This window comes from Pan troglodytes, chromosome 19, assembly GCF_028858775.2.
Source record: "Pan troglodytes isolate AG18354 chromosome 19, NHGRI_mPanTro3-v2.0_pri, whole genome shotgun sequence".
NCBI lineage: Eukaryota > Metazoa > Chordata > Mammalia > Primates > Hominidae > Pan > Pan troglodytes.
In genome coordinates this window covers 14,780,423-14,924,601 of record NC_072417.2, presented here as the reverse complement: position 1 = coordinate 14,924,601, position 144,179 = coordinate 14,780,423, and the positions used below count along the sequence as shown (strand labels likewise).

At 44.0% G+C, this 144,179-nt stretch overlaps 1 protein-coding gene and 2 pseudogenes across 5 annotated transcripts; 2 read left to right on the top strand and 1 right to left on the bottom strand.

The window, feature by feature from the left end:
• The first annotated feature begins 42,398 nt into the window (after window positions 1-42,398).
• Window positions 42,399-137,409, top strand: UBE2G1 (ubiquitin conjugating enzyme E2 G1). 5 transcript variants are annotated; one of them, XM_054671069.2, is made up of 7 exons: window positions 42,445-42,849; window positions 77,087-77,201; window positions 101,712-101,814; window positions 112,064-112,156; window positions 119,453-119,631; window positions 125,939-126,062; window positions 136,324-137,409. In XM_054671069.2, exons 3-6 carry the CDS (start codon window positions 101,757-101,759, stop codon window positions 126,023-126,025), a joined length of 417 nt encoding a protein of 138 aa, XP_054527044.1. In that variant the 5' UTR covers window positions 42,445-42,849; window positions 77,087-77,201; window positions 101,712-101,756; the 3' UTR covers window positions 126,026-126,062; window positions 136,324-137,409. The 5 variants fall into 5 exon arrangements, with proteins under 5 accessions (XP_016786741.1, XP_063654270.1, XP_054527044.1 ...); XM_009431600.5 differs by lacking the exons at window positions 42,445-42,849; window positions 77,087-77,201 and adding exons at window positions 43,150-43,320; window positions 49,015-49,066 and having other exon boundaries at window positions 112,059-112,156; XM_016931252.3 differs by lacking the exon at window positions 77,087-77,201 and having other exon boundaries at window positions 42,399-42,849; window positions 112,059-112,156.
• Window positions 106,183-107,492, bottom strand: LOC104002757 (major facilitator superfamily domain-containing protein 1-like; annotated as a pseudogene).
• LOC112206214 (small nucleolar RNA U3) lies at window positions 127,015-127,189 on the top strand (annotated as a pseudogene).
• Window positions 137,410-144,179: the final 6,770 nt, after the last annotated feature.

The window sequence follows — 144,179 nt, the reverse complement described above, 5'->3', positions numbered from 1 at the left end:
CACTACCAGTGCTGCAGGGACTTGGGCCTCTGGGCACTAAGCCCATGCTAATGAGCTGGTTCTTTTTTTTTTTCTAATGGCACGATCTCAGCTCACTGCAACCTCCACCTCCCAGTTTCAAGTGATTCTCCTGCCTCAGCCTCCTGAGAAGCTGTGATTACAGGCGCCGACCACCATGCCCAGCTAATTTTTGTATTTTTAGTAGAGACGAAGTTTCACCATGTTGGTTAGGCTGGTCTCGAGCTCCTGACCTCAGGTGATCCACCCACCTCAGCCTCCCAAAGTGCTGGGATTCCAGGTGCGAGCCACCACGCCCAGCTCAATGAATTTTTCTGTATATATACGCACCTGTGTGTACTAGTTTCCTGCGGTTGATATAACAAACTATCCCAAACTTGGTGTCTTAAAACAACATATACGTGGCCGGGCACGGTGGCTCACGCCTTTCATGCCAGCACTTTGGGAGGCCGAGGCAGGCGGATCACCTGAGGATGGGCATTCGAAATCAGCCTAACCAACATGGAGAAACCCCGTCTCTACTAAAAATACAAAATTAGCCGGGCGTGGTAGCTACGGAGGCTGAGGCAGGAGAATCGCTTGGTGAGCTGAGATCGTGCCATTGCACTCCAGCCTGGGCAACAAGAGTGAAACTTGGTCTCAAAAAAAGAAAAAAACAACCAAAACCATAAACGTATTCTCTCAAATGTTTTCTCTCCTGGGGGGCAGAAGTCTGAAGTTGGTATCGCAGGACTGAAATGAAGGTGTCAGCAGGGTCATGCTGTCTTCAAGGCTCTGGGAGAGTCCCTTCCTTGCCTCTTCCAGCTGCTGGCTGCTGGCAGTGCTTGGCTTGTGTCTGCTTCGCTCCAATCTCTCTCCATCTTCACATTACCTTCTCTCCTTCTGTCTTCTCAAATCTCCCTCTGCCTCTCTCTTATGGGACACCTGTGATTGCATTTAGATTCATCCGGGTCATCCAGGATAAGCTCTCCATCTCAAGATCCTTAGCTATCACATCTGCAAAGACCCTTTTCCCAGATAGGGTAACATTGACAGACTCTAGAGCAGTACTCCCCAAGCTTTGTGGCACCAGTTCCTGTTTTGTGGAAGACATATTTTTCCATGGATGGGTGACGGGTGATGTGGGGGATGGTTTCAGGAAGATTAAAGCACATTACATTGATTGTGTACTTTAATTGTATTATTATGACATTGTAATATATAATGAAATCATTATACTTCACCATAATGTAGAATCAGTGGGAGCCCTAAGCTTGTTTTCCTGCATCTAGATGGTCCCATCTGGGGGTGATGGGAGACAGTGACAGATCATCAGGCATTAGGTTCTCATAAGGAGCGCGCAACCTAGATCCCTTGCGTGCACAGTTCACAATAGGGTTTGTGCTACTATGAGAATCTAATGGCCCCAGTGATGTGACAGGAGACAGAGCTCAGGCAGAAATGTGATCGATGGGGAGCAGCTGTAAATACAGATGAAGCTTCGCTTGCTGGCCCACCACTCCACCTACTGCTGTAAGGCTTGGTTCCTAACAGGCCAGGGACTGTTAGTGGTCCGCAGCCCAGGGACTGGGGACCCCTGCTCTAGAGTTTAGGACCCAATATAGTTGGAGGCCATTATTCAGCCTACTATACAGTGTAACCGCCACCCAGATCAAGATACAAAAGAATCTTTTGCCGAGAGCGGTGGCTTACACCTGTAATCCCAGCACTGTGGGATACCAAGGCGGGTGGATCGCCTGAGGTCAGGAGTTCAAGACCAGCCTGGCCAACATGGTGAAACCCCTAAAAATACAAAAATAAATTAGCCGGGCATGGTGGCGGAAGCCTGTAATCCCAGCTACTTGGGAGGCTGAGGCAGGAGGATCACTTGAATTTGGGAGACAGAGGTTGTGCTGAGCCAAGATCATGCCATTGCACTCCAGCCTGGGCAACAGAGTGAAACTCTGTCTCAAAAAAAAAAAAAAAAAACAGATTCTCTTTATCCCAGAAAGTCTCCTAGACCACGGGTAACTGCTCTTCTGACTTGTAACACCGTAAATGAAATTTTCGTCTTTTTGAACTTCATGTAAAGGCATCATACTACGTCTGTATTAATCATACTGTGTATATGTATTTCTCTCAAGGATATCTGTGAGATTCATCCACATTGTTACCTGATTCAGATCTTTTTAAAATTTTTTTTTTTTTTTTTTTTTTGAGACAGAGTCTTGCTCTGTCACCCAGGCTAGAGTGCAGTGGCAAGATCTCCGCTCACCGCAACCTCTGCCTCCCGGGTTCAAGCAATTCTCCTGCCTCAGCCTCTCGAGTAACTGGGATTACAGGCACCCGCCACCATGCCCAGCTAATTTTTGTATTTCTAGTAGAGACAGGGTTTCACCATCTTGGCCTGGCTGGTCTCAAAACTCCTGACCTTGGCCGGGCGCAGTGGCTCACGCCTATAATTCCAGCACTTTGGGAGGCCGAGGCGAGGTCAGGAGATCGAGACCATCCTATCCTGGCTAACACGGTGAAACCCCGTCTCTACTAAAAATACAAAAAATTAGCCGGGCGAGGTGGCGGGCGCCTGTAGTCCCAGCTACTCGGGAGGCTGAGGCAGGGGAATGGTGTGAACCCCAGAGGGTAGAGCCTGCAGTGAGCTGAGATCGCACCACTGCACTCCAGCCTGGGCGACAGCGAGACTCCGTCTCAAAAAACAAACAAACAAACAAAACAAAAACAAAACAAAAAAACCCTCCTGACCTTGTGATCCACCTGCCTTGGCCTCCCAAAGTACTGGGATTACAGGTGTGAGCCACCTCGCCCAGCCTCTTTTTTTTTTTTTGAGACAGAGTCTCCATCTGTCGCCCAGGCTGGAGTGCAGTGGTGCAATGTCGGCTCACTACAACCTCTGCCTCCCAGGTTCCAGCAATTCTCCTGCCTCAGCCTCCTGAGTAGCTGAGATTATAAGTGTGTGCTCCATGCCTGGCTAATTTTTGTATTTTTATAAAGATGGGGTTTCACCATGTTGGCCAGGCTGGTCTCGAACTCCTGACCTCAGGTGATTCACCTGCCTTGGCCTCCCAAAGTGCTGGGATTATAGGTGTGAGCCACCACACCCAGCTCTAGATAGCCTTTTAGATACAAATACTGCCTTAGTCCATTTGTGCTACTATAATGGAATGCCTGAGACTGGATAATTTATAAGAAACAGAAATTTATTTCTCATAGTTCTGGAGGCTGGGAAGTCCAAGATTAAGGTGGTGGCATCTGGTGTGGGCCTTCTTGCTGTGTCTTCACATGGCAGAAAGCAGAAGTCAAGCAGGGACAAATGCTGTGTTCTCACATGTCAGAAGAGTGAAAGGACAGAACCCACTTCTGTGAGCCCTTTTAATGGCAGCATTTATGTATTCATGAGGGCAGAGCTCTCATGACCTAAACACTTCCCACTAGGCCCTACCTCCCAACACTGTTGCATTGAGGATTAAGTTTCCAATTCACCAGGTGTAGTGGCTCATGCCTGTAATCCCAACACTTTGGGAGGCCGAGGTGGGCAGATCACATGAGGTCAGGAGTTCAAGACCAGCCTAGCCAACATGGTGAAACCCTGTCTGTACTAAAAATACAAAAATTAGCCAGGCATGGTGGCAGGCGCCTATAATCCCAGCTACTCGGGAGGCTGAGACAGGAGAATCTCTTGAACCCGGGAGGCAGAGGTTGCAGTGAGCCAAGATCACACCATTGCACTCTAGCCTGGATGACAAGAGTAAAACTCCATCTCAAAAACAAAAACAAAAAAGTTTCCAATTCATGAATTTTGGGGAACACACTCAGACCATAGCAAATATACTACAATTTATTTATCAATTATCCTATTTCCAGTTTAGAGCTATTAAACAAAACTGCTGCAAACAGGCTGGGCACAGTGGCTCACGCCTGTAATCCCAGCACTTTGAGAGCCTGAGGCGGGCAGATTACTTGAGCTCAGGAGTTCAAGACCAGCCTGGGCAACATGGTGAAACCCTGCCTCTACCACAAATACGAAAAAGTAGCTGGGTGTGGTGGCGCACACCTATAGTCCCAGCTACTTTGGAGTCCTAGCTACTAGGAAGCAGAGGTTGCAGTGAGCTGAGATTGCGCCATTGCACTCCAGCCTGGGCGACAGAGTTAGACCCTGTCTCAATCAATCAATTATAAACTGCTACAAATATTCTTGCTCATATCTTTTTTATTTTTGTCCAGAAAAGTGTATGTTTATTATTCAAGTAACTACAAATAGAAAGCCAGAGTGGAGCCCCAGGCTGGGAGAAATAATGTCTATGTCCTCTCCAACAGAACAGGGGCAGAAGGTAGCCCCTAGACCTCCAAGGTCAAACACAGGCCTCCTCTCCCCGCTGTCTGCTGCAGCATCCTAGACCAGGGCCCACCTTCCCTGCGACTGGGGGAGTGAGTAACCCAGGCTGCTGTGCCCTAGATTCCCTTCCCAGCAAAGAGAGTATCTTGGGGGAGGGGAATGTCAGCAAAACAAGTGGAGGCAATGAGGATAAATATTTGGCGCTGGCAGCATCAGCAGCAGTAATGACCAATATCTAAGAATGCAACACTCAACAAAAAAACACCGTGACTGTCCGGAGGTAATTTATACACAGAGGAAAAATGGAAGCAGACCTTGGAAGTTAGGGAAGAGCAGGAGGGGTGGGAGCGAGCAAGGCCAGCTCCTTGCTGTTAGTGTCCCATCTAAGGAAAAGGGAAACTGAGGCCTAGAGTAGAAGTAGATTGGGTTGGGTGAGTCGTCCTAGCCTACCTTAGGTGGCTGCCACAGGGAACCTGGGCATCACCTACCTCAACTGGATCAAAGGTAACCATATCTCCATCATTGCAATAGATCCTCTGATGCCAGGGTGAAGGCAAGGTGGGCTGGGACTCCTGTGAAGAGGGGGTAGGGGACTAAACCTCCCTCCTCACTCCGCCCACCTTCCTTCCTGGACCACAAAGGCATCACCATCCAACCTAGTGCAGGAATTAGGGAGGGTGAGGAAGAAGGGTTGGGCGCGGTGGCTCACGCCTGTAATCCCAGCACTTTGGGAGGTCGAGCAGGGCGGATCATGAGGTCAGGAGTTCAAGACCAGCCTGACCAACATAGTGAAACCCCATCTCTACTAAAAATACAAAAATTAGTCAGGCGTGGTGGTGCATGCCTGTAATCCCAGCTACTCAGGAGGCCGAGGCAGGAGAATTGCTTGGACCCAGGAGGCAGAGGTTGCAGTGATCCAAAATCACGCCATTGCACTCTAGCTTGGGTGACAGAGTGAGACTCCACCTCAAAAAAAAAAGGAAGGAAGGGAGCTGTGAGTCCCATGTGGTAACGGGGACACCAGTTGGTTGGGAACATCCTTGGGGCCAAGCACTCCCCTCCACTAGCCATACCTGCTGCTGCCATATGGTAGAGAGGGACATGTCAAAATGAGATGGGGCTTTGGCTCCTTTCAAGGCCAGGAAAGCCTTCCCAGTCACTTTATGGGGAAACAGAGGGAAGAGTGGGGAGCAAAGGGACTCCCAAACCAAGAACCCACTGCCATGTCCCTACTGCCAGGACAGTGGGGAGAGCGCAGGCATAGAATGTGGCTAAGTGGGCCATTAGCCTGGCCCAGGAGGCCAAGTGTATGTGTGGGAACTGAAATCAAAAGAACACTCCCTCTCAGCGACTGGGACCTGCAGTGGCTGGTGTGCCCTGTTCTGCATGACGGTGAAGACACAGGCAGGCCGGGCGCGGTGGCTCATGCCTGTAATCCCAGCACTTTGGGAGGCTGAGGCGGGCAGATCACAAGGTCAAGAGATTGAGACCAGCCTGGCTAACATGGTGAAACCTCATCTCTACTAAAAACACAAAAATTAGCCGGGCGTGGTGGCGTGCGCCTGCAGTCCCAGCTGCTGGGGAGGCTGAGGCAGGAGAATGGCGTGAACCCAGGAGGCAGAGCTTGCAGTGAGCCGAGATTGCGCCACTGCACTCCAGCCTGTGGGACAGAGCGAGACTCCATCTCAAAAAAAAAAAAAAAGATGCAGGCAGATGTTCTGGAGAGGGGTGGGTGATGGGTGCTCCCCATGTCTTTTTTTTTTTTTTTTTTTTTTGAGATGGAGTCTCACTCTGTCACCCAGGCTGGAGTGAAGTGGCAAGATCTTGGCTCACTGCAACCTCCGCCTCCCGGGTTCAAGCGATTCTTATGCCTCAGCCTCCCGAGTAGCTGGGATCACAGGCACCCACCAACGTGCCCAGCTAATTTTTTTATTTTTAGTAGAGATGGGATTTTACCATGTTTGCCAGGCCGGTCACAAACTCCTGACCTCAGGTGATCCACCCACTTGGGCTTCCCAAAGTGCTGGGATTACAGGCATGAGCCACCTCGTCCGGTCCCTAAACCGCTCCTAAGATCAATGCCTGAGATACTTCGCAGACCCTGCGCTTGAAGGATCAGCTTGCCCTACCCAGATCAATAAACTGGTTCATCTGATCTTGTGGCCCCCACCCAGGAACTGACTCAGCACAAGAGGACAGCTCGGACTTCCTATGATTTCATCCCTGACCAATCAGCTCTCCTGGTTCACTGGCTTCCACCCACCCACCAAGTTATCCTTAAAGACTCTGCTCCCCCAAATGCCTGGGGAGACTGATTTGAGTAATAACAAAACTCTGGTTGGCTGGGCGCGGTGGCTCACGCCTGTAATCCCAGCACTTTGGGAGGCCGAACTGGGTGGATCACTTGTGGTCAGGAGTTCGAGACAGGCCTGACCAACATGGTGAAACCCTGTCTCTACTAAAAATAAAAAAAAAATTAGCCGAGCATGGTGATGCACGTCTGTAATCCCAGCTACTTGGGAGGGCTGAGGCAGGAGAATCACTTGAACCCGGGAGGTGGAGGTTGCAGTAAGCTGAGATTGCACCATTGCACTCCAGCCTGGGCAATAAGAGCAAAAACTATGTCACAAAAAACAAACAAAAAAAAAAAAACTCTGGTCTTCGCACAGCCAGCTTTGCGTGAATTACTCTTTCTCCGTTGCAATTCCCCTGTCTTGATGAATCGGCTGTCTAGGCAGCGGGCAAGGTGATCCCCTTGGGCAGTTATACAACCAGCTTTCCATTTTGCAAACAGTCTAATGATCTTTACTTAGATTTTAAAAATCCTGTTTGACAATGATTATCTAATATATTTTTTTCATATCAAATGTTTCTATCCAGTGGGAATCTCTGAACTGGATTTTTCCAACATTATCTCCCTTTGCAGCAAATTTGAAATAAAAAATTTTAATCTGTGGTCATATAAGTACATCTTCTCACGTCCTCTCTTCCCACCACCTCTGACACATACCTACACTTTTATTATTATTATTATTATTATTATTTATTTATTTTGAGATGGAGTGTCTGCTCTTGTTGCCCAGGCTGGAGTGCAGTGATGCAATCTTGGCTCACTGCAACCTTCACCTCTCCGGTTCAAGCGATTTTCCTGCCTCAGCCTCCCGAGTAGCTGGGATTACAGGCACCAGCCACCATACCCAGCTAATTTTTGTATTTTAGTAGAGATGGGGTTTCACCATGTTGGCCAGGCTGGTCTTGAACTCCTGACCTCAAGTGATCCACCCGCCTCAGCCTCCCAAAGTGCTGGGATTACAGGCATGAGCCACCTGCCCATCCAGAACTACAATATTAGAGAGAGCCACTCACAAGAGAAAATTGGGCAAGAAAAAAAAACTAAAGTTTTCAATGAAGAAACTAGAGGGTGGGAGTGGGGAGGCATATCCACAGCCTCATCTTTTTTTAAAATATTTCTGAAAGATCCCCCAAGTTTCCTTTAACAGTTTCCTGGCACTCCTTAAACCCTGATGGCCTAAGGCCGGGTGCGGTGGCTCATGCCTGTAAGCACAACACCTTGGGAGGCCGAGGTGGCAGATGACCTGAGGTCAGAAGTTCGAGACCATCCTGACCAATATGGTGAAACCCTGTCTCTACTAAAAATAAAAAATTAGCTGGGTGTGGTGGCAGGTGTCTGTAATCCCAGCTACTCAAGAGGCTGAGGCAGGAGAATCGCTTGAACCCGGGAGGTGGAGGTTGCAGTGAGGTGAGATCGTGACACTGCACTCCAGCCTGGGTGACAGAGTGAAACCCTGTCTCAAAAAAAAAAAAAAAAGAAAAAGAAAAAGCAAGAAAAGAAAAGAAAAATGGCTGGGCGCGGTGGCTCACGCCTGTAATCCCAGCACTTTGGGAGGCCGAGGCGGGCGGATCACAAGATCAGGAGTTCGAGACCATCCTGGCTAACATGGTGAAACCCCATCTCTACTAAAAACACACACACACACACAAAATTAGCTGGGCATGGTGGCACGCACCTGTAGTCCCAGCTACTCAGGAGGCTGAGGCAAGAGAATCGCTTGAACCCGGGAAGTGGAGGTTGCAGTGAGCCAAGATCACGCCATTGCACTCCAGCCTGGGCAACAGAGCGAGACTCTGTCTCAAAAAACAAAAACAAAACCTGGTGGCCTAAAGGGCACCCCACCTCCTCCCGCCCCCTGCCCCACATGGCACGTAAAAAGGGGAAGAAAAACTCAAAAGCCCAAGTAGTCAGCAGTCTCTGCCAATGGCAGATCAAAACAGCAGTAAAAGATCTGCAACCAAACGAGATTTGATTTACATAAGTCTCATTTTGATCATATTTTCTCCAGCGTCTTACCCCACCCTGGACTCCCCCGGCAGGTGTCCCAAGCCCCTCCCCTCCAGTTTACTCCTAACCCATCTTGAGGGCCTGGGCTCCCAGTTCCCTCCCTCAAAGGATCCGTCGTCTTTCAGACCCTCCCTGAGAGCAGAGACTGGTTTACACCGCCTGGAATCCAGTCCAGCAGGTGGTGTCAGGAACTGTAACCGACGGCATGTTCGCCAACACTGGGGTCCTGCAGGCAGAGCTGGAACTGGCCACTGGGACCCAAGCCCTCTGTGCGCTGCCCAGACCCACGCTCAGAGCCTGTGACTTCAGGACCCTCATCTAGAAGCTCCTGGAAGTTGGCCCAGAAGGGTCTGCCCAGCACCCACCCACCCACCCACCCCAGCCATGTCCAGTGGGAGCACAGGAAATGTCCCAGGGTCTGCAGAGGGATCCTACAGACCATTCTCTCTCCCATCTGCCTTCTTTTTTTGTTTGTTTGTTTTGTTTTGTTTTTTGAGACGGAGTCTCGCTCTTGTTGCCCAGGCTGGAGTGCAATGGCGCGATCTCAGCTCACTGCAACCTCCGCCTCCCGGATTGCAGCGATTCTCCTGCCTCAGCTCCCGAGTAGCTGAGATTACAGGCATGTGCCACCACACCCGGCTAATTTTTTGGTACTTTTAGTAGAGATGGGGTTTCACCATGTTGGCCAGGCTGAGCTCCTAACCTCAGGTGATCCACTTGCCTGGGCCTCCCAAAGTGCTGGGATTACAGGCGTGAGCCACCGCCCCGGCCTCCATGTGCCTTCTTTGTCATTGTAATTAACTGCTGGGGATACCTTTTGTTAACGGTAGAAAGTTATGCAAATGACCGAAACTGGTATTGTTATTACTAAGAGGCGCTGGGTTTCAAAATCACTTTGAATATTCTAGCACCGAATCTTGTCTGTCCTGTGCCTGGGGGCCTGCACACACTGTCTTTTTCCTCCTTTGTGAACGGCAGGGTTGAGGCCTTCCTGTTCGAGAAGTGGGTGGTTTGCCAAGCTACCTGGGGTGTACATAGAACTTGAACTTTGGAGTCAGACTGGCAAAGGCTGGCTGCTTCCCCTTGCGCCTTGGTTACCGTTTGCCCTTACACAAGTCACTTGGCTTCTTGGAGTCTCAGTTTTGTCATTTGTGGAAGAGGAGTGAACACCCTCCTTAGAGACAGCTGCCACGGTGACCATCTGCGAGCTGATGGAGGTAGAGTTCCTGGTGCCCTTTAGGGTGGCAGTTGTGTCGGTGCTCCCAAGGACCAGGACCAGGTGGCCGTGGCTGTCTGGAACTGCTACGGAAGAACGGGCAAGGCTGCCAGATTTCACAAATAAAAATACATGCACACGGTTAAATTTGAATTTCAAATAAGCAGCTAAATTTTGTTGTATAATTATATCCCATGCAGTATTTGGAATATACTTATACTGAAAAATTAGTCGGGTGTGATGGCTCACGCCTGTAATCCCAGCACTTTGGGAGCCCAAGGCGGGCAGATCACCTGAGGCCAGGAGTTCGAGACCAGCCTGGCAAACATGGCAAAATCCTATCTCTACTAAAAATACCAAAATTGACCGGTGCGGTGCTGCACATCTGTACTGCCACCTACTTGGGAGGCTGAGGAACGAGAATTGCTTGAACCCGGGAGGCAGAGGTTGCAGTGAGCCTCAATCGTGCCACTGCACTCCAGCCTGGGCAACAGAGTGAGACTCTGTTTCTAATAACAATAATAATAATAATAATTCCTTATCTGAAATTAAATTTAACTAAGTGTCCTTTTTTTCTTTCTTTCTTTTTTTTTTTGAGACAGGGTTTTACCCTGTCACCCAGGCTAGAGTGCAGTGGTGTAATCATGGTTCACTGCAGCCTCGACCTCCTGGGGTCAGGTGATCCTCCCACCTCAGCCTCCCAAGTAGGTAGGACTACAGGTGCAAGCCACCATTCCCAGCTATTTTTTTTTTTTTTTTTAATTTTTGGTACAGATGGGGTTTCGCCGTGTTGTCCAGGCTGGTAACTGAGTGTTACTGTATTTTATCTGGCTATCCTAAGAAAAGAGGTTAAAGTGCTTAGAATGGGGGTTCTTGCTGCCCCTGAGAGATATCTTCATTTGGGATTGGGAACTGTGGGAGAGAGAGGGCAAGAGCCACTGGAATAAACATGGGCCAGGGAGGCTGAGGCAGGAGAATCCTTTGAACCTGAGAGGCAGAGGTTACAGTGAGCTGAGATTGCGCTACTGCACTCCAGCCTGGGTGTCAGAGTGAGACTCTGTCTCAAAGAAAGAAAGAAAGAAAGAGAAAGAGAGAGAGAGAAAGAAAGAAAGAAAAAAGGAAGGAAGGAAGGAAGGCAGGAAGGAAGGAAGGAAGGAAGGAAGGAAAGAAGGAAGGAAGGAAGGAAGATGGGCCAAAGGAGGAGAAGGATCTAGAATACCAAGGCCTGGAGAGGGCAATGACCTCCTGGCCTGGTTCACTACCTGCTGATCTCAAGCCAGCAGCAAACACACTCTGGAAGCCTGGATGGGGACTAGGCTTAGCTGGACCCAGCTCTCCAGCCTCCAGCCTACATACTACCCCCTCCATCAGTCAGGAGCCCGCTCCCCAACCCATCCATCCCCGAGCCAAGAGACAGCATGGAAGGAGCTACACCAAGGTGGGAAACCTGGAGCAAAGCTAGCTCTGTGTTAATTAGCCTCCAAGGAACCAGATTACAGGAAGCCAGGAGCAGGACACACCCCAGAGGTAGTTTAACTTGCTGTGGCCAGACTGGCCACATTCACATCCTGGGTTGGACATGTGACTACCCCATTCCTTTAGCCTCTGGGAGGACATTCATCCAAGAAACATTTCTTCATGTCCTTTGTCCATCCCACAAACAACCTCCAACTCACCCACCGTCCAACTCTCCCCTCTCCCGGGAGTCACCTGTCTGGTTCTCTCCCTCGGTTCTACCTCACCCCATTGTCCCCAGTGGGGCCACCTCTGAGGATCTCTGGGTCCATCCGGCTGCTCGGCTCACTCATTTTCACTCTCCCCACCTGCTGCAGCCTCCTCCCCACTCCCCATCGGTTCCAGCTCAGTTCCAATAAAAGCAGGTCTCATCTTGCCATTCCCCTGCTGCAAATCTGCCCGTTTTGCATTGGAGGGTAAGTCCCAGCCCTCGGGGAGAGAAAAGCAGGACAAACCAGGATGTCTGAGTAAAACATGCCTCTTCCAGTCTCCCCAGATAAATGTTACTCATCCCAGGTGAGGGGCTGCAGGAGCCAGCTCCTGGGAGGGCCGAGGGTCCCAGCTGCCAAGCCATCTTATCTGCAAGGTGGGGAGTAGAGACACAGTGCCTCAGCCTGGGGCCAGGGCCGAAGCCCACTCCACTTACAGACGGGCCTCTGGGTTTCTGTTGCAGAGGCTCAATCTTTTTTTTTGGAGGGGGGGGACGGAGTTTCACTCTTGTTGCCCAGGCTAAAGTGCAGTGACTCGATCTCAGCTCACTGCAACCTTCACCTCCCCAGTTCAAGCGATTCTCCTGCCTCAGCCTCCTGAGTAGCTGGGATTATAGGTGTGTACCATCACGGCCGGCTAATTTTGTATTTTTAGTAGAGATGGGGTTTCACCGTGTTGGTCAGGCTGGTTTCAAACCCCTGAAGTCAGGTGATGCACCTGCCTCCGCCTTCCAAAGTGCTGGGATTACAGGTGTGAGCCACTGCACCTGGCCAATCTTATTCATAATATGAAAAATGTATATTAAGGGGGAGGGGGATGTTTTATTTATTATTATTATTATTATTATTTGAGACAGAGTTTTGCCTTTGTTGCCCAGGCTGGAGTGCAATGCAATGGTGCGATCTTGGCTCACCGCAGCCTCCACCTCCCAGGTTCTTCAAGCGATTCTCCTGCCTCAGCCTCCCGAGTAGCTGGTACAGGAATGCGCCACCACGCCTGGCTAATTTTGTATTTTTAGTAGAGACGGGATTTCTCCATATCGGTCAGACTGGTCTCAAATTCCGGACCTCAGGTGATCTGCCCGCCTTGGCCTCCCAAAGTGCTAGGATTACAGGTGTAAGCCACTGTGCCCGGCCTCTTATTTATTTATTTATTTATTTTGAGACGGAGTCTTGCTCTGTAGCCCAGCCTGGAGTGCAGTGGCATGATCTCAGGTCACTGCAACCTCCGCCTCCCGGGTTCAAGCAATTTTTGCCTCAGCCTCCCAGTAGCTGGGATTACAGGCGCCCACCACCATGCCCGGCTAATTTTTGTATTTTTAGCAGAGATGGGGTTTCACCATCTTGGCCAGGTTGGTCTTGAAGTCCTGACCTCATGATCCACCCTCCTAATTTTTGTATTTTTAGTAGAGATGGGGTTTCACCAACTTGCCCAGGCTCGTCTTGAACTCCTGACCTCAGGTGATCCGCCCGCCTCAGCCTCCTGAAGTTCTGGGATTACAGGGGTGAGCCACTGCTCCCACCTGGGGGATGTTTTAAAAATGTACATTAAAACTATGAGAAAGAACATTCCACTTATCAGATTGGCAAAACAAACAAAACAAAATCACTCAAGTGGGTGAAGGTGTCTGTTCTTTGCTTTTTGTTTGTTTGTTTGTTTGCTTGAGACAGGTCTCCTTCTGTCACCCAGGCTGGAGCGCAGTGGCACGATCATGGCTCACTGTAGCCTGAACTTCCTGTGCTCCAGAGATCCTCCTACCTCAGCCTCCCAGGTAGCTGGGTAGCAGGGACCACAGGCGCGTGCCCACCACACCCAGCTAATTTTTATATTTTTTGTAGAGATGTGGTTTTGCCATGTTGTCCAGGCTGGGGATGAAGGTGTCTGAAACAGGCACTGCCACACCTTGTTTGTTGGTGGGAAAGTTAACTGGTACAACCCCTTTATGGGGCAAACTGGTAATATCTATCAAAAAATGAAATACACAAACTCTTTGTTCCAGTAATCCTACTTTCAGAAATTTACACTACAGGTACACAGGTAACCCAAGATATATATAATATGCACCAGGACAGTCATTGCAGCATTGTTTTCTTTCTTTTTTTTCTGTCCTTTTGAGACGGAGTTTCACTTTTGTTGCCCAGGCTGGAGTGCAATGGCGCGATGTCAGCTCACTGCAACCCCTGCCTCCCGGGTTCAAGCGATTCTCCTGCCTCAGCCTCCCAAGTAGCTGCGATTACAGGCATGCACCACCACGCCTGGCTAATATTTTTTTGTATTTTTAGTAGAGACAGGGTTTCTCCATGTTGGTCAGGCTGGTCTCGAACTCCTGACCTCAGGTGATCCGTCCACCTCAGCCTCCCTAAGTGCTGGGATTACAGGCGTGAGCCACCGCTCCCGGCTGCAGCATTGTATTTTTTTGAGACAGAGTCTTGCTGTGTCGCCCAGGCTGGAGTGCAGTGGCGCGATCTCGGCTCACTGCAAGCTCCGCCTCCCGGGTTCATGCCATTCTCCTGCAGCATTGTTTTCATAGCTAAAGTTTGGAACTACATGGCAGCTGGTTAAATAAATTATGCTACAACCATCCAATTAAATATTATGTACTATTACAAAGAATGAGGCAACTAGGTACTAAAATTAAGTCATCTTAGTTAAGATATATTATATGCAAAAGTAAAGTGCCAAACAGTAAATATAACATGTAAAGTTGGTGATTTAAAAACATGTAGGGGGCCAGGCATGGTGGTTCATGCCTGTAGTCCCAGCAGATCATGAGGTCAGGAGTTCGAGACCAGCCTGGCCAATATGGTGAAACCTCGTCTGTACTAAAAATACAAAAATATTAACCGGGCATTGTGGCATGCACCTGCAGTCCCAGCTACTCAGGAGGCTGAGGCAGAAGAATCACTTGTACCCAGGAGGCGGAGGTTGCAGTGAGCCATCATGCTACTGCACTCCAGCTTGGGCAACAGAGTAAGACTCCGTCTTAAAAAAGCAAACAAACAAACAAAAAAAGCATGTGACTGGGCACGGTGGCTCACACCTGTAATCCCACCACTTTGGGAGGCAAAAGTGGGTGGATTGCTTGGGCTTAGGAGTTTGAGACCAGCCTGGGCAACATGGTGAAACCCTGTCTCTGAAAAAAAAAAAAAAAAAAAAATTAGCCAGGTGTGATGGTGTGCACCTGTAGTCCCAGCCACTTGGGAGGCTGAGGTGGAGCATTGCTTGAGCTCAGGAGGTGGAGGTTGCAGTGAGCCGAGACTCCAACCTGGGTAATAGAGCAAGATTCTGTCTCAAAAAAAAAAAAAATTTATAGACTGGGCGTGGTGGCTTATGCCTGTAAATCTAGCACTTTGGGAGGCTGAGGCGGGTGGATCACGAGATCAAGAGATGGAGACCATCCTGGCCAACATGGTGAAACCCTGTCTCTACTAAAAATACAAAAATTAGCTGGGCATGGTGACGGGCGCCTGTAGTCCCAGCTACTGGGGAGGCTGAGGCAGGAGAATGGCGTGAACCCAGGAGGCAGAGGTTGCAGTGAGCCGAGATCGAGCCACTGCACTCCAGCCTAGTGACAGAGCGAGACTCCGTCTCAAAAAAAAAAATTTTTTTTTTTTTTTTTTTTTTGAGACGGAGTCTCGCTCTGCGGCCCAGGCGGGAGTGCAGTGGCGCAATCTCGGCTCACTGCAAGCTCCGCCTCCCGGGTTCACGCCATTCTCCTGCCTCAGCCTCCCGAGTAGCTGGGACTACAGGCGCCCACCATCACGCCCGGCTAATTTTTTTGTATTTTTAGTAGAGACGGGGTTTCACCGTGTTAGCCAGGATGGTCTCGATCTCCTGACCTCGTGATCCGCCCGCCTCGGCCTCCCAAAGTGCTGGGATTACAAGCGTGAGCCACCGCGCCCAGCCTAAAAAAATTTATATATATATATATACACACACACACACATACACACATGTAAATGTTACATATGTATTAAATGTCTCTAGAAAGATAAATAAGAAAGAGGTAACAACAGTGGGTGTCCTAGGGTGAAGCACTGTGAGACCAGAGATAGCAGTGGGAGGGAGACTGACTTTTTGGTGCCTTTTGACTTTTATGCATATATTTCATATATATACATGAAATATGTATTTCATATTTTATATGTTAAAAGTATATATGCATATGTAAATAATTTTAAAAGCAAGCAACTTTTCTCCCGCAGTGTTCCACTAGAGAAGATGATAAACATATTAAATAGCTGCATGGCCCTGGGCCAGGTCCTCCCTCTCCCTGGACCTCAGTTTCTCGTTTAGACAATGGGAGTTTTGGATCAGGAGACTATTCCTACACTCTTCCTAAATCTTACTTCTAATCAGCCAAATGAATACTGGTGCAGTGACCATAAGATAACATTTGGCTGGGCGCGGTGGCTCACACCTGTAATCCCAGCACTTTGGGAGGCTGAGGCGAGCAGATCACCTGAGGTCAGGAGTTTGAGACCAGCCTGGCCAACATGGTGAAACCCCGTCTCTACTAAAAATACAAAAATTATTCGGGTATGGTGGCACGCTTGTAATCCCAGCGCCACTCAAGAGGCTGAGGCAGGAGAATCACTTGAACTCAGGAGGTGGAGGTTGCAGTGAGCCGAGACTGCGCCACTGCACTCTAGCCTAGGCGACACATCCAGACTCCACCTGCAAAAAAAAAAAAAAAAAAAAAAAGCCGGGTGCGGTGGCTCACGCCTGTAATCCTAGCACTTTGGGAGGCCGAGGCAGGCAGATTGCCTGAGCTCAGGAGTTCAGACCAGGCTGGGCAACACGGTGAAACCCCGTTTCCACTAAAATAAAAAAAAAACTAGCTGGACATGGCAGTGTGCGCCTGTAATCCCAGCTACTTGGGAGGCTGAGGCAGAATTGCTTGAACCCGGGAGGCAGAGGTTGCAGTGAGCAGAGATTGAGCCACTGCACTCCAGCCTGGCGACAGAGCGAGATTCTATCTAAAAAAAAAAAAAAAAAGAAAATACTTGATGGCATGCAGGGGTGATAATATAAAATGACATTGTTGAAACCAGGATGCAGTGCCCATCACCCGAGGGACAGGGTCATTTCTCTGGCACCAAGCAGGAGCCCATAGGCAAAGCTGCATCTGCCTGGGCTGGTGGAGCCTGACGGGGCCCTGCTAGCTCCTGTGGAGGGTCGGCTCCCCAGGCCTTGGCAGCTTCTCCTGCCTCTGCCCACTGAGGCCCTAGGCTGGCCCAGGGGCGGAGCTGAAGCCTGGCCTGTCTCTGGCTTCCTCCTTACTCTATCAGGCTTTGCATAGTTTACCTGTCTGCCTGGACTCTCCTCCCCGCCTTCTTTTGCCCATTCAAAGGAGGTAGCTCTTGCACCATGCTAAAGCTGGGATCCTACCCAGCTCCTTTCCTGAGCCAGGTCTATGCAGGTGGCTGGGAGACCCGAGATGCCCGGCCACAGCAATCTGAGGCCTCAGAGTACACACAAGACCCAGCCTCAGCAGGAAGCCACCTTGTTCCAAAGTACTGGGTCTTCCTCTTAATATAGTACTGGGCCTTTCTCTTAATATTTGAAGCCAAAGGAAAAATACACGGGAATCAGAGGAGTCAAAACTGGACACATTTCCTGCTCCTCATTCCCCCTTCTTTTCGTCCTAAGTTTGGAATCAGGACTTGAGTTGCTGTCCTAAATTAGCCCTGGCTCCCTGAAGAAGTCACTCCCCTTCTTGGGGCCTCATCTGCAAGAAGAGGGGCTTGGGCCCAGACAGCTACGTATTAACAGGTGTCTCCAGGTGGTTCCAATGCAGCTCGTCAGTGACAGGCTTTTTTTTTTTTCAGACAGAGTCTCACTCTTTCGCCAGACTGGAGTGCAGTGGCATGATCTCAGCTCACTGCAACCTCCACCTCCAGGTTCAAGCAATTCTCCTGCCTCAGCCTCCTGAGTAGCTGGGATTACAGGCATGCGCCACCATGCCCAGCTAATTTTGTTTTTGTATTTTTAGTAGAGATGGGGTTTCACTGTGTTAGCCAGGATGGTCTCGATCTCCTGAACTTGTGATCCGCCCGCCTCAGCCTCCCAAAGTACTGGGATTGCAGACATGAGCCACTGCGCCCAGCCTCTAGTGACAGGCTTTAAGAAGCAGCTGCGGCCCGGCACGGTGGCTCACACCTGTAACCTCTGCACTTTGGGAGACTGAGGCAGGTGGATCCCTTAAGGTCAGGAGTTCGAGACCAGCCTGGCCGACACGGTGAAACCCTGTCTCTACTAAAAATACAAAAATTAGCCGGGCATAGTGGTGGGCACCTGTAATCCCAGCTACTGTGGAGGCTGAGGCAGGAGAATTGCTTGAACCCAGGAGGCGGAGGTTGCAGTGAGCTAAGATCATGCCATTGTGCTCCAGCCTGGGCAACAGAGAGACTCTGTCTCAAAAAAAAAAAAAAAAAAAAAAAAAAAGATAAAGGGCAAAAGGGCAAACCCAGTGTGTTGCAACAACTGGAATGAATCTTAAAATAATTATGCCAGCTTGGGCAACGTAGTCAGACCCCTGTCTCTACAAAACATTTCAAAATTAGCTAGGAGTGGTGGTATGTGCTGGTAGTCCCAGCTACCTGGGAGGCTAAAGCAGGAGGATTGCTTGAACCCAGGAACGTGAGGCTGCAGTGAGCCATGATTTTACCACTATACTCCAGCCTGGGAGACAGCAAGACTCTGTCTCAATAATAATAATAATAATAGTAATAATTAATTAATTAATTAAAAATAAATAAATGGCCAGGCACAATGGCTCACGCCTGTAATCCCAGCACTTTTGGGAGGCCAAGGTGGGCGGATCATGAGGTCAGGAGTTTGAGACCAGCCTGGCCAACATAGTGAAACGCCCATCTCTACTAAAAATACAAAAATTAGCCGGGTGTGACGGCGGGTGCCTGTAGTCCCAGCTACTCGGGAGGCTGAGGCAGGAGAATCGCTTGAACCCGGGAGGCAGAGGTTGCAGTGAGCCAAGATTGCACCACTGCACTCCAGCCTGGCGACAGAGCGAGACTCCATCTCAAAAAAAATAAATAAATGAAATAAAAATAAATAAATAAGTACAATAATTATGCTGAGTGAAAGAAGACCAAAGAGAGTACATATGTTTGCTTTCATTTACAAAAAATTCTAGAAAGTGACAGAACGGGGATCAGAAAGTGGCTGGAGTGAAAGGAAAGAGAGAAAGATTACAGCAAGGCACAAAGAAACTTTTAGGTGTGATGGAGAGGTTTATTATCTTAATTGAGTGATGTTTTCATGAGTGCTTACATATGTCAAAACTCATAAGTTGTATGTCAATTATCAGGTCATTTTAAAAGGTGGTTATGAAGGAACACGTGTTGAGCATACCCTAAATGCAGCCAGACACTGAAGTTGCTTGTGGAAATCAACTGGATGCTTTTTTTTTTTTTTTTTGAGATGGAGTCTTGCTCTGTTGCCCAGGCTGGAGTGCAGTGGCATGATGGCTCACTGCAACCTCTGCCTCCTGGGTTCAAGCAATTCTCCTGCCTCAGCCTCCCGAGTAGCTGGGATTACAGGCACTCGCCACCACACCCTGATAATTTTTGTATTTTTTGGTAGGGACGAGGTTTCACCATGTGGGCCAGGCTGGTCTCAAACTCCTGACCTCAAGTGACCCACCAACCTCGGCCTCTCAAAGTGCTGGGATTACAGGCATGAGCTGCTGCGCCTGCCCGTGGATGCTTTTAAGAACAAAGAAAAGAAAACCCAACTTGAAGTGAAACAAACAATAATAAAATGTACTATCTCATCTACCTGGAAAACCAGAGGTTACAGGTACAGTTTGACTGCTCCCCTCCTAGTACCAGACGCTATATTGAGCTACATCATGGAAGCCTCATAATTGTCAGGGAACTTAGCTACAACAACAGAATCTACTCTAACTAGTTTAAGCAGCCAAGGAATGTATTTAAAGATATAAATGACTCACACAGTCTCTGAGAGGGATAGAGAATTGGGCTTGGAGGCTACTTGGCCAGGAACAATATCCAAATTTTGCTCCTGGACTGTTATCAGCACAGCCTCTGCTTTTTGCCATCAATAGCCACTGCAGCTCAAAAGTGGAAGGAGTATCTCTACTCCTGGGGCCTCCACTCCCACTGCCCTCAAAAGCTCTGTGTCAGCCAGGCACGGTGCCTCACGCCGGTAATCCCAACACTTTGGGAGGCCGGGGCAGGTGGATCACAAGATCAGGAAATTGAGACCATCCTGGCTAACACAGTGAAACTCCGTCTCTACTAAAAATACAAAAAATTAGCCAGGCGTGCTGGTGGGCACCTGTAGTCCCAGCTACTTGGGAGGCTGAGGTAGGAGAATCGCTTGGACCCAGGAGGCGGAGGTTGCAGTGAGCCGAGATCGTGCCACTGCACTCTAGCCTGGGTGATAGAGAGACTCTGTCTGAAAACAAACAAAATAAACAAACAAAAAAATCTCTGTGTCTCTACAGCATTCTTATCCTCGTACAGCTCACCTCTGAATGGATATCAGCCGCATCTGATTGGATGAGCCTACACTGTATGCCTGAGTGCTAGGGAAGCTAGGTACAGGAGTCTAGCTTCTACCTTGGGAAGGCAGAACTCATCATGTCTTGACATAGAATGGGTTTTCAAAAAGATTCTGAATGGCCGGGCGCGGTGTCTCACACCTGTAATCCCAGCACTTTGGGAGGCAGAGGCGGGCTGATCACTTGAGGCCAGGAGTTTGAGACCAGCCTGGCCAACGTGGTGAAAACCCATCTCTACTAAAAATACAAAAATTAGCTGGGCGTGGTGGCACGCACCTGTAATCCCAGTTACTCGGGAGGCTGAGGCAAGAGAATCCCTTGAACCCAGGAGGCAGAGGTTGCAGTGAGCCGAGATCGGACTACTGCACACCAGCCTGGGCAACAGACGGAGACTGTCTCAAAAAAAAAAAAAAAAAAAAGATGCTGGGTGATGATAATATTAAAAAGGTCCACTATAAACCCTATTAGAGACTATCCCAGCCTGGGCAACATGGAGAACTCCATCTCTACAAAAAAGACAACATTTAGCCAGGTGTGGTGGCAAGTGCCTGTAGTCCCAGCTACTTGGGGGACTGAGGCTAGAGAATTGCTTGAACCCCAGGGGGTCGAGGCTGCAGTGAACTATGTTCCTGCCACAGCACTCCAGCCTGAGTAACAGAGTGAGACCCTGTCTCAAAACAAAACAGAGAAAACAAAAAAAGAAAGAAAAACTAGGAAACAAAGAAAAATCAGAATGATGTACCTCTTAATGGAAGTACCCAATACTGCATATGAAAGAGTCTAGGAACAAAATCAGCCCCAAAGGTGATCAAGCTGCTAGATCCGACTACTGCTTTACACGAAATAAAGAAAATAAGAATGTTAAATGATACCATGAGGACACAATCAGTAAAACCCAGATTTTATTTGTTTTTTTTCTATTTGTTTGTTTGTTTTCTGAGATGGAGTTTCACTCATTGCCCAGACTAGAGTGCAGTGGCGCCATCTCGGCTCACTGCAACCTCCACCTCCCGGGTTCAAATGATTCTTTTGCCTCAGCCTCCCAAGTAGCTGGGATTACAGGCATCCACCACCAAGCCTGGCTAATTTTTTGTATTTTTAGTAGAGATGGGGTTTCACCATGTTAGCCAGGCTGGTCTGGAACCCCTGACCTCGGGTGATCCGCCCACCTCGGCCTCCCAAAGTGCTGGGATTACAGGAATGAGCCAGCGCACCCGGCCTTAAATCCAGATTTTAGGAAACTGTATAGGAACACATGACAAATATTCTTTAATAAATTGCAAGGAAAACAGAAAGATTTTAGAAGAGGGAACCTAGTGATTAAAGGAAACTTAAGAGACACATTAACCAACCAAAACTTATGGATCTTTTTTATTTTTTGAAATGGAGTTTCCCTCTTGTTGCCCAGGCTGGAGTGAAATGGCACGATCTCGGCTCACTGCAACCTCTGTCTCCCGGGTTCAAGAGATTCTCTTGCCTCAGCCTCCCAAGTAGCTGGGATTACAGGCATCCGCCACCACGCCCGGCTAATTTTGTATTTTTAGTAGAGATGGGGTTTCTCCATGTTGGTCAGGCTGGTCTCGAACTCCTGACCTCAGGTGATCCGCCCGCCTCGGCCACCCAAAGTTCTGGGATTACAGGCATGAGCCACTGCACCTGGCCTATGGATCTTTTTCAGGTCATGACTCAAACAAACTGTAAATAGAATGATGATGATGATGATGAGACAGTGGGAATATTTGAACACTGAATATTTGATGATATTAAGGAATTATTTCACACCTGTAATCCTAGCACTTTGGGAGGTCAAGGCACTTGAGCCCAGGAGTTCAAGACCAACGTGAGCAACATGGTGAAGCCCTATTTCTACAAAAAATACAAAAATTAGCCGGGTGTGGTGGCATGCACCTGTCATCCCATCTGCTTGGGAGGCTGAGGTGGGAGGATCACTCGAGTCTAGAAGGTGGAGGCTGCAGTGAATTGTGATCATGCCACTGCACCCCAGCCTGGTTAATAGGGCGAGGCCCAGTCTCCAAAAAAAGAGATAGAGACCAGGTCCCGTGGCTCATGCCTGTAATCCCAGCACTTTGGGAGGCCAAGGCAGGAGGATCATGAGGTCAGGAGTTCAAGACCGGCCTGACCAACATGGTGAAACCCCGTCTCTACTAAAAATACAAAAATTAGCCAGGCATGGTGGCGCCTGCCTCTAATCCCAGCTACTCGGAGGCTGAGGCAGGAGAATTGCTTGAACCCGGGAGGTGGAGGTTGCAGTGAGCCAAGATCATGCCACTGAACTCCAGCCTGGGTGACAGAGCGAGACTCCATCTCAAAAAAAAAAAAAAAAAAAAAGAAGAGACGGAATTGCTGGGGGCTGGAAGGATGTTACTACTACTCCCTCAATTCGTACCATGCTGGCAAAGCCGACTCCAGCCAGAGAAAGCTGTTGCCTTCAGAGAGGTGCAGAGGGTAGTATTGACAGCAGGGCACCTTGGTAAGCCTGGAGCCATGCGTCATTCACTGCAGTTCCTTTGGAAGAATTAATGTTATTGCTTTGATGATATGGTTATATCAACATACACATTTCCAAAGCCAGGCATGGTGACTCATGTCTATAACCCCGGAGTTTTGGGAGGCCAAAGTGGGAGGATGGCTTGAGCTCAGGAGTTCAAGATCAACCTGAGCAACACAGTGAGATCCCCATCTCTAAAAAAAAAAAAAAAAACAGGAGGCCGGGCGCGGTGGCTCACGCCTCTAATCCCAGCACTTTGGGAGGTCGAGGCGGGTGCATCACAAGGTCAGGAGTTCGAGACCAGCCTGGCCAATATGGTGAAATCCCGTCTCTACTAAAAATACAAAAATTAGCCCGGCATGGTGGCAGGAGCCTGTTAGTCCCAGCTACTCGGGAGGCTGAGGTTTGAGAATTACTTGAACCTGAGAGGCGGAGGTTGCAGTGAGCCAAGATTGCACCATTGCACTCCAGCCAGGGCAACAGAGCGAGACTCCGTCTCAACAAAAAAACAAAACAAAACAAAAAAAGTCCAGGCGTGGTGGCTCATGCCTGTAATTCCAGCAATTTGGGAGGTCGAGGCAGGTGGATCATGAGGTCAGGAATTCAAGACCAGCCTGGCCAAGATGGTAAACCCTGTCTCTACTAAAAATACAAAAAAAAAAAAAAATTAGCCAGGTGTGGTGGCAGGTGCCTATATTCCCAGCTACTTGGGAGGCTGAGGCAGAGAATTGCTTGAACCCAGGAGGCGGAGATTGCAGTGAGCCGAGATTGCGCCACTGCACTCCAGCTTGGGCAACAGAGCAAGACTCCGTCTAAAAAAAAAAAAAAAAAAGAAGTAGCTAGGCACGGTGTTGTGCACTCACGTTCCTAGCTATTTGAGAAGCTGAGATAGGAGGATCCCTTGAGCCTTGAGCCCAGGAGTTGGTTACAGTGAGCCATAAGCACACCACTGCATTCCAGCTTGGGTGACACAGCAAGACCCCATCTCTAAAACAAAAACAATACACACTTCCAAAGTAGAGCTAAACAGAATAACCGGATGTACTTATCCTTTTTGGGGGGTTGGGGAAGGACACGGAGTGTTTATGGGGACTCTGTCAAAGATAAATAGTCACGGGTTTGCTGTTTTGCAATTCAACATGCACTGTTCAGAGCAACGCGCTGTTTGGGAAACACCATTCAAGACAAGCCCTGCGGAAGAACTAAAGTACAGTTTCTATCTCAATCAGAATCTCTAAGGCAGTGGGTTAAATGCCTTTGATTTTCTTCAGGAATGACAGCTGCCTCTTAAGGGCAAGACTGCAAGATTTTTATGTCTTCATGTAGGGCAGGAATTAGGTCCTGAATGCTACAAGATTGCCTGTCACTGCCAGCTTTTTCTCATTTGCACATACCTACCGAATGAATGTATGAAAAATAAGTGAATGAATGAATAAGCAAATGATTGTCTTAAGGAGCAAATAAGTGAATTTTTAACCATATCAGGAATCAAACGGGGTCATTACATATGGGCTCCTTTTGCTCCTCTGGGAAGACAGCAATTCTTTTTTTTTTGAGATGAAGTCTTGCTCTGTTGCCTGGGTTGGAGCGCAATGGCACGATCTTGGCTCACTGCAACCTCCGCCTCCCGGGTTCAAGCGATTCTCCTGCCACAGCTTCCCGAGTAGGTGGGACTATAGGTGTGCGCCACTACGCCCAGCTAATTTTTGTATTTTTAGTAGAGATGGGGTTTCACCATGTTGTTTGGCCAGGATGATCTCGATCGCTTGACCTCGTGATCTGGGATTACAGGAGTGAGCCACCGCACTGGGCAGAAAGCGAGTCTTTAAAAATTGGACCTGGCAGGGCACAGTGGCTCACGCCTGTAATCCCAGCACTTTGGGAGGCCAAGGCAGGCAGATCATGAGGTCATGAGTTCGAGACCAGCCTGGCCAAAATGGTGAAACCCGTCTCTATTAAAAATACAAAAAATTAGCTGGGCATGGTGGCACATGCCTGTAGTCCCAGCTACTTGGGAGGCTAAGGCAGGAGAATCACTTGAACCCAGGAGGTGGAGGTTGTGGTGAGCCAAGATCCTACCACTGCACTCCAGCCTGGGCAACTAAGCGAGACTCCATCTTAAAAAAAAAAAAAAAAAATTAGCCAGCTGTGGTGGCGGGAGCCTGTGATCCCAGCTACTCAGGAGGCTGAGGCAGAGAATTGCCTGAACCCAGGAGGCAGAGGTTGCAGTGAACCGAGATCGTGCCACTGCACTCCAGCCTGGGCGACAGAGCAAGACTCCACCTCAAAAAAAAAAAAAAAACAACTGGACTCGATGGCCAGGCGTAGTTGCTCACGGCTGTAATCCCAGCACTTTGGGAGGCCGAGGTGGGCGGATCATGAAGTCAGGCGATCGAGACCATCCTGGCTACCACAGTGAAACCCCATTTCTACTAAAAATACAAAAAATTAGCCAGGCGTGGTGGTGGGCGCCTGTGGTCCCAGCTACTCAGGAGACTCAGGCAGGAGAATGGTGTGAACCCGAGAGGCAGAGCTTGCAGTGAGCCAAGATCGGGCCACTGCTCTCCAGCCTGGGTGACAGAGCGAGACTCCATCTCAAAAAAAAAAAAAAAGAAAAGAAAAAAGAAAAAAATCATCTGTTGCTTAGAAATGTTAAGTTTGGCCAGGTGTGGTGGCTCACACCTGTAATCCTAACACTTTGGGAGGCCGAGGCAGGCAGATCACTTTAGGTCAAGAGTTCAAGACCAGCCTGGGCAACATGGTGAAACCCTGTCTTTACTAAAAATACAAAAAATTAGCTGGGCATGATGGCTAGCACCTGTAATCCCAGCTACTTGGGAGGCTAAGGCAGGAGAATGGCTTGAACCTGGGAGGCGGAGTTTGCGGTGAGCTGAGATGGTGCCATTGCACTCCAGCCTGGGCAACAAGAGTGAGACTCTGTCTCAAAAAAAAAAAAAGAAAGAAAGAAAGAAATGTTAAATTCAGCTCCCAGGATTTTGAACCATTAAGGAATCAGCTCACAGCCTCTTCATACTCATCAAACTGTGGGTTCCTTTATCCCTGTGTATCTGCATGGGCCCCTGTAAAGAATGGGCAAGGGTGGGTGTGGTGGCTCATGCTTGTAATCCCAGCACTCTGGGAAGCTAAGGCGGGTGGATCACCTGAGTTCAGGAGTTCGAGACCAGCCTGGCCAACATGGTGAAACCCCATCTCTACTAAAAATACAAAAATTAGCCAGGCATGGTGGCACACGCCTATAGTCCCAGCTACTCAGGAGGCTGAGGCAGGAGAATTGCTTGAACCCGGGAGGTGGGAGTTGCAGTGAACCGAGATCTCACCACTGCACTCCATCCTGGGTGACAGAGTGATACCACCTCTCAAAACAAACAAACAAACAAACAAACAAAAAATCTCCGGGCTCTGTGGCTCACGGCTGGGCACGATGGCTCACACCTGTAATCCCAGCACTTTGGGAGGCCGAGGTGGGTGGATCACCTGAGGTTGGGAGTTCGAGACCACCCTGACCAACATGGAGAAACCCCGTCTCTACTAAAAATACAAAATTAGCTGGGTATGGTGGCCTGTAATCCTAGCTGCTCGGGAGGCTGAGGCAGGAGAATTGCTTGAACCCAGGTGGCGGAGGTTGCAGTGAACCGGAGATCACACCATTGCACTCCTGCCTGGGTAACAGGAGCGAAAACAAAAACAAAAGAACAAAACAAAAAAACAAAAGAATGGGCAAAAGGTCTTGGGATTCCCGAAAAGGGCTCATTTAGGGTCTAGGTGGGGTGAGGTGTTAACGGAATTTAATGTGTCAGATGATATTTGTGAGGCCATGTCATGAACCACTGTTCATGCCTATAATCCCAAAGACTTGGGAGACTGAGGCTGAAGGATCACTTGAGGCCAGGAGTTCAAGATCAGCCTGGGCAGCATAGTGAGACCCCTGGCTCTACAAAAAAAATCTAAAAATCAGCCAGGTGTGGTGGCGAATGCCTGTAGTCCCAGCTATTCCAGAGGCTGAGGTGGGAGGATCGTTTGAGCCCAGGAGGTCAAGGCTGCAGTGAGCTATGATGGTACCACTGTACTACAGCCTAGATCACAGAGTGAGATCGTGTCTCCAAAAAAAAAAGACAATATTTATGTTAAGCCTTGAAGGACAAAGCAAGAAGGGAATTTCTGAGCAACTACGGCATGCCAAGTATTCTGCTGAGACTTTGTCTGCATTTTCTCATTTAATCTTCACAGTAATCCTGTGAGGTTGTATTCCTTTTTTATTACATGACAAAACTGAATTGGCAGGCAGGAAGTGAGGCTGTCAATATTTCAGAGCCAGCCTTTAGTCTCAGCACTGCCATTTGGGGAAAGGAGAGTGGTAAATTGGCAATTTCAGCACAGGTACTGTTTCTCACCAGCCAGTGCTGGGCAATTAATAAAAATCCAGAAACCTGTTAGCCCCAGCAGGGACCTACCCCCTGTGCAAAGAGGCGGAGGAAACCTTGGCTGTCATCACAGCAGCCAGAAAGGGCACCACCACTCTTCGTCTTCTGCAGTCTGGGCCGACACCAAGAGTCTGGACTTTTCTGCTCACAGCATGTCTATGAACCTGGAAGAGTGGCATCAAATGCTGATGTCCTGAGCCACAGGCTCAGGGCAGTCCCAGGCTGGGGGATGCCATTCCCACATTGTGACTGCTTTTTTTTGAGACAGAGTTTTGCTCTTGTTGCCCAGGCTAGAGTGCAATGGCATGATCTCCGCTCACCGCAGTCTCTACTTCCCGTGTTCAAGCAATTCTCCTGCCTCAGCCTCCTGAGTAGCTGGGACTACAGGCACCCACCACATGTGATTGCTTTTAATCACCCTCCCGCCTTTCAGGGTCACGGATCCCAAGCCCCTTATGAGCCATTGTCTTCAGTCACCTGCTCACTGAGGCTGTCTTTTAAGCAGAAGTTGTGTTTCCTGCCCGTGTCACCCATAGCACGCCAGGAACTTTTGTCACCCTGGCCACTCTAAAGAGCTACATCTGCTTCCTTGCAGCTGTTTCTGATGATGAAAAAGTCATAAAAAGGCTGGGTGCAGTGGCTCATGCCTGTAATCCTAGCACTTTGGGAGGCCAAGGTGGGAGGATCACTTCAGCTCAGCAGTTCAAGACCAAGCTGGGCAACATAGCGAGATCAAAAAAAAAATTTTTTTTTTTGAGACAGAGTCTCGCTCTCCCGCTCTGTTGCCCAGGCTGGAGTGCAGTGGCAGGATCTTGGCTCACTGCAAGCTCCGCCTCCTGGGTTCACGCCATTCTCCTGCCTCAGCCTGCTGAGTAGCTGGGATTACAGGCGCCCGCCACCATGCCTGGCTAATTTTTTTTGTATTTTTTAGTAGAGACAGGGTTTCACTGTGTTAGCCAGGATGGTCTCGATCTCCCGACCTCGTGAACCACCTGCCTCGGCCTCCCAAAGTGCTGGGATTACAGTCATGAGCCACCGCGCCTGGCCTTTTTTTTTTCAATTGAAAAAGTATGGCCGGGCATAGTGGCTCACGCTTGTAATTCCAGCACTTTGGGAGGCCGAGGTGGGCGGTTCACAAGGTCAGCAGTTCAAGACCAGCCTGACCAACACAGTGAAACCCTGTCTCTACTAAAAATACAAAAATTAGATGGGCGTGGTGGGGGGGACCTGTAATCCCAGCTACTCGGGAGGCTGAGGCAGGTGAATCGCTAGAACCCGGAAGGCAGAGGTTGCAGTGACCCGGGATTGAGCCACTGCACTCCAGCCTGGGCGACAGAGCTAGGATCTGTCTCAAAAAAAAAAAAGTGTAAAGGAAGGCCAGGCGCAGTGTCTCATGCCTGTAATCCCAGCACCATGGGAGGCCGAGGCAGGCACATCATGAGGTCAGGAATTCTGAGACCAGCCTGCCCAATATGCTGAAACCCCGTCTCTACTAAAAATACAAAAATTAGCCAGGCAGCTGGGCACAGTGGCTCACTCCTGTAATCCCAGCACTTTGGGAGGCCAAGGTAGGTGGATCACCTGATGTCAGGAGTTCGAGACCAGCCTGGCCAACATGTTGAAACCCCCCCACCTACTAAAAATAAAAAAATTAGCCAGGCATGGTGGCACATCCTTGTATTCCCAGCTACTCGGGAGGCTGAAGCAGGAGAATCATTTGAACCCGGGAGGCAGACGTGGCAGTGAGCCCACATCATGCCATTGCACTCCAGCCTGGGCAACAAGAGTGAAACTCCATCTCAAAAAAAAAAAAAAAAAAAAAGGCCAGGCGCAGTGGCTCACGCCTGGAATCCTAGCACTTTGGGAGGCCGAGGCGGGTGGATCAACTGAGGTCAGGAGTTTGAGACCAGCCTTACCAATATGGTGAAACCCCGTCTCTACTAAAGATACAAAAATTATGGGCCGGGCGCTGTGGCTCATGCCTGTAATCCCAGCACTTTCAGAGGACGAGGCGGGCAGATCACAAGGTCAGGAGATCAAGACCATCCTCGCTAACATGGTGAAACCCCGTATCTACTAAAAATACAAAAAATTAGCTGGGCATGGTGGTGGGCTCCTGTAGTCCCAGCTACTCGGGAGGCTGAGGCAGGAGAATGGTGTGAACCCGGGAGGCGGAGCTTGCAGTGAGCCGAGATTGCGCCACTGCACTCCAGCCTGGGCAACAGGGCGAGACTCTATCTCAAAAAAAATAAAAAATAAAAATAAAAATACCAAAACTAGCAGGGCGTGCTGGCATGCACCTGTAGTCCCAGCTACTCGGGAGGCTGAGGCAGGAGAATCACTTGACCCGAGAGTCAGAGGTTGCACTGAGCCAAGATCGCATCACTGCACTCCCGCCCGGACGGCAGAGCAAGACTCTGTCTCAAAAAAAAAAAAAAGAATGTCTGAGCCAGCAAGACAATTAGGCTAGGAAGCTCTAAACCTGTACTGTTCAGCACCATAACCACTAGTCACATGAGCGCGCCTGAGATGTCCTTTTTTTGTTTATTTTTGACACAGATTCTGGCTCCCAGGTTCAAGCAATTCTCCTGCCTCAGCCTCCCGAGTAGCTGGGATTACAGGCGCCCGCCACCACGCCCAGCTAATTCTTTGTATTTGTAGTAGAGACGGAGTTTCACTATGTTGGCTGGGCTGGTTTCCAAGTCCTGAGCTTGGGCAATCTACCTGCCTCGGCCTCCCAAAGTGCTCGGATTACGGGTGTGAGCCACCACACCTGGCCTATTTTCCTTTTATTATTATTATTATTATTATTATTTTTAATCTACAAAAAGTTAGTAAAGTTAATAGAGGCTTATTCTGTGGTGTCAAGAACACAGAATAAGACTCTGTTAACTTTACTAACTTTACTTTAGATTAAAAAAAAAAAAGAACATGAGGCACGCTATTTGGTACCACCCTCTGCCAGGTACACAAATCCAAATACCCAAATTAAATAAGCAGAGTCCTATACTTATCTGGGAGAATTACCCTGTTATTGATTTTATAGGATTCATGAGTTCATTCAAGAGATATTTGTTAGGTGCTACTGTATAGCATCATTATATTAAACTCTGCGAACAAAGACATGAAAGACAGTCCTGCCATCACAAGCTTATACACAGAAAAGAAAAATAATCAACTGCAATCCTGCATGACAAATGCTAGGATAAGAGATGTAATACAAGCTGGAAGTAGGAAACAGGGAAGATAAGATTAGTTTAGAGATTGCCAGAGGTATTCTGGAGGAAGTTGCTTCTTTCAAGGATCTGAAAGATGGATTTATAGGTATTAACCACATACATCTAGCAGAAATGAGTGCTATTTGCTTGTTTATTTGTTTGTTTTTGAGACGGAGTCTCGCTCTGTTGCCAGGCTGGAGTGCAATGGTGCGATCTCAGCTCACTGCAACCTCCGCCTCTTGGGTTCAAGCGATTCTCCTGCCTCAGCCTCCTGAGTAGCAGGCGTGCACCACCACGCCTGGCTAATTTTTGTATTTTTAGTAGAGACGGGGTTTCACTATGTTGGCCAGTATGGTCTCCAACTCTTGACCTCATGATCCCCCGCCCCCGTCTCGTCCTCCCAAAGTGCTGGGATTATAGGCGTGAGCCAGCACGCCTGGCCCAGAAAAGAGTGTTTTAAGCTATTGTAACACCAAATGGAAAGACCTTTTGGAGGAAGGAAAGAAGTGTAGTGTGTCAGAAGTAGAGTGTGTCAGGATGAGGCTAGAGCATCCCTGGAGACTAGATTGTGAAGGGCAGACATTTAAGCCAAAATGGGGTCAGGCGTGGTGCCTCACACCTATAATCCCAGCACTGTGGGAGGCCGAGGCAGGCGATCACTCGAGGTCAGGAATTCGAGACCAGCCTGGCTAACACGGTGAAACCCTGTATCTACTAAAAATACAAAAAATTAGCCAGCCGTGGTGGCGGGCGCCTGTAGTCCCAGCTACTCAGGAGGGTGAGGCAGGAGAATCACTAGAACCTGGGAGGCGGAGGTTGAAGTGAGCCGAGATCCGCCATTGCACTCCAGCCTGGGCAACTAAGTGAGACTCCTTCTCAAAAAAAAAAAAAAAAGAAAGAAAGAAAGAAAAAAGAAACACGGTTTCAACCGGGTGTGGTGGCTCACACCTATAATCCCAGCACTTTGGGAGGCCAAGGTGGGAGGATCACAAGGTCAGGAGTTTGAGACCAGCCTGGCCAACATGGCGAAACTCCATCTCTACTAACAATATAAAAATTAGCCAGGCGTGGTGGCACATGCCTGTAGTTCCAGCTACTTGGGAGGCTGAGGCAGGAGAATAGCTTGAACCCGGGAGGCGGAGGTTCTGGTGAGCCGAGATCAGGCCACTGCACCACTGCACTCCAGCCTGGGCAATAGAGGAAGACTATGTCTCAAAAAAAAAAAAAAAAAAAATGATGGTCAGGATGGGTGGCTGGAAACCGAGAATTGGGGTGTGGTGTGGTTTTGGGTGACAAGACTGTCTCATGTGAACATAGGCCAGCTGGTGGGAAGGGGAGGAGAAGAAGTCAAGTGGTGACAGGCAGGGGTACTGGATGGGTCATCCACGTGGGTAATTAGGTCCCCAAGGAGAAGGGCTGGAGTAGAAGGAAGAGAAGGGCTGTGAGGCAGGAACCAAAGTTCGTGATGAGCGGGTCTGCCGGTCACAGCACCAAAGGGGAGTAACAAGTGCTGCAGCTGGATGGCATTAATCTCAAACGAGCTAGGGGCTGGCCGGGCGTGGTAGGTCACACCTGTAATCCCCAAAATTTGGGAGGCCAAGAATGGGCAGATCGCTTGAGGCCAGAAGTTCGACCAGCCTGGCCAACGTGGTGAAACCCCGTCTCTACTGAAAATACAAACATTAGCCATGCGTCGTGGTGGGCATCTGTAATCCCAGCTACTTGGGAGGCTGAGGCAGGAGAATCAGTTGAACCCAGGAGGCAGACAGTGAGCCAAGATCACAGCACTGCACCACTCCAGCCTCAGTGACAGAGTGAGACTCAGTCTCAAAAAAAAAAAAAAAAAAGGTCCGGGCATGGTGGCTCACGCCTGTAATCCCAGCACTTTGGGAGGCCGAGGCGTGTGGATCACCTGGGGTCAGGTGTTCGAGACCAGCCTGGCCAACCTGGTGAAACCCCCATCTCTACTAAAAATACAAAAATTAGCTGGGCATGGTGGTGTGTGCCTGTAATCCCAGGTACTCGGGAGGCTGAGGCAGGAGACTCGCTGGAACCCGGGAGGCAGAGGCTGCAGTGAGCAGAGATCATGCCACGGTACTCCAGCCTGGGTGACAGAGCAAGACTCCGTCTCAAAAAAATAAATACATAAAAATAAAGGCTGGGCGCAGTGGCTCACGCCTGTAATCCCAGCACTTTGGGAGGCCGAGGCAGGCAGATTACCTGAGGTCAGGAGTTTGAGAGCAGCCTGGGCAACGTGGTGAAACCCCAACTTTATTAAAATACAAAAATCAGCTGGGTGTGGTGGCACACATCTGTAATCCCAGCTATTTGGGAGGCTGAGGCAGGAGAATCCCTTGAACTCAGGAGGCGGAGGTTGCAGTGAGCCGAGATCGTGCCACTACACTCCAGCCTGGGCGACAGAGCAAGACTCCATCTCAAAAAACAGAAACAAACAAACAAAAAAGCAAGGGCCCAGGTGCAGTGGCTCACAAGTGTAAACCCAACACTCTGGGAGGCTGAGAGGGAAAAGGTGGCTTGAGGCCAGGAGTTTGAGAAACTATTTCTTTTTTATTTTATTTTTTTTTTGAGACAGAGTCTCACTCTGTTGCCCAGGCTGGTGCAATTTCAGCTCACTGCAACCTCCGCCTCCCGGTTTCAAGTGATTCTCCTGCCTCAGCCTCCTGAGTAGCTGGAACTACAGGTGTGCCACCATGCCAGGCTAATGTTTGTATTTTCAGTAGAGGCGGGGTTTCACCATGTTGGCCAGGCTGGTCAAACTTCTGGCCTCAAGCGATCTGCCCATTCTTGGCCTCCCAAATTTTGGGGATTACAGGTGTGACCTACCACGCCCGGCCAGCCCCTAGCTCGTTTGAGGTTAATGCCATCCAGCTGCAGCACTTGTTACTCCCCTTTGGTGCTGTGACCGGCAGACCCGCTCATCACGAACTTTGGTTCCTGCCTCACAGCCCTTCTCTTCCTTCTACTCCAGCCCTTCTCCTTGGGGACCTAATTACCCACGTGGATGACCCATCCAGTACCCCTGCCTGTCACCACTTGACTTCCTCTTCTCCCCTTCCCACCAGCTGGCCTATGTTCACATGAGACAGTCTTGTCACCCAAAACTGCACCACCCCCTGATTCTCAGTTTCCAGTCACCCACCCTGACCACCATTTCTTATCCTTCCAGCTTACTTGATTTAGTGTTCACACCACGCAACTCTTCCACCTCAACAGGACCCCGTTCTGTGTACCATTTTTCACTATCCGTCATTTCCCTTCTGTTTTGTCTTCCTTCTCTTCCAAGCTTAGAGAATAGTCCATTACTACAACCCTTCTCTGCATACACCCTCAACCAACTCAGCTGTTTGTCTCCCTCTCTCTCCATTTTACTTGCCTGGCTGATCCTCAAGCCTGAATGAACCCAACTACAAGTCATAACTGCACCTGAGCAACTGAACATTACTGGAAAAAAAAATAAGAAAAACCTCAACTGGACCTACAGGTTGCACTTTCAGTTCATGACCACAAACCTCAAATAAACTCCCAGCATGGAAACCTCCACCTCCTTGCCCTCTACTCAACCTTCAGCCCATGCTGCTCTGACAGCCCTCAACACTGCTCCATCAACATCCTCCATCAGGGTCAGCAGCAACTTCCCGGTTTCAGAATTCAAAGCACATCTCTCAGCCTTCGTCTTTCTCTACTTCTCAGCAGCATGGAGTTGTTGATCATTCCTTCTTTCTGGGAACATTGTCTCATCTTGGCTTTTGCGAAACCACACCAAGTTTCTCTCCTCTTTTGTCTTTTCTTTCTCAGCCTCCATTGCTGGCTCCTTCTCCATCTGACCTCTAAATCTTGGGGTGCTTCAGGGCTCATTTTTAGGCCTTTTTATCGTTATTTTTTATTTTATTTTTATTTATTTCTTTATTTTTTGGAGACACAGTCTCACTCTGTTGCCCAGGCTTGAGTGCAATGGCGCGATCTCAGCTCACTGCAACCTCCGCCTCCCGGGTTCCAGCGATTCTCCTGCCTCAGCCTCCTGAGTTGCTGGGATTACAGGCACGCGCCAACACGCCTGGCTAATTTTTATATTTTTAGTAGAGAAGGGGTTTCACCATGTTGGCCAGGCTGGGCTCGAACTCCTGACCTCAAGTGATCCCGCCCACCTCAGCCTCCCAAAGTGCTGGGATTACAGGTGTGAGCCACAGCGCCCGGCCTATTTTTTATTTTTTATTATTTTTATTTTTTTTGAGATGGAGTCTCACTCTGTCACCCAGGCTGGAGTGCAATGGTGCGATCTTGGCTCACTGCATCCTCCATCTCCCAGGTTCAAGTGATTCTCTCACCTCAGCCTCCCGAGAAGCTGGGAGTACAGACGCCTGCCACCACACCTGGCTAATTTTGTATTTTCAGTAGAGAAGGGGTTTCACCATGCTTGCCAGGCCTGTCTCGAACTCCTGATCTCAGGTGATCCACCTGCCTCAGCCTCCCAAGGTGCTGGGATTACAGGTGTGAGCGACAGCACCCGGCCTATTGTTAATTTTTTTTTTTTTTTTTTACAGATATTGTCTTACTGTGTCACTCAGGCTGGAGTGTGGTGGTGCCATCATAGCTCACTGTAGCCTTAAACTCCTGGGCTCAAGCCATCCTCCTGCCCTAGTCTCCTGAGTAGCTAGGACTACAGGCATGCGCCACCATGCCTAGGTAAATTGTTTTCATTTTTTTGTAGAGAGGGAGTCTCACTATGTCACTATGTTGCCCGGGCTGCTTTTTTGTTTTGTTTTTAAACATCATTACACATTCTCCCCAGGAAACCTAACACTGACCTCTACAAATTTATGTCTGTAGCTTTGGTCTCTTTGCTGAGCTTGTCTTATTAGCATATGCTAATGTGACACCTCTGATTGGATGTCTAATAAACAAACAAAACATAACTCATCCAAAATAGATGACTTGGTATCACTCCAAACCCTATACTCTTCCCCATTTTGAAATCAAACCAGTTATTCCAGAAGTCATAAACCCAGGAATCATCCTTGATTCTTCCCTTTCCCCCCACCCACATTTATTAGCAAGACCTTTCCATTTAAATTTGAAACTGTATTTCAAATCCTTTCCCATTCCACTCTCCTGACAAATTTTATCATCCTTGCTCCTATTCTGGTTCAAACCATCAGGAACTTTGCCTTATCTTCTGTGATAGACTTCTAACTTGTCTTCTAGCAATGTTTTCTCTTTTATTTTTTTCCCTCTTTTTTTCTTTCCATTTTTTTAAGAGACGGGGTCTCACCATGTTGCCCAGGCTGGTCTAGAATTCCTGGGCTCAAGCGCTCCTCCCACTACAGCCTCCCAAAGTGCTGAGATTACAGGCGTGAGCCACTACACCCAGCTCTCTTTTCAATAAATAACAAAATGAGATTTAAAAAATGTAAATCTGGTGGCCAGGTGCGGTGGCTCACGCCTGTATTCCCAGTACTTTGGGAGGCTGAGGCGGGAGGATTACAAGGTCAGGAGATTGAGACCATCCTGGCCAACATGGTGAAACCCTGTCTCTACTAAAAATACAAAAATTAGCTGGGCGTGGTGGTGCGTGCCTGTAATCCCAGCTACTTGGGAGGCTAAGGCAGGACAATAACTTGAACCCAAGAGGTGGAGGTTGCAGTCAGCGCCACTGCATTCTGGCATGGCAATAGAGCAAGACTTTGTCTAAAAAAAAAAAAAAAAAACGGCCAGGCACAGTGGCTCACACCTGTAATCCCAGCACTTTGGGAGGATCAAGAGGTCAGGAGATCAAGACCACCTTGGCTAACACGGTGATACCCCGTCTCTACTAAAAATACAAAAAAAAAAATTAGCCGGGCGTGGTGGCGTGCGCCTGTAGTCCCAGCTACTTGGGAGGCTGAGGCAGGAGAATGGCATGAACCCGGGAGGTGGAGCTTGCAGTGAGCCGAGATCACGCCACTGCACTCCTGTCTGGGCGACAGAGCAAGACTCCATCTCAAAAAAAAAGAAAAAAAAAAAAAAGTAACTCTGGCGGGGCACAGGGACTCACGCCTAAAATCCCAGCACTTTGGGAAGCTGAGGTGGGTGGATCACCTGAGGTCAGAAGTTCGAGACCAACCTAGCCAACATGGTGAAACCCCGTCTCTACTAAAAATACAAAAATTAGTAGGGTGCGGTTTTGCACACCTGTAATCCTAGCTACTCAGGAAGCTGAGGCAGGAGAATCACTTGAATCCAGGAGGTGGAGTATGCAGTGAGCCGAGATCACGTCATTGCACTCCAGCCTGGGCGACCAGAGTGAAACTCTGTCTCAAAGAAAGAAAGAAAAAAACAAGTAATCCAGATCACTCTCCTCCCAACGCTTTTATTTATTGCAACTAAACGAAATTCTGAACTCTTCACTGTGGTCAACAGGGTCCTCTGAGGTGACACCTGCCTGCCTCTCCAACCTCCACTTACAGCCGCTTTTTCATTAGGCTGTAATGGAGCTGCCCATCCATGCTGACCTCCTTTCTGGCCTTTTTATTATTTTTTTAAATTTTAAATTTATTTTTTATTATTTAAAAAAATGAGACGGCTGGGACTTGCGGGTCATGGGGGAGAGGGTGGGGTGGGTCTCACGATGCTGCCCAGACTGGCCTCAAACTCCTGGGCTCAAGAAATCCTCCTGCCTCAGCTTCCCAAAGTGTTGGAATAACAGGCTTGAGCCACCGCATCCCACCCCACCCTTTCTAGTCTTTCTTTGTAGCAGCTGATAATTCTCAATTGAGAGTCTTTCCTACCAGTGGGCTTTAGCAGTAGCCATTTGCTCTGCCTGGAATGCTCGTCCCCAGAATCATCAAATGGCATATCCTGTTTGTAATCTCATTCCAATTAAAATCTTTTCAAAGGCCTTCCCTATTTTATCTAGAACAGACCCTATTCCTCAGTTGTTCACGCACCCTATTCATTTCCATCTTATCACTTATCATAATCCAATGCTGATTTTTTTTTTTTTTTTGGAAACAGGGTCTTGCTCTTTTGTCCAGGCTGGAGTGCAGTGGTGTGATCATGGCTCACTGCAGTCTCAACTTCCTGGGCTCAAGGGATCTTCCCACCTCAACCCTCCTGAATAGCTGGGACTACAGGCATGTTCTACCATGCCTGGTTAATTTTTTAATTTTTTTTTTTTTTAGACGAAGTCTCGCTCTTGTCCCCCAGGCTAGAGTGCAATGGTGCAATATCGGTTTACTGCAACCTCTGCCTCCCGGGTTCAAGCGATTCTCCTGCCTCAGCCTCCCGAGTAGCTGGGATTACAGGTGCCTGCCACCATGCCTGGCTAATTTTTGTATTTTTAGTAGAGACAGGATTTCACCATGTTGGCCAGGCTGGTCTCAAACTCCTGACCTCAGGTTATCCACCCGCCTCGGCTTCCCAAAGTGCTGGGATTATAGGCATGAGCCACCGCACCCGGACAGTTTTTAAATTTTCTGTAGAGATGGGGCCTCACCTTGTTGCTTAGGTTGGTCTCGACCTCTTGGGCTCAAGAGATCTGCCTGCCTCGACCTCCCTAAGTGTTGGGACTACAGTCGTGAGCTACCAGGCCTGAACAAATGTTGACCTTAATAGTTGTTTACTTTTTTTTTTTTTTTTTGAGATGGAGTCTCACTCTGATCTCAGCTCACTGCAAGCTCTGCCTCCCGGGTTCAAGTGATTCTTGTGCCTCAGCCTCCCGAGTAGCTGGAATTAAAGGCATGTGCCACCATGCTCGGCAAATTTTTATATTTTTAGTAGAGATAGGGTTTCTCCATGTTGGCCAGGTTGGTCTCGAACTCCTGACCTCAGGTGATCCACTCACCTCGGCCTTCCAAATTGCTGGGATTATAGGCGTAAGCCACCACGCCTGGCTGTTGTTTACTTTTTGACTGTTCTGTCCCATTAGATGTTACTGTCATGAGGTAGGAACCTGGTCAGTGTAGTTTACACCTAGACCTCGAGTCCTAGGATTGTGTCTAGCTCATAGCAGTTGCTCAGTAAATGTTTGTTAAATAAAGCAATAGTTAGACAGTTGGGTGTGCAAGCGGTCATTCAGGCTTGAGGATCAGCCAGGCACTAAAATGGTGAGAGAGGGAGACGAACAGCCAAGTTTGTTGAGGGCGTATGAAGAGAAGGATTGTAGTAATGGACTACTCTCTAAGCTCAGAAGAGAAGGAAGAGAGAACAGGAAGGAAATGACAGATAGTAAAAAAGTGGTAAATAGGGCCGGACGCGGTGGCTCACACTTCTAATCCCAGCACTTTGGGAGGCCGAGGTGGGCAGATCACGAGGTCAGGAGATTGAGACCATCCTTGCTAACATGGTGAAACTCCATCTCTACCAATAATACAAAAAAAATGAGCCAGGCATGGTGGCACGCGCCTATAGTCCCAGCTACTCGGGAGGCTGAGGCAGGAGAATCACTTGAACCCGGGAGGCGGAGGCTGCAGTGAGCCGAGATCGCACCACTGCACTCCAGCCTGGTTGACAGAGTGAGACTCTGTTTTAAAAAGAAAAGAAAAAAAAAAGTGGTACACAGAATGGGGTCTTGTTGATGTGGAAGAGCTGTGTGGCGTGAACGCTAAAGCCAGTAAGCTGGAAGGATAAGGAATGGTGGTCAGCGTGCGTGGCTTGAAACCAAGTATTGGGGTGTGGTGGAATTTTGGGTGGCGAGACTGTCCCACGGGAACACGGAGAGGCCAGCTGGTGGGAAGGGAAGGAGAGGAAGTCAAGTGGTGAGAGACGGGTCATTCATGTGGGTAATTAGGTCCCCAAGGTGGAGGGCTGGAGTAGAATAAAGAGAAGGGCTCTGAGGCAGGAGGACAAGTCCATGATGAATGGGTCTGCAGGTCACAGCACCAAAGGGGAGTGGCAAGTGCTGCAGCTGGCTGGCATTAACCTCAAAAGCAAGAGGGCCCAGGTGCAGTGGCTCATGCGTGTAATCCCAGCACTCTGGGAGGCCAAGGCGGGAGGATCGCTTGAGACCAGTTTGAGACCAGCCTAACGAACAAAGGGAGACCCACTCCTTGGACTTGGTCTGTCATACCAATGGCACCCAGTCACCCGGGTCAGGAGAGTCACCTGTGGTGCTCCCCGCTCTTTCCTATATCCCATAGATCACCAAGGCCTATATATTCTTTGTTTTTTCGTTTTTTGTTTTTTTTGAGACGGAGTTTCACTCTTGTTGCCCAGGCTGGAGTGCAATGGCACAATCTCAGCTCACAGCAACCTCCCCTTCCCGGATTCAAGCAATTCTCCTGCTTTGGCCTCCCAAGTAGCTGGGATTACAGGCATGCACCACCACGCCCGGCTAATTTCGCCTTTTTTTTTTTTTTTTTTTTTGAGACAGAGTCTTGCTCTGTCGCCCAGGCTGGAGTGCAGTGGTGCGATCTAGGCTCACTGCAACCTCTGCCTTCTGGGTTCAAGCGATTCTCTTGCCTCAGCCTCCCAAGCAGCTGGGACTACTATTAGCTGGCCACCACGCCCAGCTAATTTTTGTATTTTTAGTAGAGACGGGGTTTCACTATGTTGGTGAGGCTGGTCTTGACCTCCTGACCTCGTGATCCACCTGCCTTGGCCTCCCAAAGTGCTAGGATTATAGGAGTGAACCACTGCCCTAGGCCCTAATTTTGTATTTTTAATAGAGACAGGGTTTCTTCATGTTGGTCAGGCTGGCCTCGAACTCCTGACCTCAGGTGATCTGCCCGCCTCAGCCTCCCAAAGTGTGGGGATTACAGACGTGAGCCACCTCGCCTGGCCACCAAGGCCTAAATATTTTATGGACACTCCTTAATCCAAGTCTTAGTTACTGCCACAATCTCCATAAGGGTCTTCAGGCTTTAAAAATTTTTATTAAAATTTTAAAATGTTTATTAAAAAAATATTTTGGGCTGGGCATAGTGGCTCATGCCTGCAATTCCATCACTTTAGGAGGCTGAGGCGGGTGGATCACTTGAGCCCAGGAGTTCAAGACCAGCCTGGCCAACACGGTGAAACCCTGTCTCTACCGAAAATACAAAAATTATCCAGGCATGGTGGCACAGGCCTGTAATCCCTGCCACTCAGGAGGCTGAGGCACGAGAATCACTTGAACCAGGGAGGCAGAGGTGCAGTGAGCTGAGATTGTGCCACTGTACTCCAGCCTGGGCGACAGAGGGAGACTGTTTCAAAACAAAACAAACACTTTTTTGTAGCGATAGGGTCTTGCTCTGTCGCCCAGGCTAGTCTCCAGCTCCTGGCCTCAAGTGATCCTCCTGCGTGGAGTTTCCAAAGAGCTGGGATTACAGATGAGAGCCACCACAGCCTGCAGGGCACTGGTCTTGACCCTCCCTCCCTCATCAATTCTCTGCAGCCACAGCAAAACATTCAAAATGCAAGTCTGCTATTTTTCTACTCCTAGTTAAAACTTTTCAGGGGCCTCCCACTGTTTAAGGATTAGGTTCAATTTCTAAACCTTTATCCAGCTCTGATCTTTCACCAGATTTGGAAATTATTACAAAAAATAAATCTTTTTTTTTTTTTTTTTTTTTTTTACAAAAAATAAATCTTAAGAAACTAGGAATAGGCCGGGCACAGTGGCTCTTGCCTATAATCCTAGCATTTTGGGAGGCTGAGGCAGGCGGATTGCCTGAGTTCAGGAGTTCGAGACCAGCCTGGGCAACATGGTAAAACCCCATCTCTACTAAAATACGAAAGAAAATTAACCTGGCCTGGAGGCGTGCGCCTGTAGTCCCAGCTACTCAGGAGTCTGAGGCAGGAGAATTGCTTTAACTCGGGAACCTGAGAGGCGGAGGTTGCAGTGGGCCAAGATCACGCCACTGCACTCCAGCCTGGGCGACAGAACAAGACTGTCTCAAAAAATAAAAAATAAATAAATAAAATAAAAAAGAAAGAAACTAGGAATAGAAGTAAATTTGCTTGATTTGGTAAAGTGAAACATCAAAATGGTCCCTTTGGTCTATTTGATAGGGGGCAGTGGTTCACACTTGTAATCCTAACACTTTGGGAGGCCGAGTTGGAAGGACTGCTTGAACCCAGGAGTTTGAGACCAGCCTGGGCAACATAGAGAGACCTCTGCCCCCCCCCCCTCCTTTTTTTTTTTTTTTTTTTTGAGACGGAGTCTCTCTCTGTCGGCCATGCTGGAGTGCAGTGGCACCATCTCGGCTCACTGCAATCTCTGCCTCCTAGGTTCAAGCAATTCTCCTTTCTCAGCCTCCCTGGTAGCTGGGAGTACAGGCGCCTGCCACCAGGCTGGGCTAATTTTTGTATTTTTAGTAGAGACCAGGTTTCACCATGTTGGCCAGGATGGTCTCGAACTCGTGACCTCAGGTGATCTGCCCACCTCGGCCTCTCAAAGTGCTGGGATTACAAGCATGAGCCACCGCGCCCCGTCAAACCCCCCGATCTCTATAAAGCAAATAAAAAAATAGCAGGGCATGGTGGTGTGTACCTGTAATCCCAGATACTAAGGAGACTCAGATGGGAGGATCCCTTAAGCCCAGGAGTTCCAAGCTGCAGTGAGCTATGATCACTGCACTCCAGCCTGGGCGACAGAGAGAATTGCCGTCCATAAATGATAATAATAACAGGGCCGGTCTCGGTGGCTCAATAATAATAGGGCCGGATGCGGTGGCTTTTTTTGTGCACTCTTCATGTAAAGTGAGTTATCATCATATATTGCCTCTATTTTGATGTTTGGTTAAAATGGGGCACACCAGTACTAACTTCGGCTTTCTAACAATTCCTACTTCGCACACCATGTGGCAGTGTTAGATGGCTTTTGGGCGCTCGCCAAGGACTAGACATCTACCACTTCTTCTGGCCTCTTCGCTCCTATATCCACTGCTTCAATCCAGAGGCTGTATTTGACCCTCTGCGACCTCTTTGTCATGGCGTCCGCGGGGCGTCTACCAGCGGAGGCTTGGGCTGGCAGCCGGGCGTCGACCTTCCCAAAATGGCGGCGGCCGGGACGACTGCGCTCAAGGGGCGGGGTTCCGCCGCCGGGGGCGGGGCGGGAGGCCGAGGGGTCGGGCTAGCGGGCGGGACACTTCCCAAGTCGGCAGTCTCAGCGCGCCTGCGCCGAGCGGCCCTGCGCGCAGTGAGGCAGTGGCGGGGGAAGGCACCGGTGGGGCCGACGGGCGGGTTGAAGGAGGGAAGCGGGCGAGCGAAGTCCCAGTGCGCGCCGCGGCAGCCCGGGCACCCTCCCCTTCCGGGCGTGAGTCGCTGTGAAAAGAGCTGAAGCGAGCGGACTCGCATCGGCAGCGAGGCGCCGCTCCCGCCGCCTCAGCCCGGCCTCCCTCGGCTCCGGCGCTCCGGTCGCGGGGCCCGGGTTCCTCGGCACACCCCGCTTCAGCCGCCCCCAGAGCCTGTCCCCAGCCCTTCGGAAGCCCCGGCGCCAGCCCGGGCCCTCGGCAGGGAGGATGACGGAGCTGCAGTCGGCACTGCTACTGCGAAGACAGCTGGCAGGTGAGCAGGCGGGCGGCGGGGCGCCGGGCCCGGCCGCGATCGCGGACAGCCGCAGCCCAGTCCCTCTTCTCCTCCCGGGCCAGCGGCCGTACTGCCGAAGGGGCCCGGGCCTGCGAGGGTGGGGACCTCGAGGCTCCGGTCCCGGCCGGGCCCAGCCGTTCTCGCCTGGCTCTTGGAGGGCACTGGGGGCGGGGACGCGACCCAGCTCCGGCCCAGGGACGGGGCCTGGCGCCCGGGGGGTCGGAGAGGAGGAGGTCCCCTCCCCCACCGTTCTGTAGGACGTTGCGGGGGAGGGGCTGTGTGCGGGTCCCCAGGCCGGGGCCGCCAGCTTGGAGGGGCGGGTCCCGGGTTCAGGTGCTGCCGGGGCCGCCGGACCTTCGGGGCCGGCTGGAACGTCCGGACCCAGTGCGGCTGCGAGTCCCCGGCTCGGTGTCTGAGGGCGGGCGGAAGGGACCGGCCCTGGCGGGATAGGTGAGGCGCACAAAACTTCTCCCCGGGCGGCGCTGGGTCCGCGGAGTTGGGGCCGACAACAAAAGCGCTGGCCTCGGCGGCCTCCACGCGGGCGCGAGGGTGCCGGAGACCCTGGCCGAGTGCGGATCGCCGCCTCGCCTGCCTCCGCCTGGCACGGGCTCCGGCTGCGCCGCCCGGCTGGGGGAGGGTAGGAGCGGGCCGCGGGGAGAGCCGCTCGCTGGCCGGCTCCGGGCTTTGTGCTCGCCGCGATTCCGGCTGCTGCGCAGGCCTGCAAACCCCGGAGCTGCGCCCGCAGGCTCTGGCCCGGGGCGGCGGCCGGGTCGGCCTCCCCGAGGAGCCTGCGGCCCCCCTCCCCCATTGTCCCGGCCTCCGGCCGTTTGCGGCTTCCAGGTTGACTTTTTAGGGGGTTGGCTCCTACTCTGCTAGGACTGTGTGCGCGGAGCATGCGCACTGGAGACGTCCGTGTGCGGGGTGGAAGGGGGGAGGCGGGTTGGTGGCTTCACAATGCAGCCCCACGTGCTGCCAGATTTAAAGAGAAATGAACCAGCACTTACCCCTGCTGTACAACACCCGGCGTGTGTCATTCTCAGTTCAAGCGAAAGAGAAATGAACCAGCACTTACCCCTGCTGTACAACACCCGGCGTGTGTCATTCTCAGTTCAAGCGATCTTCCCCCTACCCACTCTAAAACCAGTAGCCTCTAGCCCTCAGCAGAAGCCAAAGACGAGTGATGAAATCTGTTTTTGAAATACATTTACTAAGAGTTTGAGGTGTTCGTTAAATCACCTTTATGGCTTCTTAAGGAAAAGGTTGTCAGGGGTTCTTACAGATTGTATAATTGGGTTTATTATTAGACCATGAGCAAGCAGGTTTGGACAAGTATTAAAGTTCTAGATGCTCAGGGGGAGTTAGCTTGCAGTGAATGGAGAAGTTCTAATGATACTACAGGATACTCATAAAAATTATGTGCTGGAAAAGCACTGAGGCCGGGCGCGCTGGCTCACGCCTGTAATCCCAGCACTTTGGGAGGCCGAGGCTGGCGGATCACCTTAGGACAGGAGTTCAAGGCCAGCCTGGCCAAAGTGGTGAAACCCCCGTCACTACTAAAAATACAAAAAATTATTCGGGCGTGGCGGAGGGCGCCTGTAATCCCAGCTACTCGGGAGGCTGAGGCGGGAGAACTGCTTGAACGCGGGAGGCATCGTTGCAGTGAGCTGAGATCGCGCCATTGCTTTCCAGCCTGGGCAACAGAGCGAGACTCTGTTCAAAAAAAAAGAAGGGCCGGGCGCGGTGGCTCACACCTGTAATCCCAGCACTCTGGGAGGCCGAGGCGGGCGGATCACGAGGTCAGGAGATCGAGACCATCCTGGCTAACACGGGGAAACCCTTTCTCTACTGAAAATACAAAAAATTAGCCGGGCGTGGTGGCGGGCGCCTGTAATCCCAGCTAATCGGGAGGCTGAGGCAGGAGAATGGCGTGAACCCAGGAGGCGGAGCTTGCAGTGAGCCGAGATGGCGCCACTGCACTCCAGCCTGGGCGACAGAGCGAGACTGTGTCTCAAAAAAAAAAAAAAAAAAAAAGAACTTTATTGCATTTTTTTTTTTTTTGAGGCAGAGTCTCACTCTGTTGCCCAGGCTGGAGTGCAGTTGCGCGATCTCGGCTCACTGCAACCTCTGCCTCCTGGGTTCAAGTGATTCTCCTGTCTCAGCCTCCCGAGTAGCTGGGATTACAGGTGCGCGCCACCAAGCTTGGCTAATTTTTTGTATTTTTAGTAGAGACGGGATTTTACCGTGCTGGCTAGGCTGGTCTTGAACTCCTGACCTGGTGATCCGCCTGCCTGGGCCTCCCAAAGTGTTGGGATTACAGGCGTGAGCCACCGTGCCCGTCTGCATCTTTTTTTTTTTTTTTTTTTTTGAGACGGAATCTTACTCTGTCGCCCAGCTGGAGTGCAGTGGCGCGATCTCGGCTCACTGCAAGCTCCGCCTCCCGGGTTCACGCCATTCCCCTGCCTGAGCTTCCCGAGTAGCTGGGACTACAGGCGCCCGCCACCACGCCCGGCTAATTTTTTGTATTTTCAGTAGAGACGGGGTTTCACTGTGTTAGCCAGGATGGTCTCGATCTCCTGACCTCGTGATCCGCCCGTCTCAGCCTCCCAAAGTGCTGGGATTACAGACGTGAGCCACCAGGCCCGGCCTCTCTGAATTCTTACATAATGGAAAAGATAAACATTTAAAAGGTGTGAAAGAAGTTATGCATTACTAAGAAAGTAAAATAAGATAACAATGTCAGCAGCAGCAATGTGTGAAAGGATTTCCTATCCGTTTGTGAAACAGCTCTAGATTTTGATGGTCATCTGGTTCCGTTTTGCACTCTTTTTTTTGACAATGTATATAGCAAATATTAATAAAACGTCCCAAAGCTCTTTCTTAATGATTGACTTTCTGATGGGGCATTCTAAAATACACTTTAAGATAGAGGAGAGAACAATTTAATTTGTATTTTTTCAGGCCTCATTGTAAAGTTACTTAGCTGCAGATTTAAGTTTTCCTGCCTTCTTGATCAGAAACAATGGGATTGTTTTTAATTTTTTTAAAAATTTGAAGCATGTTAATTAACATGCTCAAAATGTACAAAGTAGTAGGGCAAGGCAAATGAATTTTAATTGAAATGTAAACATATCAAATTTATTGGAAAGATTCGATAAGTACACACAGTGAAATAAAAGCCTTGTTTTATTTTGTTTTTGAGACAGAGTTTTACTTTGTTGCCCAAACCGGGGTGCAGTGGCGACATCTTGGCTGACGACAACTTCTGCCTCTGGGTTCAAGTGATTCTCCTGCCTCAGCCTCAGAGTTGCTGGGATTACAGAAGCCCTCCACTGTGTCTGGCCAATTTTTGTATTTTTAGTAGAGACAGGGTTTCACCATGTTGGCCAGGCTGGTCTCGAACTCCTGACTTCAGGTGATCCACCCACCTTGGCCTCCCAAAGTGCTGGAATTACAAGTGTGAGCCACCAGCACCTTTCACCCAGACTGGAGCGCAGTGACATAATCTCAGTTCACTGCAACCTCCGCCTCCCAGGTTCAAGCGATTCTGCTGCCCCCTGCGGCCCCCAGTAGCTGAGATTACAGGCATGTACTACCACGCCAGGCTAATTTTTGTATAAAATTTCCAAAAACTTAAAGCAACAGTGGCTACATTTATTGAACTTCTAGTCTGTCAATCCTTAAGGATTTAAATTAATTACTTGGTAGAATATATCGGGTATGTTTTGTTGATAACATAATGAAGAATCTGGTTACTTTCAGAATTAAACAAAATGGTTCCTTGGGTTGTGGAGTGTCTCAATCTTGGCGCTACTGACGTTTTGGGTTGAGTATTGTTGTAGGGCCTATTCTGTGCATTATAGAATGTTCAGCAGCATTCGTGGCCTTCACCCACTAGATGCCAGTAGCATACTCCCTTAGTTGTGACAACCATAAATGTCTCCATTGCCAAATGTCTCCTGAGGGACAAAATCATCCCAGATTGAAGATTACTGAGTTAAAATGTTTCAGAGAAGACCATTATGGCTAATTGTTAAGCAAATAAAGACACCTAACAGATTCATGAAATCAGATAGGTTGTGTATTTCTCTGTGGATATTATTAGACTATGACTTACTCCTTTGCAAATTGAGCGGTGGCAATTCAAGTTTTGCAGTGCCTTATGTTAAACACTAAAAAATCCCTCAGCACAGGAGATACTTTTAAAACATTTTATCTTTTGAAAAGGTATTATAAGCATTGGTTAAAAATGCAAAGAGTGCAAAAAAACATAGTCTTTTCACCCTGGCCATAAGTTCTTTTTGTGGAAGCAACCCATCATTGACAAATATGTCTTTTTTTTTTTTTTTTTTTTTTTTTTGAGACAGTCTTGCTCTGTCGCCCAGGCTGGATTGCAGTGGCCCAGGCTGGAATGCAGTGGCACGATCTCCGCTAATTGCAACCTCCGCCTCGCGGGTTCAAGCGATTCTTGTGCCTCAGCCTCCCAAGTAGCTGGGATTACAGGTGTGTGCCACGATGCCCAGGCTTATTTTTTGTATTTTTAGTAGAGACAGGGTTTTTGCCATGTTGGCCAGGCTGGTCTTGAACTCCTGATCTCAGGTGATTCACCCGCCTCAGCCTACGAAAGTGCTGGAATTACAGGCATGAGCCATCATGCCTGGCTGACAAATGTGTCTTTTCAGAGAGGTTCTTGTATGTATGTTTATATAGGCTAACGTTTACTGAGGACTAACATGTACCAGGCACTGTGCTGAGTACTTTATATATTTATTTTATTTTATTTTTATTTTTTTGAGATGGAGTCTCACTCTGTCACCCAGGCTGGAGTGCAGTGGTATAATCTCAGCTCACTGCAATCTCTCCCTCCTGGATTCAAGAGATTATCTTGCCTCAGTCTCTGTAGTAGCTGGGCTTACAGGTGCTGGCCACCACGCCCAGCTAATTTTTGTATTTTTAGTAGAGATGGGGTTTCACCATGTTGGCCAGGCTGGTCTTGAACTCCTGACCTCAAGTGATCTGCCCACCTTGGCCTCCCAAAGTGCTGGGATTATTGGCGTGAGCCACCACGCCTGGCCTCTATTGCATTTTTTTTTTTCCCAACACAGAGTCTTGTTCTGTCGCCCAGTCTGGAGTGCAGTGGTGCGATCTTGGTTCACTGCAACCTCCGCCTCCTGAGTTCAAGTGATTCTCCTGCTTTAGCCTCCCAAGTAGCTGAGATTACAGGTGTCCACCACCACGCCCAGCTAATTTTTGTATTTTTAGTTGAGACAGGGTTTCGCCATGGTGGCCAGGCGGATCTTGAACTCCTGACCTCAGGTGATCTGCCCACCTTGGCCTTCCAAAATGGTGGGATTTACAGGCAGGAGCCACTGCGCCCAGCCCGTCTATTGCATAGATGTATATTTTTTGAGACGGAGCTTCACTCTTGTTGCCCAGGCTGTAGTGCAATGGCATGATCTAGGCTCACCACAACCTCCGCCTCCCCAGGTTCAAGTGATTCTCCTACCTCAGCCTCCCCAGTAGCTGGGATTACAGGCATGTGCCACTACACCTGGCTAATTTTGTATTTTTAGTAGAGATGGGGTTTCTCCATGTTGGTCAGGCTGGTCTTGAACTCCCGGTCTCAGGCGATCTCCCCGCCTCAGCCTCCCAAAGTGCTGGGATTACAGGCGTGAGCCACTGCGCCGGGCCAGTTTTATTATATAGTTTGTTAATACACATTATATGTTGTGATATTTCCATATATAGTTGTGAAATTAGGTGCATTTATCATTATTTAATAGAGTGGATCTAGGGTGGAAAATCTGATAATCCAGTGACTATCATTATATTGTTGCCTTTTGACTTCCTTTTCTCAGGTGAAGAATGTTTGATTGCACTGTCAAGATGAGTTTCAGTCCTTCGCCTCTTTTGGTCTTGGGTACTTCAGTACAATTTTTTTGTTGGCAGGAGGGTACAGTGTGGGCATTCCTTTGCTTTAAGCAAGTAAAGTATTAATTAAGCACTCTTTTAATGAGATCAGTTTGATTTAGGATAAATAATTTGGCATTTCTTAATTATTGAAACCTTTTTTTTAGATTTAAATTTTTGTTAGAATTTAGATGACCTCTAAGGGTGTGTCTAATGCTACCTTTCATTGGTTTGTAGGAAATAACTTTTCAGAGAAGGAAGTGTGGGCTTATGGAAACACTCTGGCAAGGTAAACATAGTGTAGTTTTATATGGTTAATAGCATTTCAGGTACAGAAAAGTACAAATCAGAAAAAGCAAACATTTTCCAAATTTTGGTAATGAATATGAATTATTGGTATAAACAGATAAATGATAAAGAATAAAATGTAATTTCAGGAAATAAGATATTTAAATGTTACAATAAAACATTCTAAACTTTTTCCCCCTAGTGCAAGATAGTATTGGGCTAATTTGAGTTAATCAGCAGTTTTTTTTTGTTTTGTTTTTTGTTTTGAGATGGAGCCTTGTTCTGTTGCCCAGGCTGGAGTATAGTGGCGAGATCTTGGCTCACTGCAGCCTCTGCCTCCCGGGTTCAAGTGATTCTCCTGCCTCAGCCTTCTGAGTAGCTGGGACTACAGGCACACGCCACTACCCCTGGATCATTTTTGTATTTTTAGTAGAGATGGAGTTTCACCATGTTGGCCAGGATGGTCTCCTTGGCCCGCCTTGGCCTCCCAAAGTGTTGGGATTACAGGCGTGAGCCTTCGCGCCCGGTCTAATCAGAAGTTTTTATCAGTGCTGTTCCATTGATAGATTCTGGCCCTCATAGAAACTTCTGGAAGAAATACTGTACTGTATTGCTGTTGCTGTAGAGATGTATACCTCTTTTTATAAAGTTATGTTCTAGATTTGCAACAAGTTAATTTTTGTAAGCGGAAATATTTTATTTTACTTTTTATTTAACCTTTATACCCATGTCCAGTGACTTAGAAAAACTGCTATTGCTGTATCTTTGCTTTTTTTCCTTTAGCTATTCTTATTTACTCTTCTATTGGCTAGGGATATGTTAAAAATACAAAAAACAAAGACCTTAAATTTTTACCTGGCAGCTGTTTGTTGTTTGTTTGCTTTAATCTTGTAAAACAAGATTGCTTTTAAGTAAGTTTATCAAATAGGAATTTCTAAAAAAGTTCTTTATGTCAGGAGACACTTTTCCTTTTATCAAATAGGAATTTTTTAAAAAGTTCTTTATGTCAGGAGACACTTTTCCTTTGCTTTTGAATGTACATGCATTTTAATTACATTATCATATTCTTATGTAAGGTATATATTTTCTAGGGTTTCTATGTTAAGACAGAGTAATGCTAGGCAAAGAGTTCTTTTTCCTTTTTTTTGTTTTATTTTATTTTTTTGAGATGGAGTTTTGCTCTTGTTGCCCAGGCTTAAGTGCAGTGGCACGATCTCGGCTCACCGCAATTTCTTGCCACCTGGGTTCAAGCGATTCTCCCACTGCAGCCTCCCGAGTAGCTGAGATTACAGGCATGGGCCACCACACCCAGCTAATTTTGTATTTTTAATAGAGACAGGGTTTCTCTATGTTAGTCAGGCTGGTCTTGAACTCCTGACCTCAGGTGATCCGCCTGCTTCAGCCTCCCAAAGTGCTGGGATTACAGGCGTGAGCCACGCGCCCAGCCAAGTTCTTTTTCAACTTGATGCCAAAAGCATGAGCCATAAAAGGAAATATTAGTAAACTGGACATCATGAAAATTAAGAATTTTTACCTGATTAAAGACTGTTAAGAGGATGCAAAGACAAGCTACAAACTGGAAGAACATTTGCAAATCACATATCTGGCAACTGATTGTATCTAGAATATTTAAAGAACCCTCAACAGTTTAAAAAAAAAAAGTCAATTCAAAAAAATGGGCAAAATTAGCCAGGTGTGGTGGCTCTCATCTGTAGTTTCAGCTACTAGGGAGGCTTGAATAGGAGCATCGCTTGAGATGGGGATTTTGAGGCGGCAGTGAGCTGTGACTGCACCACCGCTACACTCCAGCCTGGGCCACAGAGCAAGGCCCTGCATAAAAAATAAGGGCAAAAGACACCAAGAGACATTTCACTGAAGAGGACATACAAATAGCAAACAAGTGACAACATGTTCAACATTATTAGACATCAGGGAAATGCAAATTGAAATCACAGTAAGATATCACCACTTACCTGTTAGAATAGTTAAAATTAAAAAAACTGTAACACTAAATGCTGCCAGGGACTTGGAGAAACTTGAACTTTTATACATTGCTGGTGGGAATGTATAATTGTATATCCACTATAGATAGAAAACAGCTTGCTTTTTTTTTTCTTTTTTAAGAGACAGGGTCTCTCTCTCTTTGTGTCTACATATATCTTTTAAAAATTTTTTATAAAAATAGAGATGGGGTCTTGCTGTGTTGCCCAGGCTGGTTTTGAACTCCTGGGCTCAAGCAGTCCTCCTGTCTTGGCCTCCCAGAATGTTGGGATTACAGGTGTGAGCCACTGCATCCAGCCTATTTTTTTTTGTTTTTTTTGAGACAGAGTTCCGCTCTTGTTGCCCAGGCTGGAGTGCAGTGGCGGGATCTTGGCTAGATTGTCCTTCTTTATGGGTGGTCTTGGCACCTTTGTATAAAATTCTTGAAATGACAAAATTACAGTGATGGAGAATAGTGGTGTTCAGGGATTTAGGGACATGAGGGATATGTGGTATACAGTAACATGAGGGATCTTTGTGGTGATGAACAGTATTGTATCTTGATAGTGATTACACACATCTGCAAATGTGATAAAATTGCATAGAGTTATATACACACACCCCCCCCCCCCACACACACACAACCGAGTGATGACATCTGAATACAGTAGTCCTCCCTTATCTGCATGGGATAAATACTTTCCAAGACCTCCAGGGGATGCCTGAAACCACTGATAGTCCTGAACCTTGTGCTTTCTCCTATATATGCATACCTATGATAGGATTTAATTTATGTTAGTCACAGTAAGGTTAACAACAATAATAACACAGAGCAATGATAACAATATGCTGGCATTACTACTCTTGCACTCTGGGGCCATTATTAAGTAAAATAAGGGTTACTTGAAACCAGGCACTGCTAAGTGATAGGCAGGAGGGACAGTGTGAGATTTCATCAAGCTACTTAGAACAACACAAAATTTACAACTTAGGAATTGTTTATTTTTTCTGTTATTTTCCATTTAATATTTTCAGACTGAGCTTGACCACAAGTAATTGAAAATGCCGATGGGGCAGGGGTGGGGGGACTATAAAGTATATGGATTGCACCACTGTAGATTTCTTGGGTTTGATATTGTGCTAGAGTTATACAGGATGTTAGCATTTGGGAGAAACTGGGTAAAGGTTACAGGAAACCTTTCTGTACAGTTCCCCCTTGTCCTATGGGACTGTATTTCAGAATAAGAAGTTTTTAAAAAAAGTCACCTGTAACCATGCATTATTATCAATCCTTTTTCAAATAAAGAACTTAATATTTGTAGTTATAAATACAACTACATGGTTGCTCTATTAACATGTTCAAGGAACAGGAAGTTGAAATAGAGAAACCTGTAGTTTAAGACAGAAATTCCGTCTTAATTTTATTTTTTTGTTATTTATTACTTATTTTTGAGACAAAGTCTTGCTGTGTTGCTCAGGCTGGTCTTGAACTCCTGGACTCAAGCAATCCTCTTGGCTTGGCCTCGCAGAGTGCTGGGATTACAGGCATGAGCCACCACGCACAGCTACCATCATAATTTTAAATAGCAGTCTTCATTTAAACTTGTGTGGTTGCTTGGAAAATGGAATAAAGGATCAGCATAAAAGTTTATTTATTGAGCCCTTATATGCCGTTGTATTGAGATGCTGCGGGAACGCAAAGGTAATTGATGTGATATCCCTACCTTGAGGTGCTACATTTAGTAGCACTATGTAAACAACGTTTTTTATTTATTTATTTATTTAATTTTTTTTTGAGACAGTTTCGCTCTTGTCGCCCAGGCTGAAGTGCAGTAGCACCATCTCGGCTCACTGCAACCTCTGCCTCCTGGGTTCAAGCGATTCTCCTGCCTCAGCCTCCCGAGTAGCTGGGGTTACAGGCGTGTGCCACCATGCACAGCTAGTTTTTTGTATTTTTTAGTAGAGACGGGGTTTCTCCACGTTGGTCAGGCTGTTCTCGAACTCCTGACCTCAGGTGATCTGCCCGCTTCAGCCTCCCAAAGTGCTGGGATTACAGGCGTAAGCCACCATGCCTGGCTTTTTTTTTTTTTTTTTAAAGTGAAACAAGTTTATTAAGAAAGTAAAGGAATAAAGACTGGCTACTCTGCCAGGTGCAGTGGCTCTCGCCTGTAATCCCAGCACTTTGGGAGGCCGAGGCGGGCGGATCACCTGAGGTTGGGAGTTTGAGACCAGCCTGACCAACATGGAGAAACCCCATCTCTACTAGAAATACAAAATTAGCTGGGTGTGGTGGTGCACACCTGTAATCCCAGCTACTCAGGAGGCTGAGGCGGGAGAATCGCTTGAACCCGCGAGGTGGAGGTTGCAGCGAGCTGAGATCATGCCACTGCACTCCAGCCTGGGGAACAAGAAATTCCGTCTCAGAAAAAAAAAAAAAGAATGGCTACTCCATAGGCAGAGCAGCCAGTAGTAAATGAATTTTTTTTTCTTTTTTTTTTTTGAGATGGAGTTTCACTCTTGTTGCCCAGGCTGGAGTGTAGTGGCACGATCTCAGCCCACCGCAACCTCGGCCTCCCAGGTTCAAGCGATTCTCCCGCCTCAGCCTCAGAAGTAGCTGGGACTACAGGCGTGTGCCACCACAACCGGCTAAGTTTTGTATTTTTAGTAGAAATGTGGTTTCACCATGCTGGCCATGGCTAGTGTTAAACTCCTGACCTCAGGTAATACACCCGCCTCGGCCTCCCAAAGTGCTGGGATTATAGGCTTGAGCCATCGCTCCCAGCCAGTAAATGAATTTCTAAGGAAATAGTCTGGCAGGCCGGGCTTAGTGACTCATGCCTGTAATCCCAGAGTGACTCACGCCTGTAATCCCAGAACTTTGGGAGGCCGAGGCAGGTGGATCACCTGAGGTCAGGAGTTTGAGATAAGCCATGGCCAGCATGGTGAAACCCCATTTCTACTAAGAATACAAAAATTAGCTGGTCGTGGTTGCACATGCCTGTAGTCCCAGTTGCTTGTGAGGCAAATCACATCAAATCTTTGTTTTGTTTTGAGACAGGGTCTTGCTCTGTTGTCCGGACTAGAGTGCAGTGGCAACATCAAGGCCCACTGCAGCCTCCACTTCCTCGGCTCAAGCAATCCTCCTCCCTCCCTCCCTATAGCTGGGACTATAGGCATGCACCACCACACCTGGCTTATTTTTCCTTTTGATAAAGTCTTGCTCTGTCACCCAGGCTGGAGTGCAGGGATGTGATGATGGCCTACTGCAGCCTCAATCTCCCAGACCCAAGTGAACCTCCCACCTTATCTGCCTCAGTAGCTGGGACTACAGGCACGCGCCACCATGCTCAGCAAATTAAAAAAAATTTTTTTTTGGTAGAGACAGGGTTTTGCCACGTTGCCCAGGCTGGTCTTGAACTACTGGGTTCAAGCAATCCTCCCACCTTGAACCATGTGTCAAATCTTTGCCCCAGCCAAATATTTGAAGTAAATAAAGAAATTGGGTAATTTCTCCAATCTAACCCTCCTAAATGCTGATGGAGCTGGCTAGTAGAAACAGTTTTATTTTCTGATAAAACTCGACCCCTTTCCTTCTCAGCCTTCTCAGAGTTTATTTTTTTTCTTTTGGGAGTTCTTAGTTTCCTTTGAGAATCTAGCAAGAGTTAAAAGACCTCCTGAGAAAAGCACACATGCATAATTTGGTATGTAATTTCGGAGGGTTCTTTGATCTGTGGAGTGAAGCTCATTTATGCAGATCTAATGCTGTCTCTTAAATCAGCAAGTTTGATGCCCGTTTTGTGTACTATCGGGATGCTGTTTTGGTGTTTCAGGAACTTGTAGTCTGTAGAAAAATAAAAGTTCCATAATACAGCTGCTTTAGGGTTGTTATTACAGAAAAAGTCAAGAGAAGCTGGCTTCTACCAGTCTGGTTCATGGAGGGCTTTGAGGAGGAGTTCATGACACTTGTGCTTGACCTTTAAAAGATCTGTCAAATTTGACACACAGAAAAAGGAAAATATTTAAGGCTGAGGGAAAAGAACAAGCAAGACAAAGTTTATGCTGAAAGAAGTTGTGTAGTTGGAGTATATGATAAACTGAACTAGTGGGAAAACTATCTGGAAAGGTTGACGTTTGTGGAAGACCTTAAAAATGCTGGGGGTAGGCCAGGTGCAGTGACTCACACCTGTAATCCCAGCACTTTGGGAGGCCAAGGCAGGAGAATCTCTTGAACCCAGAAGGCAGAGGTTGCAGTGAGCTGAGATCACGCCACTGCATTCCAGCCTGGGTGACTGAGTGAGACTCTGTCTCAAAAAAAAAAATTTGACCGGGCACGGTGGCTCACGCCTGTATTCCCAGCACTTTGGGAGGCCGAGGCAGGTGGATCACGAGGTCAGGAGATCGAGACCATCCTGGCCAACACAGTGAAACCCGTCTCTACTAAAAATACAAAAATTAGCCTGGTGTGGTGGCACGTGCCTGTAGTGCCAGCTACTCGGGAGGCTGAGGCAGGAGAATCACTTGAACCCAGGTGTTCAAGAACCTCTTGAACCGAGGTTGCAGTGAGCCAAGATCGCCACTACACTCCAGCCTGGTGACAGAACAAGACTCTGTCTAAAAAAAAAAAAATGCTGGGGTGTGACATTATATGTGTGTGTGTGTATATATATATATCAACGAAACTCTCTATATATATGGGGTTTCGTTGATCGACACTAGTTTATATTAGTTGGTAATACAATATAGCTACTTCACCACAATATTATACACATTCTTCCCCCTTCTTACATTTTTTTTCTTTTCCATTTACTTGTTTAAGCAAGTGACACTTGTTGAGACACCTTCAGTGTCTCATCAAGGTCCTTATTTTTCTTTCAAAGTTTTTGTTGTTGTTGTTGTTGTTTTCGAGATGGAGTCTCACTCTGTCGCCCAGGCTGGAGTGCAGTGGCGTGATCTCGGCTCACCGCAGCCTCCGCCTCCTGGGTTCAAGCAATTCTCCTGCCTCAACCTCCTGGGTACGTGGGACTACAGGCGCCCGCCACCACACCCGGCTAATTTTTTGTATTTTTAGTAGAGACGGGGTTTCACTGTGTTGGCCAGGATGGTCTCGATCTCCTGACCTCGTGATCCGCCCGTCTCGGCCTCCCAAAGTGCTGGGATTACAGGCGTGAGCCAATGTACCCAGCCACGCCCGGCTGATTTTTGTATTTTAGAAGAGACGGGGTTTCTCCGTGTTGCCCAGGCTGATCTTGAACTCCTGAGCTCAGGCAGTCTGCCCGCCTCGGCCTCCCAAAGTGCTGGGATTACAGGGGTGAGCCACCATGCCCGGCCTCATACAAAATATTTTTGAATGAGCTGGATTCAAACATTTTCTCTGTAGGAATGGTGAAAATGTCATTATCAGGAAAATGATCTAGCTGTATTATCTATAATACAGCCACCACGCCCACCCCTGAAGTATTTTCTTTAATGAACAACTCTGTCATAACTATAGCTTTTCGGTATAATTTAAAAAATTACTACAAAAATTAACATTGTTTTCTTTTTGGCGTTTCCTCCCACATCTCTGAAGTTCCTGTCTGGTCCTCTGCCCTAGCAGCCTTAAATTTCCTACCCAGCTTTCTGACCATAGTTTCCAAAAGAGAATACTAAGTTTCACTTATTTGCAATAGCAGAACCAAGACAGCTAGACTTCATTAATCTTCAAACTTGTCATTTAACAAAGTTTAGGCCTGGTGCAGTGGCTCACGCCTGTAATCCCAGCACTTTGGGAGACTAAGACAGGAGGATCGCTTGAGCCCGGGAGTTGAAGGCTGCAGTGAGCCATGAGTGCATCACTGCCCTCCAACCTGGTTGACCCAGCAAGACCCCCTCTTAGAAAAACAATGTTTAAATTAGATCTACATAGAGAATGAATATAAAATTAATGTTGATACGATGATCCCTTTCCTACTTAGGTCCTGGGGAGCCTGTGGGGTCATATGATCCTTTGATTTTGTCACTTTTTTTGAGGATGTGTCAAATATATTTAAAAGACGGAGTTTCACCATGTTGGCCAGGCTGGTCTCTAACTCCTCACCTCACCCGCCTCGGCCTTTCGAAGTGCTGGGATTGCAGGCGTGAGCCACTGCACCCGGCCAAGACCACCGCATTTTATTACCACTGCACACTGTCTGTTAAACTCTGAAGTCTTTGTAACTTTTGGAAGGGGAACTAATAACTATTGGTGATGGCCGCATCTGGTATTTTGAGTCTGTTTGCCATCTTTTGTGCTTTAGGATTCTAAAACTAAATTACTTATTTAAGGTTTATATAGAGAGAGGAGTGTTATTCCGAGGTCTTCCTTGATACTCTTTCACCCTAGGTAAACAGAGGATTGTATTTCCCTATTTTTTTGTATTTAGCAGTGCGTAAGGTTTATATTATCCTCATTAGTACTTTAGGCTGTGCTAATTTCTTTTTTCTGTTCATTCTTTTTTCTTCTTTTACTTGGCACTGACAAAGCTCAGAATAATTTCTGATTTTCAGACCGCTGTGAACATTTATGGTATGATAGTTCCCCTAGGAAAATACTGTATTTTTGCTATCTTCTCTGGTTATTTCTACATCTCTCCCTTAGGATGACACCTTTGCTCTTCTTCTGCCCTGAGCATTTGCCAAATGGATACAACAAAATTGTCGTTATCCAGTTTGGTTTATATTTAACTCTTGCAGGTGCAGCAGTGGCACAGACGAGGGTATTGTGTTGCCTGCTACCCTCTTCAGCCTCTAAGCCATATGGCATGGCTGTTGGGGAAGCAATATGACTGTGATAGGATTTTTGTTTTTAAATAAACCTTTTTAGAAGAGTTTCAGATATACAGAAGAACTGTGAGAATAGTACAGTGAGTTCTTATATACCCTGCATTCAGTTTCTCTTATTTTTAACTCTCTCTCCCACCCCCCAGCCCCCATGAGACAGTCTCCCTCTGTCAGCCAGGCTCACTGCAACCTCTGCCTCCTGGGCAGAGGTGATTCTCCTGTCTCAGAGTCCTGAGTAGCTGGGATTACAGGCACGCACCACTACACCTGGCTAAATTTTTTTTTTTTTTTTTTTTTTTGACGAAGTCTCGCTCTGTTGCCCAGGCTGGAGTGCAGTGGTGAGATCTCGGGTCACTGCAAGCTCTGCCTCCCGAGTTCACGCCATTCTCCTGCCTCAGCCTCCCAAGTAGTTGGGACTACAGGCGCCTGCCACCATGCCCGGCTAGTTTTTTTGTATTTTTAGTAGAGGCGGGGTTTCACCATGTTAGCCAGGATGGTCTCGACCTCCTGACCTTGTGATCTGCCCTCCTCGGCCTCCCAAAGGGCTGGGATTACAGACATGAGCCAACACGTCCAGCCTCATACTATTTTTAAATGAGCTGGATTCAAACATTTTCTCTGTAGGAATGGTGAAGACATCATTATCAGGAAAATGATATAGCTGCATTATCTAAGAGTGATTTAAATAGATAAATTATAACCTAAATAATTACGTCTAAGTTGCTGGGTGCACATTTTTACAATTAGTTTAATTTGGAGACTGACACTCTTCAGAGCCAGATGTTCTCTGAATTCTTTATTATTTATTTTGAAATGTTCAAGGTGATACTTAGTTTTAACTGCCTTGACAGTGTTCTTTTTTGTTTTTTTTTGAGACAGGGTCTTGCTCTGTTGCCCAGGCTGGAGTGCAGTGGCACAGTCTCAGCTTACTGCAGCCTCTGCCTCCCAGGTTCAAGCAATTCTCCCACCTCAGCCACCTGAGTAGCTGGGATTACAGGTGCACCACCATGCTCAGCTAATTTTTGTATTTTTGGTAGAGACGAGGTTTCACCATGTTGGCCAGGCTGGTCCTAAACTCCTGACCTCAGGTGATCCACCCTTCTCAGCCTCCCAAAGTGCTGGGAATACAGGTGTGAGTTACCACGCCTGGCCAACAATGTTCTAAGTTAGTTACATTAGCCATAATATGTAAGATAGAAATTTGCTCATTTGTATATAAGAAGATTCTGAAAAAGTTTTAAGCACTGGGTGCAGTGACTTAACTTCTGTAATCCCAACATTTTGGGAGGCCGAGGCAGGAGGATTGCTTGAGTCCAGGAGTTTTGAGACCAGCCTGAGCAAGATGGTGAGGGCCCCTCTCTCCCACTTTGAATAGGTATGCTATAAGTAACAGGCCTTTGAAACTCATTTTGGGTATTGTGAAGATGTTATATTACAGTGTCCTTTTATTTATTTAATTTGAGGTTAAATGTAATTTTTTTTTTTTTTTGAGACGGAGTCTCGCTCTGTCGCCGAGACTGGAGTGTAGTGGCGCAATCTCGGCTCACTGCAAGCTCCGCCTCCCGGGTTCATGCCATTCTTCTGCCTCAGCCTCCCGAATAGCTGGGACTACTGGTGCATGCCACCACGCCTGGCTAATTTTTTGTATTTTTAGTAGAGACGGGGTTTCACCATGTTACCCAGGATGGTCTCAATCTCCTGACCTCGTGATCCGCCCACCTCGGCCTCCCAAGCTGCTGGGATTACAGGCGTGAGCCACAGCGCCTGGCCAATTAAATGTATTTTATTTTTAGACAACTATGTGACGTGTTTTTTTTTTAAAAACAATGCCTCCATTCCAAATCAAAATAAATGAAGAGTTCAAGATGACATCAGTTCCATTTGTTTTAAGTCCTGGTGTTGTGTGAATGACAAGCAGCAGCCAGTTATGACGGCAGGTGATCCAAAGTAATTGCCAAATTTGTTAACATTTTTCCATCTCTAAACCATCCTTAAAGAAAAACATATATGGTGTCACACCATTCTCATGGTAGTCCTAGGCTGGAGTGCAGTGGTACAAATTTGGCTCACTGCAACCTCTGCCTCCCGGGTTCAAGCAATTCTCCTGCCTCAGCATCCTGAGTAGCTGGGATTACAGGCATGCGCCACGACGTCTGGCTAATTTTTGTATTTTAGTAGAGACGGGGTTTCACCATGTTGGTCAGGCTGTTTTTGAACTCCTGACATCGTGATCTGCCCACCTCGGCCTCCCAAAGTGCTGAGATTACAGGCGTGAGCCACCTCGCCCAGCCTAATTTTTGTATTCTTAGTAGAGACTGGGTTTCACCATGTTGGCCAGGCTGGTCGTGAACTCTTGACCTCGTGATCTGCCTGCCTTGGCCTCCCAAAGTGCTGGGATTACAGGTGTGAGCGACCGTGCCCGGCCCTATTATTATTAATTAATTAATTTTTATTTTTATTTTTATTTTTTTGAGACGGAGTCTTGTTGTGTCTCCCAGGCTGGAGTGCAGTGGCATAATCTCAGCTGACTGCAACCTCTGCCTCCCAGGTTCAAGTGATTCTTGTGCCTCAGCCTCCTGAGTACCTGGAATTATAGGCACATGCCACCATGCCTAGTTAATTTTTGTATTTTAGTAGTGGTGGGGTTTCACCATGTTGGCCAGGCTGGTCTTGAACTGCTGACCTCATGATCTACCCACTTCAGCCTCCCAAAGTGCTGGGATTACAGGCATGAGCCATTGCCCCCGGCCCGTTGTTTATTTATTTTTAATTTAATTTACTTTTAATTTAATAGATGTCCTAATGTATATTATTTTTTTCTTTACAGACAGGGTCTTGCTCTGTCAGCTAGACTGGAGTGCAGTGGTGTGGTTATAGCTCACTGCAGCCTCAGCCTCCTGGGCTTAGGTGATCCTCCTGCCTCAGCCTCCCAAGTAGTTGGGACTACAGGTGCACGCCATTGCGCCTGGCTAACTTTTAAAATTTCTTGGCCAGGCGTCCACTAATCTTAATCGTTTCTAGCTTTTGATTTAAAGTGAGACCACTTGAACATTTAGAGGCCATTCTAGGGTTATTATTTGACTTAATTTCAGTATTGTTGTGTCTCAGGATAATTGGGAGTCCTGAGAATCAGGGAGACAGACAGGAACTGGCGGTTGGTGGAGCAGTCAGAACACACACAACGTTTATTAAGCTTGCTTTCTCATATGGGCACCATTCGTGGTGCCCCAAAACAATTACAATAGAAAAACCAAAGATCACTGATCACAGATCACCATAACAAATATAGTAATAATGAAAAAAACTGGCCAGGCGCGGTGGCTCACGCCTTTATCCTGTCACTTTGGGAGGCTGAGATGGGTGGATCACTTGAGGTCAGGAGTTTGAGACCAGCCTGGTCCACGTGGTGAAAACCTGTATCTACTAAAAGAATACAAAAATTAGCCAGTCATGGTGGCATTTGCCTGTAGTTGCAGCTATTTGGGAGGCTGAGGCATGAGAATCTCTCAAACCTAGCAGGTGGAGGTTGCAGTGAGCTGAGATTGTGCCACTGCACTCCAGTCTGGGTGACAGTGCGAGACTCTATGTCCAAAAAAAAAAAAAAAAAAAAAAAAAGAAGAAGAAGAAATACTGTGAGAATTACCGAAATATGACACAGAGACATCAAGCGAGCACATGATGTTGGAAAAATGGCACTGATAGACTTGCTTGATGAACCTTCAATTTGTTAAAAACACAGTAACTGAAGTGCATTAAAACAAGATATGCCTGTGAGTGGAACATAAATAAATTTTGTGTTTAATAGACTTGGGTTACACTTCCAGGATGTCTCATTATGTGTGTGCAAATACTCCAAAATCTGAAATCCAGAATGTTTTTGGTCCCAAGCATTTTAGATAAGGGATACTCAACCTGTGGTACATTTATTATTATTTTTTTGAGCTGGAGTAACTCTGTTGCCCAGGGCTGGAGTGCAGTGACATGATCTTGGCTCACTGCAACCTCCGCCTCCTGAGTGGCTGAGATTACAAGCATACACCACCATGCCCGGCTAATTTTTGTATTTTTAGTAGAGACGGGGTTTCACTGTGTTGGCCAGGTTGGTCTCCAACTCCTGACCTCAAGTGATCCGCCTGCCTTGGTCTCCCAAAGTGCTGGGATTACAGGCATGAGCCACTGCGTCTGATCCTGTGCTACATTATATCACTAGCACATAACACAATACTGGGCATATATAGATACTCAGCAAATATATTTTGAATGAATCACAGAGTTTAAGTTTCCTCTGTCTTCCTTTCTTGACTTCTATTGAAAATGTAAGCTGGAGCTGGGCGCGGTGGCTCACACGTGTAATCCCAGCACTTTGGGAGGCCGAGGCGGGTGGATCACGAGGTCAGGAGTTCAAGACCAGCCTGGCCAACATAGTGAAACCCCGTCTCTACTAAAAACACAAAAATTAGCCGGGCATGGTGGTGCACACCTATAGTCCCAGCCACTTGGGAGGCTGAGGCAAGAAGAATCGCTTGAACCCAGGAGGCAGAGGTTGCAGTGAGCCGAGATCGCGCCACTGCACTCCAGCCTGGGCAACAGCGTGAGACTCTGTCTCAAAAAAAAAAAAAAAAAAAAAAAAGAAGAAGAAAATGTAAGCTGTATAGATGAGACTGCAGTAACTCATCTACTGTGAAGGACCATACAAAACAAGTGTATTAGCTATCTAATACATATTTAGGATTATTTCGGTATAAGTCTGGATAAGGAGCAACAAAGGGTGTGGAGGAGAGTCTGTGTGGTTTTTACAGGTAAGGATTTAGGCTTTTAGTCTGAGTGAGGCATTCATGGTTATTGTTGGTTAGTACTAACATTTGATGTTTATTTAATTAGTGTAAAAGGCTTTCAGAAGGTAGAAAGTATGAGTTAAAATTGGTCTTCAGATTACTGGTTGTAAATCAGACTGTATTTTAAGGTTAGTCATTTTTATAAAGAGGAAGTTGTTTAGCAATTCTGAATCCTATATTGTTGCAATATCAATAGCAGATGCTAGAATCCTATTAGTAATCCCAAGGTAAAATGAATTCTAAAAGTGCAATCTTGAATTATTCAACACTTGGTATCCAAATTATATGAAATATAATCACCCATTTTATGATTTTGAATAGAACTGTAGGTTGTTTTCTTAAATAAGAGTTGTTCTTCCTCCGCCTTCTCATTTTGAGTCCCTGGAATCTGTTCTATTTTTACTTGGGGATCTACATACTAAAGCTGTCTCTGATTTCATGCTCTGAAGATCAACAAGAGACCTTCCCTTGTAAGATGAGAATTGTGTAGTAGGTGACTATTAGAAGAGTAAACAAGTCTTAAGTCTGTAAACATTTTTTCAGTAAATGCAGTGGAGTACCAGATATCTCTCATTACTATGACTAAAGAAAGTTCAATGGTAAATTCAGTAGCTGTTTATTTGCCTTGATAAGTAATTGCTAGAAGTAATAGTAATTGTTTTTATAGTGTTACCGAAGGTTTATTTACTGTATGTGTGATTTTTAAAGTTTTAAAGGGATCAATGAAAGTTATGTATAGGGAATATTTGTAAGTTACTGGAAATAAGCCAGGAATTGAATTTTTAAAAGTGCCTTTCAGAGTAAATTATATTTTCATTTTCTTTATAGAATGAAAGTGAAACAATATTGTTTAAAATTCAAATTGAGCATCATTTGTACTTTTCAGGCCATTAGAATCTGCTCGAGGCTTGTGTGGGAAAGATTATTTGCTTATTTATTAGATTACCTTTGGCTAAACATTGCAGAGAAAAGTTGTTGACACCTTTTCCCCTCAAACAAAGTAATAACCCCCTGAATCTGAAATAAAAGTTGGAAAAAAGTCATGAAAACTAAGTTGCTCATGAGGGGCTTGGACTTCCTTGTATTTCTGGCTGCCCATTTGGTGCTGTCACTCTGCTTGTCCCTTCTGGGCTTCTTGCTTTAATGTGACATCATATCAGACTTTTAGTTCTGAATTAATGTATTTGCAAAGCTCATTTAAAATTTTCAGTAATTCTGTTTGTAATTTGAAGTTTGATTCTTCATTTCTTAGCCACATAAACATTTTTGAATTTTGAATTGTGGGAAATTTCTGAAGGCAGGTAAAATACTTATTTTTTAATACCTTAACTCTCATCCCTTTTATTTTTTTTTTATTTTTTATATATTTAGGGACAGAGTCTCTGTAGCCCAGGCTGCAATGAGGTGGCACAGTGATAGCTCACTGCAGCCTCAAACCCCTGGGCTCAAGTGATCCTCCTGTCTCAGCCTCCCATGTAGCTTAGGACTATACCACCACATGGTACACCACCACACCCAGCTAAGTTTTATGTTTATTTTTTGTAGAGATGGGGGTTTCTCACTGTGTTGCCCAGGCCGGTCTCAAACCCCTGGCCTCAGCCTCCCAAAGTGCTAGGATTACAGGTGTGAGTCACCGCACCTGGCTGAGAGCTTTTAACTTTCCTTTTTTTTTTTTTTTTTTTGAGAGCTTTTTTCATATGGCGTTTCACTCTTGTCGTCCAGGCTGGAGTGCAGTGGCGCCATCTCGGCTCATTGCAGCCTCCGCCTCCCGGGTTCAAGAGATTCTCCTGCCTCAGCCTCCCGAGTAGCTGGCACTACAGGCCCCCACCACCACACCCAGCTAATTTTTTATAGTTTTAGTAGAGACGGGGTTTCACTGTGTTAGTCAGGATGGTCTCAATGTCCTGACCTCGTGATCTGCCCGCCTCGGCCTCCCAAAGTGCTGGGATTACAGGCGCGAGCCACCGCGCCCGGCCGGGCTTCTTGATTGTAGATTCTTTGAGGTACAGACTTACTTTGTATAACACTCAGTGTTAATAGCCCTAAGTACTTAACTCTTGATTGCTTTTTTTCTTGGTATGCAATTTATTCCTCCTATGAACTTGCTTTACGATTGAGAATAACCTTGGCTCCTCCTTCAATAAATGAAGGACTTAGTGCTGTTTTAGAAGCCTGTTGGAGTACCATTGTATTTGTTTGCCTGTTTTTGTCTTTTGGCTAATAGTCATTGCTATTTTTTTCCAGAAACATCCCCAGAGCTTTAGTCTCCAGAGTTTGTATCTGTTGCAACTGAGGAGAAATCTACCAGTATAAATGTTTCTGCTCGTCTTGAAAAAAGGTTTGAGGCTGGGCACGGTGGCTCACGCCTGTAATCCCAGCACTTTGGGAGAATGAGGTGGGCGGATCATGAGGTCAGGAGATCGAGACCATCCTGGCAAACAAGTGAAACCCTGTGTCTAATTAAAATACAAAAAATTAGCCGGGCGTGGTGGTGGGCGCCAGTAGTCCCAGCTACTCAGGAGGCTGAGGCAGGAGAATGGCGTGAACCCAGGAGGCGGAGCTTGCAGTGAGCCGAGATTGCGCCACCACACTCCAGCCTGGGCAACAGAGGTAGACTCCGTCTCAAAAAAAAAAAAAAAAGAAAGAAAAGAAAAAAGGTTTGAAGAAGAGTATAGTGAAATGCCACCCAAACCAACCTTCATATATATGAAAAGAGGGCTTGGACATAAAATTTTTTTTTGAGATGGAGCCTCACTCTTTTCATCCAGGCTGGAGTCCAGTGTCATGATTTTGGCTCACTGCAACCTCCGCCTCTTGGGTTAAAGCAATTCTTCTGCCCCAGCCTCCCTTGTAGCTGGGACTACACCTCAGGTGACCCACCCACCTGGGCCTCCCAAAGTGCTGGGATTACAGGTGTGAGCTACTGCGCCTGGCCTGGATTTGTTATTAATATAAACTTTTAGAGCCTTTAAGCCATAGGATCATGTAAAAATTACCTTATATTGGCACTTTGAATTTAAAGTGCTGGCAGATCACACATAATCTTCAAATTGAATTCTACATTTAACAAATATTTGAGTGCCTACTTTTGTAAACATAGCAGTACATTAAAGAACAGGACATGAAAGTTTTGCTGGTACAAAGTTTTGCAGTTATTGCGGGAAGACAGATGGTAAACTAGATAATTAAATTAAAAATATGGTGTATTAGGTAGTGATAAGTGCCCTGGAGAGAAAATAAAGCGGGGAAAGGGAATGAAAAGTTGAGGGTGGAGTACTGATGTCTTGAAGAGCTTTCCAGGCCAAGAGAAGAACAGTACAGGGGCGCTGCAGTGGGAGAGAGGCCTGGCAATGTCAGAGGAGCAGCAAAGGGTGTGGAGGGGAGGATGTGTGATTTTTTACAGGTAAGGATTTAGGCTTTTACTCAGAGTGAGGTAGCCGTGAGGTTTTTCAGCACTGGAGTGATATGACCTGATTTACATTTTAATGAGATCATTCTTGGCTTGCTATGCTGAGAATATAGACTGCACGAAGAGTCAGATGAGACATGATGCTAGCTTGGACCTGTATTGGAGCCGAGAACAAAGTGGTTTAATTCTTGGGTGTATTTCCTAAATAGAGCTGTTGGAATTTGCTGGTGGAATAGAATTCTTTTCTTTTTCTTTGAGGCAGGATCTCGATTTGTTGCCCAGCAGGAGTTCAGTGGCACAAACATGGCTCACTGCAGCCTCGAACCCCTGGGCTCAAGCCTCAGCTTCCCCAGTAGCTGGGACCATAGGCATGCACCACTGCGCCTGACTAATGTTGAACATTTTTTGTAGAAATGGGGTCTCACTTTGTTGTCCAGCCTGGCCTCCTAAAATGCTGGGATTACAGGTATGAGCTACTGCGCCTGGCCTAGAAGGAACAGAATATTTGAAGGGTAGAGTGTGTGAGAGAATGTGTCAAGGATGATTTCAGGGTTTTTGGCCTGAACATCTGAAAGGATGGAGTTGACATTAACTGAAATGGAAAAGAAAGACTGCAGGACAAGAAGAGATAACCAGGGGCTTGGTTTTGAATATGCTACTTTTGATTTGTCTATTAGACACTGAAGTAGAGAAGTCACATAGGCAGCTTACTATATTTGATCTGGAATTCAGTGAGGAGGTTTAGCTTAGAGATATAAAGTGGGAAATTGTTAGCATATGGATTGCATATAAACTATGAAGTTGGATGGGCTCAATAAGGGAGTAAATGTAGATAGGTGAAGAAGATTGAGGACTAAGTCTTGGGACACACTGGCATTAAGAAGCCAGATAAGTAACCAGAAGCTAGTGAAGGAGTGTGAGCGGCGTCAGTGAGGTGTCAGAGGAGGCAAACCAGAATGCTGTGGCCTTTAAGCCAAGTGAAGAAAGCTTCAAGGGAAGAGAGATCAGCTGTGTCAAAAAAGAGTTTGGGTAAGATAAGGACTGATGAGTGACCACTAGAGGTGAATGGTACTTTGAGAAAGGCAGTTGCACTGGACGGATTGGTATGAGCCTGAGAGAATGGAAGGAGAGCAGCAAGTGGAGATAAGGAATGAAGACAACTCTTAAAGTTGTACCGTGAAGGGGTGTTGAGAAATGGTGCAGTAACTGGAGGGCTTGTGGGCTTCATTTGTGTATGTGTCTGCATGCGTGTGTGTGTAAAGTTGGAGAATTGCTAGTGGCATGCTTGATGCTGATGGGATTGAATTTAGTAGAGAGAAGAACCGATGACACAGGAGAGGGTAGGAATTTCTGGAGCAGTGTCTTTGAGGACATCTGAGTGGGAAGAATGAGATCAGATCTAATTACTGGCCAGTTTGGAAGCCTTATTAGGAGCAAGGGCAGTTGATCCAGAGTAACATGAGAGAAGGTAGAGAAGTAAATACATCGGCAGAGATTCAGGTTAGACGATATGTCTGGGTAAAATGGGGAACATTTTCATACTTATCTCATGATTTTTGTGAGTATTAAGTTTAATACTTATAAAGGGATGATTACAGAACATAGAACCCAGTAAGTGTTGACTGAAATTGTTAAGTTTGTAATATTTATAAAGTTACAATGTGATTTGCATGACCAGCTTCTTTCAGTGTGTGACTAATACTCTGAAAATACTGGATTTTCATTTGAGCCAGATGGCTCAGTCAGTAATTTCTAGTTATGCCATCTTTTTTTTTTTTTTTTTTTGTAAAGACACTGGGCACCAAAGGTGCTACTCACACAGAATATCAACTTAAAACTCACCCTGGAAAGACAAGATTTTCATAGTTCTAATCAGAAACATTGTAATTTTGTTATATTCATGTTATGGTTTTGAAGGTTTTTTTTTTTTTTTTTTTTTAAATACGTGAATTAAAGGGCCGTGTGTGGAAGGCCGAAATGGGAGGGTCACTTGAGACCAGGAGTTCAAGACCAGCCTGGTCAACATTGTGAGACCCCCATCTCTATTTAAGAAAAAAAATAAAAAAAAAATAGTATGTTGGGTATTAGTTTGTTCTCATGCTACTATAAAGAACTGCCCGAGACTGGATAATTTATAAAGGAAAGAGGTTTAATTCACAGTTCTGCATGGCTGGGGAGGCCTCTGGAAACTTAGAATCATGGCAGAAAGGGAAGCAAACATCCTTCTTCAACATGGCGGCAGGAGAGAGAAGTGCAGTGCGAAGCGGGGAAAAGCACCTTATAAAACCATCAGATCTCGTGAGAACTCACTATCACGAGAACAGCATGGGTGAATGCCCCCATGATCTAATCACAGCCCATGAGGTCCCTCCCTCAACACGTAATTGTAGTTTTAGGACCAGTTGTAAAGTTAGTGCAGATAAAGTGGGAACATTAGAAGGAGAGTTGGAACCGGGAGATGCTTGGAAAATCTACTCAAACTCTCACTGGATTTAAGTATATTCCTATTTTGAAAATTCAGTAGCTATGTTCTCTAAGAACATCAGAACCTCAGTATCAGTTTAGGGCAAGACGGAGGATGCAAGGATGAAAGAGGGGATATAAATAAGTTTTATTAGGTTGGGCATGGTAGCTCATGCCTGTTACCCCAACATTTTGGGAGGCCAAGGTAGGAGGATCACTTGAGCCCAGGAATTTGAGACCAGCCTGGGCAACATAGGGGAGACCCTGTCTCTACAAACAGTTAAAAAAAAGCCATATGCACCTGTGTTCCCAGCTAATCAGGAAGCTGAGGTGAGAGGATAGCTTGAGCCCACGGCCAGGGCTGCAGTGAGCTATGACTGCACCACTGCACTCCAGCCCGTGCAGCCCCAGCCTGAGAGAAGTGAGACTCCATCAAAAGAAGGAAAAGAAATGAAAAAGGAAAAGAGAGAAGGAATGTTTTATTGTTATTTTAGGAAAATTTGGCTTTGACTTTTTTTTTTTTTTGGGATGCAGTTTTGCTCTTGTTGCCCAGGCTGGAGCGCAATGGCATGATCTCGGCTCACCGCAACCTCCACCTCTCGGGTTCAAGTGATTCTGTGGCCTCAGCCTCCCGAGTAGCTGGCATTACAGGCATGCGCTACCACCTGCCTAATTTTGTATTTTTAATAGAGGCATGGTTTTTCCATGTTGGTCAGGCTGGTCTCGAACTCCCAACCTCAGGTGATCCGCCGAAAAGAGTTAAGAGCTTGAGCCAGGCGCGGTGGCTCACGCCTGTAATCCCAGCACTTTGGGAGGCCAAGGCAGGTGGATCGTCTGAGGTAAGGAGTTTAAGACCAGCCTGGCCAACATGCTGAAACCCCGTCTCTACTAAATACAAAAAATTAGCCGATCGTGGTCGTGGGTGCCTGTAATCCCAGCTACTTGGGAGGCTGAGGCAGGAGAATTGCTTGAACCCGGGAGTCGAAGGTTGCAGGGAGCCAAGATCGCACCACTGCACTCCAGCCTGGGCAACAAGAGTGAAATTCCATCTCAAAAAAAAAAAAATAGAGAAGCGCCTGGGTCTGAACCCACACATTGAGGCTCCAGCAATTAGGCACTTAACCTCTATGCTATGTGGCCTTTCTAAAATAAAATAATAGTAAATATAACCCAAGAAGAAACTTAAAAGGTGTCAATCTTCCACAAACTCAGGTTTAATCTCTTGATCTAACATGATGTTAATGTCGAAAAGAAAAAGCGTTCGTTGTTACTGTTGTTGAAAAATTTTCATAAAATGTAATATACATTCCTGATATTAAAAGGAAAGAATACCGGTAAAATAGAGGTGGATAATACCATTACTATGGTATTGTGACTGACTGAGAACTACTCCCGAGCGGTACCAGTCCCAGACATTTCCCCCGAGCAGGGAGTAGTGCTCGGTCAGTAGGCACTAGCACCGTCATTGTACGGGTCGTTAAGATACTTGCCCCTTCCTTGGTTATCTAGCCGCTGAAGGGATAATTATGTTTGGCACAAAGAGGATGGTGCTGCAGCAGAGCCTAGCTCTGGCATTTTTTCTGATTGATCGGCATCTGTTCTATACCTGCTGTTAAATATTTTGACTCTCACTCCAGATCATCAAATTGTTTTGAGAGTAAATGAGCTGAAGCATGCATACTGCCTAGCTAGACCAGTGTCTGAGATAAATATAATACAGAGTTTGCTATTATAATTTAGAATTTTTATTGAGTATACTCTGCTGTCTATACACAGTTGGCTTAGGAAATGAATTGGGAAGTTTTTCTGTTTCATAGGATAGTTTAATAAAAGAATTACCTTTGAAATTACCTTTTACTTACTATGAAAATGTCTGGGACTGGTATTTGGAGTTGAGGGGGGAGCTAACTGTGTAACTTATGCGAATCTTCGGAAGTTATTGGAGTGTTTTCTAATTCTGTTAGATGCTTTCGACAATTTATATTTTCCCAGAAAATCATCCATTGTATCTGTGTTTAAAATTTAGCAGCTTAGGATTTACTGGAAACGTATTTTATACTTATTTTTATTTCTTCCCTATTATCTTACTTCCTTTTCAGTCCCTAATTTCATATAATTGTTTTTTTAGTCCAGCTAATAGTTTGTCTGTTTTTTTTCCCCTCCCATCAAAATATAGCGCCTAAGTTGTTTTCGTTTTTTTTTTTTTTTGAGACGGAGTCTCGCTCTGTTGCGTAGGCTGCAGTGCAGTAGCGCGATCTGAGCTCACTGCAACCTCTGCCTCCCAGGTTCAAGCAGTTCTCCTGCCTCAGCCTCCCCAGTAGGTGGGAATACAGGCACGTGCCAGCATGCCTGGCTAATTTTTTGTATTTTTAGTAGAGATGGGTTTTCACCATGTTAGCCGGGATGGTCTTGATCTCCTGACCTCGTGATCCAACCGCCTCAGCCTCCCAAAGTGCTGGAATTACAGGCATGAGCCACCATTCCTGGCTGCTCCTAGGTTTTAGAATTAATTCTGCAGGCTTCTGTTATCTTACTTGAGTAACTTTGAATTCCCTTGTTCTTATTTTTAAATGTTTATTTTCTAACCTTGAGTTGAATGCTCATTTAATTCTTGCTCAGTTGAAGGTGTTTAGGCTGTGGCTCTCTTCCTCTGAGTATAGCTTTATTAGTGTACCAAAGATTTTTTTCTCTTCTTTTTATTTTTTCTTTTCTTTTTTTTTTTTTGAGACCGAGTTTCGCTCTTGTTGCCCAGGCTGGAGTGCAGTGGCGTGATTTCAGCTCATTGCAACCTCCACCTCCCGGATTCAAGTGATCTTCCTGCCTCAGCCTTCCGAGTAGCTGGGATTACAGGCATGCGCCACCGCACCTGGCTAACATTTGTATTTTTAGTAGAGTCAGGGTTTCACCGTGTTGGCCAGGCTGGTTTCGAACCCCTGACCTCAGGTGATCCACCTGCCTCGACCTCCCAAAGTGCTGGGATTACAGGCGTGAGCCACTGCCCCCAGCCTTCTTTTTCCTTTTCTTTCTTTCTTTCTTTCTTTCTTTCTTTCTTTCTTTCTTTCTTTCTTTCTTTCTTTCTTTTCTTTCTTTCTTTTTTTTTTTTTAACACAGATTAGAGTGTAGTGGCATGAACACGACTCATTGCATCCTTGACCTCCTGGGCTCAAGGGATCCTCCCACCTCAACCTCTCAAGTAGCTAGGACTTCAGGCACGCGCCAGGATGCCCGGCTAACTTTTTTTATTGTGTGAGCCGCTAGGCCCAGTCGTACCAGAGATTTCTATATGGGCAGTTTTTATCATTGTTATTTTCTAGGTAATCTCTATTGATTTTGATTTACATTACTCCATTCAATTACTTGAAGTAATTTAAGGAGAGAGAGTACATAAATGTCAAGTCTACTGCATTAAGGGGAGTAGCTTAATTGTTTCATTGTCAGATTGTATAGACTCTTTCTACTTCCTTGAAATTTTTGAGGTGTTAATGGCCTAAATTGATGATCAGTTTTTATAACTGTTGCATAGAGACTTGATCTTATTCTTTCATATGTTCAGCCATTTTGTCGTTTATGTATTTGATCTTTCAGAAAATGATAATCTTATATTCTTACTTCTGCCTAAAAGTTTTTCTTAGATTTCTTTGAAATTTTTGTTCTGGCCGGGTGCGGTGGCTCACATGTAATCCCAGCCTGGCCAAAATGATGAAACCTCCCTTCTACTAAAAATACAAAAATTAGCTGGGTGTGGTGGTGCATGCCTGTAATCCCAGCTACTTTGGAGGCTGAGGCAGGAGAATCACTTGAACCTGGGAGGTGGAGGTTGCAGTGAGCCTTGCACCATTGTACTTGAGCCTGGGCGACAGAGCAAGACCCTGTCTCAAAAAAAAAGTTTTTGTTGTAACTATATATTATGAAAATTTTGGTATATATAGTTTTATAACATATCTTTATAGATTGTAATCTTGATCATTATAAAAAATGACCCTTTTCTGCCTCCTTTAATATTCTTTCAGTTTGAATTCAGCTGGTTTTGAAAGGGTGTTGATGCTTGCTACGTATGCTTTTATCTAACCTTTTACTTTAACTTCTCAAAGTCTCTATTTTAGATTTGTCTCTTGTAGACCCTTGTAGTTGGATCAAGGTTAGTCTTGACTCAATTTGAGATGCTTTTAATCATTTACATTAATGTTATATATTTTGCTTTGCTTATATAATATTAGTGTATTTGTTTTGTTGTCATCTATATGTTTCTTTTCTTTTCTTTTTGAGACAGAGTCTAGCTCTGTCGCCCAGGCTGGAGTGCAGTGGCATGATCTTGGGCTCACTGCAACCTCCACCTCCCGGGTTCAAGCGATTCTCCTGCCTCAGCCTCCCGAGTAGCTGGAATTACAGGCGCCTGCCACCATGCCCGGCTAATTTTTGTATTTTTAGTAGAGACGGGATTTCACCATATTGGCCAGGCTGGTCTCGAACTCCTGACCTCAAGTGATCCTCCCGCCTTGGCCTCCCGAAGTGCTGGGATTATAGGTGTGAGCTACAGTGTCTGGCTTGGTTTTCTTCTTTTAAACTACATGGTTTGTTTTCTTTATTTGCTCTCCCTTCTGTCTCATTTTGTAAGTTATATACTGTATTTCGTTATGTCTAAGAAACCGTTGGTGGTTGTGTGCTTCGTTATTTTGTATACCATTAATACAGTTAAATGCTGTCAAAGAAACTATGACGTACCATTGATTGAAATATGCATGCTGATTTCAGATAGACAAAAATGTGAAAAAGGTACATCTTAGAATAGATTAAACATGGTAGTTTGTAGTTCTATGGGTATTATAAAGCTATAGCTTTAATATATTTAAATCTATTATGTTTATCAAATAGTTTTTTCAGGAGTGGTTGTTTGAGTGCTCTTCTGTTCAAAAATGTCTGTTAGTGGCTTTCACAAGCAACATGATGTTTTGGCTGGTTACAGAATTTTTGGGTTACGTTTCCCTTTCTCTTAATACCCAGCAGACACTATTCCATTATCTTCTGGCATCTAGGGTTACTCTAGAGAAGTCTGGGGCCAGCCTGACTGTTTTTTTCCCTTTGTAGGTGACCTACTTCTGCCTGAGTATTGCTAGAATTCTTTCTTTATCCTTGAAGTTCAGTAACTTCATCAGGATATAACTCGGTCTTGGTGTGATTCTCTATTACATTTTCCTGTTAAATGGTAAGCCATTCAAACTGCAGATTCAGGAATATTTTCTTATACACCTTTTAATATGCATTCATTTTTATTTTTCTTTACTCAAGAAACATCAGTTTTATGATTGTTTATCTTCATTTCCTGTCTTCCATTTCATTACTTTTCTAAATGCTTCCTTTGTTCTTTTCTGCTGTGCTCGATGTAATTTTCTTGAGATTTTGTTTGATATCATGTTTGTTTTCATCAGTATCAGGTTGACTACTTCCTATATATGATGGGGTTTTCATTTTGCCAGTGGCTTCAGTACTTCATTCAATTTTATATATTTATGTCTGTGAGTTGCTCTTTCAACTTGTCTCATTTATTTCCTCTTTTTAAAAAAACTTTTACTTAACAGTAAAAACAGGTAAAACCACCTGTAATCCCAGTACTTAGGGATGCTGAGGCAGGTGGATCAGTTGAGGTCAGGAGTTTGAGACCAGCCTGGCCAACATGGTGAAAGCGGTCTCTACTAAAAATACAAAAATTAGCTGGGCGTGTTGGTGGGCACATGTAATCCTAGCTACTCGGGAGGCTGAGGCAGGAGAATCCGTTTGAACTGGGGAGGCAGAAGTTGCAGTGAGCTGAGATTGTGCCACTGCACTCCAGCTTGGGCGACAGAGACTCCCTCTCAAAAACAAACACACAAACAGGTAAAACCACATTGTTTTTGAGAAGATGGGTTAAAACCAGTTACACAGTAACTAATATTAAAATTTACTCTCTAAGAAGTGATGAGTAAAATGGTTTTATCAAGTCTTGTGTTTTATTAATGGCATGAAATATAGAAAAGCAGGTTTAGAGATACTGTTTTTTACAGTTGGATAAACTTTTGTACACAGTAGAAATCTGATTTTGCCATGTGTTTTTTTGTTTATGAGGGAGAAGTGTTCAATGACTTTTTCCCAAAGATTTTTTTTTTTCATTCAGTGAGTTACAAAATGTGCTAGAAAATATAATGGAAATGTACCTTGCATGGTGGCTTATGCCTGTAATCCCAGCACTTTAGAAGGCCAAAGCAGGTGGATGGCTTGAGCCTAGGCTGCAGTGAGCCATGATCATGCCATTGCACTCCAGCCTGGGCAACAGAGTGAGACCCTGTCAAAAAAAAAAAAAAAAAAACCATGGAAATTATAACTGACATGTTCTGCCATTCATGTGCCACAGTTCAAGACCTGCTATGTGATTTTCTCCTGAATGCCAGTCACCTCTTTGTTTTCTTCTGAGGAAATGAAGGTGATCAGTGATAAGCCCCCCGGTCTTCATTCAGGGTTGAAGGGAATAGTGAAAACTGTGAACATGTACAACTTGTGGTTACTAAGAGTGAGACTTTGACTGCGAGTTAGGCAAAAGGTGTAAGTCTTCTACTTTTTTTTTTTTTTTTTTTTGAGACGGAGTCTCACTGTGTCACCCAGGCTGGAGTGCAGTGGTGCGATCTCGGCTCACTGCAACCTCTGCCTCCTGGGTTCGAGATTCCCCTGCCTCAGCCTCCCCAGTAGCTGGGACTACAGGTGCGTGCCACCACACCCATCTAATTTTTTGTATTTTTAGTAGAGACGGGGTTTCACTGTGTTAGACAGGATGGTCTCGATCTCCTGACCCTGTGATCCACCCGCCTCAGCCTCCCAAAGTGCTGGGATTACAGGTGTGAGCCACCACACCTGGCCAGCGCCCAGCTAATTTTTGTATTTTTAGTAGAGATGGGGTTTCTCCATGTTGGCCAGGCTGGTGTCGAATTTCTGACCTCAGGTGATCTGCCTGCCTCGACCTCCCAAGTGCTGGGATCACAGACAGAGCCACCGCGCCCGGCCCGTCTTTTACATTTTACATATTTTAGCTGTTTAGGGAACAGGTTCGCCCGTAAGTTTTTTTCTTCTCTTCTTTTAAAATGATGGCTGAGATACACACATTCTTTACATTACTTTTGATGTGAACGAAGGTCATTTCAGTAGACTTGCACATTTAGAGTATGCCAGCAACTTACTCAATATTGCGATAGGTGGAATTTACGGTCTGGCATCTGAATTGTAGCTTATCCTCAACCATCAAAATTCCTACCCAAATTTCTTGTGTTCCAAACTTAAGAATTGTTGTGTTTCATTGCCAATAACATGGCTTTTTCCTAAAGTGATACATATTTTTAAGTAATTCATTTCTTGGGCAAGTATTTACTGCCAGAGACTGTCACAGGTCCTGGGGCTATATCAGTAAATAAACAAAAACCCTTGTTCTTATAGAGCTTGCTTTGTAGTTAGGGTAGGGGAGAGAAGAATTAATAGAAAGTGTAGAGTGCTGTGTGGAAACTAGAACAGGGAAAGAGGATAAAATAAGGAGTGTGTAAGGGGGTGGGGTTTCATTAAAAATAGGGTGACAGTGGACCGAGGAACTCAGGTGAATGAGTGAATCATGCAGAGGTTAGGTGAGGCAAGCACAAGGGCCCTGAAGTGGGGCTGACCTGAATGCTGGAGGGAGGTGGCAGAGCGGTTAGCTGAAGGTTGGAGAGAGATGCTGGTTAAAGCCCCTGAACGCTGGAGGGAGGTGGCACAGCACTTAGCTGAAGGTTGGAGAGAGATGCTGGTTAAAGCCCCTGTGGTGGCAGAGCGGTTAGCTGAAGGTTGGAGAGAGATGCTGGTTAATTCTGAAGGACCCTATAGGCCATCACACAGGCCATTGCTCTGAGTGAGAATGGGAAGCTGTTGGTATAGTGACATGATGTGACTCACATTTTTCCAGGATTACTTCTGCCTGCTGGGTTGAGAGTAGATACAATAGGGAAGGTATTTTCCATAGTACCCCAGCACATGCATTTTTATTAAACATTTGTGGCTGAAATGAAAGCTTCACCAACAATAACCCTATTTTATTTTTTGTTTCTGTTAGGAAAAATGAGTGCTGGTTATGTTCCACTAGATCTATTTCATGACTGTGTGACTTACGGTTGAAAAACACTGCCAAATAGAATATAGCCTCTGACTTAGTGGACAAGAAGTAAAATTGAGTTTTGTGTATGAAAGCAAAGTGAACACAATGTAAAATAAAAAAAGAATAAAAACTTAAAAACCAACATTATGTATATGTATATATACTTAGCTTTAAAAAACCCAAATAATCAAATACCAGTGATTCAAGAGGCCTAATAGTGAACAATGCATTCAGTGAAGGATAATGAAGAATTCCCCAGAGGCAACTGCTTTTTAAAACCTTTTAGGTTCAGATCTCCTGGGGGCTTAACTCCATGCTTCTAAATAATATATTTATAGTGTTTATTTTTTGGTTTATCAACTTTAGACATTCTCTGTTGACTTCTTGCTATGACAGATGTTTTCAGTCCCACTTCTCACTACTGACCTCCCTCGTACGACGGTCACTGAACTGGCGCCTCTCTGGGGTTCTGCCCAGAAGATTAGCCTTCCTCCTTCGCTGCAGCTCCTCTGTGAGTATTCTGCTCTCTGCTCCCTCCACTCTGCTTACTCAGTTCACGTTCTTCCATCCGTTTTCATCTTTCAGAGCCATGGGCAATCCACCTGGTCTTTTTTAATATACTTTAAATTAAAAAGTTATTTTTTAATTTCTTTAGAAAAATTTATTTAACTTCTTAGGAGGGAAGAGGAGATAAGCACATGTGCCCGCACTGACACCTTGAACTAGAAGACACGATTAGGCCAAAGCTTTTTGTTGTCAAAAGTGTGTAGTGTATGTGTTTTAAGAGTTAGATATATTCAGAATATCTTATCTTTTAAAAATTGTAAATATTTCCCCATGTCCTGAAATATTCTTGTAAAGTATTTTAAATAGATGCATAGCATTCTTTCATATGCTGCTACTATCATATTCCCCACATCTTGACTTCTGGGTTTTCAAATTATAGTTGTAAACCACTTAAATTATAATTAATGCTTCTGTGGATTTTCCTTATGAAAACATTTATACATAATCCTTGATTATTTCTCTTCGGATAAATTTCTGGTCATTTCTTAGTTAAGGAAAATAAATATTTTTGAGGTTCTTCATAAATATTACTGATTGCCTTCTAGAAAGGCTTTGCTAATTTGTATTTCCACTATTAACTGTATGAAAGTGCCACTTTTTATTGTGTTCTTCATACCACCAGGAACTTTAAAAAATGTTTGATTCTGCTAGGTAAAAAGAAAATTATTTTAAAAATTCCCAAGAAAGGTGAGCACCTTGACAGTTTGGAATGTGTGTGTGTGTGTGTGTGTGTGTGTGTGTGTGTGTGTGTGTGGTTTTAAAGGTTTATAAGAGTAATTATTTGCCTTTTAATTTTTTATGGCTATTTTGGCATTTAGAAATTTTATTTTTCTGGCCAGGGCACAGTGGCTCATCATGCCTGTAATCCCAGCACTTTGGGAGGCCAAGGTGGGTAGATCTGTTGAGGTCAGGAGTTTGAAACCAGCCTGGCCAACATGGTGAAACCCCGTCTCTAATAAATAAATAAATAAATAAATAAATAAATAAAATATATTTTATTTATTTGAGATGGAGTTTCACTCTTGTTGTCCAGGCTGGAGTGCAATGGTGCGATCTTGGCTCACCGCAACCTCTGCCTCCTGGGTTCAAGCAATTCTCCTGCCTCAGCCTCCCAAGCAGCTGGGATTACAGGCATGTGCCACCACGCCTGGCTAATTTTGTATTTTTACTAGAGACAGGGTTTCTCCATGTTGGTCAGGTTGGCCTCGAACTCCTGACCTCAGGTGATCCGCCCACCTTGGCCTCCCAAAGTGCTGGGATTACAGGCATGAGCCACCGCGACTGGCTGAAATTTTATTTTTTTAAATCATCCAGCTAAGTAGGCTTTCCCATTTATTTATTTTTTGACACTTAGAGTAACGTTTCCCATTCCTAAAATCAAATAAGAGTATGCAAAATTTGAAGATAGCTTTGAATTTGGAGTGGCGTATGGAAAAGTGCCTGGGAGAAACTTGGCGGCAGTTGATTTAGAAACAATTAGGCTTTGGTTTGTGTTAAAAATCTGCGGATCATTTAGATTTTCCATTGTTGCTGTCCCCATGTCTCCTGTTGCCCCATACTATAGATGGTGTTAAATCGTTAGACACTTCCATGAATGTACTTCATACATGTAAAACTTCGTAGATGCATGACTCATGGCTCTGGGTAATCTAGCTAAACTAGTCTCTTACGTCATACATGTAAAACTTTGTAGATGCAATAACTCATGGCTCTGGGTAGTCTAGCTAAGCTAGTCTTTCCACTCAAAGAGCACGATACTGAAGCTTTCTCCTGGTGAGTCATGAATTGTCATCAGGGAATTTCTCACTGTTTGGCTTAATTCGATTAGGAACTGCTACTGGTGATAGTTTAGTCCTTATTTAGTTTTAGTCTAAGAGAACCTTACTGACATTACTATAAATCTAAAAAAAAAAAGCATACCTTTAAAAAAGCCTAATGGCAATGGACTAGTCAGGATAGTAAGAAAAAGTTATACTGGAAAGAGAGAGATGGTTTATGAATTGGTTACAAAAAAATACATCAGTATTATTTTGAAGACAACCCTGATTTCAGTCATGGTTGAAATCCTTAACCAACCACAAAAATGTCTTACATTTTAAATATATTAAAGTCCTTAAATTATGGAAATAGTGTCTTCTAAGAAGTTGATTAATAGTGGAAAGAAGAGTCTCAGTCTCTTTTTTTTTTTTTTGAGACAGAGTCTCATTCACCCAGGCTGGAGTGCAGTGGTGCCATCTCAGCTCATTGCAACCTCTACCTCCCGGGGTCAAGCGATCCTCCTGCCTCAGCCTCCCCAGTAGTTGAGACCACAGACACATGCCACCATGCCCGGCTAATTTTTTTTTTTGAGACAGAATCTTGCTCTGTCACCCAGGCTGGAGTGCAATGGTGCGATCTCTGCTCACTGCAACCTCCGCCTCCCAGGTTCAAGCAATTCTCCTGCCTCAGCCTCTGGAGTAGCTGAGACTACAGGCACACGCCACCACGCCTGACTCATTTTTTGTATTTTTGTAGAGACGGGGTTTCACCATGTTGCCCAGGCTGGTCTTGAACTCCTGAGCTCAGGCAGTCCGCCTGCCTCAGCCTTCCAAAGTGCTAGGATTACAGAAGTGTCTTTTTTTTTTTTTTTTCTTTTTGAGACGGAGTCTCTCTGTGTCGCCCAGGCTGGAGTGCATGGCGCGATCTCCGCTCACTGAAGCTCCACCTCCCGGGTTCACGCCATTCTCCTGCCTCAGCCTCCTGAGTAGCTGGGACTACAGGCGTCCGCTACCACGCCCGGCTAATTTTTTGTATCCCTGGCTAATTCTTTGTATTTTTAGTAGAGACGGGGTTTCACCATGTTAGCCAGGATGGTCTTGATCTCCTGACCTCGTGATCCGCCCGCCCCGGCCTCCCAAAGTGCAGGGATTACAGGCGTGAGCCACCGCGCCCCGCCCACCATTGTCATGTTTTTAGTGCAGCACAGAAGCCCATCAAGTGGCAGTCACATAATTTCCTAATTTGTTTTTGAAAAAAACTTAGCTACATTCCAATTTTCTACGTGCTTAGGTTTCTTTTATAAGTTTGAATAAATGTATAAATAACTTCAGAGTTGTTTTATGGGTTCTTGGTACCTCACACAGATAAACTTGTAAATGGAATAAGATGTAGAGGAATGCAAAAGAAGCTAAGGAGCAAGCATGACAGCATCCTCTTATTTTATCGCCTTCTCCTCTGCAGTAGTCAGGGTACAGGGCACTGAATTCAGATCAGAATCATAGACTTTACTGTATCTCTTGCTGGCGAAAATATTTAAGTTATCTGACATTTACTAGGTCTATTAAATCACCCAAGGGAAGAACTTTTTTTGTATGCATACGGTAGTAAAGGGCTTTTGCAAAACCAGTATGTTGATATTTTGGACAACATAAAACAATATATACCTTGTACATTTACTTTAAAAATTAACTTGTGAAAAGCATTTCTCATTTTGTTTACTTAGTTTTTAAATAAAGCCAGACTAGTTTAGCTTAATATGTGGGTTCTCAGCTGGGAGAACCAGATTAACCATCGTTCTAGTCAAGGCTTTGAGTTTCCATTCTCTGAAATGATGACTTGCAACTTGGTGGAATTTGATATTCTTTCCATAACTAAGAAATTTTGGTGATCCATTCGGAGTTATTTCTGCTCTCTTTCTTTAACAGTGAGACTGAGAGTATCGGTCTACTTGCACTGCACATGGGCCAAAATGGGCCTTTCACAGGAGAAGCTCTACACAAAGGAAAGGAGAAAGGGTTCCTGCAGAAGGAAGAGAAGGGCAGATTTGTTCTCAGAGGTCACTTATGTTAAGGCAAGGATGGCAGATGTCTCATCATGGATTTATTTGGCGGGTGTGGCTGCTGAGTACTGTATTGGGAGGAATCCTAAGTACGTGATAGGTTATTAATGGTGCTGTCTTTGGGTGTGGGCCACGTCGAAGGCTTGAGGGTGATTCAGAGTAATGACACAGTCCGTCTGTATTTTAGGACCTGCCACACAAGGAGGTAGGAATATGCTTGGCTTCCATTTGATGTGTCCCACACTTCTGATATGTATATTGGACTTTTTAACTACTCCATTCTACTCTTCCCCCTTCTCACTACTGTACTTAACTAAGTCTTAATAAACAAACACACAAACCGGTAACTCCTCATCCCTCTTTATCCCGAGCCCCTGGCAACCCCCATTCTATTTTCTCTCTCTGAGTTTGACTTCTCAAGGTATTTTCTTTTCTTTTTCTGTTTCTTTTATTTGTGACAGAGTCTCGCTCTGTCACCCAGGCTGGAGTGCAGTGGCGCGATCTCGGCTCACTGCAACCTCTGCCTCCCAGGTTGAAGCGATTCTTCCTGCCTCAGCCTCCCGAGTAGCTGGGATTAACAGGCATGAGCCACCATGCCTGGCTAATTTTGTATTTTTGGTAGAGACGGGGTTTTGCCATGTTGGTCAGGCTGGCCTCGAACTCCTGAACTCAGGTGATCCGCCTGCCTCGGCCTCCCAAAGTACTGGGATTACAGGCGTGAGCCACCTTGCCTGGCCAATTTTTGTATTTTAGTAGAGACGTGGTTTTGCCATGTTGGCCTGGCTGGTTTCAAACTCCTGACCTCAGGTGATCTGCCCACCTTGGCCTCCCAAGTGCTGGGATTACAGGTGTGAGCCACTGCGCCTGGCTGCAAGGTATTTTCATGTAAGTGGACTCATACAATATTTATCCTCTTGTATCTGGCTTATTGCACTTGGCATAATATTTTCAAGTTCATTCATGTTGTAGAATGTATCATAATTTCATTCCTTTTTAAAGCTGAGTAACATCCTGTTGTATGTATATACTGCACATTTTGTTTATCCATTCATCTGTTGGTTGACAATTGGGTTGTTTCCACGTTTTGACTGTTGTGAATAATGCTGCTTTGAACATTGGTGTACAAACATGTGTTTGACCCCCTGCTTTAATTCTTTTGCATATATAACCAGAAGTGAAATTGCTGGATCATATGGTAATTCTAAGTTTAATATTTTGAGGACATGCTATGCCGCCTTTCACAGTGGTGGCATCCTCTTACATTCCCATTAGCAATGCACGGGGTTCTAATTTCTCTACATTCTTGTCAACACTTGTCATTTTCTGTGTGTGTGTTTAATAGCAATTCTAATTGGTGTGAAGTGGTATCTCATTGTGGTTTTGAATTTCTTCTATTATTAGTGATATTGAGCATCTTTGCATTGTGCTTGTTGACCAGACATCTTTTTATCTTTGGAGAAATGCCTATTCAAGTCATTTGCCCATTTTTGCATTGGTTTTCTTGTTGTTATTGAGTTGTATGAGTTCTTTTTGTATTCTGGATATTAATCCTGTATCAGATAGGTGATTTACAATATTTTTCCCATATTTTTTTGGGGTTGCTTTTGATGAACTAAAGTTTTAAATTTTGATCCAGATCATTTATTTTTTCTTTTGTCTCTATTGCTCTTGGTGTCATGTCCAAGAGTTTGTTGCTAAATCCAATGTCTTGAAGATTTTCTCTTATTTTTTCGCCTGAGAGTTTTAAAGTTTTAGCTCTTATGTTTAAGTTTTCAGTTCATTTAGAGTTAATTTTTGCATATCATGTAAGGAAAGAATCCACCTTCATTCTTTTGCTTATGGATATCCAGTTTCCCTAGCGTTGTTTATTGAAAGATTTTCTTTCCTCATTGAGCGGTCTAGTCAACCTTGTTGAAAATCAGTTGGCCATATATGCAAGGGTTTTATTTCTAGGCTCTTATTTTGTTTCATTGGTGTATATATGTCTGTCTTTTTGCCAATACCACAGTGTTTTGATTATTGTCGTTTTGTAGTAAGCCTTGGAATCAGGACATGTGAGTTCTCCAACTTTGTTCTTGTTTTCAAGAATGTTTCGGCAATTTGGGGTGTGAATTTTAGGATGGGTTTTCCAAAAGTTGTTGGGATTTTGATACAGGGATTACATTGTATTTGTAAATTGCTTTGGGTGGATTTTTTTGTGTTTGAGGAAAAGATTCAGTTGTTTAGAAGTCTCTTAAGCTCTCTTTATTTTACTTTTGTCTTTCCAGCATATGTCTCTTTCATATATTCACTTATACAGAATAGTGTACATATGTGTGATACATGCAATGTAAATATGTACAATTTTAAGAGTTATTTAAAAACAAATACCATGTAACTGCTAGCAGGTGAAGAAATAGTTGGTTGAGGTTTTAAAACTACTGAAATAGAGTTATGACTGATGAACTACATTGACACGTCATCACCCACAATCCCACCATTTATATCAGGGTTCACTTTTGGTATTGTACATTCTATGGGTTTAGAGAAATATTTGACATGTATCTTACCGTTATAGTATCATACAGAATACTTTGATGGCCCTAAGAATCCTCTTCAGATTGAATTTTTGAAGATTTTAAACTACTTTTTTTTTGTTTTTTTGTTTTTTTTTTTTTGTTTGTTTGGTTTTTTTGAGACGGAGTCTCGCTCTGTCCCCCAGGCTGGAGTGCAGTGGCGCGATCTTGGCTCACTGCAAGCTTTGCCTCCTGGGTTCACGCCGTTCCTCCTGCCTCAGCCTCCCGAGTAGCTGGGACTACAGAAGCCCGCCACCACGCCCGGCTAATTTTTTGTATTTTCAGTAGAGACGGGGTTTCACGGTGTTAGCCAGGATGGTCTCGATCTCCTGACCTCGTGATCCGCCCATCTCGGCCTCCCAAAATGCTGGGATTACAGGCGTGAGCCACCGCGCCCGGCCTTAAACTAGTTGTTAAATAGAGTATCCTATTCAACATTGTGGATTTTTCTAATTATTTTCTCAAGAAATCATTTAACTGGCTGGACATGGTGGCTCATGCCTGTGATCCCAGCATTTTGGGAGGCTGAGTTGGGAGGATCACTTGAATCCAGCAGTTTGAGACCAGCCTGGACAATATAGTGAGACCCCCATCTCACTTTATAAATAAAGCAATTGTTTCACTTATTTCCACATCCCCTAGATTTCCTGCAAACTGTAGCAGTACTATCTAATAGAAACATGGGAACCACACATGAGAGCCTAATGTGTGATTTTAAAATTGTAACCACATTTAGAAATGTAAAAAGATAGGTAAAATTCATTTTAATAATTCGTTTAACTCAATATACCCAAAATATAATTTCAAGACGGAATCAGCATAACTTTTTTCTCACAAAGTCTTCAAAAATCCAGTTTATATTTTACATTTGCAGCACATCTTAAGTAAGACTAGCCACTTCTTAGGTGCTCAGTAGCCACATGCGACTAGTGGCTATTATATTAGAAAGTGCAGGTCTAACCTAAGAAGCTTGATTTGATTCAGTGTAAACATTTTGGGGGAGGAGCAAGAGTATGTCATAGATGAAGCTTGTGTATACCATTTTGCATCAAATAAGAAGATACACATTCTTGGGTTAATGGTTCTAAATTCGAACAATTATTTGGTGATTGCCAGATTTCTCCGTTGCGAAGATGTATTATCTCTTTTTACTGGTGAGTAATCTGTGGGGTGATGCTTGGGCATCATAATCTGTTCTCCAGTGACCTTTTCACTTAATGGTTTTAGCATCCATTGATCATCCTTGCCTGGATTATTACATTAAGGGTTGCGAATGAAATGCTCTAAATATATCTATGTAACAAATTTCCACCCCTTTCTTCCATTATATAAAGCATTAAAAATACTAGTTACTGGCCAGGTGCAGTGGCTCACACCTGTAATCCCAGCACTTTGGGAGGCCGAGGTGGGCAGATTGCTTGAGCCCACTTCGAGACCATGATGCCCATGGTGAAACCCTGCCTCTACAAAAAATATAAAAATGAATTGGGCATGGTGCCATGTACCTATAGACCCAGCTACTCAGGAGGCTCGGGAGGATTGCCTGAGTCCAGGAGGTCAAGGCTTTAGTGAACTGTGATTGTGCCACTGCACTCCAGCCTGGGCGACAAAGCTGTTCTCTCAGCCCAGTCTCCTTAGTAAGATCTAATAATTTTTCCTTTGGGAGATGACTTTCTCTAAACTTTGGAGGTCAGCAATAAATTGAAAGGGACTAGTTTCTTATCTGATTAATTCATTTTCATTTTGATGAATTCGTATGCCTTCTTAGGTTCTTCCTTAAAATCCTTAATTAAAGGAGTTTTGCTTCATCATCATCCTGCATCAGAAATGGCATTAGTAATTGATATTTAATCTCATAGGTTGTGATGAGTCCTTACTTTTGTTTTACAGGTTGCTCTTAAGTATTGTTGGGTTTTCAGAGTATATCAGCAAAGGCTTTAGCTTAACATCGCTCAATTTTTTAAATATAAAAGCAATGTTAGCCTGACACGTTTTCTTTTTAAATTTCTTACCAAAGCACAGGATGGCATTCTTTAAGAAAGGTCTATTTTTGTCAGTTATAAATTTGCTTTCCAATATTTCTCCTTTATTAATAGTTTTCTGCAATTCATTGGGGGAAAGTTTGTTGCAGTCTCGCTATCAGCAGAAGCTAATTTATTTATCAATGATATTTAATGTTATGCATTTATGTACTGTTCTTAAACCTCTCAAACAATTCAGGGCTTGCTTTGCAACTGAGCTGCTCACCAAATTCTCCTGTTTCTCTCCTTTCACCTCCATCACTTCAGAGATATGAAATGCACATTGCTGTTGCCACAGTGCTCAGTGGTTCCATGCTGCTGGTGGTTATACATTTTTGTATGAAGTATTACTGTAACTGTTAGAAAAGCACCATGCTATAGCCAAGTCATCAACATTGCCTTCCATTTGTATTTCTCTTGCATAGAAACAGTCTTATGTGTGATACAGGGGATATACTTAAAGTCAGGGGCTCAGCTTTTGGTTCCCTTGCCTTTAAATAAATGCATTACTTCCAATTTTTTCTTTCAGTGTTTGTACTTTCCTAGGCCTCTTACTTAGGTTCACCTGTATTTTCCCAGGACATCCCATTTTCTTAGAAGCCATTTTTACTTAATGTGGAGAAGATCATGTACAAGATGCCTTTCAGTAGAAGTTATATTTCATGCACAACATTTCTGATCATGCAGCAGGGCTCTCTTCTTTTGCTAATGTGATTATGAGAAGAAGCACATACAAATAAATAGTTATTTGAATTAGAGAAATATAATCTCCTAATGCCATCTTAGGGAAGGGTTTGAGGAGGAGTTCAAGGCATGATAGGAAGATACAACAGAGGGTGAGTTAGTGTCAGCAGATCACAGCTACTTTGACATAATCACACCTGTTCCCCTTTGGAAGAAATCTTGGATTGGACCTGGCATGGTCTGCTGCTTGCATTATTCTTTCTTTCTTATGTCAAGAAGTGGGTGGAGACTACTTAGAGGAATGAGGAATCAACACCATCTTAATATGTGTTTGTGAGTAGAACATCTTGTATTTGTATTACCTGTTCCAGTTTTTAACTTTGTGCATTTTATGTGAATCCACTTCTTATACTTCCATTAAAAGTAGTTTAATACTTGGTCATATGTTAGAAACCTGTCATTCAGATTGTTGCATTTCAAAATGTAGACAAAGCTGTCATTCTGACTTGTTTGGCTTTTGAGTTTCATACCACACTTAGTCCAATCAAAATATAAAAAAGAAAAATTATGTTGCTAATTTTCTTTTTCAAATTTCAAACTTTTGCTTTAATTATAATAAACTTTATAGACACACATTTGAATCGCACACTAATAGCCTAGGAAAATTAGGGGTTTAAATGTAAATATTGCCTTCATCCCTTAGACTCTAAGTAATAGCAACAAACATTGGGCAAATTGGCTGGGCTCACCTGTAATCCTGGCACTTGGGTGGGCAGGGTTGGGGGGCGAGCTCAGGAGTTCAAGACCAGTCTGGGCAACATAGGAAGACCTTGTCTCTACCAAAAATACAAAAAAAAGACAGACATGGTGGTTTGTGCCTGTGGTCCCAGCTACTCAGGAGGCTGAGGTGGGAGGATTGCTTGAGCCCAGGAGGCGGAGGTTGCAGTGAGCCATGAACACACTACTGCACTCCAGCCTGGGCCACAGAGTGAAACTCTGACTCCAAAAAAAGAAAGAAGGCCACAATGCTTAAAAAGCCCATCCAAATAATCAGAAAAAAGAGAATCACTCAATGTAAAAAAAACGGGGTGGGGGAATAAAAATATGTAAATGCACCAAAGATAAATTGCCAGTGGCAGAAGGATGCCCAGTGTTAGCCAGCAGTAAAAATACCCAGTGTTAGCAAGGCTGTAGGGAAATAGTTGCCTACAGTGTTTCTGGGATAATACATTGAAGTAAACATTTTGTGGCTTGATATATATGTTCCTTTGACTTACAGTTCAGTTTATAGTTTATATTCTAGATATACTTCCACAGATGTACAAGGAGAGTGCAAAGTATTCTTTTTAAATTAATTTTTTTTTAAAGATGGGGTCTTGCTCTATTGTTCAGGCTGGAGTGCCATGGTGCGATCATAGCTCACTGCAGCCTCAGACTCTCCTGGGCTCAAGAGATTTTCCTACTTCATCCCCCAGAACAGTTGGGGCTACAGGTTTACACCGCCTGGCAATGGCAGCATTGTTTTTTCTTTTTATTTATTTTTAAAAAGACTTTTTAATATTCATAATTTCTTTTTTTTACTTTTTGTTTTTTTTACTCCTCTCAGCTCATACCTAGGCAGCATTATTTATATTTGAGGGGGAAAAAGAAAAGAGGTATGGTGGTGGAAACGAGTTATCTAGTGTTCAGACTATGCTAAGTGGCCATCAGTTATACAAGGATGATTCCATTTCTGTATAGTATATGGTGGTGTAGCCTAAGTCTGAAAGAATACACAGCAAATTGTTAGCAGTGGTTGTCTTTGGAGAGCAAGAAGGTAGTGTCTAATGCCTTCTATTTTATTTTCCTATGTTACTTTAGGATACATGGCCTTTTTTCATAATTTAAAAAATCAAAGTACATAAAAGAAAGTTGAAAATATTCTACTACTTAGTAATAACAACCACCACCTACAGATGTCTCCCAACGTTGGGCATCCTTGCATCCACCTTTCAGTGCATGCATGCGGGCTGAAATCTGAGGTTGTAATAGGTGTGCCATTTATATACTTTAAGTTGCAAGTTGCATATGAATGACAACCCAGCTAAGGTAATATTGAAGAAATTATTGACCTATAGATAGACATTTATCGCAAGAAGAGATTAATTTCTAAAAGAGTCCTAAAGTTGAGAGAAGAAAATCTATAAAAACCTCTAAATAGTTTTGAGACTCTTGACAGAACCCACTGACTTCCTGATGTCCAGGATGAGGGAATAAACACATATGTATTCCTTAGTACCTCTCTCCCTTTCCCTCCATTCCCTTCCCATTTTCTAATCATAAATATAGATATATTTAGTAATTGGTTATTCTTTTTTAACAGAAATCCTGATAATGTAAAATTACGACAATACAGAAAATAACAATGTAAAATCCTGACAATGTAAATTTATATATAAATCCTGATAATGTAAAAATAGGACCAATGGCAACAAGAAAATAATACACACACACACACGTGTGCCACTTGGCAATGACAGCATATATTATTAAATATATATATTTATATAAAAGCTTATAGCATTCATGGTGGTTTGGTTTTATTTATGCATTTACATGGGGTTGGTAACTACACTGGTCCCTTTCACCTGCGTTTTTCTGTTACAGAATTCTTTATTTTGATTCATTTCGCAGCATTTAATTCAAAAAGTACCATTTCTTAAGTCCTTAAAGTTTACAATACATGTAAATGTGTATTACCATCTTATTTGGACTTCCTGTTTGGGCTTCTCTCTCTCTCTTTCTTTTTTTTTTTTTCGACACAGGTGCCTAGGCTGGAGTGCAGCAGCATGCTTACAGCTCACTGCAGCCTCGACCTCCTGGGCTCAAGTGATCTGCCCACCTCAGCCTCCTGAGTGGCTGGCACCACAGGCGCTTGACGCCCTGTCCAGCTAATTTTTGTATTTTTTGTAGAGGTGGTGTCTCCCTGTGTTGTCCAGGCTGGTCTTGAACTCCTGGGCTCAAGCATCTACTTGCCTGGGCCTCCCAAAGTGCTGAGATTACAGGCATGAGCCACCATGCCTGGCTGCATTTCTCATTCTTTTTATCACATTCTTCTTCAGGATTCCGTATTTCTTCACGTCACTGTTACTTACCTACAATGAGTATTGTGGAGAAATCTGAGGCTAACCTGGTTGGTTCCACCCACCCACCTATACTGGACTTGTTTTTTCCCTTCCTGAATATCCTTGATATTATTTAACTTTAAAGTTCAGTGCCTCATTTGACAGATGTTTTATTGTTTATTCTGTACCAGTTTTTTCTGAGTTGTGGGATATGTTTTCAATCTGTATATTTATTATTATAGAAAGCTTTATAGATTTATGACATTTTAATATTCTGATCTCTTCAGGAATGCCAGTTTAACTTATGTAAATCTCCTTTGTTTATTATCTTTACTCTTTAAAAATAACTATTTATCTTTTCATTAGAAGTATGATTTCTGAAAGTTATGACCATGATTTGTTTTTAGTCTGTTTTTCACTTTCCTTTAAGGTCTCCTGTTGCTTTATAATGTTTTCTTTCTGGTCTTCTTTAAAAATATGTTTCTGTAATTTCTTTGAGACTGTTTTTCTGAAGTCTTTCTGGTTTTTTATATGTATTATTTGGTGGTTGAAATGAACTTAAAGTGAATTGGAAATTCAAGAATCTCATGACTGTGCTTGCTTCCTTCAGCAGCAGCATGCTTACGACTCACTGCAGCCTGAGAATCACTTTTTTGCCCCGTATAATGTGGGGAAGGTAAAAGGACAGTTGAGAACCACTGGTGTATTCGAGGGGAAACTGATTAGGGACCAACTGGGATGTGAACTTAAAAATAGGGCTTTACACTTGAAGAAGGTGGCATTCTTAGTTGGAAGTGACAGGAATTCAACTAAAATAAATTTAGACAAAAAGGAAAACTGACTTCTAACTAAGTTTATAGAAGGGCAGGAGTAGTACCAGGTATAAGAAATCAAAGATCTGTTTGGATTTCTTGTTGCTTATTCTTCATTTTGGCTTCATTCTCCTTGAGACTTGAATTGTGGCTATTGGCAGCTCTCAGGCCTTTATGGCACAGCTTCCCAACTCTGAAAAACCACTCCCTCCTGTGGCCTTGGGGTACCGGGGGCCTTGTTTGGCAGTCCTACTAGAAACATAGTTGGGCGTGAGGTTTGAAGCTGGGTAGTATTTTCCAAAAGAAATAATTCAGGTATGGGCTTGTTCTCAAGATTCTGAAGAATACAGATGTATTCCTTTTATGTCCTGTAGCCTAATTAATGAGCAATTTTAAAGGAAGAAAACGGACAACTAACATTTATTGTACCTTAAGCTGGGTCAGACTTTCGCATATGCAATATCCTCTCCGTGTTGCAACGTTACCAAGGGCTTTACCATCCTTTACTGATAAGGAAAATGAGACTCAAAAAATAGAAATGATCTGTTTAAGTTGCCCAGGCTAGTAATACATAATATCATATGCTGTGCCCAAATTTTCCATTGTGAAGTGACATTCAGAAGTCCTCAGGAATCATCTTTATCAAATTTATTTCTATAAAATAGGCGAGATCAAAGTAAGCTGTTTGTGTGACACTATAAACTAGTGTTAGGGCATAATTTCGGTATTGTGAGGAGTTCTTGCTGCAACAAATCTTGGCAGAGATGCATGCTTATGCTATTGTGTATAATTTATGCACAAGCAACAACGTATTTAGGACTTAATATTGAAGAACTCTGATGCCTGTGATTGAAGAGGCTGTGATAAGCAGGGTGAAATATTGCAGGTAGCAGAATGTCAGTAAGTGTTATTTTAGGAATGTGGTCCAGAATTCTGCCAAGCAAATCCCTTTGGGAAGCATATTGACAAATTCTTTTTAAGGGATCATCTCTGATCTGTTTGGCTTGTCTGTTTCATTTTCCTTATGTTTTTGAAGCACAGTAAAATAAATTGGGTGGAATATTTTTTGTTTTGTTGTTTTTTGAGACAGGGTCTCACTCTGTATTTCCCAGGCTGGAGTGCATTGGTGTGGTTTTGGCTCACTGCACTTTCTACTTCCCAGGCTCAAGCAGTCCTCCCACCTCAGCCTTCCGAGTAACTGGGACTATATAGGCACATGCCACCATGTCCGGCTAATTTTTTTTTTTTTCTTTTTGAGACGAAGTCTCACTCTTGTCGCCTAGGCTGTAGTGCAGTGACACGATCTCAGCTCATTACAACCTCCTTCTCCCAGGTTCAAGCGATTCTCCTGCCTCAGCCTCCTGAATAGCTGGGATTAGAGGCACCCGCTACCACGCCTGGCTAATTTTTGTATTTTTAGTGGAGATGGGGTTTCACCATTCTGGCCAGGCTTGTCTTAAACTCCTGACCTCAGGTTATCTCCCTGCCTCAGCCTTCCAAAGTACTGGGATTACAGGCGTGAGCCACCACACCTGGACAGGGTATCACTATATTGCCAAGCCTGGTCTCAAATTTCTAGGTTCAAGCGATCCTCCTGCCTCGGCCTCCCAAAGTGTTGGGATTAGAGGCCACCGAGCCTGGCCTTGATTTTTTTTTTTTTTATTATTCAAGAGACATGGTCTTGCTCCAAGCTGGAGTGCATTGGCACCTTCTTAGGTTACTGCAGCCTCAAACTTCTGGGCCCAAACAGTCCTCCTGACTCAGCGTCCCCAGTAGCTAGGACTGGGTCTCTCTATGTTGCTGTTGCCTAGGCTGGTCTTGAACTCCTGCCCTTAAGCGATCCTCCCACCTTGACCTCCCAAAGCACTGAGATTACAGGTATGAGCCACTGTGCCTGGCCAAAAATGTTTTTGATTAGGAAATCAGCTAGCCGGTAGCCCGTGTCGTGGTACAAATAAAAAATTCTAATTTTAAGCAAATTTTTAAAGTTTACCAGAAATTTGTAAAGTTTATTTAACTTGATGCATCTTGAAATCTAAAGAGGAAATACACCTTTGTGATTGCTATGCTTGACTTTTTTCAGTATTAATTAATGGAAGGTTGAAGGACGGGAACGTTTTTGCAGTTACTTTTGGTGACTTGGTTTGTGGCATTTTTATGTTTTAAGGTAACAGCAGTTTATTCCTCTGATAATAAGGTCAAAATTATTTTGACAAATTATCTCCATAGTTAGGAGTAATTATGTACTGTTTGGGTAAAGGGGTCTGTCTATCTATGATCTCAGAAGTTCAAAGTGAAGCTGCAGTAAAAATAGTTACTTTACAGACATACACCTTGCAGCCAACTGTGTTGTATAAATAAACTTGACAGGAACTCACATTCCCGGAGCAGGAGACCACAGTCACCCAGACACAAAGGAAAATCGTTACTAGGCTGTAAACCTCAGTTTGTATTTGGCTTTGTAGAAGTTAGACTTAGCCAACAATTGGTCTTGGCAAAGTGCACTTAGGCGGTGGCTCACGCTTGTAATCCCAGCACTTTGAGAGGCCGAGGTGGGCGGATCACGAGATCAGGAGATCGAGACCACGGTGAAACCCCGTCTCTACTAAAAATATATATATATAAAAAATTAGCCGGGCGTGGTGGTGGGCGCCTGTAGTCCCAGCTACTCGGAGAGGCTGAGGCAGGAGAATGGCGTGAACCCAGGAGGTGGAGCTTGTAGTGAGCTGAGATGGCGCCACTGCACTCCAGCCTGGGCCACAGAGCGAGACTCCGTCTCAGGGAGAGAGAGAGAAAAAAAAAGGAGCTTCTTTTCTTCTGTTTTTTTGTTTGTTTGTTTTTGTTTTTTTGAGATGGAGTCTCGCTCTGTCACCCAGGCTGGAGAGCAGTGGCGCGATCTCGGTTCACTGCAAGCTCCGCCTCCCGGGTTCACGCCATTCTCCTGCCTGAGCCTCCCGAGTAGCTGGGACTACCGGCGCCCGCCACCACGCCCGGCTAATTTTTTGTATTTTTGGTAGAGACGGGGTTTCACGGTGTTAGCCAAGATGGTCTCCATCTCCTGACCTCATGATCCGCCCGTCTCAGCCTCCGAAAGTGCTGGGATTACAGGCGCGAGCCACAGCGCCCGGCCAAAAGTAGCTTATTTTCTTAGTAGTCAAGTACAAAATGACGTCTAGTTGGGTCTTGGAATGTTATTCTGAGAATTTGTGTTTTGCTGAGGTGCAGTGAAGGTTTACTTTTACATAATGATCGACAATACTGAAAACATTATTTTAGGCTATATTAAACTTTTTTTTAGATTAAAAAAAATCTTTTGAGGAAAATTTTAAATGCCCAATAATACCAAAGTAGACAGATAGGTATAATGGGCCTCCATGTACTCCCCCAGCCCCTGAAGTGATTAGGTCATGATCAGCCTCGTTTCACCTATCTTAGCCCTCTCCCTAATGACTGTGAAGTACATTCTAAACATGATCATTTGTCTGTAAATATTTCAGTATGTATCTCTAAAAATGGTAGGAAAACCCCCAGCACAACACCACTGCCAAACTCAAAAAGGAAACAACAATTTCTAGATATTGTCTAATGTCTCATTACTCTTCACATTTTCATTTGTGTCATAATCGTCATAAATTTAAAAAAAGTTTGAATTCATTTCTCTCTTTTGTGCTCCTTGCAGTATATTTGCTGAAGATTCTAGGTCTTGTTCTTTAGAATATCCTGCAGAGTAGATCTTGCTAATTGTGTCCCAGGGATGTCCTTGAACATGTTTCTCTGTTTCTGTTCTTTGTGAATTAGTTATTGTACTTAGGGGCTCAAACAGGTTAGGTTTGTGAGGTGAGATTACTTCATATGTGGTGGTTTGTTCATTTTTCAGGAGACTGTAATATCTGGTTGTCTTTTAAAATGCCTGGATTAAATGATAAAATGGCCAATGTTTCAGTTATTTTTCATTTTTTAGCTGGAGTATTTTTATAGAGAGAAACCTCATTTGATCAAATAGTAATTACTATTTTGATTACTTGGCAATATAATTTGTGTAATAAAAGAGGATCACACTAAATGTTGATTCTTTTGCTTTTTAAAATTGGTTTTCAGAATAACAAAATGGTTTCCCAGCATCCTGTAGTGGTGATAAATTTGTTTTTTGTTTCACAGTTATAAACTCATGGATTTAAACTTGCATATTTCAAGCATTCGTTGTTACTAACTTTATTGACACTCAAATTGTCCCACATTTGACCAGTGGAGGCCTCTTCAAGCTGGCTCTTGAGTCCTTTCCACAATACCATAGTATTACTTGATAGCTTCCTTTTTGTCTGCTATGTGTGAGATGAACCTAACATTTCTTGCTCTAGACCTGGAGTCAGCCATTTCTCTGAAGAGCCCTGGTCCGTTTTAGTGATAAATTCATATTTAGAAACCATATTCTGGGCACTACTGGGCTGTTCATTTTTTCTAGACCTTTTCAGTGGATAGATCTGAGAACTATATATTTGAAAGCAATGTCATTTTATATTCATCCAATTCCGATTCAGAAATGCAGCGTTTTTACTTTTCATATGCTCTTTCTGTTCTTTTTTAGTCTTATTCTTGGTAATGACTCTATCTTAGCAAGTCTGCTCATGCATTATTTTCCATGACTTAACACATAGAAGTCATTACTCTCAAGGACACTGCCTTGTCCCTGGGTTTCCTTTTTATTCATGGCTTGTAGACCACTCTGGCCCACAGTGATTTCCAGATTCATAGCATGCAAGCATAACTCCCATTTAACAGTCACTGGATACTCCAGGATTTACTGAGTTTTAAAAATTGAAGTATAACATTGACAGGAAAGTACGTACATATTACGGACGGCATGCCTCTACCAGTACACCAGAAGTCCGTTCCATGCCTCTTCCCAGATACTACTCTCACTTCCTGCTCCAAAAGACAGACACAGAGAGAGAAATACTATCGTCCTGATTTGTAATACTATTGGTTAGTTTTGCCTCCTTTAGAACTATAAACTTTTGTGTTTTAGCAGTCATGACTTTTGTGAGAAAGAGAGGTCTTTCTAGCCCTTTCCAACTCTTAATTTTATCTCTAGATAGCATTCAGAAAAGATGTTATCTTCATCTTTGGCATTCTCAAAACTCCTAATACCTTAGGAATATAAGTAGAAGGTCAAGCATGGTCACTTTTGGGTTTTAGTTTCCCTTTTGATTTACAGAAGCTCTGTTTGTATTAGGAATTTGAAACTTCTCCCTATTTTGCACATATTCTTTCCCAGTCATTTGTATTTAGACTTTATTGCTGTACTAACCTTAAAGTATTTGGTGTAGCATTATTTGACTGTTGAGTTTTGTGTCCTGCATAGGAGGAGCACCTCCACTCAAACTGATGTGAAAAAACACTATTCTATGTTTTCTTTTAGTTAGGTTTTATACCTCTTTGTTCATATCTGTAATCTGTCTGGATTTGAATGTAGTGTGAGGTATCCGTATCAACATTTAAACACAGATAGGATGTTTTAACATCTTTCAGCCTTTTCCATTAAAATAAAACTTGCTTGAATTTCATTTACCCGTGACTACTACACTTTTCCATCTGCCGTCAAACTTTTAGAAAACATTTCCACTTGGGTTTTTCCACTTCATCTTCTCTTTGTCCACTCAGCGTTGCCTGCATGGATTCCACCTTACCTTCACACTGACACTGCTTATACCGAGGGCAACTGTGGCCTTTTTTTTTTTTAAATTGAATCCAGTGGACTGAATATAGACCCCTTCTTCCCTGAGCTGTATGTGTTTATCATCATTGGATAGTTTCTCCTTTAAATGCATCTCCTTTAGCTTTAATAAAATGTTTTCTTGGCTTTTTTTTTTTTTTTTTTTTTTTTTTTTGAGATGGAGTCTTGCTCTGTCGCCCAGGCTGGAGTGCAGTGGCGCGATCTCGGCTCATTGCAAGCTCCGCCTCCCAGGTTCACGCCATTTTCCTGTCTCAGCCTCCGGAGTAGCTGGGACTACAGGTGCCCGCCACCACGCCCGGCTAATTTTTTGCATTTTTAGTAGAGACGGGGTTTCACCGTGTTAGCCAGGATGGTCTCGATCTCTTGACCTCGTGATCCGCCTGCCTTGGCCTCCCTATTTCACTGGCTTACCTTTCTCAGTTTACCTTGTGCCGCCTCCTGTTTTTTGTTTCTCAGTTGTTAATATTTTCTAGAATTCATTCGGTTACATCCCCTGCAGTTTATATTAATGCTTATCCTTGGGTGATGCATCAACTTACAACCTCAGTGATCAGCCATATTCTGATAACCCTGAAGTCTCTATCGTCAGCTCAGATTTTTTTTTCTTTCTTTTTTTTGAGTCGGAGTTTCACTCTATTGCCCAGGCTGGAGTGCAGTGGCACGATCTCGGTGACCTCCGCCTCCTGGGTTCAAGCGATTCTCCTGCCTCCCAAGTAGCTGGGACTACAGGCGCCCACCACCACCCGGCTAATTTTTGTATTTTTAGTGGAGATGAAGTTTCACCGTGTTAGCCAGGCTGGTCTCGAACTCCTCAGCTCAGATGATCCACCCGCCTTGGCCTCCCAAAGTGTCGGGATTACAGGCGGGAGCCACCATGCCCAGTAGATTTCTTTTTAAAGCAATGTATTTTTTGTCCCTAACAAAAGGCATTTAATACCAAGCCCATCACCATTTCTTCCCCTCTCTTGACAAACCTCCTCCTATGTTTCTCATTTCAGTGAATGAACAGATTTCTACCCTTGCACAGAAATCTGGTGTCAAAAAAACGGGGGGAGGAATTGACATTATAGGTAACGGTGTTAAAGTGCACCACTTGTTTCGTGTATTCACGATGTTGTGCAGCCAGCCACCAGCTCGATCTAGCTTTCAGACGTTCTCATCACACCATTAAATCGCCATCCCTATACCCCTTAAGTAATTACGCCCCCTTTCTCCCTTCCCTCATTGTCTAATCTACTTTCTGTCTCTCTGGATTTGCCTCTTCTGGATATATCATATAAAATAAGTCATATAACATGTGACTTTATATGTCTGCTTCTTTAACTTAGCCTGATGTTATTGAGCTTCATATATTAGTACTTCATTTCTTTCTATGGCTGAATAGTATTTCATTGTATGTATATACTGCAGTTTATTCATTTGTCGATGGACATTTGAGTTTCTGCCTTTTGATTATTACAGCAAATGCTACTACAAACATTCATGTACAACTTGCTGTGTGGACAGATGTTAGGGTGGTATATACCTAGAAGTGGAATTGCTGGGTCATATGGTAACTCTGCTCAACTTTTTAATCATATGTCATTTTCCTTTTTTTAAAAAAAATAATTTTTTAAACTGAGACAGGGTTGGGCTCTGTTGCCCAGGCTGGAGTGCCCTGGTGTCATCTGAGGTCACTGCAACCTCCGCCTCCTGGGCTCAAGTCATCTTCCCACCTCAGCCTCCCCGAGTAGCTGGGACTGTAGGTGCACATCACCGTGCCTGGCTAATTTTTGTACTTTTTTGTTTCTTTTTTTTTGGTAGAGACAGGGGTTTGCCATGTTGCCCAGGCTGGCATCAAACTCCTGGGCTCAAACGATCTGCCCACCTCAGCCTCCCAAAGTTTTGGGATTACAGCGGTGAGCCACCACGCCCAGCTCATGTCATTTTTGACTTACTACTTTAAGCCCCACTTCTTTAACATCACCAGGTTAGGTTGATTGATTCTCTTCTAAATAGCCTTGTTTTCTTCATTGTTTCGACTACTATATACTCGAGGTACACTTTTCAAGATTACTTGAATTGCTTGCTTTTTGTTTCTTTGTTCTCATCATGCCTTTTTAAACAATCTTCTACATACTACAAGATTGGTTTTTGCAAATGTAAATCTCATGAGGTCACTCCATTGTTTAAAAGAAAAAGAAAAAAAGAACCACCCTTCAAAGGCTTATCATTGCCCTCTGGATAAAGTCCAAGCATGCAGGGCTTACAAAGGCCCTTTGCTGTCCAGCTTTTGACATTCTGTTTAGTTTCAGCTGCTCCCCTGCCCCCCGCCGTTCCAGTCACATACTGATTGCCCTATTTCAAGTTTTTGTACATGCTCCTCTACCTAAAGTAGAGGTTCAGATTCTAAACCTTGAATTCCCTCACCCAAATCCTTTATTTCTTTTCTTTTTAGAAGCCTTTTCTTATTCTTCATGATTATGTTATGTGCCCTTCTTTTTTGTGTGCCCTCAAATTCTTGTACTGTTGTTGGAGCACATTGTAATTGCCTGTTTACTTCTCTGGGGATCAGGAGCCGATGTTGGTCAAGTGCCAGAAGATGTAGATAGACTGAAAGTACAATTAATAGGAATTTAGCAGAAGCCAAAAGATTATTTGATAAATTATTTAGGGAAGACTTCATGGAGGGGGCTAGTATTGATAGAGACCTTGAAGGAAGCATTCATGAAGGGATGGTAAGGTTCTATCACTTTAAATGGATTAAGCCTGTTAAATATTCATGCATCTAGACCTAGGAAGATTCATGCTGGGGGCTGAAGCCATGACAAAAGTGAGACATTGGACATTTTTCAACATTGCTTTTGTATTACTTACATGGAACAAGCAAAGGACACAATTATGCCTGTAGAAGAAATGCATGGAAAGAATGGGCAAAAGATTTCAAGAACTTGGGGGTTTTGACAAGAGTAAGAAGCAATGATATGCTTTATGGAAAGTGTAAGGAAAATTTCAAGGGTAATTTTGACCATGTATACTAATTTCAAAGCTTACTCACCTATGTTTATAAACCCTGGACTTCTGGTGGAAAATGCAACAACTAGGTAATTTCTGGATATATTATAGAATCTTTCACAAGACTCTTGTGTACAGTGTTGTAGAAAATGGTCCGAGTAATGTAATGGTGTTTCTCTAGAAAAAGGTTGGAAATGAGATCAGTCATGTAGAAAATAACTCCTCACAGTGCATTTGTGTGTGCTGCACTCTGTCCCTCAGTTGACAGGAAAGTGGGACTTTCTGTTTTTTAATAGAATGTCTGCAACATAGTTGGCGCTCAGTACACATATGCGTGCATAAACAAAATAACAGTGAAAATGCTGTTCCCTTCTTAATGTGTTTGCACTTTCAATATCTTTAAAAAGTATTTTAGATTAGCCACTTCAAAGTAAAAGTACATTTCTTGTGTTTTGAAATACAGAGCTGATTTTAACTATTTGTAAAAGTCTAGTTTGCCTGTTATGCAAAAATGTTAGACTTATAAAAATCTCCCCTCACATTTCAAGAAAAGAAGCACTTCATGTTTAAACATAAATTTTTTATTTTTATTTTTGAGACGGAGTCTCGCATTGTCACCCAGGCTGGAATACAGTGGCATGGTCTTGGCTCACTGCAGCCTCTGCCTTCCAGTTCAAGTGATCCTCCTGTCTCAGCCTCCTGAGTAGCTGGGATTACAGATGTCCGCCTCCATGCCCGGCCAATTTTTGTATTTTTACTAAAGACAGGGTTTCACCATGTTGGCCAGGCTGGTCTTGAACTCCTGACCTCAAGTGATCCACCCATCTTGGCCTCCTGAAAGCGTTGAGATTACAGGTGTGAGCCACCACGCCCTGCCTAAATATAAATTTTCACTATTGGCTTTCTCCTATTTTGCTGGCATGTTGTTAAATCGTAGTTGTTGAAATAATACCATCTCTTGATTTCCCCAAAAATTAATATCTCCTCAGTTACCTAAACATTGGTTCAGTCCTTTGTAGCACTCTGAGTTACATTATACTGCCTTTCATCATTAGACAAAGCTGCCTGAGAATGATGGCAGGTAGTATACGAGAATTACACACCTGTTGAGACTCCCAGCAAGTCCTTTTCAAACCACTCTACTCCTGCGTGTTCTTTGTCCACACTTTCCAATTTGAGCCAATGAGTACTCAGTTCCACTGGCCGGTAAAATGTGATAATTGTGTGGGTGATTGATACATGCATTCACTATTGTGATTGTTGTTGTGTTGGTTCCTCTGGTGTATATCAGTACTTACTAAATTGTGTGTGTGTGTGTGTTTTTTCTTTTTGAGATGGAGTCTTGCTCTGTTACCCAGGCTGGAGTGCAATGGCATGATCTTGGCTCAATGTAACATTTGCCTCCCGGGTTCAAGCAGTTCTCCTGCCTTAGCCTTCTGAGTAACTGGGATTACAGGCACACACCACCATGCCCAGCTAATTTATTTATTTATATATTTTTTGAGACAGAGTTTTGCCCTTGTTGCCCAGGCTGGAGTGCAATGGCGCGATCTTGGCTCACCACAGCCTCTGCCTCCTGGGTTCAATCAGTTTTTCTGCCTCAGCCTCCCGAGTAACTGGGATTACAGGCATGTGCCACTACGCCCAGCTAATTTTGTATTTTTAATAGAGTCGGCGTTTCTCCATGTTGGTCAGGCTGGTCTCAAACTCTCGACCTCAGGTGGTCCACCTGCCTCGGCCTCCCAAAGTGCTGGGATTACAGGTGTGAGCCACCACGCCCGGCCAAATTGTATAATTTAAGTATGTGCAGTTCACTGAATGTCAGTTATACCTCATTAAAGTTGTTAAAAAATTTCTCACATGATCTGCTCACCATCAGGAGGCCAGTACTTTATTAAGTCTGGTGTCTCTGGAAACATTCTGGGCTCTGTACCCCTGCTCACCTGCTCCTTAAGGTCCCTGTCTTGGCCTGTGTGCCCCCACCTTGCCAGTTCCTCGCCTCTCTTGTTTCCCACCCTGTCATCCTTTCTCCATGCCACAGCACTCTCTTTAGAGGAGGAGAAGCTCACGATGCTGCAGCCATTCTGTATGCTCCAGGTGTTACTCTTAAGCTGCTCCTCTGTCCCAGAAGCTGTGGCTCTCAGAGGGTCGACATATACAGACAAGACATATGGGGCCCCTGCTCTCCTTGTGCTCAGAGATGGATGGGCACACAGGAGCACCCACTGTAGAAGCAGGTCCCCAAGACTACAGGGACAGGTCAAATAGGTGTACAAATGTTAGTATAAATGAAAGTTATTAAGCACAGTACATTCCAATGAAAAGGTATGATTAGACACTCTGAAAGTATACCCTAAAGACAGCAGCATAAGAATTGCCAACCTGATTTGATTTCCAGGGCTCCCTCTCAATGAGAATCTCTGGGGGACGGGCCTGGATATCTGCATTTTAACAAGCTTCCTTAAAAGACCACTGTAGGGCCACTTAGAATGACAAGAGCCTGGCTGGATACCAGTAGAAGTTGATCTTCTGGATAGTTTGCTTTACCCAGGGCTTTCTTAACAGTATAGGCATGAAAATGTTTTGGCCATCAAGTAGCATTTTGCCTGGCAAGGTATATCTATTTAATGGTTTAAAACTTACATAAAACATGTACGCTCAAGTTCTGTAATTTATCTACTGGATGCAAATTATGTGCTTAAATGTATTGATTAAACTTTTCTTTTTCCACAGAACTCAACAAAAATCCAGTGGAAGGCTTTTCTGCAGGTTTAATAGATGACAATGATCTCTACCGATGGGAAGTCCTTATTATTGGCCCTCCAGATACACTTTAGTAAGTATAATGGAACTGACATCTTCAAAATGGAGCTCTTTTAATACACTGAATTAAAAACTATTTTGGCAGGCTGGGCGCGGTGGCTCACGCCTGTAATCCCAGCACTTTGGGAGGCCAAGGCGGGCCGATCATGAGGTCAGGAGTTCGAGACCAGCCTGGCCAATGTAGTGAAACCCCATCTCTACTAAAAATACAAAAATTAGCCGGGTGTGGTGGCATGCACCTGTAGTCCCAGCTACTCAGGAGGCTGAGGCAGGAGAATCACTTGAACTCAGGAGGCAGAGATTGCAGTGAGCTGAGACCACGCCATTGCACTCCAGCCTGGGTGACAGAGTGAGACTCCATCTCAAAACAAAACAAAGCAAAACCACAAATATTTTGGCAAACTGACATGAAATTATTTTTTAAGGAGCAGGAGAAATGGCTGTATTCAGTATCCTTTGTACTGAATTTGATCATGGAAGAGTTTTTGTGTTTTGCTTGAAGCTCTAATGTCTAAGACCTATTGCTATTAAAAATAATAGTTTCAGGCCAGGCGCGGTGGCTCATGCCTGCAATCCCAGCACTTTAGGAGGCTGAGGTGGGCGGATCACCTGAGAGGTCAGGAGTTTGATACCAGCTTGGCCAACATGGTGAAACCCCATCTCTACTAAGAATACAAAAATTAGCTGGGCATGGTGGCATGCCTGTAATCCCAGCTACCCGGGAGGCTGAGGCAGGAGAATCACTTGAACTCAGGAGGCAGAAGAGTTATATAATTTTTGGACATTTTAATTGAGAATGTATTACACACATCAGTGTTTTAAGAAGGCTAAGGAGAACTTTGAAGATCGTTTCTTTTCATGGTTCTCTACTTGAGTCCCCACCGAATACTGGTTAGAATCTAGGTGTTCTTATCCCAAACTAAACTAATGGTCACTTTCTCCTAGTTTATTGAAAGTTATTGTTATGCTCTATGATAATCTATTAACTGACTATTAATTGTTAAACCAATGGCTTAAGGATAGACAACAATGTAGTGGTGTGAAAGAGCAGTAGAAGAAGAGAAATAGAGTTTAAAAATATTTCATGTCGTACATTTCTAGATGCAAAGACCACAGTCTTCTTTTCTGCTCTGAGTGTTTGCAGACTAACTTAAATTTACTAGTATGTATTGTTTTGTAAGATGCACCTGCTGGCGCGGTGCGTTGGCTCACGCCTGTAATCCCAGCACTTTGGGAGGCTGAGGCGTGTGGATCACCTGTGGTCAGGAGTTCAAGACCAGCCTGGCCAACATGGTGAAACCCTGTCTCTACTAAAAATACAAAAATTAGCTGGGCATGGTGGCGGGCGCCTGTAGTCCCAGCTGCTCAGGAGGCTGAGGCAGGAGAATTGCTTGAATCCGGGAGGTGGAGGTTGCAGTGAGCCAAGATCACGCTACTGCACTCCAGCCCGGTGACAGAGCGAGACTCCGTCTCAAAAAAGAAAAGAAAACCGTCTCTGGTCTTTGGTGTACATTTTTAAAAGTGTTGGCTGTTGAATTGAGATGTGAATCACAGCAATATTTCTGGCAGCTCTGCTGGAGTGTGTATATGCTGCTGAGAATACTGGTGGTCACTTCTGGACTGTGCCTTCCTGAGATCACTAGCCTTTGCTCAGGAAAGAGAGAGCGTGTTCCTAGGGCAGGACCTGAGAAAGGCAAAGGAAGGTACAGGGGAATGAAGAAAGGTTTGTTAGAAGTAAGCCTTTTAGAATGCTACCAAGAACCATGTACTTCATAGAATGCTTAAAAAAGATTTGTTGTCGGCCGGGCGTAGTGGCTCACGAGGCCGACGTGGGCAGGATCACCTGAGGTCGAGAGTTGGAGACCAGCCTGACCAACATGGAGAAACCCTGTCTCTACTAAAAATACAAAAAATTTAGCCAGGTGAGGTGGCATATGCCTGTAATCCCAGCTACTCGGGAGGCTGAGGCAGGAGAATCGCTTGAATCCAGGAGGCAGAGGTTGCATTGAGCCGGGATCGTGTCACCCACTCCAGCCTGGGCAACGAGAGCAGAACTCTATCTAAAAAAAAAAAAAAAAAAAAAAAGTTCTTAAAAAACTTCTTAGCAGAAAGTAGTGAGGTTCTTGTAATTATTTCAGTGGAATGGAGAGAGTAGAGGCCATCTTGGAATTGTTTGAAGAGTGCTATTGGAAGTGAATATATACACCTTACGTTTAAATAACTGCCTGTGAAGGGAAGTGGAGGCTTGTGCTGGGGGGAGGGGTGTTATAGGATTGAAAATAAATTAGTATAGGCTCAGATGGTACCCAGACCTAAGTGATTAATTCACCACTTTATAATTAGATAATAGAAATACTGTACCAAAATTCTGTAAAAGCTGCTGTGATTATCTCTGTGCCATCATTAGCCCTCATGTAGTCACTAGAGGGCGCTCCACTCTCTTTTCAGTCTATGTGATTGATAACTGGTACCGTTCAAGGATTACTTTGAGACTCCTATAGTTGCCACAAGTCTTAATTCAGTCATACTCATATTTATATAGCATTACATTTTTATTTTTATTAATGAGTCTTTCCAGTGCAGTAGTCTCTAAGGCCTTTCTATGAAATGTACATTCTGAAACTGGTGTGGTATACCAACTGTTTTCAGACTGATTATCAAACAGTATGGATAACCACTCATATCCACAGAAATTAAAATTTCAGGTAGAAGTGGCAATAGGTTTGTAGTACGGAAGTTTAGGGTGGATACAGTGGCTCATGTCTATAATCCCTACACTTTGGGAGGCCAAGGGTGGATCGCTTGAGCTCAGACGTTGGAGACCAGCTTCGGCTACATGGCAAAACCCTGTCTCTACAAAAAAAAATACAAAAATAAGTCAAGCATGGTGATGCATGCCTGCAGTCCGGAGGCTGAGCCCAGGAGGTGGAGGCTGCAGTGAGCCAAGATTACGCTACTGCACTCTAGCTTGGGCAACAGAGCTAGACCCTGTCTTAAACAAACAAACAAAACCAGAAAGTCTAAGAAACCTGGATATCACTGTATCATTATAACATTTTATAAATTATTAATGAATGATGACTGTATAACTTTTATCTCTCTTTTCCTTTCATCACCAGTGGCTGGTCTGTTCAAGGAGTATGTCTTATTTATTTATTTTGTTTTTAAGCACTGGCAATGATATGAAAAATCTGGAGAATCTTAAGATTATGTGTTTTGTAGTATTGCCTTGGGTAGATATAGAAAATGAAGAATCAGTTAACCAAAACTCTGAATTACATTCTTTTACAGTTGCAAAATTCTATTCCAGTTATAAATTATTTTCCAGTCCTGTGTGAGACATAGAGGCAGAAGCCATCTCTTCTGTAATGAAGTTCTGGAGGGAATGAACCTAGTGCCTACATTGCTTGGAAATGGAATGATCAGTGGTAATGCCATGCGGTTTATCACGTAGTGTTCAAGAACATGGACTTTGGGGACTGCCTTTGGTTAGCTCTCTAACTCTACCACTCTTCTTAGTTGAGTGATTTTGAACAATTACTTAAATTTGGTCTTAGCAGTTTCATTTCTAGGGTAAAAACTCTATGCTTAGGAACGTTTCAAACGTTCCATGTTCTATTGCTTATAATAGCAAAAAAAAAAAATTTATTTTTTCCCCTTTTGCGGTTTTATTTATTTTTGTAAATATCAATTATAATTCGAAGGACACTTTGTAGTTACTAATTAGACTATATGAAAAACTGTACAGACTGTTTGTACTATAATATTGTGTCCCTAAGAGATTAGGGGCCTCAGTAACAGAAAAATCAACTCAGAAGGGTCACTGCTCAGCAGTCCACATAACCACATAGTAGAGCCCAAGCTACTGGTTGTGAGCAGAAAGAGACTTCATACAAATATCTTCACATGTCTTCTAGCATTATGCCCCTACCAGGAAAGGGAATGTCTGTCACAATTTTTTTTTTTCTGCTGTAAGATAAAGAAAAGGCTGTATCCCTTAGACACATACTTAATGAAGACAATCTCAAAAGAAGCTCCGTGTTTTTCTGTTTTCACTGTTCTTTTCTGAAGTTCACCTGGATGTTCCAGAGCAGTTTTCTAAACCTTTCATTGTTGGTTGGCCTTTTGTAGAATTCTTCAGCAACACACAATACAGAAGACACAGGCTAAAATAGTTCTCACAAATACACTTTGAAATAGGTGTATTTGGATATAAATACAACTTGCCATTCCATTATTTTTTTTCTCATGACTAAACTCTAAATTTTTAAAAATGGAGATTTTCAAACCAGTGATGTGCAAAAGCCCATTCTCATGACACAGTCATTTTAACTTACTAAGTATGGGAAAATTTTATTTCTTCCCTTTGTCTTGTGGAATAATTTAGGTTCTCACCCTGGGCATGATTCACAAAATAGAGTAAGACCACAGATAAAAGTCACATAGAATCACAGGCAATGAAGAAAACTTCTAAAAACAAATATCCCCCAGTGACCAGTATCATCCATCCCAGCAGTGATGGAAATGATGGCCACCCCAAGATTCTGAATGGAGTGCGTGAAGCCATATGCAGTTCCCAGTTGATGTTCAGGAACTACAGATGCCACTGTTGGCCATAATGCACAGGCAAGCGATGAATAGGAGATTCCCAGAAGACACAGCAACCCAAGGGCTCCACATCATAAAGGCCAGCATCATGTGGGACACAGGAGTGGCTGCGACCACACGCAGAACCCAGATGCTGTTCTTCCCCGTGTCATCCACTGGGAGCCCAAATACTGGGGTGTGGGAGCTGATAACGACATATACAACACTGTTCATTGCACTTGCTGCCTGGAAAGAAAATCCAAATTTGTGTGTAAAGAAAACTTTCCCAAGTCCAATAAAAGGGAACATGGCAACACAATAGCAGACACAGATGATAAATATGAGCCACAGGGGTAAGGAGAAATCCTTTACATCAGTTAATTTAAAAACTCCCCCCCCCCTTTTTTTTTTTGTTGTTGTTCTTTATGAAGGATTCTCTCTGCTCTCACATCTAAAGTAAGCAAGAGCCAAGGAAGGCACAGATTAGTGAAAGAATACATTTTATACCCCCAATCTTAAGTGTGACCCCAGGGGTTGTGTGACCAGCAGAACCCCATGAAGCTTCAATCTTAGAATACAGCCAACTCACGAAGTTCATGTTTACTGTACTTCCAATTCTAGCCATGCTAAATTGTTGGAGTCCAGACACCAGGTTTAATTCTTTGTCTTTAAACCAGCTGACAGCCTATGTCCTGGGCAACTGCTGAGCACTCCCCACCAATCCAAACACAAGTCTTTCAAATTCCATCAGCCAAAAAACATTAAATATTCCACCCAGAACAAAACAACCTGTCCAATGCAAATAAAACAGCTAAAAGTAATTGTGCCCCATCATATTCCAAATACTCGGTCTTTTAAAAAGCCACCAAAGAAACACAAAACTACATTGGGCCAAGAATACCAGGCATATAGCAGCATGAATTTCATGGTGTTCACCTGCCTGTTCCGTTTATCCTGAGTCTGAAGGGCAGCAGGATTATTATAGCAAAACTAGCTGCTGAAGCCAAGGAAACACATCAATAACAGCATCAAAAGTCATAGCCAGGCGACTGGAGGCCACAGAAGGGCCAGCAGCACCCATGCTTTCTCATCCTTCTCCTCCATTGCGCCCGTGGGAGGCTGAGAGGCAAAAGGGGTGACAACTCCAGGACCTGGCAGAAAAGCAGTGCCCACGGAGCACAGCCAAGTCAGTGATCACATGACTATGTGATCACATGACTATGTGATTCTGACTATCGTAGAATAATAGTGAACTGTGGCGGATAGAATGAATGGACAAGAGACAGCTACAACAGGACTATAGATTAATAGAACAATGTTGAGCAAATTTCAGACGGCAGCATACAGCACATTATTTACATAAAATAAATATGGCAGTATGGTAGGATTTGATCCTTGTAAGATTTTTATAATTTAACTCAAAAACAGTAATGGAGGCCTCATGGAAAAAAATTGAACTAGGCCTGGGTTTTTAAACACTTTCAAATGTGAAACTGCTGGTTACATTATCTCTCTCTCTTTTTTGTTTTTTTGAAAACAGAGTCTGACTCTGTTGCTCACTGCAACCTCAGCCGCCTGGGTTCAAGTGATTCTCCTATCTCAGCTTCCTGAGTAGCTGGGATTATGGGCACCTGTCACCATGCCTGGCTAATTTTTGTAGTTTTTAGTAGAGACGGGATTTCACCATCTCGGCCATGCTGGTCTTGAACTCCTGACCTCATGATCTACCCGCCTCAGCCTCCCAAAGTGCTGGGATTACAGGTGTAAGCCACCGTGCCCGGCCTACATACCTCTTTTTAATATCATGGTAGTAATTATACTATAGTATCTGTGATGAAGATAATATGTAATGAAAGATATTTTGAATTAATTGGTGCCTTTTTAAATTTTATTTTTTTTATTTATTTATTATTATTATTTTTGGAGACAGAGTCTTGCTTTGTGGCCCAGGCTGGAGTGCAGTGGCACAATCTTGGCTCATTGCAACCTCTGCCTCCCAGGCTCAAGCCATTCTCCTGCTTCAGCCTCCTGAGTAGATGGGATTACAGGCATCTGCCACCACGCCTGGCTAATTTTTGCATTTTTAGTAGAGACGGGGTTTCACCATATTGGTCAGGTTGTTTTCGAACTCCTGACCTCAAGTGATCCGCCCGCCTCAGCCTCCCAAAGTGCTGGGATTACAGGCGTGAGCCACCTTGCCTGGCCACAGTCACATCTTTCTATATTTGAAAAATAGTGGATATGTGACATGTTAATGTGTAGTCTACAGTGTTATTCTACTCTATGGGTTTTGGGCTTTCTCTTTGCTAACTTGGCTGCTCGGTAGAAGTTTGCACGCACAAGTTGGGTACTAGTTAGTTAAGCATCGAAAAAAAAAACAAAAACAAAAAAGCAGGTAGGCCAGGTGCGGTGGCTCAGAAGGTCAGGAGTTCAAGACCAGCCTGGCCAACATAGTGAAACCCCGTCTCTACTAAAGATACAAAAATTAGCGGGACGTGGTGGCGTGTGCTTGTAATCCTAGGTACTTGGGAGGCTGAGGCAGGAGAATCTCTTCAACCCGGGAGGCAGAGCTTGCAGTGAGCCGAGATCACGCCACTGCACTCCAGCCTGGGCGACAGAGCAAGACTCCATCTCCAAAAAAAAAAAAACTAAAAAAAGAAAAAGAGGGGAGGGGCAGGTAGAATTTCCACAGGTAAAATAGAAGAAGAGGGGTCCACAGATAGGAGAAAAACTCAGAAATGCCATGGTTGCTTCGGAGTGGGCAAGGCCATTTTCAGATAGAGTGAAAATTGTGTGCTTTAAATTTTTAGGGCTACTCTTTTAGTTGAATTTGGTTGACATTTTAGAGACTGAAAACAATTTAGAGGGTCTAAGTCGGTTTTTCATGATGAGGATTCCAGTCAGCTATTATGAAGCTTTTTAGTGAATGTAACCAATCAAAAGTAAGTGACGTGGGAAAGCTGACTTAATGTTGTCAAGGAATCAAGTGGCAAGTGGCTGCCAGTAGAATCAAGTGCAGGGGCTTTGTGGCAGTGGCTTTGATGTCCTTTTACATTGACTCTCTCTTTTTTTTTTTTTTTTTGTTGAGACGGAGTCTCACTCTGGCACCCACGCTGGAGTGCAGTGGCACAATCTTGGCTCACTGCACCCTCCACCTCCCAGGTTCCAACAATTCTCCTACCTCAGCCTCCCAAGTAGCTGGGATTACAGGTGCACGCCACCATGTTTGGCTGTTTTCTGTAATTGTGGCTTTCAAACCCATAATTAGAAATACTTTACATCATGACCCAGTGCATACATATGTATATATAGATTAGTGAATAAAACACATACATAGATTATATAACTGAAACTACTTGTGATAAACTCTCATGTTTTCTATTTTTGTTAACAAAAAAACTTTGATAGTGACTCATTAAATTGCTTTTGCAGCCCTGTTTGAAAAACTAGTCCATGTAATCAGTATATCCTAAGACCCATTTTGGCACTAACTTACACAGAGCAACAGGATCAGTAGATAAAGACTTAACTCTTTTTGGTGTAATGCACTCTTAACAGCTATTCCAGTCTCTATTCCCTCAAGCCCTCATGCTTCTTCCTTTCAATAGATAACCTCATCATTTGTGAAAAGTAAGGCGCTATGGTGGGCCTTACTTCATTTCTACATTTCTTCTGAATATCTCTTTTAAAGCGCTTGTTTTGTACAGTTTCCCCATGTAGTTACTATCTTCAACTGTTAAATTTTTTGTATAAATTGTCCTGTTTATTATGCTTAAGTACTTTACTACCCTGTTCTTTAACCCTTTACAGCTTTTTTTCCTATTGCTTTTTACTAAAAAAATTGTATTATCAAGGTCACTGACTTTATACTCTGAGTCCTGTGGCATTTCCTAATTATTCAGAAATGTTTGGTGTTAATGATCTGTCTCTTTTTTTAAACTTAATCTGCACCTTCCCCATGTCTTATAATCAGAAAAAGCAATAAAAATTCATACTTGCTTGTGAACAGTTCAAGCTATATTAAAATGAGCAGAGAGTAAAAGATCTCGTAACACTAACTATTGTTAGTTAACTATTGTTATGTATTGATGTCCTGTTTCTGGACATTTTTCTATGTGTATACAAACACACCCCCAATTTTTCACTTGTTCTTTCCTTTCTTTTCTTTTTTCTTTTCCCAGGCTGGAGTGCAGTGCAGTGGTGCAATCACAGCTCTCTGAAGCCTCAACTTCTTGGGCTGAAGGGATCCTTCCCCCCTCAGCCTCTCAAGTAGCTAGAATTACAGGCATGAGCCACTGTGTCCGGCCTCCCACTTTTTCTTTAAAGACAAATTAGCTTATTTTAGAAATACCTGCTTTTAAAAATGTAACAATAGATTCCTCATATCATTCCATGACAACACTTACTACTGATATTTTTCTTGGTAGATATTTTCCTTCTGCCACTAAAACGATAAGCTCCACAGTGCTCTTTAATGCTTTGTTCTCTGTTGTATCCTTTTATGTAGACCAATGGTTAGAGTAACTGGGTAATCAATGTATATTTGTTCAGTGAATGAAAACCATTTAATGAGCTGAGAATTTCATTTCTCACTGATCTGAAACAACCACAATCATGATTCTAATGGTTGGACACATTGAACAACAGAAGAATCAGATGTGCAAATGGTACTGCAATAAAGAAATTTAAAGAGGTCAATGTACTAGAAGGGACCTGGTGGCTAGTTTAGATTTTAGTCAAATAAAATCTTTCTAGAGGTAACGTTTAAGCTGAGTACCGAATGATAATCAGAAGACAAAGGGAGAAAAGTATTTCCAACAGAGGAAATATTTAGTACCAAGGCCACAAGACAGGAATTTAGTATTTTTGCTCTTTAAGGCTGACTTGATCTCTGTGGTTTTAGTTAATGTATACAACTCATTGTATTGTTCTTTTGATGATTCCTTAAGAATGATTGCTAATTAAGTGTCAGTGATCTGGAGGTGTATTGTCTAAAATAGCAGTCACAGGGCATATTTCAAGTGGCTGGTGGCTACATTATTGGACAGCACAAATACAGAACATCTCCAGCATTACAGTTTGGTTTTACAGTGCTGTTCTGGAAAGTCACTCTTGAGATTTTTTTTGCTGCTATACCCCTAGAGTTTGACACATAAATGCTGAGTAAATACTTGTTAAATGATGAAATGAATAAATGGATAGATGGAGGCAGTATATCTGTTCCTAGATAAGGAAAAAGAAAATGTCCATAAGTTTTGAGATGAGAAAGGGTTTGATGTGTTTGAGGAACAGAAAGAAGACTGGCTAGTTTCAAATCAACATAGAGAAATTGGTGATGTTAAACCTTCTGAATTTTGTTTTAAGTGCACTGGGAAGTGATGGAAGGGTTTGTAGCATAGCAGTAATATGATCTGATCTGATCTGGTGTGAATGTCTTTTTAGCAGATGATTTCATTTTACTAGCTCTCTTGAAAGTTTAATTAATGTGATAGCTATGACAGTTTATTAAACTACTTATTTGAGAAAGTAACTGCCTGTGGGAATCCAGATTATTTGTTTACTTCATTTTTGATGTTAGTGCTAGCACCCTTGTTTTATATTTGTTTTAACACTTCTATACTTAAAAGCAGGAACTTATAGGCAAGAACTTCTTTTTGTTCTTTTTTCCAGTGAAGGTGGTGTTTTTAAGGCTCATCTTACTTTCCCAAAAGATTATCCCCTCCGACCTCCTAAAATGAAATTCATTACAGAAATCTGGCACCCAAATGGTAAGTTTATCTAGTTTTACTTTTACATTTGCAGATTTGATGGCCTGTTATTGAAGTGTTCAAGGTCAATAAGAAAGATCTGTTTCTCAGTGAAATTGCTTTGGCATTTTTGTACTGTTCATTATGCACATGGCTGTGTACTAAAACCTTTAAAAGGAGGAGAGGCCAGGCGCAGTGGCTCACACCTGTAATCCCAGCAGGCCAGGCAGGTGGATCACTTGAGGTCAAGAGTTGGAGACCAGCCTGGCAAACGTGGTGAAACCCCGTCTCTACTCAAAATACAAAAATTAGTTAGGCATGGTGGCACATACCTGTAATCCCAGCTACTTGGGAGGCTGAGGCACAAGAATCGCTTGAACCCGGGAGGTGCAGGTTGCAGTGAGCCAAGATCACACCACTGCACTCCAACCTGGGCAGCAGAGTGAGACTGTGTCCCAAAACAGAGAAGGAGAAACAGAGATCATATGGAAAAAGTTATTTTTTATTTATTTACTTAGTTTTCAGTTTGGTTTGAGACTCGTGTTTTAAACCAGAGGGCGTGGTTACTGAGGGATTAACATCAATAGAACTCCTATAATTGAGGGGATAATTATCAAGGTATTAGATGATTCACTGGCTATTACAAAGAACACAGAAATTATGAAACCTGGTTCTGTAACTTATAGTTTTTCATATTATTTTTATACCATGGACAACTCTTCTATGTATATTCGTAGGTGTAAGATTACTGGCAGTGTCATATGAAACAACATATTACATTTTTTAAGCCTGGAAAGCATCTAGTATGGCTGTGCATGTAGCGATGACATTGACTTTTTTTTACTTAAAGAAGAGCTACCACTTCAAATCCACACGGTGGCAGTTCTCCTGCCTAGCCAGCTGCCACTGGACTCTCTCCCCTGTATATAAGCCCCCAATAACTACGTCTTATTTAAAAATTAAAAAAAAAAATTCTCTATAAAGTAAAATAAAATCCCCAAAGTTTAGGCCAGATAAGCTATATTTATAAAACAGTCTCTCTGAACTTTTGGCTTTGTTTTGTATGATAGAACTTGCAGAGATTTATTTTCTAATTATTTTGACTATGTAATCAGAGTTGTCTCTTTAGGCTATTATACTAATTTGCATTTGGCTTCGCATCATCAAGACTTCTGGGTGCAGGGAATAGAAACATATAGATTAGTATAAGCTGGAATCAGTGAGACAGGAATGAATGATTGAATGAAGTTAAACAAGGATTTATCGGAAGGATATGGAATATGTAATAGAAGCCAAGGCTTGAAAAACAGATGGGCATTATGAGAGACTGGAACTGGCAAATGGAAAACTACTGGGAGCCAAGGGACTTAGCATATTTTATTGCATCTAAGGCAGCAGTGATCGTAAAAGATAGTTATTTTTCCTACCAGTAAGAAGAGGAAAATATCTCTAACAGTTGATGGCAGAATGCATTAACCGTATTCCTGCATGATGCGGGCATGCATGAATGGGTGACACTTGCCTCTTGTGCTTTGGCTTTTCTTTTATCTCTTCCTAGGCTTTCGACAGTTTCTTCTACCTTCACTTGCCTTACTTGATTATAATAGGCAATCGTTTTGCACCTATTTCGAAGATGTAACAGATTCTGAATGTTGGCTTCACCACAGACTAGCTGTGTAACTCTAGGCAAACCCTGTTGGAGCCTTAAGCTAGCTAGCTTGCCTTCCTCCCTCCCTCCGTCTCTCCTTCCCCCACTCTGCCCCTCCTTTTCCCCTTCCCTCCCTCTCTCGCTCCCTCCCTCCCTCACTTCCGTTTCTCCCATTCCGTCCTTTTTTTCTAAGACAGGGTCTCACTCTGCCACCCAGGCTGCAGTGCAATGGCATGATCACAGCTCACTGCAGCCTTGACCTCCTGGGCTCAAGTGATCCTCCCAAGTAGCTGGGATGACAGGGACACGCCACCACACCCAGCTAATTTTTGTTTTTTTTTTTTTGTAAAGACGGGGTTTCACCATGTTGTTGGCCAGGCAGGTCCTGAACTCCTGGGCACAAGTGATCTGCCCACTTTGTCCTCCCAAAGTACTGGGATTACAGGCATGAGCTACCACGCCAGGCCTATGTTTTCTATCTGTGAAAATTAAATGAAAACATACATGTAAGCAAATACATGGGAGACTTCCCTTCTGGTAAAAAGAAAGAGAGCAATCACCTAGGTAGTTTAAGAGGACAACTGATAAAATGGTGTTGTGTTTTGTTTTAAGGTTGAAGAGACTTTTTTTTTCTTTTCTTTTCGTTTCTTTCTTTCTTTTTTTTTTTGAGATGGAGTCTCACTGTCTCGCCCAGGCTGGAATGCAGTGGGACAATCTTGGCTCACTGCAACCTCTGCCTCCTGGGTTCAAGCGATTCTCCTGCCTCAGCCTCCTGAGTAGCTGGGATTACAGGTGTCCACTACCACGCCTGGCTAATTTTTGTATTTTTAGTAGAGTCGGGGTTTCACCATGTTGGACAGGCTGGTCTTGAACTCCTGACCTCATGTGATCTGTCTGCCTCAGCCTCCCAAAGTGCTGGGATTATAGGCGTGAGCCACGCGCCTGGTCTTAGATGGAATTTTGAATGAAGATGATGCTTGGCTTGAACTTCATTCTTTAGGCTGTGAGGACTCGTTTAATTCATGACATTTAAAGCTGTACATATTGTCATGACAAAAAGAGAAAATGACAAAAAATAAAGAAGCTATGTAATAGGTTTCTCTTATATTTTCCTTCTTGAAAGATTACACTCATAGAAGATTGGAAGGGGAAGTCAGAGAGATAGCAGGGAGGTAGAGCATTTTAGCAATAATTTGAGTAAAAAACAATAAAAACTTGAACTAAGAATAGTGTTGCAGGAAGGGTAATTTAGTTTCTTTGACTTGACTGCCAGAGGTGGATGGTAAAGGAGAAGTAAGAGTTTAGGATTGACTGGCCATTTACAAAAATAATTATAGAGTGAAAATCATAATGAAATACCACTTTTTACCCACTAGGATTCCTATAATCAAAAAGATAATAACAAATGTCAATGAGGAAGTAGAGAAATTAGAACTCCCATGCACTACTGGCAAGAAGGTAAATGGTGCGGGTGTTTGGAGAAGAGCCTGGCAGTCCTCAAAAGGTTAAGCATAGTTACCATAGGACCCTGCACTTCCATCCTAGGAACCTAACCAAGAAAACTGAAACACATGTCCAGAAAAACTCGAACACGAGTGTTCACAGCAGCATTTATTATTCATAACAGCCAAAAAGTAGAAACAGCCCAAATGTCTATCAGCTGATAAATAGAAAAACAAAATGTGGACCCATATAACGGAATAGTATTTGGCAATAAAAAGAAATGAATTACATGATATTGTTTTCTAAAGAAAAGAAAGAAATGAAGTAGTGATACTTGCTACAACATAGATGAACCTTGGAAACATTATATTAAGTGAACAAAGTCAGTCGTAAAAGGTGACATAGTGTACGATTCCCTTTATATGAAATGTCAAGAATAGACAAATCCATAGAGACCGAAAGTAGGTTAGTGGTTCCCTACTGCTGGAGGGGAGGTGGGGGAATTGAGGAATGGTTGCTAACTGGTACTGCGTTTCATTGTAGGGTGAAAAAATACTCTAAAATTGATTGTGGTATTGATTGTACAACTCCGTAGACATACTAGACAGAAACCATTAAATCGTGCTTTTCAAATAGGTGAATTGTATAGTAGGTGAGTTATAGAGATGTTATAAAATTATTATAGGGGAATAGTTTTATGTGACTGACCTTACATATATTCAGCTTTTCTTGAGGTATACTTGCTACACCCAGTTAGATAATTAGTTAAACCAGTCCAGGGTTCAGCAATGAGCTTAAGGGCCTTGGAAGTTACTGTATCAGGATGATAGATAACATGATAATGAATGGGTTAGTTTTCCTACGGGAAATATAGTTAATGTTGGAGATTAGGATAACATCAAAAGTCAAATTAAGGAAAATGAAAACTAGAAAGTGACTGAGAGAATGTTCAGGAACCAGGGGAAAACAAGAGTATCACAGATGCCAGGGGAGGAAAATGTATCCAGCAAAGTGTTGTCGTAGTATTAGTTGTCTTGGCCCAGAGGGGTGACTTCAGGTAGCTGAAAGTACCCAGGAGAATAAATATGCTATCCAGACCACTTGTGGACACAGTTGTAGCATCCTGCTAGGGAGAAGCCAGTTTCTAGGAGAATAAAGGAATACCTGAGTAGTGAGTAAATAGAGAAGATGAGGGTAAATCAGTTTTTCAGAATTTTAGGTGCATGGCCTCAAGAAAAAGGAGGTAGCTAGAAGTATATGCATTGTTTAGGCAGCTTAGTTTTGTTTGTTTGGTTTGGTTTGGGTTTTTTTTTTTTTTTTTTTGAGACAGAGTCTCACTCTGTCGCCCAGGCTGGAGTGCAGTGGCTCACTGCAACCTCCGCCTCCCAGGTTCAAGCAATTCACCTGCCTCAGCCTCCCGAGTAGCTGGGATTACAGGTGCGTGCCACCAAGCCTGGCTAATTCTTGTATTTTTATTAGAGATGGGTTCACCATGTTGGCCAGGCTGGTCTCGACCTCAGGTGATCCGCCCGCCTCAGCCTCCCAAAGTGCTGGGATTACAGGCCAGCCATACATTACAGTGGGCCGAGCCACTGTGCCCGGCCCAGGTAGGTTAGTTTCATCTCTAATGAACACTGAAATGAAAGAAAAAAGTAACAAGCAAAAATTATATGGGGAAAACTAAGAAACACTGTGGCAAGAGGAAAGTAAACATTAAGTACATAACTGGCTAAAGGATAAGAACAGACATTTCACAAAAGAGGAAGGACATACAGGTTATATCCATGGAAAGTTGTCACCCCAAAAGCATTTAGAAAAGTGAATTAAACCAGATGTTATGTATGAAATTTAAACAGCATCAATAAAGGAAAATGTTCATCCTGAGGAGGCAATGAAATGGCCATCTCAGATTGCTGATGGCAGTATAAATTGATACAATCTTTTAAAATATGGTTTGATAATAGGTATTAAGCCTAAAAATCTTCTCATTCTAAAATAAATGGTATGTTTAAAATGACATGAGGTTAAAAATGTAAAGATCCTGGATTAGTGATAACTTGATTTTTTTTAAAAAGGAAAATGGATCTTATATAGTGGTGGTAGAATTCTGTACACATATTTAATAGCATGTTTTTAAAGAAAAATGACTTGGAAAAAATCCTTATTACACAGTAAGTACAGAAAACATTGTAAAATAGTAATACTCTGTGAAATTTTTATGCTGAATTTTGTAGTGTTACAAGTTTTGATGTTATTCCTTTTTTTTTTTTTTTTTTTTTTTGAGATGGAGTTTCACCCGTTGCCCAGGCTAGACTGCAGTGGTGTGATGTTGGCTCATGGCAACCTCTGCCTCCCGGCTTCAAGCAATTCTCCTGCCCCAGCCTCCCAAGTAGCTGGGATTACAGGCATGTGCCACAACAACCAGCTAATTTTGTATTTTTAGTAGAGATGGGATTTCTCCATGTTGGCCAGGCTGGCCTCAAACTCCTGACCGCAGGTGATCTGGCCTCCTCGGCCTCCCAAACTGTTGGGATTACAGGCGTGAGCCACCACGCCCGGCCCTCGATGTTATTCTGGCCCTGATTCTATTTTAGTAAATAGATTTTACTAGCAGATAGGGATGGGTTGGGAAGAGGAACCTTAATTATAGAAAAACTCATACATAAAACATTGAAGGCACGGGCCTTGCCTGTCATATATTCACTGCCGTACTTCTCTGTCAGATGTGTGCCTGGCATGCAGTAGGCATTGAAAAAGTATTTGTCGGCCAGCGCAGGGGCTGTTTCCTGTAATCCCAGTTTGGGACCAGCCTGGGCAATATAGTAAGACTATATCTCTACCAAAAAAAAAAAAAGCCAGGAATGGTGCCATGTGCCTATGGTCCCAACTACTTGGGAGGCTGAGGTGGGAGGATCGCTAGAGCCCAGGAGTTTGAGTCCAGCCTGGGCAACATAGTGAGACCCCCCATCTCTACCAAAAAAAAAAAAAAAGTCAGGTTAGCCAGGCATCATGCCATGTGCCCATGGTCCCAGCTACTTGGAGGGCTGAGGCAGGAGGATCGTTTGAGCCTGGGAGGTCAAGGCTGCATAGAGCTGTGATCATACCACTACACCCCAGCCTGGGTGACAAAGTGAGACCCTGTCTCAAAAAACCAAAACAGCAACAACAGACAACACCAAAAAATAAGAATTTGTTGAATTAAGAGAGCAGTGATATTGATTGGTAGATACAAACTTTGATTCTGATTTACCCAGAGTTCATAACAGCAGAAATACTGATGTTATGAAATGAAAAATAAGATTTAGCATTATATTTATTCACAAATTTGTTAGACTATATAGGATAAGTTAGGAATGAAATATACATAAACATTGTCACTACTCAAATTCCTTTCTAAAATTTCTTCCTCAAAGTATGAATTTTAAAAAAATTTACGGTGGGTAAATGTTACCATAAAAGATTAGTTTCACAATAGGGATTATTTATATGATGTATAAATGAATTAGTGGATTAGGACCTTTTTTTAATGAATAAGTAATATTTTACTTTTTGCTAAACTGCTTAAACAGTTATGTCAATACCTATCTCCTAAAAATAAGTATGTTTTCTTATTAAATGTGTTTATAGAAAGGAGGCCTCATGAGTGTCGTATATGTTGATGAGTTTTCATTGGCAGTATGGCATGTTTGTTTTGTGAATTTGAATATACTCCTTTCTCAGAAAATACAATTTTGCCTTTATATGATTGTAAAAATATATTTCTCAGGAAAAGTCTCTGGGCCTTTGACTATTACCAATTTAAGTCAGTAAGTTAGTGGGGAAACTAGGAGGCCATTACATAGAAACTCAGTTGCTAGTTTTTGGAAAAATATGCTTTCTGCAAATGAAGAACACATCCAATAGTTGCTATTTATTCATTTATTATATTATACTTAAGACATGTAAATGTTAGGCACCATCTACGTGCTAGATATCTTCATGTTTTACATAAATGAAAAAGATAGCTTGTATTCCTATTGGGTTTGTCAGATGGATCCTGTGTATGTAGTACAATCTATACTATAGTCTTCTTAAAAAGTCAACACATTGCATTTTGGACATTAACTTCTGCGTATGTGTCATGTTTGATAAAGGTACTGTGTGAATCAGGATCACATTTGTAATTGATATTTCATGTATAACCAAATTAGTAATATATGAAACAAGCCTCTTCTTGAATTTTGCAGTTGATAAAAATGGTGATGTGTGCATTTCTATTCTTCATGAGCCTGGGGAAGATAAGTATGGTTATGAAAAGCCAGAGGAACGCTGGCTCCCTATCCACACTGTGGAAACCATCATGATTAGTGTCATTTCTATGCTGGCAGACCCTAATGGAGACTCACCTGCTAATGTTGATGCTGCGGTAAGGTGGTCACATGTCTTCCCTTCCCTTCACTTTCCCTTGTAATAAAACCTGAACTATAGTTAGTATGTATGTAAGTATGCATGAATGTATGCATGTATGTGTGTGTGTGTGTGTGTGTGTGTGTGTGTATCTCTTTCCATAGTTCTTATTTTTGACAAAATAAATATATTTATTTACGTATTTATTTTATTTTTTTGAGGCAGGGTCTGTCTGTCACCTAGGCTGGAGTGCAGTGGCACAATCGTAGGTCACTGCAACCTCAAACTCCTGGGCCCAAGTGGTCCTCCAGCCTTGGCTTCCCAAATTGTTCCGATTACATGTGTTAGCCACCATGCCTGACCAAAGGTGCATATTTATTGTATACAACATGTTGTTTTGAAATATGGATATGTTGTGGAATGGCTAATTTGAGCTAATTAACATATGCATTACCTCACATACTTACTAATTTTATTGTGAGAACACTTAAATTCTCCTCTCAGCAGTTTTCAAGAATACTATACGTCGTTATTAGGATGTAAACTGTGACACCAAATTTAGAATTGGGGGTGGGATGGGCAGAGCAGAAGTGTAGTTTTTCAATGCAATCAGATTTTTATCAGCTTAAAATGGCTTGTCGTAACTGTGAAATTTTTTTGTAAGCCTCATTTTAACCACAGAGCAAAGTCCTACGTAGTTAACACAAAAGATAAAAAGTAAGGAATCGGGGCTGGGCACGGTGGCTCACAACTGTAATCCCAGCACTGTGGGAGGCCTAGGCGGGTGGATCACGAGGTCAGGAGATTGAGACCATCCTGGCGTTATAACACGGTGAAACCCCGTCTCCATTAAAAATACGAAAAATTAGCCGGGCGTGGTGGCGGGCGCCTATAGTCCCAGCTACTCGGGAGGCTGAGGCAAGAGAATCACTTCAACCTGGGAGGCGGAGGTTGCGGTGAGCCGAGATCTGGACTCTAAAAACAAAAGCGATTGTCATACCTAAGACAATTTAATGCCTGGTCTGAAGTTCATATTATTATCCCCAAGTTTTCAATTTTCAAAAGTTTCACATCTATAGAAAAAAATGTATTAGTTAAATGAACACCAGCATACCTTTCACCTAGGTTCACCAGTTGTAGAAATTTTGCAACTTTTTTTCCTAAACAGTTTGAGAGTAGTTTATAGATACCATAACCCTTCACCCCAAAATGTTTCAGGATCTGTTCCCTAAGAACAAGGCTGTCTTTCCATATACACAGTACAAGTCTGTCGTTAATGTAGTACTATTATTGTTTATACATATATAATCTATATTCACATTGGATTGGATTGTCCAGTATTCTTTATAGCTGCCACGCCCCTATCCTGCAGTTTTTTTTTCTTTTTAAATCCAGAGGCTAGTCTAGGAACCTCTGTTTTATTTGTATTCAAGTTTTATTAGTTGGCTTGAATCTAGAATAGTTCCTAGTTCCTTAGCCTTCTCTCCTTCTTTGAAAAGCCTTTTTTTCTTATTCTTAGAACCTTTGTTAGTACTATATACCAAAGCCAGGGCATAAAATTTACCTTTTTTCTTAGGTTAATAACAACTTGGGTGGAATCTTATATACAGACTGAGACACTATAGATAACTCCCTTTGAAAGCTATGACTGAAATTAATAATAGAATTGAACTAAAAACTGGCAGAAAACTATCTATTTAATCAAGTATTAGTCTAAACAATGTAAGACATGATAAGGGAGAAGGGGTGATAGCTGCATTAAAAGAAATCCTAGGAAATCATTTTGAGAGAGACCTGATGAATGTTTATGTGGTTCATGCTCAACTGTCAGCAATTTTAATAATAAGATCAGAGTTGGCCAGGCGTGGTGGCTCACACCTGTAATCCCAGCCGTTTGGGAGGCCGAGGCGGGCAGATCACAAGGTCAGGAGTTCGAGACCAGCCTGGCCATAGTGAAACCCTGTCTTAACTAAAAATACAAAAAAATTAGCCAGGCATGGTGGCAGGCGCCTGTAATCCCAGCTACTTGGGAGACTGAGGCACAGAGAATTGCTTGAACCTGGGAGGCAGTGCTTGCAGTGAGCCCAGATTGCGCCACTGCACTCCAGCCAGGGTAACAGTGCGAGACTCCATCTAAAAAAAAAAAAAATCAGAGCTGACAAGTTGCCCTTTTTATTTTATGTATGTATTTATTTATTTTTGAGACAGTCTTGCTCTGATGCCCAGGCTAGAGTGCAGTGGCGTGATCTCACCTCACTGCAACCACAACCTCTGCCCTCTGTGTTCAATCGATTCTCCTGCCTTAGCCTCCCAAGTAGCTGGTATTACAGACGTGCAGAACCACGCCCAGCAATTTTTTTGTGTGTTTTTAGTAGAGATGGGGTTTCACCATGTTGGCCAGGCTGGTCTCAAACTCCTGACCTCAAATGATCTGCCCGCCTTGGCCTCCTGAGGTGCTGGGATTACAGGCATGAGCTACTGCACCTGGCCCTTTTATCTTAAAGAAGAGTAAATTAATAGCCAATAACCAAGACCATGAATATGCAAAAATTACTTTATTAACCCTTCAAAATAGCTTAATCTAAAAAGAGCCAAATGTACTGCCAGAGTAAAGTCATTCTCTTGATGCTAAACATTTTCCTAAGTGTTGAAATAGGCCTTAATGTGAGGTTGAAATATGCAAATATGAGTTCTAGTCCAAATACCACAAATTGTGCAAAATCTATTCCTTTTTTTTCTTGAATCCCACTGGTTCTTCCTTCTGATTTAACTAGTTAGTTGTCTCATATTAAAACCAAAAACCATGACTTATAAACAGTTTACCATTCTTTTTTTTTTTTTTTTTTTGAGACAGAGTCTCACTCTGTTACTCAGGCTGGGGTGCAGTGGCACAATCTCAGCTCACTGCAACCTCCACCTCCCGGGTTCAAGTGATTCTCCTGCCTCAGCCTCCCGAGTAGCTGGGATTACAGGCATCCGCCACCACGCCTGGCTAATTTTTGTATTTTTAGTAGAGACAGGGTTTTGCCATGTTGGCCAGGCTGGTCTCAAACTCCTGACCTCAGGTGATCCACCCACCTCGGCTTCCCAAAGTGTTGGGATTACAGGTGTGAGCCACCCGGCCCAGTTTACTGTTCTTACTTGCTTTTTCTTCTCTCATACTACACCTTTGATCATATTTTCATAGTGTTGATTTTCTGACCTCTCAGTCTGCAGTACCTATTCCAGGAAACCCGCATTTTTCTTAGCCACTTCTCTCCTGGGTCCCTTTATTCTTTGGCTCCAATTTTTTTTTTTTTTAAAGATGTAGTCTCGCTCTGTCGCCAGGCTGGAGTGCAGTGGTGCAATCTCAGCTCACTGCAACCTCCACCTCCCAAGTTCAAGCGATCCTTCTGCCTCAGCCTCCTGAATAGTTGGAACTACAGGTGCGTGCCACCATGCCCAGCTATTTTTTTTGTATTTTTAGTAGAGATGGGGTTTCACCATGTTGGCCAGGATAGTCTTGATTTCTTGATGTCTAGATCCACCTGCCTCGGCCTCCCAAAGTGCTGGGATTACAGGCATGAGCCACCTCGCCCGGCCGCTTTGGCCCCAGATTTGATTGACTCTCTCAGCCTGGGGCTTAGTTGATTTGCTCAGATTACCCCTTCACTGCTCTTCTCAATTGAATCTTTTGTTTCATGGATCCCATTTCTTCTTTTTCTTCTTGGTTGATTTCCTCCTTCATCCTAGAGTAATGTTTTAGGGTATGTGGCAATTAAATCCTTAGTCTATTTATGATGTAAGGTGCTTTTATTTTTCCCTTATACTTGATTGATACTTTGTTTCTAATATTATAGGGAGAAAATCAAATTTATATAGAATTTATATTTTACTATTTTTTATTGCTGATGCGAAAATTGATACTAGGCTGATTCTTTTCCATTTTTAGGTGACTTGTTCTTTTTTCCTTTTCTTTTTTTCCCCATTGTACTTAGGTTCTTTTCTTTATGATTGGTCTTTGGAAATTTCACAGAGTTGTGTGAACTCTTTTTAATTTGCCAAATTAAAATTTGCTTTAATTTTAAAGATACCAGCCCTGGGAAATTTTCGTTTTAAATTATTTTGAGGCTGGGCATGGTGGCTTACGCCTGTAATCCCAGCACTTTGGGAGGCCGAGGCACGTGAGTTACTTAAGGCTAGGAGTTTGAGACCAGCCTAGGTGACATGGTAAAACCCCATCTACAAAAAATACAAAAATCAGCTGGGTGTGGTGATGTGCACTTGTTGTCCTAGACGCTTCGGAGGCTGAGGTGGGGAATTGATTGCATGAGCCCAGGTGTTCAAGCCTGCAGTGAGCTATGATCACCACTGCACTTCAGCCCAGGCAACAGAGTGAGACCCTATCTCCAAAAAAAAAAAAAAAGAAAAGAAAAAGAAAAAAAAGAAAAAGAAATGACAGTCTCGGGGGGAAAAAAACAAATGGTATTTATGTCACTCAAAGCTATATGGCTATTTGGATGACAAAGCTACTAAACTGAAGGTAAGGGTAAGGGTTGGAGGAAGAGGGGTCATTTAAATTCCAAAATGAAGGAGTAATTGTTTTTGGCACCAATACCCACACTAGCAGTTCTTTTATTTATTTTTTGGTTTTTTTTTTTTTGAGACAGATTCTCACTCTGTCGCCCAGGCTGGAATGCAGTGGCATGATCTCGGCTCACTGCAACCTTTGCCTCCCGAGTTCAAGCGATTCTCTCACCTCAGCCTCTTGAGTAACAGGGATTATAGGCACGTGCCACCATGCCTGGCTAAATTTTTTGTATTTTTAGTAGAGATGGGGTTTCACCATGTTGGCCAGTCTGGTCTTAAACTCTTGACCTCAGGTGATCCACCTGCCTCTGCCTCCCAAAGTGCTGAGATTACAGATGTGAGCCACCACACCCAGCCTAGCGGTTCTAATTATAGTATTCTTCAGTATATTTATATAAAGTTTATATATTATTATTTTGGGAAAGTTAAAATTTTGGATATAGGTGAGGGAAAATGTTGAGTATACAGACTTTCAATTAATCTCTATTTTCAGGCCCTCTTTTTTTTTTTTTTTTTTTTTTAGAGACGGAGTCTCGCTCTGTCGCTCAGGCTGGAGTGCAGTGTCACGATATTGGCTCACTGCAACGTCTGCCTCTCAGGTTCAAGTGATTCTTCCACCTCAGCTTCCCAAGTAGCTGGGACTACAGGCGTGCACCACCACGTCCAACTAATTTTTGTATCTTTTAGTTGAGATGGGGTTTCATCATGTTGGCCAGGCTGGTCTTGAAGTCCTGACCTCAGGTGATCCTGAGGTCCTGCCTCGGCCTCCCAAAGTGCTGAGATTATAGGCGTGAGCCACTGTGCATGGCCTCAGCCCCACTTTTTATTCAGGCTCTTCTCAGATTTGCCATTTCCAAATTTTAGCTTCTTTAGGCCTCTGTTTAATAGACCCTTTTCCCTTTGTTTCCCCTCTCCTCCAACTCCTCTCTCTCCTTCTCTTCCCTTTCCCTCCCCTCCCTTCATTACCCCACTGTTCTGTTCCATTTTTGTATGTCAGGCAGTGACAGTGATAATTGTCATATATTTTCCTCTACAGTAGAAATGGTACTTAGTATCATCTCAATATGATGCATCCCACCTATCTACCTTATGTTGCAGACACTTTTATGTTTATTTTCTGGTTGTTTCCAATAGGGAGAGTTGGTAATCCTTCAGATTACCAACTGAATGTCTTTTTTTGAGATGGAGTCTCGCTCTGTCGTCCAGGCTGCAGAGCAGTGGCACCATCTCAGGTCACAGCAAGCTCCACTTCCCCAGTTCAAGCGATTTTCCTGCCTCAGCCTCCTGAGTAGCTGGGATTACAGGCATGTGCCACCACGCCTGGCTAATTTTTGTACTTTTACTCTCACCATATTGGTCAGGCTGGTCTCAAACTCCCGACCTCGTGATCCGCCCACCTCGGCCTCCCAGCTTGCTGGGATTATGGACGTGCGCCACGGCCCCTGGCCTGAATGTCTTATTGGTATATTTTAGCTTTCTATTTCAGTGTAATACAAAACTGTAAATGTTCTTTTGTGACCTTTTTCTTTTTTAAAGATAATTTTTAATGTAGAGGTAATTTGCATAGGAGAGTTCTGCCTGTATATCCTGGTAGTGTCTTGAAAAAGTATGTCTAACTGCTTTCTACCTTATCAACTCTATAATGTTTCTGAAGTGTACAAATCACCAAGGGATTACATTCAAAATTAAAATAAATATTTGAGATTATAAAGGGGAGTTTGCATGAAATCACTTGATACTGCTTTTTTAATCTACAGAAAGAATGGAGGGAAGATAGAAATGGAGAATTTAAAAGAAAAGTTGCCCGCTGTGTAAGAAAAAGCCAAGAGACTGCTTTTGAGTGACATTTATTTAGCAGCTAGTAACTTCACTTATTTCAGGGTAAGTTTATTTTAAATATCATACTTTTGTTTTTTTGTAAGTATCCTATTAGTTTTTGGAAATTGTGTGATTTGGGTATTTGAATTACATTTTTTCATTGACTTCATTTTTTAATGGTATTATCCTGTAGTCTCGTTCTCAAAACTACTGTATAATCTGCTTGCTTTTCTCCTAAGACACCCAGCTGTTTTTGACTAGATATTCTGCATTCATATGGTTAGTATGCTGGTGGTCTGTTTCTTTTCACTGGTGGTAAAGTTTCTAATGATAAGGTTGTTATTTCAGTTTAGTTTCTTTGTTTGACTTTTTGATCTAGCATCCTGATCACTTGGGCACTAATGTATCTTCATATACTGTATTATGTAGGGTATAGGCAAGACTATTAGTCATCTACCTATTCCTTTAAGGTTGGTCTTCTGGCCAGGCGTGGTGGCTCACGCCTGTAATCCCAGCACTTTGGGAAGCCGAGGCGGGTGGAACACCTGAGATCAGGAGTTTGAGACTAGCCTGGACAACATGGTGAAACCTTCCCTCTACTAAAAATACAAAAATTAGCCGGGCCTGGTGGCGTGTGCCTGTAATCCCAGCTACTCAGGAGGTTGAGGGAGGAGAATCACTTGAACCTGGGAGACGGAGGTTGCAGTGAGCCAAGATTGCACCGTGGCACTACAGCCTGGACAACAGAGCAAGACTGTATCTCAGAAAAAAACAAAAAACAAACAAAAAGTTGGTCTTCTATCTCCTTGGTCTTTACAGATAGGGCCAGTAGTTAAAAACTTCCCTTTTATTGTATAACATCTGTCCACAGTTTTATGTTAGGTCTAGAAAGGAGTCAAAGATGGAAGGCACCCATCCACCTTAGAAGAGGAAATAATATAGATTAATTGCTCACATGTGGGTTATTTGGTCTCTTCTTTTAAAATTAAATATTGAAATGATAGAAACTGAAGTGAAGACTATCCTTTCAGGGATCATTTCTATAGTTTGTTACTATAGAAGTTTTCTGAAGGTGTAGAGCACCAAAGGATACAACATTGAGCTTGTTTCAAATTCAGCTGCTTTGATTCAGCAAGCTGCAACAGTTAAAAACATAGCAGAAAATTTTTATTGAATATCTATGTCTCTGAAAAAGGAATAGTTCTGCAAGTTGGTGAATAAAGTCTAAGAGTTGTCCAGCTACAGAAACAAGATGCCAGATGATTCGTAAGACCTATTCGTGATATTTAAATTACTCAGTAAAAGACCTATTGATTTGTGGGGGTTGAGGGAGAAACTGAAATACACTGTCTGAAAAATCACAATCCATGGCACATCTTGAATCTACCTATTTTAAGAAAATGAACATTACCATTATCTTCTGTCCCCTACACTCCACTGCTTTCTTCTGTCCCTTTCTCATATTCCTAATTCTGGGTTTACTATTGCTTTTCTTCATAATTTTACCAAATTTGCATGTTTAAACAATGTATTTCATGATTTTGAACTGTTTATATGTGGAATGATAATGAATGCATTCTTCTGTTACTTTTATTGCTCAATATTCTTCAAATTGATCTGTGTTGCAAATAGGTACATTTCACCTGTGTGCTATTACACTCGGTAAATTACCGCTCTACTCCTTATTCTCATTGCAGTTATTTTCTGAATTGGTGTAGGGGTGTTTGTTCTCTTTCTGTTATAGAGGGTGGCTATCCTTGTTTCCTGATTTGCATGTACTGTAAGAGATTCTCTAGGGTATATACTTGGGGTGGAATTCTTAAATCAAGGGTACACGTATGTCATTTTGAGTAGATAATGCCAAATTGTTTTCTAAAGTGTTCCTTCTTTTCATAGTCCCATTGGCAAGGATAAAGATTCCCTTTGTGGCCAGGTGCGGTGGCTCACACCTGTAATCCCAGCACTTTGGGAGGCCGAGGCGGGTGGATCACAAGGTCAGGAGTTCAAGACCAGCCTGGCCAATATGGTAAAACCCCATCTCTACTAAAAATATAAAAAATTAGCCAGGCACAGTGGCGTGCGCCTGTTGTCCCAGTTAGGAGGCTGAGGCAGGAGAATCGCTTGAACCCGGGAGGCGGAGGTTGCGGTGAGCCGAGATCACACCACTGCACTCCAGCCTGTGCAACAAGAACAAAACTCCGTTCCAAAAAAAAAAAAAAGATTCCCAGCCGGGCATGGTGGCTCATGCCTGTAACCCAGCATTTTGGGAGGTTGAGATGGGCAGATCACTTACAAGACCAGCCTGGTCCATGTGGCTGAAACCCCATCTCTACCAAAAAATATAAAAATTACCAAGGTGTAGTGGTGCACTCCTGTAGTCCCAGCTACTCAGGAGGCTGAGATGGGAGAATCACTTGAACCCAGGAGGCGGAGGTTGCAGTGAGCTGAGATTGCATCATTGCACTCCAGCCTGGGCAACAGAGCGAGACTCCATCTCAAAAAAAAAAAAAAAAAAAAAATGCCCAGGCGCCGCGGCTCACACTTGTAATCCTAGCACTTGTGGGAGCTGAGGCAGGTGGATTACCTGATGATGGGAGTTCAAGACCAGCCTGGCCAACATGGTGAAACCTCGTCTCTACCAGACATACAAAAAATTAGCCATGTGCAGTGGTGCACACCTGTAATCCCAGCTACTCTGGAAGCTGAGGCAGGAGAATCACTTGAACCCAGGAGGCGGAGGCTGCGATGAGCCGAGATCACGCCACTGCACTCTAGCCTGGGCTACAGAGTGAGACTTCATCTCAAAAAAAAAAAAAAAGTCTATCTATCTAAATCTGGATATTGTGGACTTAATATGAATTGCCCCAGTTACCAGTGAAATTGCATATCGTTTCATGTGTTTGACCATTGAGGTTTTCTCTGTGAATTGCGTGTTCAGGTTTTTAGATTACTTTTTCAGTTTGTTGATTTGTGTACTTGTCCTTTTATTTTCTTTGTGGTATCCTTTGGACAAACTGAGGTTCATATATATATATATACAAACTTTTTTGGGGGGGGCAGAGTTTCGCTGTGTCGCTTGGGCTGGATTGCAGTGGTGCAATCTCGGCTCACTGCAATCTCCGTCTTCTGGGTTCAAGCAGTTCTCTTGCCTCAGCGTCCCAGAGTGCTGGGATTACGGGCATGAGCCACCGCACCTGGCCTGAGGTTCTTAATTTTAATGCAGGTGAATTGATTAGTCTTTTCCTTTATGGATTTTACTTTTCGTTTCTTGGCTAGAGAGCCTGTTCTTTTTTAACCACCAAAAATCTGTTTTGTTTCGCTTTTCATATTTGTGTTGAATCCACTGAAATTGATTTTTGTGTATGGTATGAGGTAGAGGTTGAACTTCACTCACCCTACTTTCCCCTGATGTGTAACTGTTGACTGTACCATTTATTGACAAGTCCTTGCTTTCACCACTGGTACACAGTGCCTGTTATGTTCTACAATCAGATTTCCAACACATCAGCCAGTACGTGTTGATCTGTTTTGGGCATTTTTTTTTTTTTTTTTTTTTGAGATGGAGTTTTGCTCTCATTGCCCAGGCTGGAGTGCAATGGCGTGATCTCAGCTCACTGCAACCTCCGCCTCCCAGGTTCAAGCAATTATCCTGCCTCAGCCTCCCAAGTAGCTGGCATTACAGGTGTGTGCCACCACTCCTGGCTTATTTTGTATTTTTTAGTAGAGATGGGATTTCACCATGTTGGTCAGGCTGGCCTCGAACTCCTGACCTCAAGTGATCCACCTGCCTTGGCCTCTCACAGTGCTGGGATGACAGGTGTGAGCCACTGTGGCTGGCCATGGGCTTTTGTATTTTTCAGTGGTTGGCTTGTTTATCTTAATTTTAATTTATTTTTGTGATTAAATGTATCAAATGCAAAGGTTTAACTCAGAAGTAAAGCTAAAGTCTGTCCACCATTTATCCTGTTTTCATGTTTGATATCTCTGGTTTCTAGAAAAAATTTAGATGTGCTTTCAGATCTCCTTATTATAACCAGAAGTGCTCCCCTTTACTACCAGATATACCATGCAGTCTAAAAATTATTCCTATTTTCACCATCTTTTAAAAATCTGCTTAGGAAGTAAATGCCTCAGTAAGTACCTAAACCAATCATTAGTTGAACTAAAAGTGTAATCATTTAAAAATTGAATTAAATATACATCACACCAAAATCACTAATGTGTTCTAACAATGGGTCTATATTTCACTCATCTGTCTGATATTCAGAGTATAGTATGCTAGCTTGTCCAGCCTGCAGCCTGCGGGCCACATGTATCCCAGGACAGCTTTGAATGCAGCCCAACACAAATTGGTAAAATTTCGTAAAACATCAAGATTTTTTTTTATTTTTTCTTTTTTAAGTTCATCAGCTGTGGTTAGTGTTAGTGTATTTTGTGTGGCCCAAGACAATTTGTCTTCCAGTGTGGTTCAGAGAAGCCAAAAGATTGGGCACCCCTGCTGTAGACAATCAAATGCTTAAATAAATGAGTCAGTCTTCTTTTTATTGAGATGTGCACCTAATTTTTAAATGTCATTGCCATTACACAATTTTTTTGTATTTAGGCTTTATACCATGGAAACCTGTTTCCTTAGGCCAGGCGCGGTGGCGCATGCATGTAAGCCCAGCACTTTGGGAGGCCGAGATGGGTGGATCACTTGAGGTCAGGAGTTCAAGACCAGCCTGGCCAACATGGTGAAACCCCGTCTCCACTAAAAATACAAAAAGTAGCTGGGCGTAGTGGCAGGCACCTGTAATTCCAGCTACTTGGGAGGCTGACACAGGAGAATCACTTGAATCCCGGAGGCAGAGGCTGCAGGAGGCAGAGGCAGTGAGCCAAGAGAGTGAGACTCCATCTCAAAAAAAAAAAAAAAAAATGTAAAAGATACCTGTTTCCCCAAGGCCGGCTTTGTAGACTGAATAGTCAGCAGCCTCACCTGTCTCTTCTTGAAGGCTGGCTTTTCTCACGGCTTTGTCACCATGCACTTTCTGAGTATTTTTTGTGTTTTCAGTCATGATAGGACATAGACGTGAACGAAAACTCACTATAAACACTTGAAAAATGTATTGTCTGTCTGGGCTGAACTGAAAGTGAAATCAATTTAAGATTATTTGAAAATACATATTTATCTACATTCAAGTCCATGACCCACACATATTTTCTCAAAATGCACGGATTACTGTGGGTGCCACTTGGCCCAGGCTTTATCTCACATTTTGTTAGTGTTTATACCTCGTCCTATATAGAGATTATTAGTACCCTTATGTTCTAATTCAGCTGTAGGGTAGGAAGAATAGAGAGGAAAAGGAAACAAATTCTCCCCTTGCCACAGATGAGAACCATGGCTACTTTGTATACCACTGGACAGGAGGACTCATGTTCTGCACCAAGGTTAGAGGGACTGTATTGGTTCTTTATTGCTACGTAACAAATTACTAAAACTTAGTGGCTTGAAACAACATTTATTATCTCATGATTTCCATGGCCATGGGATCTGGGTGTGGCTTGGTTGACTCCGGGTCTCTCATAAGGCTGTGGTCAAGGTGTTGACTCAACTGGGGTGCATCTGGTTCCAGGCACGACTGAGTTCCTCCTCACTGCCTGTTGGCTGGAGTTCTCCCTCAGTTCTGTCTACTGAAGACCTCTCCATAAGTCAATTCACAACATGGCAGTTGGCTTCATCAGAGGCAGCAAGTGAGAGAGGGTGAGCCAGGTGTGGGTAGACTGCCTTGAGGGAGGCAGTCATTCCCAAGCTTCGGGAACCTTGTCTGCTGTAAAGCACAGCTGAGTTCCCCTGTAGGAATCGCTGGTGCTTACCTGCATTCAGTGACTAGTGGATTAGGCGGGTGGAGTTGGGTTGGTACAAAGGCTTGGTCAACTGGCTCTTTTGTCTTGTTTGGGAATTCTCGGGAAGGTCATTCTAACATAGTATTGACTGAGGCCTTTGTTTCAACTGCCTTGAGTTAGTTCATCTTCTCCCTTTGTCTAAGCTTGCATCCCTCACTCTTGTTTTTGAGAGCACCTCCTGACAAACCTCAAATCTCTGCCTCAGAATCCGTTTCCTAGGGAACTTGACCCAGAATAAGTACTATGGATTGCGTAACTCAGCACAGTAAGGTAGAAGGCTGCCTGCCTTGCTTAGTTGCAGATGTGGGGCATGAATCTATAGTTATTTCTAACACATTTGCAAAGGCACTGTCCTCTTGGGGAAAGAAGGAACACATAGAATGCGATAGATACACTATACTGACCTGTAAAGAGCTGTTTGCCTAGCCAGGTAGACCAAGCATAAAACAAAGTAAGGTTAAACCACATTAAAAACTTCAGTGGAGGCCAGGGGCAGTGGCTCACGCCTGAAATCCCAGCACTTTGGGAGGCGAAGATCGGTGGGTGGGAGTTTGAGACCAACATGGCAAAACCGCTTCCTACTAAAAATACAAAAAAAAAAAAATTAGCCAGTACGGTGGTGCGCGACTGTAATCCCAGCTACTCGGGAGGCTGAGGCAGGAGAATCACTTCAACCTGGGAGGCGGAGATTGCACCACTGCACTCCAGCCTGGGCGACAGAGGGTAACTCTGTCTCCAAAAAAAAGGGCGGGGGGGCTTCAGTGGGAGTAGAAGCAGACCATGACTCAATTTGAGGTGGTTAGGATAGAGGTTAGAAGTAGGGCTGCTGGTGACATTGCAAGTCTCCAGAGTAGAGATGAAGATCTGTTTGGTGTAGAGAGCAGTACTTACCAGGGCAAGGACAACTTGGAGACTGCACAATTAGGGTACAGAAGGAAGAGACAGAGACTGGCTTGGTAACATGCAGGAGAGTTAGGAGAGTGAGTTCTCACAGAGAGCTCAGAAAGGAAGTTGGTGTTAGAGCTGCTCACCAATCTCATGGTAGAAGAAGACGAGCAGCATGGTCCCAGTGTGGGGGAAAAAGTCAGCGGATTGGTGACGGAGCAGGAGTACACTGGGTGGCTGTATAGGGTGATTTGGAACTTTTGGAAGCATTTTTTTGTGAAGGGTAATGGGGAAAACTTAATTGGTATTGGCTGTTTTCACTTACAAGATCATTGAAACACTTAAGATCATTGAAATACTTCCCTATGATTGAAGAATTACTTTTATTTTTGTCATTAACATCGAAAAGTGGCTTCTATTTGGGAGCACATTGGTCTGTTTTATATTTTTTTAGATCTTTTTAAAAGATTAGGTTTTGTAGCCATATGGAAAATTAAAGACGACTCTAGTTTTAGAAATATTAATAAATGGAATAAGACACTCAGGTTCTTTGGAGGTAAATCATCTCCAGATTTTTAGGTTAAAAAGCAGGCATAATTCTGAGAAGATATGAGGCAAATGACAGGTGCAATTGATATAATTTCAATTAATATTGAAACATAAATTCTGCAAAGTGGATATGCTTAAAATGTAAATGACTGTTGCAAGTCAGCACCATTTATTTGCAGTGTTGTGCTGGTTAATTCAGTTTCACATTTATCTTTCTGGAGAAAAGAATGACAAAACCTGCCTTTTCTGTACTGAGGCCTTGTCTCTATTTAGAATTTAGTATAACTTTTATTAAAAGGGAAGAGGGATAGATTTTCTTTTTCCTCTGCTGAAAAGGGTAATGCTGTTTAAAACTGGATCTTTGCTATTAAAAGGCTAGGTCGCCTGATTTTAGTGTTGTTTTTTGTAAGACGGGAGTCTTGCTCTGTTGCCTAGGCTGGAGTGCAGTGGCGTCCTCCCCTGCCCTGTTCTGTTCCGTTTTTGAGACAAGGTCTCACTCTTACTGTCACTCAGGCTTCAGTGCAGTGGTACACTCATGTCTCACTGCAGCCTTGAACTCCTAGCTTCAAGTTGTCCTCCCACCTCAGCCTCTCGTAGCTGGGACTACAGGCATGTGCCACCGTGGCTGGCCAATTATATTATTTATTGTACAGACAAGGGTCTCCTGTTGCCCAGGCTGGTCTCACAGTCTTCCCACCTTGGCCTCCCAAAGTGCTGGGACTACAGGCAGGAGCCACTGTGCCTGGCCATCTCTTGGGTTTCAGTGTATGTCTTTTGATTTTCTAATAAAAATATGTATGTGCATACGTGTATCTGGTGAAGGTGATATATTTGTTACTTAGTACATTTCATGCTTTGCTAAGGGCCATTTACATTGATTGGTACATGTCTTTTGGAAAGACATACAGCAGTCGTTCTACCTCTCAGGATCTTGTAGGGAGGTTGTCTAAATGGCTTTCTTTCTCCCCACAACAGAGCTTTTGGTATGGTTGCATTTGAGTGATTGTAAGATAGATCAATTTGGCCAGGCGTGGTGGCTCACGCCTCTAATCCCAGCACTTTGGGAGGCCGAGGTGGGCAGATCACGAGGTCAGAAGATTGAGACCATCCTGGCTAACACAGTGAAACCCCGTCTCTACTAAAAATACAAAAAATTAGCCGGGCGTGGTGGCAGGCGCCTGTATTCCCAGCTACTCGGGAGGCTGAGGCAGGAGAATGGCGCGAACCCGGGAGGTGGAGCTTGCAGTGAGCCGAGATCGTGCCACTGCACTCCAGCCTGGGCGACAGAGCAAGACTCTGTCTCAAAAAAAAAAAAAAAAAAAAAAAAAAAGACCATCCTGGCTAACAGGATGAAATCCCATCTGTACTAAAAATACAATAAATTAGCCGGGTGTGGTGGTGGGTGCCTGTAGATCCAGCTACTCGGGAGGCTGAGGCAGGAGAATGGCATGAACCAGGGAGGCGGAGCTTGCAGTGAGCCGAGATCACACCACTGCAGCCTGGGTGACAGAGCAAGACTCCGTCTCAAAAAAAAAATTGATAAGTTCATGTTGGGCTTTAGAAGGCATGCTGAATTTTGAACATGTCTGGTGTGAGTTAAAATTTTGTCATAACTCTTTAAGTATATTTGGCTTCTCTGTGAGGAATTTAAAATTATATCCCTTGATTTCTTAGTCATCTGCTGTTTCTTTTGCCCAAAATTGCGCATGGCAATGGATTCAGAGTTTCTGAGTTCTTTGGAACACTTGACCTAAAGATGCAGTCCTAATAGGTGTTTCCTTTTCTGCTGTCCTTGGCGCCCCCACCCACCCCCCTTTCAAAGCACATATTAATATAATAAAGACTCTGAAAAGTCTAATAGTCAAATGAGACTTTTAAAGCTTTAACCACTGGGTGCAGTAGCACATGCCTGTAATCCCAACACTTTGGGAGGCCGAGGTGGCAGCGTTGCTTGAGCCTGTAGTTCAAGACCAGCCTGGGTGACGTGGTGAGGACCCTGTTTCTACAAAAAAAATTTAAAAATTATCTGGGCGTGGTGGTGTGTGCCTGTGGTCCCAGCTGCTTGGGAGGCTGAGGTGTGAAGATCACTTGAGCCCAGAGGCTGCAGTGAGCCATGTTCATGCCACTACACTCCAGCATGAGGGACAGAGTGGGACCCTGTCTCAAATAAATAACAAACAAAAACTTCAACCTAGTGTTTTTCTAACTTTTTGAACAGGAAACTCAGCCATTTATTGGCTATGTGAACTTGTCTCAGCTTTAGAGGGGAGACTCCTTCATAATGATTTGTGAGCATTCGGGAAATGAGTTTGTAAAGCGCTTAGCATGCTGCTTGGCACATCAGAACTCGATGAGGCGGTGCTGCTTTTTATGTAGATGTGTTCTTGACTTACAGTCTAACTGGATGATACGAGGCCAACAGATTCGAAACACTTAGAAACTGTGGTTGGGATGGAGGGTCATTTGTGGCAGGCTTTGTGGAGAAAATGGGTTTGAAGGGAGCTATAGTGAGTTGGATAGAATTTAGCAAGTTGGAAAGTGTGGCAATCTTAAGTTGTTTCTCTGAACATCCTCAAATGTTTGTAAATTTCCAAATCTTTTAAATCTTCTCTTATGGATTCTAGATTTAATATAAGTTGAAAGACATTTGAAGTATTGAAAGATCTAAATTAGCGCTGTCCAGTAGAACGTTCTGTGATGATAAGGATACAGCTGTGCTGTTCAGCTTGCCGGTCACTAGCCACATGTGACTACTGAGCACGTGAAATGTGCTTAGCATGACTCAGGAACTAAATTGTAAATTGTACTTAATGGCAATTAATTTACATTTAAAATTAAATATACCCACGTGGCTGTGAGCTACCATAATAGATAGAAACAAAGTGAGCTCAGAATGAAATTAAGGATTTGTTGCCAAATAAATCTAATATGGATAAAACCTACTTACAGTTAATTCTTTTGTAATTGATGAATTGACTATATAATGTTGTTTTTGTTGTTGTAGGTCTCCAATTGAGAAACATGGCACTGTTTTTCCTGCACTCTACCCACCTATTGCTGGACTTCTGTTGTACAAGTTGGCAAACACTGGCTGGAACTGGGCTGCAATAAAACATGCCAGTTATCAATGCTGACAAGAGCCTAACAAGTGCCAACTTACAGATGATTACGCATTTTGAATTCTAATGAACTGTTTTAACCTTCAGGAAGAATTGTAAAGACCTGTACATAGCACAACATGATCCGGATAATATATATACTGTTCATGTACATCCACAAATACACCTTGTACCAAATAATGCTTTCTTGTAGTAGAATAAGAATCGTGTAAATTCTAAAAGATTTTAGCAGGTTTTCTTTCCTATTCATTGTTTCTTATCAGTTTAAAAGGATTCCTTTAAGCATGTCAGATGAAAAGCAATTAGGATTAAAAGTTTCCATTTAATTTCCCTTAAACCCTTGAGGCTTCATTAAACTCTTTTCACTTACTAAACTTTTGTATCTTCTTTGTTTTGACACACTCCCCTTTGCTTTTATCTCTTACCTGCCAGAATGTTCTCAAATGATTTAGTTCAAATACTGAAATACTTAATGAGCAATTACTTGATTTTTAATGATGACTTCGAAGGAGTCATCACTAGGTGCTTTGTCCTTTTTGTATTCTAGTTGCACCCACCTCTTGGATTGGATATAGCAATAACATTTATTGGCCGTTGTGAGCTCTTGATCCCAGTCATTACCCCTGAGAACTAAAAATAGATGGTTCTTAATTCAACTTACTGAAAATTTCCCCAAACAATAGCAAATCTGACTTTTCCCTCTTTAGTTGCCTGGTATTAAGGTTGGATAAATGAAGCATGCACAGCTACAGGCTTTCTACTTAACTTCTGGGTTTGCTATTACAAATGCTATTTCCTCTCATACCCTTCTCCTTAGTCCTTCATATTTCTCTGCCTCTATTCTTCTATACTGCAGATTTTTCTCACCTATTGTACAAAGAAATTGCGATGTATATTTTCATGTAATTTGATTTTGGAATTCTGTCACCTTATGTAGTGAGTTCTTCCAAAATATAATTTTTTTTCAATAATTGTCAAGTTGTTGGCTTTTATTGTATTGAATGAAGGCTATAATACTGAATGCCAGAGAAGTGGTTTAGGAAAATCTCAGGTTGATTCCTTATGCAAATGAACTTTTAATACTTGAAAATCACGTGGCCATGGCAGTATATGTATTTGGTTCTATCTAGATTCTTCTGTGAATCTAAAAGCATTACAGGGGTAAATGCTTTGCTATTTGACGTATAGATCCCGTCACTAACAATAGTACACTTGGATGTGATTAATGTTTGAGCTTCAATATATTTCATATCATACAGTTTTCTAAAACAACTTCAGCAAATGGTAAAATGAACACGTGCAGTGTTAAAGGCAGGCCTTAGGCTCCTTCATGTCTGTTGTGAGGTTGTGTGTGGGAAGTAGTCTTTGGCTTATAAGGGATAGAACTTGAGACAGTAGCAGATGGGACATGGTGTTTGATTGTGAGAATCAGTGAGAATTCGTGCATCTCTGCTCTGTGGGGTTTGGAGAAATGCTTTGGCAGAAGAGTGAAAGAACTCCTGCCAAGAGCCCAGACCACTACAAACGTTGTATGTCCTTTTTTTAAGCAGAAATAAAATGGTTGAGGATGTAGTCACAGTAGAGAGTGATTTTTTTCTAAGTCCCTGTGTGTTCTCTACTCTGAAGCGTTATAAAAACCTGTAAACATTATACAAACCCACAAACCTTATAGAAACTCGTAAGTGTGTTGTGACTGGAAATTGATTCATTAGAACCCAGTTTTCTTTAAGAACTTTGTGACTTGGTTTTTTTTTTCCTTTTCCAAAGACTGTAAACATAGTTGCCCCAAAATGTCAGCACTGCACACCCTCCAGGGACTTGGAATACAATCCTTTTTACTTTTTTTTTTTTTTTTTTTTTTTTTTTTTAAAGAAACTGGGTCTCTCTGTCACCCAGGCTGGAGTGCAGTGGCAACGATCATAGCTAACTGCAGCTTTGACCTCCTGGGCTCAAGTGATCCTCCTGCCTCAGCCTCCTGAGTAGCTAGGACTACAGGTGTATGCCACCATGCCTGGCTAATAAAAAAAAATTCTTTTAAGAGATGGGATCCCTCCCTTTTTAAATCAGAACTTGTTCACATGGTGGTTGCTTGTGGCAAAATGGAGTTCGAATTTTGCTCTCCTATTGCTGTAATTCTGCTAGCAATCTGTTGAGGTGAAACTTGGGATCTGACTCTTCAGCAAGCAGCAAATGACCTAGTAACTCAGGGACAACTATTTTTGAACTTTAAGTGCCACTTTAATGCAGTTAGTTTGATAAAACCATGTGGGTTTTTTTTTAGGGCTAGCTCTACGGGAGTGGAAGTGAGAGCCAGGCATGAGTGCGTCTCTCTTCACATGCTTTTCCACCTGCCCTGAGTGTGTTACACACTGAAACAGGCCTACATAGATGTTACAACTTCCCTTCCTCTGTCAGAGATGTCATCTGTGCCTTTCTCAGTGTTCATCTGATAATGTAAATTTAAATGCCTCTACATTTGATACGAAACCCACATTCAGGTGACACTGAACCAGGTGGCTTTTGTCCCACCAGTGCCTCATCAGTGTGAGGCGATTCCTCTCTGCTTTAGGAAAATGATTTTTGCCCCCTAAACTTGTGCCAACCATCAACAACATCTCCATAGATCTTATGGATTGTAGAACTGTTGGCTGTTTCCTAAATTTATTCCAAGTTCTCGTAGAGGCATATAGATTTCAGTCTGTGCTCGTATGGGATAGATGATCTGAGTGGCTTTCTGGCCTCTTGTTTGAGTTTAAAATCCATATGAGGTTGACTTGTCATACTAAGGTAACATGTTTGTGAGGTTATTCCACTAGTACTGTGATCACGTGGGTGTCAGTATCTTTAACGGCCTTCATTCTTGGTTGTGAGATTTTATTTGATATGCCCACTCACCCTCGACGAATCTGCCCGCTTTGGGCTGTGGTGCCTGTGTATCTTTGCCCGTCTGGTCTCCAGTTGGTGGAATTACCTTTTTTGTACTGCCACTTCTCAGCATCTTTGAAATTTGACATAATGTTGCTTCATTTCAGTTTTTTTAGTTCTGTAATTTGTTGATTGTATTTAACTATGTGAGTTCTGTTGTGATGTTTACTGTATTGTAAAGCACCTCATTCATGTGATGAGTGCTCTATAAATCAATAAATGATGACTTAGAGGCTGTATCACGAGCTATTTTGGTTTTAGGATGCAGGTCTCAAAAGCAAGTTGTGGGACTCTTTCTGTATAAACAGCACATGATACCAAAGGAACCACAGGGAAACCTTGTATTTTACAGACTTTAAAGAAGGAACCAGAGAAGTTAACTTGCCTTCCAACCTGATAATGATGCTCTTTAGATTTCCAGTACATGGCCACGCACCGTTTTAACTCAGAGTTTGTGTGCACTGTGATTCAGAACCTTGAAGTGAGCACTTATTAGAACATTATTGGGGATTTTGTCTTTGGCCTAAACTACCATAAAGATAAGCTGAAAGGTGAGGAACCCAGACTCAAATGTGAACTGGAAGAGACTGCAGGCACCATCTCAGTCACCACCTCTGTCCTCTAAACAGACGGGAAAATGCGCCAATACCTGCCCAGGGGTCATTCAGTAAGTTACTGACAAAAGAAGCAAGACTGAGTAGAGAACCTTCTTTACAAGATACACAAGATATCAACATCCAGCTTTTTATCCTGAATCCTTACAAATAGTTCATACGGAGTTAGTGTTAGATGTTGAAAGCTTGTTTGTCCTTGATATAAATCACTAGCGACTATTAAGGGCTCTTCCTTACAAACTCGGAGAAAGGAACATGGAGTCAGACCTCTTATTCAGCTAAATTATGAACAAGAAAATCCCCCGAGAGGAGTTTTGGGAAGATTAGGGATTATTTCTAGAGTGCAAATACCCGATAAATATATTTGGAATGAACTGTTGTGGAAGGGTCTAGACAATATATATCCCCAAACTTACATCAGTTTTAGACATAATCAGCTACTCAAGGTATAGAGCCAAAACGTTTTATTTGCGTGCTGCTTCCAGTGCAGATGAACAGGTTTTCGATGGTGTGTGCAAGGCACGAGGCTCCCAGGAAAGATGTGGATCTCCCGCTCCCTCTCATGGGACAGGGCTAATAACCGCCTTTCAAATTGAACCCTTTCTGCCTTGAGGAGGCCCGGAACCCTCACAGGATTCAGTTCACAGATCAAATGATTTTCTGGGTATGGTATTTCTGGTGGTTCAATTTCAGATGTGTGTAATCTGGCTGCCAACGTAGGATTAAGCTTTTTGGCTTGTGGAGTTGACACTCCTCACTGAGCTTTAGTGAAATGATGAAAGAATTTTGAATTCTGTTCACACAGGTAAATAAACTGAAGGAAAAGCCTTTCACAAAAGGCAGCCAAACACATCTTCTAAGACATAGGAGCTGCACAGAAAGTCCTAGGCAAGAAACTTGATTTTTTTCCTCTTCTCGGCAGTATGCAATATTCACAGTGACTTCCATTTATTCCCAACAAGAGCGCTGGAAATCAAGTTTTTCTATTTGTTGAGCCTCTCTTTTGTGGCAAGGTTGTGCTATGTGTTTTTCCTAAAGGTTCTAGTCACATTGTTAGAAGCAGCTTCCAAAGTAATCATTTCTCATGAGGAAACAGGCTCAGGTTAACTTGCCATCCATCGTTGCAGAGCACACAAGTTGCATGGCTGGGATTCGGTTCCACCGCCTGCCTTGCATACTGGGTGCTATTAGCCCTTCTTCACAGGTGAGGAAACCAGAGCTCACAGAGCGTGGATGTGTTGAGACTGGTGCTTGACCCAATTCATCGGACTAGCACTGGAGGTGTCCTCCTCTTCCTGCCCTGCCATGATACCGCACTGCCTCCTGAGTCTGTTCCCCTGTGCTCTTGAAGCTACGGGAGACAGCATTTATTCCCTTCCTGTTCTTCATGTTCCTTGTCTGAGACAGCACCACACTAAGTCCCTCTGAATCTGAGTGCAAAACCTGAAGTGGGTCTAAAATGGACCATGCTCCAGTGCTCAGCTTTTTCAAGACATCTGTATTTCTGGTTATAGCTAATGTTATAGTTCCATCCAAACCTGGTGGGTGCTGTAGTTTACTGAGTACTATGAGTGCTTTATTTCGTAGGCTTTACTACCTTCTCTGTAACTCAGGGGTTACAGGTCAGTAAGAGTCCCCTCAAAAGACAAGGGCTGGCCGGGCGTGGTGGCTCACGCCTGTAATCCCAGCACTTTGGGAGGCCGAAGTGGGTGGGTCACGAGGTCAGGAGTTCGAGACCAGCCTGGCCAATATGGTGAAACCCCCGTCTCTACTAAGAATAAAAAATTAGCTGGGCGTGGTGGCGTGTGCCTGTAATCCCAGCTACTCGGGAGGCTGAGGCAGGAGAATCGCTTGGACCCGGGAGGCGGAGGTTGCAGTGAACCAAGATCGCACCACTGCACTCCAGCCTGGGCAACAGAGCAAGACTCCATCTCAAAAAAAATAAAACAAAACAACAACAACAACAACAAAAACCAGGCAAGGGCCCAGGGATACCGTTAAGTCATTTCTAAGATGGGCACTTTAACCTCTGGTAGAGGGCTCCTTAGAGCGAGGCTGTGATGAGGAGGCAGTTAAGCCCCCGAGTTGATCAATCCCTTCAGGCGAGTTGTTCTTTGATCGTGGCCATCCAGTCCAAGCACACTCTGAAATGGCACACATTTGTGTGCTACTCAAACGGAGAGGGTCTCTGGTTTTCATCAAATTCTCAAAGGGGGTCATGGCCATCCAAATCTTTAGGAACCATGGATTCTAGTCCAATTTCCTCGTCAAATAGGTAGAATCTGAGATGCAGCATAAGGCTTGCAAGGACTTGCCCATCTTCAACACAGCAAGTAGCTGCAGAGCCAAACCTGAACTCAGGTCTCTTAATTCCCAGAATAGCACACAGTGGAAACACCTCATCAAACATTTTGAGTGCCTGCTATATTCCAGACCCTAGGCTGGTGCTGCTGAGGTAATGATAGTCATCATGCAAAATCGGGAGTCAGCCGTGACAGTACTTTACAACAACTTTCATGTCGCTTTTACGTTATGGCCCAGGCAATATACGCAGGGTACTCCACCATAAAAAGATGAGGCTGCTTGCATCCAGAGGAGCCTGGCCTGCCTGGCCACTCTGAAGGCCCCAAAGACTCATCATTGGGCACCCCTATAAACCATTCTCAACAGACAGGGACGCTTTGAGTGATGGCCTTCCATGGTAGGGAAAGTTCTCCCCTACCATCTTCGTGCCTTTCGTCTCCTGCCACAACAAAAAGGCTTACACGTTTCAACACTGTCTCTCATCTCCCAGGTACCTGGCAGCCAGAATTCCTACTCTTCCTCAAAAATTCAGTGCTTGACTCTATGTTCCCACGATCTAAGCTCCAAATTCCTCCTCCACTCCACCTCACTACCCACTAATGCTTATCCTTAACAGCACCTAAAGCTTCTCCAACTTTAAATCCTCCTTTTCGTTTCTGACACTCTTATTCTGTTCTCAGATCCTTCTTTTTAAATGTCTTTTCTTTTTCTTATTTAATTTTAGAGACAGAGTCTTGCTCTGTCACCCAGGCTGCAGTGCAGCGGCAGGATAGAGCTCACTGCAGTCCCAAACTCCTGGACTCAAGCAATTCTCCAGCCTCAGCCTCCCAAGTAGCGACAACTAAAAGCCTGCACCACCAGGTATAGTTAATTCAGATCCTTCCTTCCAACCTTTTGTCTCTTACTCCTGGCTGTCCTCCAAGGCCACCACTTTCCCAGCAATCCTGAACTATTGATGCATTCTTTTGATTCTCCCTTGAGTAAAAGTCTTTTTTGAAAGGTCTCATGCTGGGCCGGGCATGGTGGCTCATGCTTGTAATTTCAGTACTTTGGGAGGGTGGGGTGGGAGGACTGCTTGAGACTAGGAGTTCAAGACCAACCTGGCCAACAGAGACTCCATCTCTGAAAAAAAAAAAAAAACAAACAAGAAAGGTCTCATGCTATTCAGCTATGTTACTGTTTAGCCCTCCATTTTGCAATTGTCTTAACTAATCGTATAGTCCTCCCCACATTCACCAAAGATTTTAGCTCCTGATGCTCCTTTCCTTTCCTACCTCTAAATCCCAACATCTAATTTTCCTGGCTTCTCACTTCCACTTCAGCCACTCTATTCCGTGGCTCTGTCCTGGACTTTTTTTTTTTTTTTTTTTTTTTTTGAGACAGAGTCTCACTCTGTTGCCCAGGCTGGAGTGCAGTGGCACAATCTCGGCTCACTGCAACCTCCGGCTCACTGCAACCTCTGCCTCCCAGGTTCAAGCGATTCTACTGCCCCAGCCTCCCGAGTAGCTGGGATTACAGGCATGCACCACCACGCCCGGCTAATTTCTGTATTTTTAGTAGAGACGGGGTTTCACCATGTTGGCCAGGCTGGTCTTGAGCTCTAGACTTCAGGTGATTCACCCTCCTCGGCCTCCCAAAGTGCTGGGATTACAGGCGTGAGCCACCACGCCCGGCCTGTCCTGGACTTTTCTCATCTCCTAGTGCTACTTCACTATGAACCTGTTTGCCACTTTAACCATCAAGCTCTCACAACATTGCCTGCACTGCACTGGCCTTCAATTATCAGAGACCTGCAGTTTCATGGCTCCTCCATCAGTCCCTAGCCAGTCTATATCCCACGTTTGATGGCCTGGGCTGTCGTCTCACAGCACCCTCAATTTATTTTGGGCAATGCAATC

Excerpts from the sequence above, each read along its gene's own strand:
- UBE2G1 (XM_016931252.3), top strand. The coding sequence starts at position 42,804 with ATGACGGAGCTGCAGTCGGCACTGCTACTGCGAAGACAGCTGGCAG. Across the intron at positions 112,157-119,452 it reads AGAAATCTGGCACCCAAATG|TTGATAAAAATGGTGATGTG; the intron begins GTAAGTTTATCT and ends TGAATTTTGCAG. Across the intron at positions 119,632-125,938 it reads CTGCTAATGTTGATGCTGCG|AAAGAATGGAGGGAAGATAG; the intron begins GTAAGGTGGTCA and ends TTTAATCTACAG.